This window comes from Octopus sinensis, linkage group LG14 (genome assembly GCF_006345805.1).
Source record: "Octopus sinensis linkage group LG14, ASM634580v1, whole genome shotgun sequence".
Taxonomy (NCBI): Eukaryota; Metazoa; Mollusca; class Cephalopoda; order Octopoda; family Octopodidae; genus Octopus; species Octopus sinensis.
This window is the reverse complement of record NC_043010.1, coordinates 56,528,467-56,650,966: the sequence shown is the minus strand read 5'-3', so window position 1 is coordinate 56,650,966 and position 122,500 is coordinate 56,528,467. Positions and strand designations below refer to the sequence as shown.

Sequence of the window (122,500 nt, the reverse complement as noted above, 5' to 3'; positions counted from 1 at the left end):
TTAGAACTGATAAAATCATCAACATCAAATTTAAAATTACCCAACAAGTCCAGGTCAGAAGTCATATTTTCTGCACATGTTTAAGCTACCATAGTTATTCTCTTCTCATTTTTTTGTGGAATTCCAGATAAAATTGTTCTTCTCTCTAACAGTGATTTTCTATCCAATTTCATTTTGTGGGAGTGCCCCATGTTGCAAACACATTTGTTAGCTGATAAAATAGTGGTGTATTTTTGTGTCCAACATAACAGTTTGAGTCATGGAGTTTACAGCTTTCATGTTTACATTGAAATTTCTAAATTGCATTGGTTGTTTGAAGTATATTCAGGTATGAAGTGGTGAAGGTTGATCTCAGGTTGTTGCGTCTTAGAAAGAAGATGAGGAAAGACTGAGCACACTGGCCATACGGAGAACTGGGGAAGAATACGAAGAACTCGGTGGTCAGTGGTGCTGGAAAAGATCTGGCTACCCATGCCTGCTTGGTGAGATATACATTTAAAATGATGGAATGGTGGCTGGGATATGTATTAAACTGAGGCTTTCAACCATTTCTGTCTGCAATAAAATCCTCCTCTGCCCTTTTTACCATGCCACTAGTGAAATGAGAAAAAAACATTAGATCTGTCCCTACTCAGAAACACTGCTCTCTATCACCAGCCCCGTCTTGCCTGACTCCTTTTCATTTCTGAATCCTGATGATTGAGTAATGAGGGATTGCAGCACATCTTTTGGTACTTGGTACACCCATCCTTCAACTCCTATGTATCGTCATCAACACACTGGACCCCCAACCCCAGTCATTAATCTATCACTAATGTTACCCTTCTATGTCTCTCTCCTCCTCTACCTCAGCCCACTTTTCAATGCCATCCATAACAATTCTCTCTTATTACTGTCTGTCTCTCTCTCATACAGACATTAGCAGGAAGGGCGTCAACTTAGCATCTCTCTTCCATCTTGATGCCTAAGTAATAGCAGGTTGTATTGGCTCTGATGGTATCCCAGATACCTTACCACAATCCTCTGGACGTCATTAACCAGTAAACATATAACTGCCGTTTGCACCCCACCTGACTCTGTGCCACCAGCTGCTAAGCTCCTTCACTCACGCTACCCTTTTCTTCACACCCATCACTCATTTAACATCACCCTCTCACTACACATCACTCACACTCTCACTCGCTACACTGCCAGTCTCTCTCCCCACCCTCCTACCACTGGCAGAACCATTAGCATGCCAGGCAAAACGCTTAGTGGCATTTCGTCTGACTATATGTTCTGAGTTCAAATGCTACCGAGGTTGACTTTGCTTTTTGTCCTTTCAGGGTCGATGAAATAGATACCAGTTGAGCACTGAGGTTGATGTAGTTGACTGGCCCTCTCCCTACAAATTTCAGGCCTTGTGCCGATAACACGAAGGGTTATTAATATCAATGAGATCTATGGTTTTGTTAACAAAACAGCAGTAAGAATTCCTCTATACTCTGAGTTGTCTCACCTCCATCATCGACCCCTTTACAGAATGAACAGGGTGAGGGTGGGCTGAGCATGGACCCCACCGTCATTGTGGATATTGCCTTGTAGTGTTGCCAGTGTAAGAGGTACTCATCACTGTACATTGTCTGTGTAGAGGTTGGAGAATATGAGGGGATAGGGCAGAGGATGGCAGTAGTAGAGAGTGGGAGGAGAGAGAGAAATGAGTATGGTGGGGGTGGAGGTGGAAGGGTGAGAAATGGGAGGTACATTAGTAATAATAGCAGAGGATTGTGGGGACAGAGAGTGGGGCTAGTGAGATGTGCAAAGTTAATAATCATGTATGACAAAGTGCAAATGTATTGAGAGAAAAGGCATAAGAGGAATCAGATGTGGTGCGTAAGAGAGAATACATGTGATGTGGATGGATGAGGAGAAAGAAGTACTGATTGCTTAAAATGGATGGAACTTTTGAAAGAGGCAGACCAACCCAGTTAAACATGGGATGATCTCAAAATGATGAGCCTTACAAAAGAGAGGACAAAGGACCAAGATGATTGGCATTTCGCTGTGGTCGAAAAACTTGTCCATTACAGCAAAAAAAAAAAAACGATATCCTAAAACCCCTTCGTTATACTTGTATGTAGATGCAAGACCCTGTCCCCATCATTTTCATTCCTCACCCATTTATGGTCCTCTAATTTTCTGCACTAACCAGAGGGCAGAATCGGTACAGATTACATCCCATCCTAGCAGTCTACCACATTCATCATCCTCCCTGCCATCTCTATTTCAACCAATCAGTCCACCCAACCCTGACCCCCACTCCTGAGCCTTCAGCTACTGCTCTCTTCTCAAATCTAGATTCTTATCTGCTATCATTCTTAATACCCTTCCATATCACATGAAAGCCCCTGGTCTCTCTCTCTCTCTCTCCACTGCTCCTATACCTTGCACATACTTTCTCTTCTACTCTCCTTCCTTAGCCCCTCTTGTATCTCCCACCTTCCTCCTCTCCATACACATATTTCCCACCATCTACACCCCCACCCTTGCTCATTCCCACATTCACCTCTAACTACTTCCAAGCAATAATAAATCTCTGAGCGAGATATAAACAGTAGCAGCATGACATTGTGAAGTATATTTTCCACCTAAATGCGGCTAACCCTTAAGGGTCAATGCTATTGTAGCTTTTAGCCCCAGGAAGATATCTCCTCCAGCTTGCTATATATCCATCCTTTTAATTTGTTTAGGGTAAATGCCTCTGAATGCACTTTTAAAAGCCCTCACGCCTCCTGTCATCAGTTATTGCTTGTTATTCCCATCTTCCAGATTAATCCTATGCGATGGTTATATATGCGCAACTCTTTACAGCTTAGGATAAATATAGTAATAACGAAAATGACTTTTAAATGTGAACATCAGTCCAGCAAAAAAAGAAAACCATTCCTGTCAAATGCCTGATGAAGCATACACATTGAATAGAGGCAAGCTCAAGATTCTTAGATATTATATTTAATAATCTCCTATGGATGTGAAAATATCCTCACAAACGAATAAGTGGGATAAAGAAACATATGTCGCAATACATTAATAAAGTCTAGAAATTTCCATCCACAAGTAATTTTTGTTGTTACTATATATATATATATATATATATATGTAGGTATGTATGTAGGTATCTACAGTATATGCAGACAATCATCATTTTGCTAATTAACCTAAATACAAATGGTGATGTACCTCTCTCCACCCCCAGTAGGAACTGCTATCTCTAATTGTATGTCACAACCTTAGAATAACCACAATCAATGTAGGCACAATAAAACATAGATGTGGTAACATTAAAATGCTAGAATGGAGGTATGTGTTGAGTGCAAGTGGTAAGATGGAGAGGGACCTCAGTCAGACTTCTTATGGGCAAGGAAAAAAACATAAATTCTTCTGGGTAAGCAGTGATGGTGTGTGGGAAGTGAAATCATACTTATGGCAGAGAAATGATTAGATAAGGATTAAGGTAGTGAGAGTGTGGTATAGGATAATCACACTTAGACTAGTCTTGGAAACATAACAATAATATTTATCTCTGCCAAGGTTCTGAATTGGGACAGGTATATAAACAAAATAATCAATTTTATGAGGTTCTTTTACTGATTACTTTGATAACAAATGACAGTGACCTCATCTTCATGGCTAGTGACTTCAATGGATAAGTTGGGCAACAACCCAATAGCTTCCATGGATTTGGTGCTGGAAATGAGAGAACAAGGCTCCTCCTGAAGTTCTCTGATGTAAATGACCAGATGGTCTGCAACATGAACTTCCTTAAACCAGCCAGTCATCTGATCCAATGTTAATCTAGTTGACACATAAGCCAGATTGACTACATTCTCACTAGAGACAGGACAGATAGACAATTATGAATAAAAAGTCCTTCCCAAATGAGGAATATACAACCGAATATGGGTTAGTGGCTAATGACTTCAGACTTAAAGATAAAAGGACTCAGAGATGCAAACCATCCAGAACAGGAAGTTATGGAAGCTTTAGTGAACTTTGAGAAACCTGGAGCCATATTAGTTGAAACATTTGACAAGAACAAGAGGGAGACAGAGATGTATAATGTAGAGTAAGATTATGGGTTCCTTTAGGACACCTTATTGAGAGCTACAGACCAAATCTGTGGATGGTATAAAGATCCAGCCAGATAAAAGGTGACATGGTGATGAGACAGAAGAAAGAGCCAAAAAAGCAAAGAGACAGGTTTGGAAGTATAATGGCAGCAGAAAGAGTAGCTAGAGGAGAAGCTCCTGCTCCACACATAAACTCCCTGTTTTTTTTATCTACAACAGGTCTCTTCCGTTGCTGTTGTCCATCCTGTGTGTTCTGCCACTAAACACCTCTTCTTTCCCGAGCCACTCTTCCGCTTTTCGCTCACCTTCCATTATTCTTATTTACCATCAACAACAATCGCCTCATTCACCTCTACCACCATTTCTAACCATCTGTCACTCTCCGCTCATGCTCTGATGAACTTACCCACCCACCCTTCTTGATTCTGTACTCACCTTTTTGTATCTTGAGAGTACGTTCTGACACCTCATCACTACCATCCTTATCTTCTTTCCATTCCAGGAACTTCCACCCTTATGCAATGCAGGGTAACCATGTATCTTCTTGTAAGACAACTTTGCCTCTCCCTTTATCATACTTTAGCCTCTCCCTGCCTGGCATAAGGTCAACTCCCACTTTTCTATAACCCCTTTCAGTTGAAGGGTCTTTTTCTTTGTTTCGCAAGTTACTTGGAAATCTCATTCATGCTGGGCCCACAAAAAAGCAACCAATATCTGCCGTAAAGTGACTGGTGTTAGGAAGGGCAAACATCGGGGCATGGCAGTCCTCTGTCGGACCTTGTTAAACCACCTCCGAACCCATGCCAGTTTGGAAGGCGCACGGTAAATAAGGATATATACAGACACACGCACCTATCTATCTATTTTAATATATTGTATATATATATATATATATAGCTAGATAGATGTGTTCGCGTGTGTGTGAGTGTGTGGTGTGCATGCGTGTATAGACAGATAGATAGATAGACCGATAGACAGATAGATAGATAAGACATACACAGATAAACGGATAGAGCGCGGGAAGGAGAGAGAGAGAGAGATTATTGAAGTATATTAATTGGCAGCGATCAGTGTATTAAGTGCAGAGAGTGATGGGTTGGGGGCAGAGTGTTGTGGAACACTGAAGGGTGAATGACCTGAAAAGAGGCCATCTATGGCTGGTTGTTGATGTTCAACTCTAGCTTGATTACAACTGAGTGAGACGAGGGAGGGGGGGAGAAGCGGTACGGGATAACGTTGGTTTATAGTGGAATCTATACACGCAAACCTATTATATACACTCACTCCAGCTCTCTCTCTCTCTCTCTCTTTCTATCACAGATACGTACTTACATCTATATATGTTGACTGCACAACAAGCAGAGATAAACAACCTGTCGTACAACAACAATTCCTGTTATTGACTTTCCCCCATCCAGGTTAAACTGTTTACTAAAACACTTCACCTTAACATTTCCAATTAGCTTCACAGAAATTCCATTTTCGTTCTCTGTCCTACTTTATATCGGCTATAAATAGATCGCGGTTTACTAGTGTCTCGGTGGACAGATAATGGGGGATCATTTACTGATGCAACAACCGTTAGCAATTAGCCATCCACCATCAATATCTCATCCACGTCGTTATCGTCGACATGGCCGTAGTTACCCGCTTCATCATCGTATTTTCATCATTATCGTCGCTACCAGCATCACTGCCACCATCAGTCATCGGTTAGACACATCTCCTCCGGCACCCGCCCCTTGTTACGGTTCCATATGAAATTCGACCTCTTGCGATTAACTTTCACCATTCTTTCCTAAGTCACCCTCTTGCACAAATTCCTTCCACTTTGTTTAACCCACCCACCCCAACCATCCTCCATTCACTTTTTTCTCTGACTTTTATCCTCCAGACCCCCCACCCACCCACCCATGTCCACCGTACCAGTAATCCCCTGATATACGTGCTGCCTCTTATATCCAACCACTTTCTATCCTCATTTGTGCACAGTCCTTCATCCCGGGCACGGCCTAATGGTTAAGGTGGTTGTACTTACAATCGCCAGATTGTGGTTTCAATTCCCGGAGCTGGGCTGTGTGGTGTTGTGCTCTTGAGCAAAATACTTCATTTCACATTGCTCTGGTTGCTGTCAAAGACCCACCGTTTCCCCTGCATGTCATAAAAGGTGACTAAAAGAGACTGAGGCAAGGAGTTGCACTCTGACCTCGTAAAACCCTCACCAGCAATGACTATTCGGACCCATGAGTTGGAGAGTTGTGATCACCTGAGTGGTGCAAAGGCATCATCCCTCAACAAACGATGCCCCACCCGCCCTGCTACTACTGCATGGGTTTCTTTCTCTCTCAACCCCTTTCATACCCTCTACATCTCATACCCGTGCTTATTGTACAATTATTATTTACTCAGAAGGAAAGCCCTCATTGTCAACAGATGTGAAATAGGGGCTCCTTCAACATTTGTCAACCCCTTCTAACTCTGGTTACCCTACACTCACAGCAGCCGTCTCCTCTGTGGTGAGCACTTGCTGAATGTTGGAAATAAACTACAAGAATCTCAAAGTGACTGCTTGAACTGACCGGACAAGTCACTTTTATGTGGTCATTGAACCTGCTAGAAATAGCAGTTAATGTTCCATGAATCTCCACTCAGTAAGTGATAGTATAAGCTGGAACCATACATGGTGGCCACTTTATAAACATGTCTGTTGTAGTGAAAGGTATGTTTAAGGAAGAGGGCAGTAATTTTAAGAACTACACAGGGCACCCAAGACCCATGCTACATCACTGTTTTACATTGAACAGACCTCACTCCTTAATGTAAGTCTTCTGTTGATATACATTGCCAGACACAGACACACATGTGGAATATGTCGAGGAATAATTAGCAGCAGAAGAAATAAGCATTAAAATAGAATGCTTCAAAAACTCCAAAAGTTCTGCAGAAGAAGATGATAACATTGATTAGCAAATTAACAGCAGAGGAGGTTGTTCTGAAAGGATGGTCACCAGAGTAAGAAAAGATGATGAAATACTGAGACAGTTATTACGTCCATTGATAACAAAGGATTTCTCTTCAGAAAAAAAGGTAGATTGTACGATGTTTATGTAGAAAGTGCAATGTTGCATGGTAATGGGATGTGAGTATTAAATGGGAGTGATGGGTAGAGGGTGGGAAAGAAATGAGGTGAGCCTGCTGCAATCGGTGTATGATGTTAGCTGATATGAGGCTGATATGAGGAAAAGTGGATATGTGAAGAGTGAGATGCAGTGTGCTAAAGTGATGGAAAGAGCATGAGATGAGTGTGGTGGACATCAGTGACATAAAGAAATGTCATTGTAAGTGGATGGAACATGTGTAAGAAGGAGACGGGAAGATGGAGGTGGAAGCTGATCTCAAAATGCTAAACCTTATAAAGTAAAGGATCACAAATGGCAAAACCGGGCACTGGAGAAGACTAGTGTAACTCAAGTAAGCAGGAGTGAAATGGTTGTAAAACTGATGATGATGATGATGATGATGATGATGGAAATGAGAATTTTAATGTCTACATTTGACTCTCTTTTTCTGTTTATTCCTGATACTCTAGCTATCTCTCCTAACACATCACCTGTGTAAAGACATTGCTCCCTCTCCCTTAGGTTGTCACTATTCAATAACCTCACCAACAACCATCATGTAGCTGTTTACCACTCTCTCCCTCCTTCCGTCTTTCTTTTGTCACTTCCTAACCATACCAACATGGCATCCTTCAATCAGCCCCTCACCCCTCATCCAGTAATGTAGAAAGGAACAAATCCATCAAGACAACACAGGAAAACGGAGTCTCTTTAGTTTTGTTGGGTACAAGATAACATCCCTGATGCTGGTGACCAAAGACAATGGACAGAAGGACTGTTTAGGCTTGTAAGGATCAACACAATCCTATTTGTGTTGGTACCACAATAAATTATATGCAACTCCTACTCTGTAAAGGGTTGGTGTTAGGAAGGGCAGCCAGCTATAGACACCATGCCAAAAAAATGGAAGGTATTAGCAAGCCATGGCCTGTGACCCCTCTGAGAGGGCAGGAACTCTGAATAAGATCTGACTTGGACTATGATAACTAAACTAACACAGGCCAGTATGGACAAAGAAGATTTAAAATAAACTGGATTATCCAAATCCTTCAATATCTCTCATCTATAAACTATGTTTAAAAGGGACATATATAATCATCTGATAGCATCGCATTGTCTGGTAGTGACAAGATATCATCTGATGTTGAGTGAGTAATATCAACTGGTATTGTATGGATGATATCAACATAGGGCAGTGGAAGACTGAGACATCATCAATGAACACCCCAAAGACCACACAATTCTAGGGATAGAAAGGAAGGAAGGAAGGAAGGAATTGTGTTGATCTCGTCTTGTAATGTGTCGGTGATATCCTGTTCATATCATTGTGAAGACCTGTTGAAATTGTAGTTGTGGCCAATGCCAGTGCCCCCTGACTGGCAGTTCTGCTGGTGGCATGTAAAAAACACCATTTGAGTGAGGCCAATGCCAGTGTCGCATGACTGGTACCCATGCTGGTGGCATGTTAAAAGCACCATTCATGCATGACTGATGCCAGTGCTGCCTGACTGGCTCCCATGCCAGTGGCACGTAAAAGCACCTACACTCTTGGAGTTGTTGGCGTTAGGAGGGGCATCCAGCTGTAGAAACCTTGCCAAATCAGATTGGAGCCTGGTGCAGCCTCCCGACTTGCCAGTTCTCAGTCAAACTGCTCGACCCATGCCAACATGGAAAGCGGATGTTAAATGATGATGATAATCATCACCATCATCATCATAATATCAGTGTTCCATTCTTAAAATAATATTTTTAATAGATATAACCAGTGAATAGTGGCAACCACTGTTGGTAAGGAGCGGGGTGATGTGTTTAGGATGACAGCCTTAACCTCTATGCAGAGATGTTAACCTCCAACTACACTGCTGCCCTAAATATCCCCACCACTAAATAATACTGTGCTTTCTTAGACGATTGGGAAATATTTGAGGAATATTTGGTTGGTATTTCTTGTGTGGTTTTCTGCAGTAACAGAGACTCTGTGTGTGTGTGTGTGGTGTGTGTGTGCAGCCACAATGCTACCACCGTGATCATTATCATTTAACATACTTCTTCTGTGTTGGCATGCTTCTATTGTCTTCTGTAGTCCTATAGAATCATTTTAAGACAGGATGGTCATAGTTGGAATGCCTGAGACTTTGTGACTATAGCATTACTATGTCACAAGGAAACAAGAGAGCCTCTACATGGTCTCTTGACATGTTAAAAATAGCAACCAAATGGTTCTTCAATTACACTTTACCTTTTAAAAAATAGCAGGATACTTTGAATGACAGTGTGGTCATGGCCAGATTGTCTTTCTGCTTGGCTTAAATTGTCAATTGAAACCCTTTCGTTACTGTATTTATTTTGAGATGCTCTATGTTTCTTTCAATTATTTTAAATATAACAAAGAATTTAGTAAAATAACTTAGTTATCATTAAGCTAATGTTAGGAACATAAATTGTGACTAAGGTTTGGTGCAAGATTTTAATTCAAAATTTATGAAAACAAGACCCAGGGCCGGTTTCAGCCGGGTTGGTATCAAAAGGGTTAATAATTATTTTATCCATGATTTAAAATAGTTACTGAATATGTGACATTGTTTCTCTCCCTTTGTGACATCTGTGAGCAGTCAGTCATTCTGAGGAGAGAGACAAGGCTATGTCCTAATTCTATTCTTATTTCAGTGATTAAGCAATACTTTAATATCCAACAGAAGGAATATTGTGTTATCTGTGTCTGAATCTGGATTACTTGCCCACCATGACACACCTCCTGACCTACTTCCATTTGAGGTTTAGCTAATCTCACCAGTATTTCCAGCCACTTAGGCTACAGCTCCCCCCCACCTCACTGCTTCCTCCTCCTCCTCCTCTCTCCCTTCATGTGTCAGTCTAGAGAAAGATTATCATGAACAAATTCAATTCTATACAAACATCAACTCATATGCACACACACACACACACAAATACCAATTTATCTTTGAACTGTAAGCTGAGATACCTAAAATGAACTAAGAAGTGTAAACACCACTTGAATAATCTGTTGTATATACATATGAGATATATAGGCCAGTGTATATACTCAGTGACTTGACTGAACCAATGTCTACATTCAGTAACGTATATAACACACATACACCAGTATGTGTGCGAGTGTGTAATCTCACCCACCCACACCATTCTCACATACACACACGTGCTTGAGCACCCAAGTTCGGGTGGGTCACCATTATTATCTCCCTTCCACTCAGCCTTTCTTCCAGTCATTTCATCATGTTCAACCATTAATCTCTCTCCATTTTTTTCTCTCCTCTCAACCCTTTCTGCTGAAGAGCACAGGCTTCAAACATCAAAGACTTTTTCATTCTTCCTGCGCATCAAACTGATACACCTGCTTATTGTTCTCTCACCTGTCTTTGACCACGTGTGTATCGTTGGCGATTTTTTTCCCTCCGTCTTCTCTTCCTTGGATCTTTCCTTTTCCTATGTTTCTGACGAAGAGCTCCGCTTGAAACATTAAATCCTCCTTCTTTCTTTCCTTTCCTGAGCGTCCAATAACTCTATACTTGTTCCACGTCCTCGTGTTGTGTTTTCTCTTTGTGTTTTTATGTTTGGATTAACTATATATATATATATATATATATATACACGAAGGTGAGTGAAAAAGTAATGCCATTTTGGTTAGGACAGGTATAATTACCAACACAGGAACATGTATCATACATCAAAATGAAGCTGGTCCTCTCTGGATCACATCCCTACTTCTCAACATAGTCACCATTTCTCTCAATAGCAACATTCCACCTTCAAATGAGAGCATGTATCCCTGCCCCATAAAATTCTGTTGACTGTTCTTTGAGCCACTTCTTCACTACAGTTTTCCCTTCCTCATCACTGGAATAATGTTTTGCCTTTCAAACCCTCTTTCATGGGGCCAAAGAGATGATGGTCTGAAGGTGCTAAATTATTCCAGTGACGAGGAAGTGAAAACTGTAGTGAAGAAGTGGCTCAAAGAACAGACAACAGAATTTTATGGGGCAGGGATACATGCTCTCATTCGAAGGTGGAACATTGCTATTGAGAGAAATGGTGACTATGTTGAGAAGTAGGGATGTGATCCACAGAGGACCAGCTTCATTTTGATGTATGATACATGTTCCTGTGTTGGTAATTATATCTGTGCTAAACAAAATGGCATTACTTTTTCACTCACCCTCGTGTGTGTGTGTGTGTGTGTGTGTGCGTGTATGGATGAGGACAGCTGTAGAAGGAAGTGATGGTCACTTCAAGTGGATGAGACTTGTGGAAGAGTTTATCTCGCATATTCCTGATATGGGACAAAGTAGTGAAGGGTGATCTGAAGATGCTTAGCTTTATGGAGAGGACAAAGGACCAAGTCAATTGGCAATTCACTGTGTTCAAGAAAACCTATCCATAACAGTAACCCTGCCCCCATAAAAACCCACAGATCTCTAAAAGCATATCGCTTATGATCGTTAGCCATTCTTCCCTATAAAGACTTGTCAGTCTGCCCCATGGTCTTAGTGGACAAAATAGAAAAGGCCAGAGGATGGTGCTCATCACTCCATCACGTACAGATGACTCTGAAAGGGGATGTCTTTATTCTTGGTTGGCTGATCCTCCTCCTCCTCCCGGCCATTGACTCCCCCCTCAGCTTTACCAGCTCAAAATCCTGGCAAGCAGACTGACCCTCATAAACACCCGTCTGCCATTCTTCTCCTTAAGCAACTGCTTCACCATGCTGCAGCTTCTGTACCCCTTTGTTACAGTTACACATCTCTCCTCATAGATCTTGATGCCTGTACCCAACAGGCTGCTGAGGAGTTATGCAACATCCAGTTTAGCGACACTGGATGGCAACAAGCAACTTTATCCATCAGCTATGGTGGCCTTGGCCTCTAGTCTCGCTGGCCCTGCTGGGATTTCTCTTGTTGATGACCACTTGCTTGTCCTCTTCAACAGAGTTCTCCACAACACAACTGAACCTACACGACATGGAGTCCATTTGGCCTTGGCCCTTCTCTCCCCTTTATGGATGTCCAGTCTCCACCAAAACAAACAGGACACCATCTAGTGTAGCATGATCTCAGACAGGTTGGTCCACCATCATGACCAGCACCGTCTGGCATGTTTCCGCTCAGCTGCACACCAATGCCTCGTTCAATGCCATCACTGTTGACACTCAGCTGGACACCAATGGTTTGCACATCGGTGTTTCCCTGACGCTTGGCCTCTGCATCTATAAACCTCACAAATATTGTTGTGGATTCTTTTGGCATCCATCCATTGTCATACCATTATGGTGCTGGCTGCCTTCCATGCCATGCTGCTCTCAGTGAGACCATAAAGAATGGTCTAGATGCCACAAGCTGTCAAAGTATTGGCCATTCTCAGACAGATTTGTTGTCAAGCCCGGGGCTATGGAGACTTCCAATGTTTCTGGCCCCAGACTACATTACTACTCACTGCTTTCAGGGCAGAGATGGTTATCTGCAAATGCAAGCCCCATGAGTTGGAGTGGTTGTTCTAGCGTGTCTCCCTTGCCATCCTCTGGGGCAATAACTTTTCCATTTTGTCTACTGGGTCCATGAGGCAGACTGCTAAGTCTTTTTAGCAATAGCTGTTCTACCCCCTTCACACCACACAGATCCTCTTCAATGTTTAATTCAATTCAACTGTATTTGGGGGTCAAAATTAAATGTTGTAAAATAAAAATTCACCAAGATCACACTCATTCCTTCACACTCAACTCACCCCATCAAGCCTTCTCCACAGCTCATTCCCCTAATATGCATTCCTCCATCACTCCTTTATCTATGGCACTTCTTAACGACTGTAACTTCTTCAGAGCAAGTATATATCTCCCCCACCATCTTTTCTTTGTGCTACAAGTTACCCAGACTCATGGAACCACTTCCATCCCTCATTCTTATTATCTTTCTATGCCTTCAGTTACATCTCCTCTGCCATACCTCAGCTCAATACCCCTCATCAATACCCCTCATCAAATCCTACAGTTTAGCCACCCTTATGTACCTCTCTTTTCCCTCCCCACCACTCTGTTTTTCAGTTTATTTTTCTTCTTCAGCCACTTCTCTCTCTCTCTCTCTCACCTTCTTTCCATCATGATCTCCCCCCCCCGCATCAACCACACCTCCACCCTTCACCTCTACTCTTATCTCTCCCTAAAACCACCCCCTCTACTCCCATCCAATCCACTGTCCATAGCCTTGCTTATGCACACCTTCTTGTATGTTGACCATTTGATCTGGCACCCTAACTCTACCATCTTTATCTCCTTCCCCATTACTCCCACCCACCCTTATATAATGTGGGGTAGCCATGTATATCTTCTTTGCTCCTTTGTTATTCTTTAACCTTACCACTCCCAGCACAAAAACAGCTTCCTCTCTCAAATACTACCCCCTTCCACTCAGTAGTGTGAGCTTTTTTTCTTCTTCTCCCTCCCCCCTGTTCTCTTTTTCTGTCTTGCAAGCTACATGGCAACCCCACTAGTGCCGGCAGTACATATAAAGCACCCAGCCCACATGTAAAGTGGTTGGCCTTAGGAAGATCATCCAGCCATAGAAACCATCTGAGCATGAGAAATGGATATGAAATGATGATGATGATCACACACACACACACACACACAAAGGGGTGCTGGAAAGTTCCTGGCGTTGAGTAAAAGAAAATAAAGATGGTTCAGTTAATTCAACATATTCCCTTTTTGAATTCACACACATGGCAACAGTCCTTCAGTTCTTCTAAGGTCTGTAAAAGAACTCAGGGGGTTGGATCTCCAACAAGGCCTTTCACAGTAGCCTTAAAGTGAGGATCCTTTCATCACCCCCTCGTGTGTGTGTGTGTGTGTGTGTGTGTATATATATACATACAAGTTTAGCAAAATTTAGATTCAGATGAATATGGTACTTAAGTTAAAGGCACCAGAATTTGGTATGGTCTTATCCATATAAATCAAATGGGGTGATTATAATCAAAATAAGCGTAGCATGAAACGATTGTACTACACTACCTTGGATATCCTTGTTGCTTATTTTGATCACACATATATATATATATATATATATATATATATATATATATATATATATATATATAGAGAGAGAGAGAGAGAGAGAGAGAGAGTGTGTGTGTGTGTGCGTTCATGTTTCCTTGTCTTGTGATTGTGAAGCAGTTGTAAATGAACGCCACCGTCATAAAGTGATGTCATTTATTTGCAATCTTCCATGAAATCATATCCAGCAATTGTGCTGTTCCTGTTTGATGACTTCAGGAATTTATTAGTTTACATGGAAACAAGGTAAGGACTCAACACACAAAACCCCTCAGCTCTTGAGTCACTCTGTTGCTTCAGCTGAATATTAGTAAAAATATACCCAAACTCATATTTTGAGTTCCATTTCTCCTTGTTTGCACCAACATACACCTATGTGTGTGTGTGTGTAGTTATATAGTAACTCCCCACTTCTGTCCACAGTAATACCCGTAGGATTATTATGTTGAAGACTGAGCTGACAAAGTGTCACAGGGTAAAATGTGTTTTGCTGCAATAATGCCTAAGAGCTTAGTGGATTAAATTTGAGAGAAGGGGCAGTGTGCAGTGGCTGATGAGATGAATGTCGTTGATGCATTGCACTTGGACGGTTAATAACGAACAAGAAGAATAAGTAGGGGGGAGGAAATTTCAGTGGGAAGGCAAAGTGTGGAAGAAGGACCTGCTGTGAAAATTACAATATGGATGATGAGAGCTGAGTGAGGGGTAGGGTGGCTGTGAGGTCATTGTAGTAGAAAAGGCGAAGTGGACATAACATACATGTGTGTGTGTGTGTGTGGTGTGTGTGTGTGTGTGTATATATATACATACAAGTTTAGCAAAATTTAGATTCAGATGAATATGGTACTTAAGTTAAAGGCACCAGAATTTGGTATGGTCTTATCCATATAAATCAAATGGGGTGATTATAATCAAAATAAGCGTAGCATGAAACGATTGTACTACACTACCTTGGATATCCTTGTTGCTTATTTTGATCACACATATATATATATATATATATATATATATATATATATATATATATATATAGAGAGAGAGAGAGAGAGAGAGAGAGAGAGGAGAGAGAGGTGTGTGTGTGTGCGTTCATGTTTCCTTGTCTTGTGATTGTGAAGCAGTTGTAAATGAACGCCACCGTCATAAAGTGATGTCATTTATTTGCAATCTTCCATGAAATCATATCCAGCAATTGTGCTGTTCCTGTTTGATGACTTCAGGAATTTATTAGTTTACATGGAAACAAGGTAAGGACTCAACACACAAAACCCCTCAGCTCTTGAGTCACTCTGTTGCTTCAGCTGAATATTAGTAAAAATATACCCAAACTCATATTTTGAGTTCCATTTCTCCTTGTTTGCACCAACATACACCTATGTGTGTGTGTGTGTAGTTATATAGTAACTCCCCACTTCTGTCCACAGTAATACCCGTAGGATTATTATGTTGAAGACTGAGCTGACAAAGTGTCACAGGGTAAAATGTGTTTTGCTGCAATAATGCCTAAGAGCTTAGTGGATTAAATTTGAGAGAAGGGGCAGTGTGCAGTGGCTGATGAGATGAATGTCGTTGATGCATTGCACTTGGACGGTTAATAACGAACAAGAAGAATAAGTAGGGGGGAGGAAATTTCAGTGGGAAGGCAAAGTGTGGAAGAAGGACCTGCTGTGAAAATTACAATATGGATGATGAGAGCTGAGTGAGGGGTAGGGTGGCTGTGAGGTCATTGTAGTAGAAAAGGCGAAGTGGACATAACATACATGTGTGTGTGTGTGTGTGTGTGTGTGTGTGTGTGATAATATCAATTATTTCGCTGCAGATCTCAATATCCCAGCTGACTAATATCAACCAATACCCCCCCACTCCCTCTACAGTGATATCAATATTGTGTGTCATGTGATAAAGTGTCAGATGATAATATTGAAGGACATGTTTATGCGATAACAATAGCAATGGTTGGTAGGTGTGGAGGGCAGCTGTTGGGTCGGAGGGGTGAGTTAAGGAAAGGTGTGACCACCGCCACCGCTGTCGCCATCACGACGTCGACCACCACCACAGTCACAGCCATTAAAAAACATCAAACAATTTGCCTTCACTCCCACTCAAACACCGTCTTCACCGCCATTGCCATCATCAGAGGGGGAAAAGAAATAGGTTGTGTGTGTGTGTGTGCGTGTGTGTGTGTGCGTGTGTGTGTGTGGATGTGTGTGTGGATGTGTGTGTATGATGGAAGCTGGTTGTTAAAGGGAGGGGGGGACATTTGAATGAAATATTGCTGGGTCATGTGATGGCTGTTATAATGGGGGGGGGGGCGGAGGACACTATTAGTAATAGTAGTAGTGGTAGGTGGTTGTAGAATGGTGTTGGCGGTGGAGTCGGCCATTGTTCAGCAAAGGGGGGAGAGGTTGGTGGGAAGTTTCGATAACTTTGATTGAAGCAGACGACAGTGGAGGGAGGAACCAGGGAAGAGGAGAAAGAGAGTGGCAGGAAGAGAAAGAACATAAAATGAGAGAGAGAAGGGATTAAAAGTCGGTGAAAGAATGAGAGGAAAAAGAACGTGTGCAAGTAGGAGGAGGAGATGATGTACTGAGGCGGTTTCCATGGGAACAGTGAGAGAGAAAGAGAGAAGAGAGAGAAACATTGAGAGCGGCAGAAACAGAAAGGGAGGACAGTGAGAAGGAAAGAGAGAAAGGAAGAGAAGTGGTGGGGAGGGAAGGTAACAATAAAGCAAAGATAGGAGAGGGGGAATGTGAATGTAATATGGAGCAGTAGGGAGAGGCAGGCAGATCAAGAGAGGTGGGATCGATTGAAAGAAAAAAGAGAGAGAGGGAGTGTTAGAGAAAGACAGATACATAAGGAGCAGTGAGAGAGAAGGAGGGGCTGGTATGTAAGGCAGTCGGTGGAGCACCGAGTTGACCGCGACCCTAAATCTGTCAGATTAGGTCGTTCTGTCAGTGAGAGAAAGAGGGAGGGGGAAGTTAACATTATGCCTCCTCCCTCTACTCCTCTCATTGATCAGTGCGAGTGAAGGAGAGGGTGGTGGCGGTGCGAATTGATGTAATTGTCTGTGGGAGGGGTGGGAGTAGCGTTTGTGTGTGTGTGAGACTACATGTGTGACTGTGAATGTATTGCATGTGTTTAATGTATGGCTACTGCAATGTAGAGATTATGTATGAGTAACAGAAGTAGTAAGAGAGGGTGAGGGGGAAATAGTAAGGATAGGCAGGGAGAGGTAGTGAGAGAGAGAGAGAAAATGAGAGCGCGATAGGAAGAAAGTAAAAAGAAAGCGAGAAAGAATAAGATTGATAGAGAGGGAGTAAAAGAGATAATAGAATAGAGACGGAGTAAGAAGGAGAGGAGGAAGGATACAGATGAGTGGTAGGAGGAGGAGTGAATTTTGACCGCGTTTCACGGACGTCTAGGTCATTTAGACTCACTACTGTGGTCATAGTGTGGGGGGGAGGGATAACATGTAGTGAGGGGGGTAAATAGGTACACATGTACTGGAGGTAGGCTGCCGTCGTCGTAGTAGTGGATGTGCGCGCGCGCAAGCGTATGTCTATATAGCTGTGTATAAGTATGTTAATGTGAGCAGGTATGTGTGTCGATGTGTCTGTGTTGATGTATGTGTACGTATCAGTCCGTGTGTGCGGTGCCGCTTTATCCAAATAGTCACAGCTCCAGTTTTCACGTCACCACTACTACGACCACCGCCATTATTACAACTACCAAATACGCATAATTATTATTCTTCTACTGCTATGACCGTCAATCCTACCACGACCACCACTCTATTTCCCAACTCCTCCCTCTTCTATATTCGTCCGTCACAACCTCATTCTTTCTTCCTATCTCGCTACTGACACAAATAGGTGAAGGGCGACTGAGCACTGCAGCGGGAGACATAAACACACAGCTGTCTTCAGTAAGATTCGAACTCCTGTACACACAGTTGAGGAACAATGAGAAGGGAACAAACACTTTCATAAACCAACAAGCCACGGTGGATCAACGGCCCTGATTTTCCTATCAGCACATGTATGGAGCTGAAGTGCCTCGTCAGGAACCTTTAGGCTTGTGTCACAGTAGCTTCTTGAGCAGACTACAATAAGCTGCTCATTATCACACACGCAGTGGAATGACTCGGTGCAATGGTAGGACAAAGGAGAAACAGAGCTGAACAGAAGAGTGGATATCTTTTTAATGTTTGATAAATACCATGCACATGAGTTTAGGTCTCTGAGTCACTTGAGGGTGGACAAAGAAATTACAGAAACAAGAAGATGGAATGAACAGGCTTTAATCACAACACAACAACTGTTTCTGTGCGTTGGTAAGAGTTGTTAGTTGCTGAGATTTCCATATCACACTCTTACATGAAATATATAAATAATTATGATTGAGCATCAGATGTATACCACCACATCATCAGGTGAATGGCTTCGACAGCCTGTGTGTGTGTAAAATAATTTCATTTGGGTATTAACCCTGGAGTTTAGCCTATTAAGCTCATCTGCATGTAGTGTCTATCAGACAAGACAGTAATCTGGAGATTATTTTATCACATATCTGAAAATCCACAAATATCTAAAGAAATTTTACAATTGCAAACAAGAATACAGTGAGCAAGTCTTCTTATATTAATTTACAATTGTTTCATCTGAATTTGGTCTCATGAATATTAAGTATAATGAAGGAAATTAGAGGTTACCAGTTCTGTTATTGAAGAATTAAGGAAGATCCATAGTAAAAGATATTAGTAATTACCAGTTCCATGTTTGAGGAAAGTGAGGTAGGTTATAAGTGGAAGGTGTGTGAGGGATTCAGAACAGTATTCTTCAATGGAACTGGTGACTACTAATACCCTTTATTAAGGATATTCCTTAATTCTTCCTCTCTGGAGATAGAATAGTTGGCTTACATGGAGATCTTTGCTCAATGACCTATACACCATATGCATAGATGTTGCAGAAACAGCTGGAAGGGTCCCTAATCCCTAATCCCTTAACTGCTTTGCACTTAGGTTTGAATTAAAAATTGCATGCTCTAAAGTGATACGATATGTTTTGTTCATCCTTTCTTGGCACTCAGCTTCAACAACAAATCTTCCAGTGGATCTGAATAGGTTGCTTGTGAAAGTAAAGTGCCAGGGACTGAGCATTCTACAGACAGGCGTACCCTTAATGTAATTCTCAGCGAGCTTCAGTGTAACACGGAATGTGACAAGGCAGGGCCCCCTGTTGAATTACAGGTACACCTCACTTTTGTCAGCTGAGTGACCTGCAGCAATGTGAAATAAAGTGTCTTGCACCATGCGGGAATTGAACTCATGACCTTACGATTGTGAACCGAATACTCTTACTGCTAAAACATGTTAATCCAGACACACTTTCTTCTCTCTCTGTTGTTTTAACTCCTTCTCTTTTCTCTTCTCATTCCTTTCTTTAGCTTTTTGTACAATTTTAGACCACACATACACACACACACACACATATATTAAAGGTGCAGAAATGACGTACTCCGAAGGAATTTAAAAGTAACATCATCATCGTTTAACGTCCACTTTCCATGCTGGCATGGGTTGGACGATTTGACTGAGGACTGGCAAACCAGATGGCTGCACCAGGCTCCAATCTGATCAGGCAGAGTTTCTACAGCTGGATGCCCTTCCTAACGCCAACCACTCAGAGAATGTAGTGGGTGCTTTTACATGCCACCAGCAGAAGGGCCAGTCAGGTGGCAACGGCTACGCTCAAATGGTGTTTTTTACATGTCACCTGCACAGGAGCCAGTGCACATGTTTCACTGCAACGCAACATGGTTGTTCATACAAATGCGTCATACAGTCTACCTTTTACTCTGAGCGAGAGGCCCTTTATCACCAGCAGAGGTAAGAGCTCTCTGAACTTTGCCCAGGCTATTCTTATTCTAGCAGCTTACTCTGGGTACACCTTATTGAGTTTCTACCTACGCCTTTTCTACAGATTGAGCAGGGCCATCTACCTGAAGGGATTTGTGGTTTGTCTGTCTTCCTACTTATGAGAACTTTGGTTTTAGCTAGGTTGACTCTAAGGCCCTTCAATTCTAATCCTTGCTTCCACACCTGAAACTTCTCTAGTTTTGATAGTGACTCAGCAATTAGAGCAAGGTCGTCAGCATAGAGGAGCTCCCAGGGGCATCCTGTCTTGAATTCTTCTGTTATCGCCTGGAGGACTATGATAAATAGAAGGGGGCTGAGGACTGAACCTTGGTGGATCCCTACCTCTACCTGGAATTCCTCACTGTACTCGTTGCCAACCCTCACCCTACTGACAGCATCCCTGTACATGGCTTGCACAGCTCTCACTGACCATTCATCTATCCCTAGTTTCCTCATTGACCACCAGATGAGGGATCGGGGGACCCTATCAAAGGCTTTCTCTGAATATAGGGATTTATCTTTGACTAGGTATTTCTCCTGCTGTTGCTGCACCAGGAATATAGCATCAGTGGCACTTTTCCCTGGCATGAACCCAAACTGCATCTCATCTAAACTGACTCTCTCCCTAATTAGTTGGGCTCTGACCCTCTCCGTGATCTTTACCTGATCCAACAACTTGATATCTCTGTAATTATTTGTATCTAAAGTGTCACCTTTACCCTTGTAGCAGTTGACTATAGTGCTGCTACACCAGTCATTGGGTATGACTCCTTCATGTATCACCTGGTTAACTATACGGGTGACAACGCTATAGCCGACACTGCCAGATATTTTGAGCATCTCTGCAGTGATTCCTGAGGGGCTGGGGTCTTTCCCTGTCTTCATACTCTTAATTGCTTTATCTACCAAGCTACTGTCAACTCAGATAGCTAGTCCCTCTGTTGGGTCAATATTTGACAGATTCTCTTTCTCCCATTCATTTTCTTTATTCAGCAACCTTTCATAGTGGCGTCTCCAAACCTCTCTTTTTGCAGCCTCATTTAGTGCAAGTGAACCATCATCCATGCAAACACATTTCTCTCCTACCACATCATGATTCTCTCTCATACCCTGTCTTGGTCCTTATGGCACAGGACATTGGCAAAGTTTTTTCTTATCTGCATCCACTCTGGCTAAATAAACCTGTCTCCTAGCTTCCCTTCTGGCAGTCTGATACACTTCCCTGCTACCACCGTTCTTCCAGTCCTTCCAAGCCTGTCTCTTTTCTCTAATAGCCCTGTCAACAACATTGTTCCACCACCACGTTATTTTGGGTCGAGAGGGGATTTTGCACCATCCACAGATCTGGTCAGTGGCCCTTAGCAGATTGTCCCGTAGAAACCTCCAGTTGTCTTCCACATTGTATGAAGCTATCTCCTAGGGTAAAATAAGAAATCCATGAACCAGGTCTCCCAATCAGTTGGAAGGGTGTGGACGGTGTGTGTGTGAGGGTGCAGTAAATAGTTCATTCAAATAAACAAATAATAAAACAAACAAACAACAGGGGGACGTGCATAAGGAATGCATTAGCTTGACGCTCGGTGAAAAGAGTTTGATGTTTCAAGTATAGCTCTTCATTGGAATGGAGAAAGGAAAAAGTTCAAAGAAGGAAAAGAAATTACCAACAACACCTATACAGTTCTATATTTAAGAGTTGAGGAATTATTTACATTTGACGTATATTTGTTCTCATCTTGTTTGTTGTTAACACAACATTTCGGCTGATGTACCCTCCAGCCTTCTTGAGGTATCTTGGGGACCCTCCAGCCTTCATCAGATGTCTTGGGGAAATTTCAAACCTGGGTTCTCGTTCCTAAGGTATTTTTCGATGTTGTTATTGTTATTATTATTATTATTATTCAGGTCACTGCCTGGAATCAAACTTGGAATCTTGGGGATTAGTAGCCTGCGCCCTTAACCACAATGCCATGGCATATGGCGTAATGGTTAAGAGTGCGGGCTACTAACCCCAAGATTCCGAGTTCGATTCCAGACAAAGATTTGAAGAAGAAGAAGAAGAACAACAACAACATAAAAAAATACCTTTGGAATGAGAACCCAGGTTTGAAATTTCCCCAAGACACCTGATGAAGGCTGGAGGGTATATCAGCCGAAACATTGTGTTAACAACAAACAAGACGAGGACAAATATCCGTTAAATGTAAATAATGAACAACTATACATATATATATACATACACACATACATATATAAATATATATATATCTTGCTCCTCCTCCCCCTTCCCGTCGTTCACCCGCGACGAGACTTCCGCTGCTGTCTCTCTCCCCTGACCCTCTCAAGGTAATGGACGACAATTCTTTTTGCTCCGCTCGTCGTTCATAAAAAATTCCACGTTCGCAATACTTTTTTCATTCGGCGTTAACAGCCCTTCTTATCTTGTTTTTCCTTGTCCTGTCTTTTACTGTTTATAATTTGTACTGTTGTTACTGTCCTGTTTTTGTTACCATTTTTTACCCCTCTGTGAAAAGATCTCAGAATTTTAATTGATTTGCTTTTCGCAGGAAGGAAAGTTTCTTGTCAAAGATACGTCTCGCTTTTATCCTTCGAAACGTAGAGTAGATGAAACCTTAATGACTGAAGAAGGGGTTTTTTCTTTGTGTTAATTGTCCTGTACTCTATTTTTTTTTTTAAATGTCCAGTTCCTTTGGTTTGTGTCTATGTTTTCGTTTCTCTTTGTGTTCGACGTCCCTTTGGTGTCCTGTACTCATATATGCGTGTATATGTACATGTAGAGGTAGGTACGTACATATATGTTTATATATATGCATATGTTTTATTTTATTTATTAATATATATATATATATATATAGAGAGAGAGAGAAAGCATGGGTAAATATACATCAGAAAAGTGCACAATAGAGGCAATTAGAGTTGACAAGGTATGAAAAATCTGAGTAAAGTGAGACAGAATCCAGGTAATCAAGAGCTAGTTAATGGCAATATAATAAGATTGACAAATGGTTATTAAGACATCAAAACAATTATAAAATTGTTTTACAGAAGTGAGTATAAATATAATTAAACAGAAAAAGCATCAAAATCAGAAAAGCGAAAACTTGTAGTAGTTTTTCATAGATAGAGAGATACCCAGAGAGTTCATATTCAAACTTCACAGAAGAGAATACGGATAATCCTTTACAGCTGTTTCTGGTGTGTACATATCCATGAAATTGGTGTTGGTTAAAGCATATGAAATAACACAAATTCGGCACCCCATCGCTGTATCATCTTATCTTCTTCCCAGCTACTCTCATTCACCCTTAATAAATGCAAGGCAGTCAAAAGTCTCCTCTATAGCCAGAAACCATACATTCGTCTATCATACTTTAGCTTCCCAACAGCTGGCATAAAGCCATCTCCCCGTTACCCTAAAATACTTCCCACCATTTAGTTGAGGGGGATTCTTTCCTTTTCTCTTTCTTTTCTTATAACTTACTAGGCAACTTCACAAAAAGCATCCAGTACACGAAGGGCATTCAACTGTAGAACCATGCCAAAGCTGTCATTGAAGCTTGATGCAGTCCTGCAGCCTGTTGGATACCATCAATCTGTCAAATGCATATAAGCATGAAAAATGGATGTCAAACGACGATGATGATGGAGGAGGAGTGTTAATAGAATTTAAAATTTGTGTTATTTTATATGCATTCACTAACACCAATTCATATCATGTTATGTGCAGACAATGCATAATCCTGCACTTACTAAGCACCATGCCCCAGAAACAGCTGTAAAGAATTATCCATATTCTCTTCTCTTTTATTTGTAAAGTTCAAACTTTCAGATTATCTAACCTATCTGTGAAGAACTACAACAAACTTTCATTTTCCTGAGTTGTCTGTTTTTTTAAAATTACATTTATATTCACATCTGTATAATTATTTTATAAATGCTTTAACAGAGAGAGAGAGAGAGAGAGAGAGAGAGAGAGAGAGAGAGAGAGAGAGAGAGAGAGAGAGAGAGAGAGAGAGAGAGAGAGAGAGAGAGAGAGAGAGTTAAAGATGGCTGCAAGGAAGTCACCAGAATGCTTTAATTGTCTGGGAAAAGGAGAGCAGTAAGTTACACATATGTAAGTCCAACTTATGACAGTATAGAGATACAGATCTAAAATGAACCAATGATGGACATGTATAAGGTGACCCCTGCTAATTAAGCAACATACCCTGTAGGTAACCTCTTCTCAACTGTTCTATCATTAAAATATAATAAATATTTAAATCTCATTTGCTATTTGATTCATTTATATAGCTTAGACATGTCTGGCATTTGTGCAGGCAATGTCAGTGTGTGTGTGTGTGTGCACGCGCATGCGTATAAGATTATCAGGTAAAAGGCTCTGCTCAATTTGTAGGAAGGAATTCCATTCGTTGCATCCAGTGCAAGCTATGGACACATAAGAGATGCAGTGGAATCACAGGAAAGTTAAAAAAGAAAGTAGTCTTTAGATGTGGCAGATGCACAGGAATAATAAACAGAAAGGATCCATGGCAATGAGATTTTCTGAAATGCCCAGGAGGCTCCCTAGAGGTTGTGGAGAGTGTTCGTTATCTGGGTGACCTAATTAGTAGTGGAAGAGGATGTTCTGAAACTAAGGTTGCTGGAATAAGAACAGGTTGGAGAAAGTTCAGAGTGAAAAGCAGATTGTATGAGGTTTGGGTACAAACAGCAATGCTCCATGGTAGTGATATGTGGGTCCTGAATACAAGGAACATGTGATGTCTGGAGATGAATGAAGCCTGTATGCTCTGCTGTTTTTGCAATATTAATGTGCATGTGCAACAAAGCGTAAATGTATTGAGAGAAGAGTAATCAGATGTAGCATACAAGAGAGTAAAACTGTTTGGTCATGTGATGTGTATGGATAGGGAGAGTCGTATGAAGAAGCGGATGGAACCTGCAAGAGAGAGACCCAGGAAGACATGGAGTGAAGCAGTGAGGGCTGATCTGAAGAGGCTGAGCTTCACAGAAGAGATGACAATGGACCTTGATGTCTGGCAAGATGAGGTTCTTGAGAAGACCTGACCACCTCAGTGAAATAGAGTTCTGGAAGCATCCCCACATTACATTAATTCACCTTCCACCCCCCCCCCACCCTTCATATATCAAACTACTTCTCAAGATTCCTTTTCCTCTTGTCTCCCTTTCCACCTGTTTCTGCAGCCCCAAATCCCTTTGTCAGCCCTCTCTCTATCCCCTCCCCCTAACAATTGCATCATTGCTGTCCAGCCACTCCCCCCCCTGTACACTTGAGATCACAACTCACTGCATTCCCCTTCTCCTGTCCTCTCCCTGCCCAATCCTCCACCCCACTCTCATTCACCTCCTCCTACCTCAAGGCTATGCCCTGACATATCTTCAGCAACACTATCTCTCCCCTCCAGCTAGGGTTGCCATCTAGCTTCTCTGTAGCAAAGGGCCTGTTTCCAGCCTCGCATCACCTGGCACAAAGCCATCTCCTTCAATACTACTCCCCCACCCGACCATTTCAGCTGAGGGGGGGGGGTTGTCTTGCAAGTTACTTGACCTCACTGGTGCCACATAAAATGCACCCAGGACATTCTGTAAAAGTAGCTGGTATTAGGAAGAACATCGAGCAGTAGGAACCCTGGCAAAGCAGACAGAGGAGCTGGTGACCCAGAGGGCTCTGCCAAGCTCCTCAGAAGCTGTCCAACTCATGCCAGCATGGAAAGCAGGCGTTCAATGATGTAAAGTGAATTTTATCTTTGAAAAGAGCAGGGACTGTTTAGAAACTACTGTTAGCAGGTATCCACTGGTTAACAGAAACGGGGGACTGTGCATCTTCTGCCAGGTATTGAGTGCTTTCTTCAGTTCGTGTGTACTCAATACCGCAATGACAGTCTCTCTCACACACACTCATATATATACACGCACCTATATATGTTGGCACTCAGTTATGGTGACAAGGGTTGCAGTTGATCCGATCAACGGAACAGCCTGCTCATGAAATTAACTTGCAAGTGGCTGAGTATTCCTCAGACACATGTGCCCTTAATGTAGTTCTTTGCATAACACAGAGTGTGACAAGGCTTCCCTCTTTGTATTACAGGTACTACTTGTTTTTGCCAGCTGAGTGGATGGGAGCAATGTGAAATAAAGTGTCTTGCTCAAGGATATGACGCACCGCCAGGAATTGAACTCATGACCTTATGGTCACAAGCCAAATACCTTAACCACTAAGCCATGTGCCTACATACACACACACTCACATGTGCATGCACATTTATATATATATATATATATATATATATATATATACAGGGTGTCCCCCAAAAATGTATACACATAATGGTTCGGCAAAAGAGAACGATAGAATAAGTACTAGGCTTGCAAAGAATAACAAATTTACAATTATTTAAGGTGTGTATACATTTTTTTGGGACACCCTGTATATATATATATATATACACACAGAAGAGGGAACCCAGGAAGACATGAGACAAGGTATTGAAGAACAACCTCAGGATGCTGAGCCTTTCAGACAAGATGACAAAGGACAAAAATAGCTGGCACCTTGCTGTCCACAAGGAGACCCATCCTCCACAGCAAGAAGCGTTGAGGCCACTTCCCCTGGGGAAGAATCCTGTGTCAGTGCCATGTTAAAAGCACCCAGCTCACACTGTCGGAGTGGTTGGCATTAGGAAGGGCATCCAGCTGTAGAAACCATACCAACTCTAACTGGAGTCTGGTGCAGCCTCCCAGCTTACCAGCCCTGGTCAAACTGTCCAACCCATGCCAGCATGGACAATGGACGTTAAAGAATGATAATGATGACATATATACATACAAATACACACGTATATAGTGAACTTATTGTATACAGTGCTCAGGTGCACAACAACTCATCTGAAAAGGAAGTCAAAAGTGCATGCAATAATGCACAAAAAAAATGAACAGCGAATGATTTGCTTAAAATCTATGTCCACTGAAACACACAGACACTCACTCCTGTATATAAGTGTGTGTGTGTGTGTGTGTGTCTTAGAATCAACAACATCCATGACCACGCAACCAACAGAAACTGAAATACTTCAACACAACACAACACTAGAGACCACTCAACCACCTTACCATCAACATTACTACTGTAGTACCACCACCACCACCACCACCACCACTATTATTATACTCTCTCCCCTCCCCCCACTGCAATGGAGGTAAAATTCCAAAGTTAAACCTCAGTTTATGACACAAAGAAAGGCATGCTTGCCACAGCAGCAAGCTAGTTGGTATGTCACTGTTATCAAGCATCCCTAGCTGTAGAAACCAGTGATATACTGGGGAGAGGGATGATGGAGGGCAAGACGTGGGTGGGGGAAAAAAAACCATTCCTTAATCCTAAAATTCTAAATTCCCTCCCACTCTCACCTAATTCCTTCCTTTTACCACAACCTCACTTTTGCCACTTTCTAAAGGTCACTCCTCCTCCCAGCACCACTGGCCAATCTCTCTCTCTCTCCCCCACTCGCCTCCCCATCCCACAAATGACACCTCTTTCTATTCACCTGCTCTCACTACCACTCTCTTTGCTTTCATTCCTCCTTCTTTAACCTTCTTCCTTCTCTCTTTCTCAAAATCACCCCCCACCCCCAACAACTTTCTGCAATTCTCACCATTGCCTCCGACATGCTTCAACATCACCACCACTGCATCCGTAACCTCTCCTCACCACCACTACTACAGTCCATACTACAATCATCACTACTACCACATGCAGTGGTCTTACCATTCGACTATTACTACCACCAGCACCATTGCAGCTTCCACAATCAACACCACCACCACAACAGCTAATACTATAACCAATACTGTAATAACCACAGCCACCAACACTACAACCTCCACAAGTAATACTATTGACACCACTTCTACTACAACCAATACTGCAGCAACCATTATTACCAATATCTGTTGTATGCCCCCCCCCTCCACCAATAATAGTAGTAACAGTAGCAATAGTAAGTCAGTGGTGGTGGTGGTAGTAGGAGTAAACTATCAACTACTAAAATATACATCAGTCTCTGTAGTACCACTGCCACCCATGTTAGTAGTTCCATGACCACCACTAGTAGTATTAGTATAATAAACTATCAATACATTATGTGTGTGTGTGATACTATTCCACCACCAGCACCAACAGTTGTAGAATCTACCAATACACACCAGTAGCTGTAGCACCACCACCAGTAGTAGTAGTAGTAGTAGTAGTATTAGTATCTAACAATTCTATGAATAACTTTCTACACACATTTCATGTTTTATTCTCATATTTCACATCCAATTTCATAACCTGCACAAATAACTATGTGCACACACACACATATATAGGTGTGTGTGTTTGTATGTGTATATGTGTGTGTGTGTGGAGGTGCATAGCTTAGTGGTTAGGGTGTTGGACTCTCATGATTGTAAGAGTGAAGTTTCAATTCCTGGACTGGGCAACACATTGTGTTCTTGAGCAAAACCCTTCATTTCTTGTTGCTCCAGTTCACTCGGCTGGCAAAAGGGAGCAGCCCTGCACCAGATTAGTGTCCTATCCAGGTGGGGAATAGAGATGTCACGGAAACCAATCCTATGAGTGTGTATATGACTTGGAGAGGAGCTTGAATACTTAGTGCCAATGCACAAACTCTTGCACCTTGAGTCACTCTGTTGCTTTTGCTAAATATTAATAAAAGGATATATGTGTGTGTGTGTGTGTGTCCCCTAATATAGGCCTCATCCGATGCTCTTCTTGCAAATAAAACACATCATTTATTATTATTATACACATCTCAGCACGTCACTATAAGAGTGTGTGTCTGTGTGTATACATACATACCCATATATAGCTGCAGTCTCTCTGACAAGATTCCAACTAGGATCAGTGAAAGAAGTTCACAGGCCAAGTGTCTCCCTGACCATTAAGGCAGGGCACAAACCATATCTCAACTGTTGTTTTCCAATCTAGAGACACATACTTAGAATAATTCCATTCATTCTAACCATTTTTGATAGTTACCCATTTTTCAACAAATATGCAGAGAACCTTTTCTCTCCGTCTTTATTTTCCTTTCTGAAGGGAACTAGAATATGTTGATAGGGGTTTGACGAAAGAAGAAAGAAGCCAGTCCGGTCAACCTCATCTACCACAGAACCTTTTTTTGCCAGATTCTGCAGACAGAGAAATACTGCTTGTCCATCTTTGTTACAGAAGGACAGAAGGAAGGTGGGACAATTGTCGCAACAAACTCAGCTGAACCAGATTTGTCTTAAATGGGAAAATGGATGTTCAACACAACTGAAGTCAGCAATGTTGAGACACTGTACAAGTGTGTGTTGTAGGGTTTTTCCACTTTGCATGGATCCCAGACAGTTCTGCCAGGCAGCATTTATGTAACTGTGGAGTAATGCCAGGTCAAGGATTTTTGAAAGTTATCTACAATTGTCTCCAACCCAAAGGTGCTCTGAAACAGACCATCACCACTTTCACTCCCCATTCATTCTCTATATATAAAGTGCAACTTCTTTTGCTCAACTGATGTGTGTGTGTGTGTGTGTACAGTGTATTGCCCAAAACTGGTTGGGGAATGAATAACAATGGTTTCAAATTCTGGAGCAGGGCTAACAGTTTTTGAGGAGTCGGGGCATCAATTACATTGGCCCCCAGTATGGGTCTCAAAAGGACGAAATGTAAAGTCGACTTTGGAGGAATTTGAACTCAGATGAAATGTTGCTAAGCATTTTGTCCAGTCCTGCCTTCTTATAATAATAATCACAAGGAAAGAATTCTTGGGATTGGCTTAGAAAAGGGTCTTTGAGAAAGGAAGCTAAGAATACCATAGTGGTTGCTGAGGACTAATGTAATACAACAAATGCCAAGAGTAGATTTGTTTGGGGAAGTGATGTTGTCTCTCTGCAGACTGCATGGTATGGGGAATGAGGGAGTGGCTCGTTTAATGCTTGCACTGGGAGAGAGTACAAGGCTTGACACCTATACCAAGTTACTGGGATCACACATTGGAAACTTTGCCAGAAATAGGGATCTGAGCATGTGAAGACATAGTATGAATACCAAACTGAGAGAAGATTTCTATCAGAGTGTCGTAGAATCAGATAAGCACTTACACCATGACAAACCTGCCATCACCATTGTTGATAGGATTTGTAAGCTGTGTCTCCTTACTGAGCCATCATGTCCGTTCGAAACATGAATAGAAAATAGGAAGCAGAATCGTTGACAAATTATAACACGTATGAAATCATCAGGATACGGAAAATGAAGAAAGTGACTATCATTGTAGTAATTTTAGGAATATTAGGAGCAGCGAAGGACACCATTGCAAAATGGACTGAGAAGATCAAAGGAGATTGTGAGGTAGAGCTGCTTCTTGGAAAATAATATGAAGGACACCCAAGGATTAGATTAACTAAAAGTACTGGAAAAGGCTAGGAGGGGGATGCTTGGTACCTAAGACTAGGGGTTGTAGCCAGTTGTCAAAGTTGAAAAGTGACCAGGTTATAAGAACCACCCTGACAAAAATACAAAAAGGTAAATAATAATCCTTTCTATTCTAGGCACAAGGCCTGAAAGTTTGTTGTGGTGGTGGAGGGGAGGCAGTTTAAGCCAATTATAAGGTCATCCCATAAGTTCTGTCCGAATTTTGAATAAAGAAAACAAGTGATCAAATGTTATATTTAATGGAAATTTAATCATCAATGTACTTTCCCTGATTATCTATGACTTCCTTCCATCTATTTACAAGCTTTTTAATCCCATCAATGTAAAACTCTTTTGGTTTCAAAGCGAAGAACTCTGAAATGTCAGTTTCGACCTCCTCCTGGCATGCGAAAGTTATGTCCCCCCCCCCCCCCTCCAATGATTCTGTAAACTACAAAACAAATAGTTGTCTGAAGGAGCAAGGTCGGGTGGATAAGGTGGATAAGGAATTTTTTCCCAACCAAGCTCTTCGATCTTCTGTGAGGTGATCTTTGCAGTGTGTCACGCATTGTCCTGATGAAACATCACTCCCTTTCCATTCACTAAAGCAGGTCTTTTTTTCTTCAAAGCTTGGTTCAAACATTCTAATTGCTGACAGTAGACTTGATCATTGATTGTTGCATTAGGTAGTAACAATTCAAAGGGAATTACTCCTTTGCAATCCCACCAGATGGAGAGAAGAACCTTTTTCCCATGAAGTTCCCTTCTCGGTTGTGGTTGAGCTTTTTACCTTTTACCAAGCCACTGTTTACAATGTTTAACATTTCAATAGAAGATCCATTTTTTGTCACCAGTCACAAGTCTATCCAAAAAGGGTGAAATGAGTTTGCGAGAATGGAGAGAAGAGCCGATGTCAACTCAGGATTTGCGGTTGCTTTCGGACAATTCATGAGGCACCCACTTTTCAAGTTGTTGAAGATGATGATGAACAGTTGTATGGTTTGAACTAAGCTTTTATTGCCAATTCTTCAACTGATAATGCAGGATATTCTTAAAGTAATGCCTCAAGGAGCTTATCATCAAACTCAACTGGATGTCCTGTTCGATCTTCACCTTCAAGGCTGAAATCTCCACTTCTGAATTTTGGAAACCATCTTCTGCAAGTTCTTTCCCATAAACTGAGTGCATGTTTCGAGTCACTTTGGCTGCAGTTTCCTTTTTTGTACTCATAAAGCATTATGTGCCTTAAATGCTCTTTGGATACTTCCATGTTAGAAAGAGTTTTAATCAAAGAAATTTTAATTCTATTATTCTGTAAAATAATATTTAATTAGTTCAAATGTACACAAATGCTTAAGGATAATTTTTAATTCCATTAAACTTTCTAAAATACTATTAAATTTCATTCAATTTCAAAAAAAGGAAAATTGGACACAACTTATGGGATGACCTGATACATCAACTCCCTACACTCGACTGGTACTTATTTTAGTGACCCTCGAAGGGATGAAAGGCAAAGTCGATCTCAACAGAAATGCCACTAAGCATTTTGCCTTAGTGCTAACAGTTCTGCCATCTTGCTGCCTTAACAACAACAACAACAACAACAGCAACAGCAGCAGCAACTACTACTACTACTACTACTACTACTACTCCTCCTCAGTGGATTTCATGCAATGAGTTGTTGTGTTTTATGAAACTGATTTGCTGGTTAAGAGCAGAAATGAAGTCAGTCTGTGCTGAAAACATGTTGAAAAGACACCCAGAAGTCTAGACAAAAACTAAGTTCTTTTAATTATTTAGTAATGTGCATGATTTTTTTTTTTTAGCCCTAGGTAGGTCCTGATCAAACTAACTTATCAAAATCATTCCAGATGTGTCCATCCTATCTCTTACTTAAGTGAAAGGGAGCCCATGATTGCATTATCCAGTGTGTCCTTCTTTAAGATGGTGAGGCATGAATTGAGGGAGATTTGACTATTTCCAGCAAGTTGAGAAAGTACGTAGGGACACCTTTTTGTATGTAATACACGTCTTAGATTTACACATGCATGTGTGTTTATTACAAACGTATTACCCATAAATACATGATTATATATATATATAATATATATATATATATATACACACACATGAGTATTATGTATATTACAATATATACATTTATAGGAGAGGATCACACAGATATATATGCACTCTCCTAGATTTTCTTATAATTGAGGTCTTATCATCATTTAACAGCTGCCTTTCATGCTGGCATGGGTTGGAGAAATCATAAATGCTGTGACAATCATGCCTTCCCTAAAATTATTAGCCCTCAGAGTAATAAGAAACAGTTATAAGTAGGAACTGAGAGCGGTTGTTTGCTATACTACACCTAAGGAATGCATTATATATATATAGACACACACATATTTAACGTGTTTATATATATCTATACACACACAAATTCTTCAGATTATTTGACAAATAAATGGACAGTAGACAACAGACCCCCTCCAAAAGCATCAACGATTTTACTAATTCTTCATCCCCCACTTCTTTTGGTCAGTTTTAAACTATTTCTAATGAGAGAGAGAAGTCTATTGTCTCGTCAGCCAGCCAACTAACGAGCTGTGGCTTTTAACCTCTCCTTAGATCATCCCCAACACTAAAATCCATTAACGGCCACTGGAATTATTGATCTGATATTAACAAATTCCTGCAGCCATTAGCCATAAAAGATGGTGTCACCAATGGTGAGAATTTGGATGAATGATGGAATAACATTTAAAATATTACATTTCATGGTTGGAAACAGTTTTTGGACAATGAACACACACACACCGAGTGGTCTAAGTGTAAACAAACATATGGTGTGTGTGCGTGTGTACAAGTGGGACATCACAACTGCCCATTCAATGCAGTTCTCTCTCTCCCTCACCTTCATATTGTATTTTTTGTTTTGTTTGTTCTTTTATTCAATGGATAAAGTGAGAGGAGGAAGGGCCAAGCCCATAACTCTTTCATAAGGACCTGAAGAGGAGGAAATTATCCTTAGACCTGGTTTCTTTGAGACAATGGATGATACTGTTAAAGATATCAAATGACCAGAACACCACCAGGAACAGGTCCTCTGTCAGGTAGCCACAGGGTTCCTGTTTACAAATTCACTGACAAAGGGTTTGGTTGACCCGAGGCACTATGAAGTGGGATTGAATCTACAAGAAATGTGACTTACCTCATCAGCTGCCCTTCAAATTGTTTTACAGTCAAGAAGAATCTATAGATTTACTTGGCCTGAGAGAAATAGCAGCTAAATTACTTCAAAGTGCATAACTAAACCTTAAAAGAAAGAAGACCACCATCACACTGCTCAAAGTAGTTGTAGAGGTACAACTGGATGGAATGTCTTTAACCCTTTTGTTACCAACCCAGCTGAAACCGGCTCTGGCCCTGTTGTACAAATGTCTTGTTTCCATAAGTTTTGAATTAAAATCTTCTACCAAACCTGAGTCACAGTTTATGTTCGTAACACTAGCTTAATGATAACCAAGTTATTTTACTAAATTCTTTGTTATATTTACAAGTAATTGAAAAAAACAGAGCATCTCAAAATAAATACAGTAATGAAAGGGTTAATCACAGATTAACTCAGCCAGGGTTGACTTGGGGTCAAACTACAAGAGAGTCTGGTCGACTGACTCACTTCCTCACAGATGGCTGCTCATGCCACCACCATCCGTCCAGTCTGACTCTCCTCTTCTTAACCTCCAAAACCTGCACTAATCACTACAGCCATTCCTACCACCTCGGGTAGGGCCTCCCACTGAAACCCCTATCCATAGCAGGCTTTTCATGTTGAAGAACCTTTAAGGGGTTACAGACAGCCCATTCCTCAACACAAAATCAATAAATCCATAAAACTATAAAAAATATTCTAACTTACCCTTTACATTTCATGATTGTGTTCCCTGATGAGGTGGAGCGGCTAAGTCTACCAACACAGTATTTCAGTCCTGTACTTTCCCCTGTAACACCAAATATCTTCATATCTCACCTCAGTTCTTCTTTATAGACCCCTAAATGATCAATCAACATGCTAGAAATAACATCAAAGTCCTAAAACCAGTATCTTACCCGACTTGTATCTGACTCCCATTGTTCACTCTTGACAAAATTCCAAAATGTTCCATCTTCATTCCACCAGGGTCATTCTCCCCGCCACATAAAATGTGCAAAAACCCACAGGGCCCCTTTTGTTACCCTTCAGCATTGCACCCCAGAGTTAGCTTCTGTCTTTGCAAAACCCTTCAATCTTTCTTTCTGTCTGAGGATAAACCCTAATCTTTGGAAGCATTTTCAGGTGACTTCCACCACCTTTCCAAAGAACAAGAATCACACACAGCATCCCATTCCTGTCTCACTTCTATCATCTCTAAAATAGCAGAAAGAATCATCACTTACAAGATGGAATCCTCTGTCAAAGACAATATATAAGTGTCCTGCTTTTGTTGAATGACCTGTACAACAAACGATTTGCTTAGAGTGATCAAATGCAGGTGTTGTATATCAGCTCCCTCCCTCCATTAAATCGACTTTCTCCAAACACGTGTACGGCAGGTGTCAAAGTGATTGCAGAACAATGTGAGGTGAAGTGTTTGGCTCAAGAACACAGCAAACCACCTGATCCAGAAACTGAAACCATGATCTCGTGATCAGGGGTGCAACACCCTAACCCATTTCTTTACTACCCACAAGGGGCTAAACACAGAGAGGACAAACAAGGACAGACAAAAGGATTAAGTCGATTATATCGACCCCAGTGCATAACTGGTACATAATTTATCGACCCCGAAAGGATGAAAGGCAAAGTTGACCTTGGCGGAATTTGAACTGAGCGTAACGGCAGACGAAATACGGCTACGCATTTCGCCCGGCGTGCTAACGTTTCTGCCAGCTCGCCGCCTTAGGGGTGCAACAGCCTAACCAATAAGCCATTACCCCCATGACTTACAGGTTAACAGAAATGTTGAGGGAACCTGTTCTCCTTCATCACACCCCATCCCACTTGAGGAATTCACCAAAAGTTAAAACTGTTGCATCTGATCATGTACAGCAGGAAAACTCTGTGGCCCAATTATCCACCGGGATTTTTTTAGGCTAGCAGCTTCCTGCAAGAGAGCATAACCATCACTTTCTCTGGCCACACTATCCACTCCGTGTTCTACCCAAAGAATTCCTTGTCTACATAAACAACACCTGCTTGCGGTCACTTCCAGCCTTGCAGAGTCGGCTTTACACAATAACACTCTGTAACGGTCATCATTGTCATACGACCTTTATGTCAACCTTGCAGTGATTTTATCACCAGACAAAATCTATTTTCAACGGGGACAGTATTTTCTCCATTGTCTTGTCATGATGGTTTCTGTACAACTGCACCTCTTGCCTCTAGTCATGGACAAAGCCCTAACTACCCGCCCCTCAAATGCTAAGCCCCATGACCAGAGCTATGATCTCTCTCTCCCTGCTAACAATCCCACATCCTCAACATCCCAAACACTGACCCCTCCAGACAAAAATACTTCTGCTTCGAGCAATTGCTACTTTTCAAGTGAGCCCCACAATGGGACATGAAAACATCACGGGCTCATTAATAACACTGAATTTTAAAGTTGTGTCCCTTGCACTTCTTGACAAGAATTTTCATTAACATTAACGACTTGTTGGTTTATTTATGTCCTCTTAGCATTTCAGCAAAAGACACTGACACTTATTAAGTAGAAGATTTTAAAAATAAGTACTGGGGTCAATTTGTTGGATTAAACTCTGGAAGGCAGTGCCCAAGCATGGCCACGGCCCTATAAATAAAACAAGTAAAAGATAAATCAATTTCAACACATTGTTTTGTTAGAAATAGGAAAAGTGGAAACAGGTTTTGTTTCCGTGTCCCCTTAAATCCCTTCCCCGCCTCACCACTCAGATGCCATCCTTCTTCTCACCAAACAAGAACAAAAAAAGTAAAGAAAAAAGAAACAACATAAAAAATAAAGAAGTTTATTAGAGTGGTGATTCAATGTCATTTATGAATATGACCTTTGACCTGACAGGGTCAAAGGTGTCAACCTTCTTGTTAACCCTCACCATCCATTTTCATCACAAGTTGGAGGGTGGAGTGGTACTGACATAAAGAGAGAAAGGAAGGGGGATATTGTGGAGGTGGGGGCACCCCACCACGCTCCCTGAGATGACCAAGGCCATGCTGGTGCAACACCTGTTCATAGATCTGTCTTCTGATAACTTCCAAAATGTCACTGGTAAAGAACAGCATTATTGCTTGTAAGGTTCCAGCATGCTAAGCCATTGATTCACAGCATTTCTAGTGGCATAAGTGGACAAGGAGTAGCTGTAGCTTGAGGCAAAACAAACATCACAAGGGATTTGCTTTGAAAAACACAAACTTTTCAGCTCCCCCCCCCCACTGTTGCTAACACGTATACATGTGTGTGCACATATATATATACACACACACACACACACACACAACACAAACATTCATATCAGTAATTAAAGCAGATTTTATGCCATCATTAATTTGAATCTTGTTTTGCTAGTTTTAATTGCTGTTATGATCCAGTCTGCAGAGCGAGTGTTTCTTATGCTTGTGTGTGTGTGTGTGTGTGTGTGTGTGTGTGTCTATATATATATACATACACACACAACTCATCTTCTGCACAGTTTCTGTTGACCATCTCCTCAGACCCCTGGCCAGGGACAGGGGTATAGAACCATCAAACACAGATGCCCCCTCCCACCTCCACAGGTGTCAGAATAAATTATTGAAAGTCCAGTGAAAGGTAAAGGGTCAGTAGCATGCGGGTGTCTGGAGGAAAAATAATTCACAAAAATGGATGAAAGTCTCTGGAAAGGAGAGAAGGGGACAAATTGTTGGAATCTATTGAAGAACTGGTGTTGAGTGGATCCTTGGTGACTGGTGTCAGGTGGAATAGAGGAGACACCTAAGTTGTGATCAATATTGGGCCCCTGGTTAGTTTGGAGCTTGGTCACTTCTCTCTCGACATCAGTCACATTTTCATGGTTTTAATTCGGCAGAACTTGAGGGTTCCACCTTGGCAAACAACAAACTCTCTTCCAATGTGTCTTTATTCTTCTAACTTTGGAAAAGATGGATTACGAAACTTGTCTGACACAACACCAACATTCTATGTTCAATGTTTACCAAAGACTGGTCTTCTACAAGATTATGGTGTGGTGTGCGGCATGTTCCTTCCGTGTTGCTGTCTGTGCCAGATATTTGAATATTGAACAGGGATAAAGGTGACTGGCACTCACTGCTTCTTGAAACCCTTCAATATTGGATAGATATTTTCAAAGGCATCGTAAATTTCTTGTCGGACTTTGGCCCCTACACATGGATATAACAAACAGGAGCAATATGTTAGAAACAGAAAACAAGAGTAACAGGTTAGTATTTTGTTTTAAACATTTAAGAAAATGAAATCTCTTCAATGGGTTCCCATCAAAATTTGGCCTGAAGTCTTGCGTGTGTGTGTGCGTTGGGTTTACAGAAAGATGGGGTGGGGGAATAAACTGTCTGGGAATAGAGTCAAAGAGAATTGATAGCAGGAGTACGCATAAAGGAGTGAGTAATCAATCAAAAACCATGAAAGAGATCTATTGCTTTATACCATACCACTACCAACCCTCTTAGCTCAGGGTTGTGAGTTCAAACCTCACAACATGCCACCACACAAACCGTCACTTTATTAAAATGGTGGAGGATAGAATTACTACATTGCTGTTGTTTAACCCTCTGTCAGGCCTGATGCAGTACATCTATGATCAAAAACATTCCAGCTATGACCATCCTGTCTTATTTTCACAATGTATCCAAGATATTAGTCAATGGGTCCAATTGCTTGAAAATTATAGGATTTTGCAGCTATTTCTAGTAAGTCAGGCAAGGCAGAGACTCGCAGATTGGAGTGTTGTAGGGTGTCGAGGAGGGGGGTGGGTGTTGCAGAGTGGAGAGAAGCTTAGTCATCCAGCTAATCAATAAACAATCCTTTATTAAAAGACTCTCCACTTCTGCCCCACCATTGCTCATTACAATTATTATTATTTTCAAGAGATCAGTGACCAAATACCTTGTAGTATTTAGTCATGCCCTCCTCATATGCTGAGTTCAAATCCCATCTGTGTTAATTCTATTATACATTTTTCCAGGGTCAGTGTAACAAGCCAAACCCGGTTGAGTATACCTCATTCTACATGGCCTCTCTTATAAATTAGCTTACTTTCTATTGGCAGGTGTCAAAAACAGTTGGATGCCCCTCACTGCCTCAAAAGAATCTCTACCAGTTGTTTTGTTCCTTCACCCCCACCCTGGGCCACCAGCATGCCTCTTTGCAGTTTTCACGTTTTAATTGGACAAAATGCCATGTGTTCACTACCTTCCTTTACATTCAGTGTTCAAATCTCATCAAGGGTGATTTTTCCTTTCATTTTTACAGGGTTGATCAAGTACCACTAGGGGGCTATTTCCCTCTCCACCTCAATCTACCTTATACTTATCTTAGAAACTATTCAACGTCTGCTTTCCATGCTGGCATGGGTTGTACGGTTGAACAGGGGCTGCCCAGGCTTCCATGATTTCTACAGCTGGACACCCTTGCCAACATCAACTGCATTTGTATGAAATCAAAGAGACGAGATTGGTGGTGGTGGTCGTGATGTGGATTGTATCAGTGTGGGGAGGGGCTCAAGAAAGCTGTCTGTCTGTTTGTCCAACAATTGGGTGGGACATAGTAGGTTTAAGAATCAACAACTGACTTTTGAAATATGAGTTAGGGTTAATGGTTAAAGATTGATGGTTGATGAATAACTGATTGAAAAATAAAGATTGCAGATTAATTGAAAGCTTTTGTCCTACCTGTTAGGACAACTTTCCCAGACACAAATATTAACAACACAATCCTGGGTTTGACCATTCGATAGATTAATCCCGGGAACAATTCTGGTTCATAACTGAAAATACAAAACAGAGAAAATTCTATCACAAAATCATCAGAAAAACGACAACCCCCATGCCCCTTCAGGTGGGTGGGGAAGGGGACACTCCACTAAATGTATCCAAGGACCAGCTGATGAATCAAATCTATTCTCCAACACCAAGAATACACCTTTTGGCAACCTTCCACACAATTTCAAGTTTCCAAATTTCACTGACTTTGGGAGAAGATATCGATCCAAAGTGTTTTGTTGTGGGATGAAATCTCAGGCCAAGACTTCTTTTACACTCCCAGTCATGGCTGACACCCTCAAAAAGAGCTTAAACAACTGAAGGGTTAAGCAGTTCTACAGACACCGACTCTTTTTCCCTTGTTTTTTTTTTTATCATTTTATGCCTGCTTTCCTTGCTGGCATTGGTAGGATGGATCATCCTGGATTGGATCCTTGTTGGAGGACACTGTCCCCATAGACAGGCGCTCAGAAGGGTCATTTGGCTTGGTTTCTACAAATGGATGCTCTTCTTACCACCAACCACTTTACAGTGTGTACTGAGTAACACCAGCATTAAGGAGTTGTTGAGACAGGAGCAAAGGACAACTCCACCCTACTTTACCCCTATTCTCTCTAAACCATTATGTAGTATTAAAGAACTGGATCAAAAAACTCTGAGCAGGGTTCAATACTATACACTGGTTACTGGAGAAATTAAAATTCTCAGATGCCATCTGCACCAGTAAACAATAGCTAAGTTAGTGCTGACAGATTTAACACTAGAAGAAGCATTAAAATGTTCAAAAGAAAACAATTATGTGCTGAGGAACTTGTTGAGGTTCACCATGGCCAAAACTGGTCAAGTTTCCACCTCTCTTCCTCTCGTGTCCATCAGTACCTGGTGCCCTTCTCTCGCCAAGGTGAAACCCTGAAGACATTGAAAACCAAACTGTGTTTGTTTAGCCCCTGTTCAACTTCAAAGGAGGTAAACTAGGATCAACAGTATTCCAGCCATGACCATCCTGTCTTATAGGAGCCAAGGGAGGGGTTAAATTAGCTAATGGCCCTGTCCTTATTAAGACAGCAGGCTATGATGTGAGGATCATTCGTATATTTGTAGCAGAATGAGTGACCTGTGCATTGTTGGCCAACAAACAGTGCAGTGGTGTGTAAAGGAATTATATTAGGGCCCAGTGAAAGGGGGGAGGTGTAGAAGATCGAGGAGTGTCGGATGAAGGTAGTGTTAGGAAGGGCAGACAACTATGTGTATAAGTGCTACCAGCTTCAGTTATGTAACCATGGTAACAGACTATTTCTGGAGATGACAGCAACTTGACAACATTAATTAGGTCCCCTGCATTAGGGAAGGAGAAGTACCACAAGCTCCTGTCATCACAGGCACCATCAAGGGCTGCAGCAACCTGGGTAGTTAGAGGTCATTCTTTGGGTCACTCTTAAGAGGACTGAGCAGATATTATTTGTATATCAGTGTCAGAGATATATGACCACCACCACTGCCATCAACCTCCACGTCATTGTTTAACCTGCTAGGAACAACAGCCAAACTCCCTCAAACCACACCATACAATATTAAGGAAAGGATATATTAGATAATCTAGTGCTACATCTATCTATAAGGATGGTCATGTCTGGAGTGTGTTTAGCCATGGATGGGGTGGATAAGGGTCAGACTCAGGGCTAAGCAAGCAGGTACATAAACAATAAAGAGGAAATCTCACCTTGAAAATTGTTGATGTGTTAAAACTAAACCTTCAAGACGAATGGGGAACTTGACATCACAACTACCAACCATGTTCTGGATCTTAAAGTCAAGGAATTTTGCCTGAAAATAGAAAGAGAATTGGTCAGCACTAATGATTTGATAAAATGGGTTGAACATAGTAACAGACACACACAGAATTTTCTAGATATCAACATAAAGGCTTTCTCATTTCAGAAACTGTTAAAGATTTCTGGGAGGAGTAGTTAGAAAATTAGAAGTGAAATAGTTTTGAAGGTGATTAAAGCCCACATTAATGTACAACAGAAGATATTGAGGAAAGTGGCTAAGTCAATCTTGTCTATCAACACCCACCATATTCTCTGGACATTGCCCCATCTGATTTTCATTTATTCTGCAGTCTTCAAAATCATTTGGAAGGAAAAATATGAATTCTGTACACAAGGTCAGAACGGTACTGGAGGAGTATTTTTCATCATGGGGACAAGTGAATTTTGGAAGAAGGGCTTTACAAGTCTACCAGAGAGATGAAAGAGGATTGTAGAGAATGAAGGAGAGTATATTTTAGATTAGAAAAGAACTTTGTTTATCATAATTTTGAAAAATAAAAGAAGTATAAAAAAACTGCATTATTTATGGGATGACCCAATTCATGGTGACATTTTGGTTGGTGTGTGAGCATCATTTAATGTCCACTTTTCCATGCATGCATGGTCAAACGGAGTTTGTTTGAATCTGATTTTCTATGGCCAGCTGCCCCTTCTTGTCGCCTACCCTCGCCTGTTTCCAAGTAAGCTAATATTTCTCCATGGCCAGACATGTTCTCACAGCATATTGGAAATGAATGACACTGCTTGGGGGGCAGGGTCACTCGTTTCCAACTATGATGTGATATTAAGACGAGGAGACACAAACAATTTCCGTCTGCCAAATCCACTGAGGAGGAGGAGCATCGGTCGTTTGCCGAAGACTCTTGTGGAAGACACTTGCCCAGGGCACCATACAGGGGTGGGACTGAATCCAGAACCATGTGGTTAGGAAGCACCTATACACACACACACACATGGGGTGTATATGAGAGCTATGCAAGGCATGAGAGACTCTAGCAGAGTGACATCTGAAGAGACATGGAACAATGAGGAATAATACAAGGTTGTCCATGTATCTCCTCAATTATCTCCCCTTGATCTGTATCCCTCTCCAGTTTTAATAAAGCCGGAACTGAAGCAAGAGTCAACATTAATCCTTCAGGGATCAGAGAGTCAGGCTTACAGCACCACCAGCCCCGTCTCCCAGTTTAAAAGAAGGAGAAAAATCTGTAACTTTAAACTCCACATCAATCAAAGACTTTCTCATAATAATAAATTATAGGAGGCAGCACAGTTTCAAACCAGTGGCGTTTTTCTTTTGCTTCTGATACCCAATTGTGGTGCAATGACATTTTTTTAGCTGCAGGTATGATTGAAGAGCTAACAATTTTACTTTACAACTATGAGATTGTGAGCTCAATCCCCTAGCATGGTATCTTGGCAGAATATCTCCTCCCGGGGCTTCAGGTTGATCATTGTATAGATGGAAACTTGTAACCTACTGTGAAATATATACATCTTTGGTTGTCTATCATGAGTTGATGTTGGTTGTTCTTGTTCAGAAAACATCTCTGGTAGTCTCCTTGAATTTAGGCCACGGGGCCCTGATCATGATTTGCAGCAGCAATGACCTCTGCTGCTGCTGCTGCTGCTGCTGCTGCTGGTGGTGAAGGGACTTGGAGCAATGGAGAAGGGATGCCTCTCGTCTATTCTTTTGTATTCTCTCCAATGTATCTCAATGGCTGGAATTAGAAGCTTGCAAGGCCTTGCTCCTCGGTTCCTGATCTTGAGGCTCGTGGGTGTTGGTGTGACATAAGAAGCAGCTGTGCCAGTGCCACTCTGTAAAGTGGTTGGCATCAGGAAGGGCCTCGTCCAGCTGACCCTGCCAATACAGACAGCATGGACAACGGACGTTAAATGACGATGATGTCTCTATACACCTGACACATTATTCATTAATACTTAATGTGTGTACCTTTAATTCTGGAAAGACACCAAGTGTGACAAGGTGACTACCTGTTACAGACGTGGCACAACGACTTGCTTAGAAACTGTTGCAGTCACACCCCGATCTCAGTTCTCTCCCTTGAATGGCTTTCATTGACATGTGACACCATCATCCGGAGACCTTTAGCATCGTCCATTCTGTTGTAGAGGGGTGTTCTGCTAACTGAGGATAGCAGTTACTTGACCATCAATGTAACCTGCCTTTACCATAGTCCACTTTGTTGTACAGGGGTGTTAGACTTGAGGGTAAGTGCATCATCTAGCCAACCTTGGCCTCCTTCAGCAGAGCTTATTCTGTTATGGGGAGATAACCCAACAGTTGTTTAGTCATACGTATGGAAATCCTCTGAAAGAAATATTCTAAAAAATCTGAAAATAATTATTACCCACAATTCACAGAACAATTAAACATCATCTCAGTAAATTAATTAACTACCTGTATTTCTGCTTGTGTGTTCTGCTAGCGTGGCATGGTCTCCCTTGGCAACATATCAAACTTGTTCTTTAACAAACAAACCACTGCAATGGCCTCTACTTCCTTCAACTCGCCCCCACCCCCGTTCTGTCTCCATTACCATTGAAATTAGATTCGTCTTCTCCACGTTACTCACACAACACTTTAGGCATTATTCCCTGTTTCAGGTTTAAGTAAATTAGAAATTCATCAATAAATCATTCAAAATTCCTTTCTCACCTCCGACACAAAGGAAACAACAATCTCTTCGACAAATCACACCCTGACAAAATGCAGTGAACTACCTTTGACTGCAGTTCTGCTCAATAATAAACTCTGAAGACAAGAAATGCTAAGAATAAATACAAGCCAGCATTTTGTCTGCCGCACTAAGAATTCTGTCTAATTATAAATATGATGATGATGATGATGATGAAAGCAACATGAATCTTAAACCAATTGATTTCTAGTTTTGTCATAAAAGAATAAAACTGTGAAACTAATCTGAGACTAATTTTTGGAAAAAATACTCACAGGAAATCCAAGTTTCTGGACAATTCTTGCATATTTCCGTGCTGCTAGCTTGGCCATATCTTCACTGAAACAAATAAATAAAAATCCGAAATGCAATTCTTGGAAATAGTGAAAAAGAGTTTAGATATTTACAAGTTTTGAAAATTAAGATATTGCAACATTTTTGTAATTCTCCATTCTTAGCTGAAAGTTTTAAAATTGTAGAATTAACTTTAGTGCCTGGAATGGATGTGGTTAAGAAATTTGCCTCCCAGCCACATGGTTTCAAGTAGGTTCTAATCTAAAACTGAGCTACCCCTTGGCCAATCAATGGAATTTCGTAAACTGTGTAGATGTGGTCTTTGATTTCTACAGAAACAGATTAAATTCCAGAAACATGTCTGGAGAAAGAAAAGGCTTTACAAATGCAAAATCATTTTATCTTGAAACAGCTGCAGACATGGCTGTGGTAGTTCACAAGGTTTAGGGTTCATTTCATCATTGTTTAACGTCTGCTTTCCATGCTGGCATGGGTTGGACGGTTTGACCAGGGCTGGCAAGCTGTACCAGACTCCAGTCTGTTTTGGCATGGTTTCTACGGCTGGATGCCATTCCTAATGCCAACCACTCTGAGAGCGTAATGGGTGCTTTCATGTGCCACCAGCACAGGTGCCATTTGGAAATAAAATGTAAGAAGTGGAAGTTGAAGAACCCCCTTTTTGGGTGATCCTCATTTAACGTCCATTTTGCACGCTGACAGGGGCTGGGAAGCCTGACGATTGCACCAGGCTCCACTGTTTCCTTTGACATGGTTTCTATGGAAGGATGCCCTTCCTAATGCAAGCCACCTTACAGTGTTCTGTGTGCTTTTTACATGGCACCAACACCAGGGGTCAGCAAGTAAGTTGCAAGACAAAACAATTGAGAGGAAGTAGTATTGAGGGAAGGGGCATTATGCCAGGTGATGAGAAGTGAAAATACAAAAATAGGGGTTTGTTGTGGAGATGCATGGCTACCTCAGTTTGAAAAGAGAGATGTGTCAGATGGATAGAGATGAATGCAGTGAGTGGAGTACATGGGTGGAATTAGCAGGTGTTAGGAAGAGGAGTTGTGGAGAAGGGATAGGTTAGGGACCATTTATTGCCAACAGAGGTAAAAGCTGTCTGAATTTTCTCCACCCTGTCCTTATTCTAGCAAATGTCCTTTCCGAACATTCTCCCTCTTCTATTCTAATTAGGTCACTTAAGTAACAGAGACTATCTACTACCTCTAAGGATCCTCCTAGGCATTTGAGACAATTGATTTCCAATCTTCCATGAAAACATGTCTGGCCAAAGGGGGGGAAATATTACCTTGCTTGGAAACAGGAAACGAGTCTGGACATAGAAAATTTCCGTCAATAAACTACATCCAACCCAGGCAAGCATGGAAAAGGGGACATTAAAATGATGATATAGCACTGGAGTTTGAGGCAAATTTTCTACACTCAGATGTCCTTCCAGTTGCCAACCCTCACCCACAGGAAACTGGAAACAAACAACATCTCTTGTATGACAGTCATACTCATTTAAAATCATCACAACACCAAAGTACACACAAACACATTATGGGCTTCTTTCAGCTTTATCTATCAAGTCCAGCCACAAGGTTTTGATTAGCCATTTCTGTCCAAAATGGTGTACAATGAAACTGAACCCAAGACCACATGGTTGAGAAGCAAGCTTCTAAATCACACAGCCATTCCTGTTGTCATCCATAGGTGGAGGCATGGCTGTGTGGTAAGAAGTTCGCTTCCCAACGACATGTTTCTGGGTTCAGTCCCACTGCATGGCACCTTGGACAAGTGTCTCAGGCCAACCAAAGCCTTGTCAGGGGATTTGGTAGATGGAAACTGAAAGCAGTCCATTGCACATATATATATGTGTGTGTGTGTGTTTCTGTCTGTGTTTGTCCTCCCACCACTGTTGGTGTTTGCATCCCCATTACTTAGAGGTTCAGCAAAAGAGACTGACAGAATACTGGGCTTCAAAAAGAAATACTAAGGTTGATTCATTTGACTAAAAATTCAAGGTGGTGCCCCAGCATGGCCACAGTCTAATGATAGATAAAAGATATGAGGTAGTGCTGAGAAGTTCCTGGCTTTATGGGTCTCACAAAAAGCCTGGTTGGAGGCCCAACCTTCTGAGTTCTTTTACAGGGCTTACGAAGACTGAAGGCCCGGCTGCTGCAGTGTGTGAATCTGAGAGGAAGATGTTGAAATAAATCATTATCAACTGATCTTCCTCTATTTTCTTTTACCCAAAGCCAGGAGATTTTCAACCCCACCCCCTCGTGTGTGTGTGTGTATGTATATATATATATATACGTAAAAGCACCATTCGCTTGTGGCCGTTTGCCAGCTCTGCCTGGCCCCCGTGTTGGTGGCACGTAAAAGCACCATCCGTTCGTGTTCGTTGCCAGCCTCGCCTGGCCCCCGTGCCGGTGACACGTAAAAGCACCGTCCGTTCGTGGCCGTTCGCCAGCTCTGTCTGGCCCCGTGTCGGTGGCAAGTAAAAGCACCATCTGTTCGTGTCCGTTGCCAGCCTCGGCTGGCCCCCATGCCGGTGACACGTAAAAGCACCATCCGTTCGTGGCCGTTCGCCAGCTCTGTCTGGCACCTGTGCAGGTGGCACGTAAAAAACACCCACTATACTCGCAGAGTGGTTGGCGTTAGGAAGGGCATCCAGCCGTAGAAACACTGCCAGATCTGACTGGGCCTGACGAAGCCTTCCAGCTTCACAGACCCCAGTTGACCCGTCCAACACATGCTAGCATGGAGAGCGGACGCTAAATGATGATAATGATAGATAAAACTTACTTGGAAGAGGATGTGTGGAATTTAATCATATAATAATATAAATAATATATATATATATATATGCATATATATATATATGCATATATATATATATGCATATATATATATATGCATATATATATATGCATATATATATATATATATATATATATATGCATATATATATATATGCATATATATATATATATGCATATATATATATGCATATATATATATATATATATATATATATATGCATATATATATATATATGCATATATATATATATATATGCATATATATATATATATGCATATATATATATATATATGCATATATATATATATATGCATATATATATATATATGCATATATATATATATGCATATATATATATATGCATATATATATATATATGCATATATATATATGTGCATATATATATATATGTGCATATATATATATATATATATATATTATATATATATATATATATATATATATATATAATGCATATATATATATATGCATATATACATGTACATTCTTTATTTTCTCTCCTTGTTTCTTTCTGTGGAAGAGCGTAGGCTCGAAATGTTAAAGACTTTTTCACTTCCCAAGTGATATACTAATACATCTGTTTGTTGTCTACACCACCTCACTTCATCTTGCTTTTTTTTGTGACTTCTTCCCCTTATATAGATACATATATTTACATACTTACATTTATACATATATATGCATATGTGGGCATAGGAGGTCATGAAATGTGTACAACAAAAAAATATGAAGTATGAGTACATGGAATATGAACTATTTTTTCGAATGAAAGATGCAAATGGAAAACAAGACAACAAAAAGAATGGTGTGTGTGTATATATATATATATACATATATATACATCATCATCGTTTAATGTCTACTTTCCATGCTGGTATAGGTTGGACGGTTTGACTGGGGTCTGGTGAGCCAGATGGCTGCACCAGGCTCCAATCTGATCTGGCAGAGTTTCTACAGCTGGATGCCCCTCCTAATGCCAACCACTCCGAGAGTGTAGTGGGTGCTTTTACATGCCACCGACACGTAAAAGCACCCACTATATATATACTGGATTAAGCACATAAATGTGAAACAAGGTGGAAAAAAGAGTGCTCAAGTAATATGTTTTATTTAAAAGCAGCAGAAAAAACACAAAAACTGTTACTCAGAGTACACGTTCCTGTTCATTGGACAGTTTTGTTAGGGTTAGGTTTGTCCGACGAACGGGAATGTGAAACTGAGTAACAGTTTTTGTGATATTTCTGCTGCTCTTAAAGTACATACAGAGATATAGACATACAAGTGTGAGTGTCAGAATAGTAAACCATTGAGTTGCATCGCTTTGTGTGAAAAATGCCAATGATTTGATTAGTAGACAAGGTCAAAGATTGAAGAATCAGGCAGATCCATCTTCAACCTGGTGCTCCAGTAAGGCCAGTCTAATGACTGAAACTAGTTAAAGAATTTCTTTAAAAACACTCTTTTCCATATTTTAAAACCAAAACTCTGAGTACCAATTTAAATGATATCATTTAAATTCTTAAGATATCAGAACAATGTCTGAACTATTTTTCCTAAAATAAATATTTTTTAATCATTGGACTGGCCATGCTGGGGCAACACCTCTACAGTTTTTAAAGGATAACTATTTAATCCGGGATTAACTGCTCATTATTATTATTATTATTATTTAATCTGGGATTAATTCTCTATTGGAAGGCTTTAATTTACTATTATGGTGTAACGGGATTAGCTCTACACCAAAATAACAGAAGGTATTTTCGTTTCCCACACACTAATACAGCCTTTAGTCACAACGAAGTATAGTTTGCTTATGTGAACCATTAAGTTACTGTTTCTCACATCATTGTAATGGTGACCAGGTGCTCTCTGTTTTTCCCATTGACTCAGTAGAGCATCAAGGAGAGAGAGAAAGGGCTACATGTGTACTGGGCAGCTGTGGCTCATTACCAATAGCGTAGACTGGTCTTACATGGAATAATGTGCCTTGCTCAAGGACACGAGCCAAGGATGAAATCTGAAAATTTATGACCTTGAATCCAACCACTGAAGAGAGCTTCAATACAGTTTCCCCACTTGCAAAGTATATTGGTCAACTGAAGGACATGGTGGAGGAGACTTCCCCAAAGTAGAATGAAATGCAGACTAATGTGACAAAACTCTGGCAACACCCAGTCACACATGTCTGTCTCAGTGGAGTTTACCAATTGGGGCCATCTTGGCTCATTACCAACTTCAAGAGTTCTCTGAAGACTGTGTTCAACCGATACTTCCCAACACCCTGTATGTGTTAACGATGTGTCTTTAATGGATACACTAGCAAGAACGGACCCATCACCATCATTAGTTCCTTTCATGACATTAATGAAAGTGAGTGACCTGTTATAATATTAGAGACAGGCTGAGGAGGGGCATGTGGGGTCAGGCAGTTCATTTTGAGACCAAATAGTTTGGGTTTCTTCCCCACAACTTGGATGTTGTTTGCTGGTGTTTATTATAGCTGTGAGTTGACCAAGACCTTGGAAATGAGATTCGAAAGATGGAGAATAGAAGCCTGTTTTGTGTGTGTGTGTGTGTATGCATAACTAATTCTGTGTCCTGCCTGTCTTTATATCTGCTTATACACACACACACACACATATATTCAGGGTGTATATATATATATATCTGTGCTGAATGTAAACAGTGTTGCTGTCCATACAGATTGTCCTCCATGAAGGAATGCCTATGCTGTTTGTCATTTGATAAACTGGGTGAAGCCTTAACCTTGCTCGGAAGCAGGTGAGGGTTGGCATCAGGAAGGGCAACTGGCTGTAGAAATTTCCATCTCAATGAAGTCTCATCTGATCCTTGCATTGATGGAAAAGTAGAAGTGGAATGGATGATAATGATAACACTGATGCTTTACAGAGCTCTCATTCACCAACCAATCCATCCATGACTTTCCAACACAATCACCAATTCATCTATCATCATCATCGTTTAACGTCTGTTCTCCATGCTAGCAAGGGTTGGACGGTTCGACCGGGGATCTGGGAAGCCAGAAGGCTGCACCAGGTCTAAAGTTCGAAGGTCGTGCTTCACCACCTTGTCCCAGGTTTTCCTGGGTCTACCTCTTCCACGGGTTCCCTCAACTGCTAGGGATTGGCACTTTTCACACACCTATCTTCATCCATTCTCCCCACATGACCATACCAGCGCAATTGCCTCTCTTGCACACCACAACTGATGCTTCTTAGGTCCAACATTTCTCTCAAGATACTTACACTCTGTCGAGTATGTACAGACATTACACATCCATCGGATCATACTGGCTTCATTCCTTGCAAGCTTACGCATATCCTCAGCAGTCACGGCCCATGTTTCACTGTCATGTAGCATGGCTGTTCGTACACATGCGTCATACAGTCTACCTGTTACTCTGAGCGAGAGGCCTTTAGTCACCAGCAGAGGTAAGAGCTCCCTGAACTTTGCCCAGGCTATTCTTACTCTAGCAGTTACACTTTCAGCACACCCACCCCCGCTACTGACTTGGTCACCTAGATAACGGAAGCCATCAACTACTTCTAGTTTTTTCCCCTGGAAAGTGACGGAAGTTGTTTTCTGCAGATTTTCAGTGTTTATTGCTCCTGAGCATCTGCCACATACAAAAACTAGATTCCCAGTTAGCCTTCCCTTGACATTGCTGCACCTCTTATGTGTCCATAGCTTACACTGGGTACATCTTATAGAGTTTCTACCTATGCCTTTTCTACAGATCGAACAGGGCCATCTACCTGAAGGCATTGGTGGTTTGTCTACCTTCCTACTTATTAGGACTTTGGTTTTAGCTAGGTTGACTCTAAGGCCCCTCGATTCTAAACCCTCCTTCCACACCTGAAACTTCTCCAGTTCTGATAGTGACTCAGCAATTAGAGCAAGGTCGTCAGCATAGAGGAGCTCCCAGGGGCATCCTGTCTTGAATTCCTCTGTAATTGCCTGGAGGACTATGATAAATAGGAGGGGGCTGAGGACTGAACCCTGGTGGACCCCAACCTCTACCTTGAATTCTTCAGTGTACACGTTGCCAACCCTAACCTTACTTACAGTGTAGTTGCAATATTATAAATAAATGAATCAGAACTACCATTCACCACAGTTAAGTGTTAACATATTTAACACTATTAGAAATAATTTGTGACGAGAGAAAAACAGTTTGGAAACCAATATTTTAATTAGTTTGAACTGTAAGGGAGATAACTATGGACATATTTCAGTCTTATTAGACCATCTTAGTAAAAAAGCAACTTTCTACACTTGCTGAAATATTGATGAGAGAACTACTAATTAGAAATAATTAATAAGTTACATACCATAAATTGTACACAAGTATAGAGTAAATTTAACAGTTTCTAAAATATGTGCATTTTTTAATACTTATTGCTAAATAAGAAAAGCAAACCACAGCAATTATTGTTATTATTACCTTTTAGCACCGGTGCAGACCATTTTGCCTGAACTAAAGATAAGAGCTGTCGTTCTTGGATCTCGTATTCGCATAATCACAGCAGCAAACCGTTTTGGGTTATACTCAGCATTTCTGGCATGTAATGCTATCTTTTTCAGGTCCAATTTACAACTGAGGTTCACTGTGCATACAATATTTCTGAAAATATACATAAACACCCGTATACACAGTATACATACATATATATGTACACATACAAACCAATAAGAAATCAATGAAATAGAAAGGGACAACAATTCAATAACATCATGAGCAAAACTGAAATTTGTAAATAATAATAATAATAATAATAATGGTATCTAATTTTGGCACAATTTCAGTGAGAGGATTATTCGATTACATTGACCCCAGTGTAGCACGGGTACTTATCAGCCCTGAAAGGATGAAAGGCAAAAATCAACCCTGGTAGCATTTGAACTTAGAGTGTAAAGTTGGAAGAAATGCCAAGTACAGTAACAATTCGGCCAACTCTTTATCTTAATAATAATAATAATGTAGAAATGTCAACAACAATTAATGATGCCATAGAAAATCAAAGAAAAAGTATTGTCTGCAGGAAATAATTTAAGAGGGTGGATGTGTGGTGGTCAAAATAAACCAAGTTATCATAAGCAGATGTATCAATTTCTGGGGCCTGCATTAGTGTCACTACATCCCCCACAAGAAAATCTTTTTCTTAATCGACAACCAGAAAACTAAAACATTCAATAACGTTTTTTTTTTTTATCACATTTATCGAAGCCATTAGACATCAGACTTCCAATATAGTGGTTAGTCAAGCACTGTACTTAGTAGTGTTACTAGTTATGATATACAGAGCATACAGAGTGAAAATTAAGATAAACAACAGTAAAAGTGTTTCCTTCCTATGTACGGTTCACCATTGCAGTTATTATTCAGAACTCAACATTGGATGTTCCAAGTGCATTGGGCTGTTTAACTGCAAGGCATCGTCAAGGAAACACTTTACAGCATTAGGTTACAGATGGATGTGCATATAGAGATCCTCATCACATGTATAGGTGGAACAGCCACGTGTGGAGAGTAATAGCCATAGCCAATAATTGGTGTTAAGCAGTATAATGACAAACTGCTACGAAGCAGCCAGAGAGGGATTGAATTACTGGACTGGATTATGAGAGAGAGGAGAAATACTTGGGTAATGACAAGTTGCTGTTTCTGGATTGGGAGAAAGTGTTTAACAGGGGACCACCTTCAATGGTTACTGAGGAAAGTAGGGTTAGGGTTAATACTAACCTAAATGACTTGTGAGATCTGTACAAGTTATGTACAAGGATACATTAAGTGAGAGTCGACAAGGGTTTCGGTGATGGTGTGAAGGTAGGAGTTAATCAAGGTTCTGTCTTCAATCTTCTTCTATTCATCATATAGGCCATTGAAGAGGAGTTTAAGATTGGCTGTCCATGGGAACTTCTAGAGAGGAAACTCAAAGCATAAATGCTAAATTTAGAATTGGTTCATAATCTTGCAAGCTACATGGCAACCCCCTCTGGTGCTGGTAAAATGAAAAACAAAAAAAAATAACCCTCCATACACAGTTAACTGGTTAGTGTTAGGAAGGGCATCCAGTGGTAGTAGACCCTGGAGCACAATGCAGTCCTTGGACCATTTGGAGCCAGCACGGAATGTTGACTCATGATGGTCATCCTTTAATGTCTGCTTTCCATGGTGGCATGGGTTGGATGGTTTGAGAGGAGCTGGTCAGGCAGAGAGTGGTACCAAGCGCCAAGTGTTTGCTTTGGCAGGCTTTCCTATGGTTGGACAGTTTTCCTAATGCTAGCCACCTGTGACTGAGAGTACAATATCCCACTCCACCCTTGAACACAAGCTGAGCATACCCACCTGTTGCTGCCTCAGACTTCACCCCCCCTCCCCCAATGTTACCAGTACTCCTTCTAAGTGGACTGGGGAAATGATGAAATGAAGTAGTCTCCTCAAGAACCTAAAGTGCCATCTGGTCTGGGAATGGATGCCTGTCCAATCAGTAGAGCAGGTGTGGTGAGAAGGTGAGAGAGAACGTAATAAGGTGAAGGTTATGACATGGAAGACAAGAACTCACTGTAATTGAGGTGTTATGCCTGATCCTTCTGATGTTGGTGTAGCAGGAGTCATTGGTGTCATAGGGGCCCCAGTGGCCGATGTTGGCTGTGGGTAGACACTGGAATTAGATCCTGGCATCACTGGTGATGACCCAATCGAAGATAAATTAAAAGCAGGAGACACCATCGGACTCTGGAAAAGAAACTCCATTGTTATTTGAGGATAGAAACAACATGACTGACTGTAGTAGTAGTGGTAGTAGTAGTAGTAGTAGAGGGATTTCAGGTGTATTTTATGGGTGTGAATTGACAATGTTGGATGGTGGAAGTGAGAACCACAAAGGCCATGGCGTATGAAAGGAAATATTGAAGACAAAGGTTTTGTGTTTCAAAGACAGAAGAGGAGAATTAATGAAAGGATTAGGAAAGAAATTGTTGGGGAGACATCAATCTAGGACATGGTTCTCTCAATTGCCAACAGGAAGAAGAATGATGTGATTTGGTTATGGTCATGGATGGACACACAGCCTGGAGAAAAGGACGAATGGGTGGACAGTGTGTATGTAGTTGTGGATCTATTGATGGAGGCAAGACTGTCTTTGCTGTTGTGTACCTAGAATGTCTCCAGTGATGGGTAGAAATGGACCGATTAGACTGTTAGGAGTGAAACAGTGTTTAGTGATGTTCTAGCTGCTACTTCTAACAGACCAAGCAACTACATAGAGGCTCACCCATTCAGTGTTGTTGTTCACCCCAGGTTAAGTCTAATCAAGCAGACTTCTAATAAAAGGCATTCCAGTGATGACCATCCCATCTGTTCAGGAGCATACAAGACTACATTATTCAATGCGTCCTGTCTTTACATAAGACTATAGGGTTTGATTTAAACGAGATTAGGTTGCTATTTCTAGCATGTTAAGTGATGACATATAGGGTCCCTGGCTAACTTGAAATGTGAAAATATGGGCTTTGTGACAGGGGACACAAGTTACAAGAGATTTCTATTGCAATAGGACAAGATTTAGGTGTAAATGGGGTGTGAAACAGTAGTTTGTACCACAAGAACAACAGGCCAATAATTATAGGAATATTTAATAGGACAAGTCTAAAGGAACATGCTATAGGATGAGACCTATAACTATAGATAAGTTGTATTTTTTATTGATTTGGTGTGAAGGAAGGGACAGTACCCATGAGAGAAGAGTAGAGTGATGTTAACATTCCATGGGAACTGTTACAAGTCAATGGCTATGGAGAAAACACAGACAGGGAGGGGATTGCAAAGGGCCAATATTCTTTGAAAGATGGACTGGGATTATTGGCGAGTGTGTGGCCTGGTGGGCTGGGAACAGAAGGAACTATGAATTTGGAATGGCTAGTAGACATGGCTCCAAGAGTAGAAGCCACTGAAGTAGTGGTAAAAAAAAGACAGAGAGAGAGAGGGGGATACATCGTATGTGAGGGGGTGGGGTCAGCGGTCAGAGTGTTTGTGAAGGACTTCATGCCAGTTGAGCATCGCTACAATATAGAAAATTAACAAATATTAAGAATTATGCTGTTGGTCTCCCAAATTCTTGGTCCTCTTCTCAACCTTATTTTCGAGCTGAGGCCCCAGTCTGCAACTTATCACAGTTGACAGGTTCAATTTTTGCCAGTCAGCAATTACAAAATGTTGCTGGAGTTGTAAAAAGGATTAATTAAAGACAGACTAATTAAATTAATGAATGTTTAGTAAATTTAAACATTGAAGTTCTTATATGAAATACCAACCATGGGGAGTGAGTTTTCTGGAAGACAACTATGTGACCGGCGGAAGTACTCATCACTTACTTGGACCCTCTCAAAAATAATTATGGGGTTTCTTGATCTCTGGTCAATCCTTTAATCTTTATAACTATTACAACTTACAAACCAACGAGCGTACCTCTATAGGGATACTCAACTTGCTAGAAATAACACCTAAAATCTGTCTCCAACCATATTCTATATCTTAAAGATATCGCAGTGTAGTCCTAGATATATTATGTAGGAATAAAAGGCGGGGTGGTCACAGCTGGAACGTCTTTGAATATGGGTCTACCTACTAGACTTATAAATATAAAACAGAACCGGAAGCGAAGAACTGTCTCCTTTGACCCTCTTGTCTGTCTGCTCGTGCCCTCATTTTTTGTCTCCATGTAGTGCTGCAGCGTGCTACACGTTCCAGGTATGACACACCCCACTCACTAGAAATAACAGCCAAAAATATCTCTTTCGAATTCCACCCTCCTGTCTTTATCAAACACGGAAGGACACAACAGATATTGTAATGTGATATGAAATGTGTAATAAGACAGGATGGTCATATCTGGAACGCATTGGCTATAATTCTGTTTAATTAACAAGCACACCACCAGCAACAGCTTTCTAACTGGTCGCGTGATCTACCAGAAATAGTAGCTAAATCTCAACTTACATGACGCCATCTTACAAATTGGAAGGTCACGTTGGATAATGTAGCCACAGATGGTATGGTCACAGAGGGAACGCCTTTGACCATAGGTCAACTAAATTAGGGTTGACTTGGGGCTAATCAACAGACTTTCTTCATGAGACTGTGTCTTAGGTAGACAAACCGACCATCGTTGTTAATACATGTCTACACACACGTACATAGATTTATATATACATACATGTGTGTATATATCGATAACATTGAATCAGTCAATGAGGCTGTTGTGACCCATGCTAGTAGAGGGGTCCCAGTACAATAAGAGTCCTATATCAGCGACCAATGCTTGCTGTAACAGAAATGTTGAGGGCTACACAAGTATTTTACATGAAGACATACTAAATGATTCTTTGGATTCTGGGTCCATGGACGAGAGTTATTAACACTGCAAACTGGCAACATTTTTCACCATTAAGCATTGGAGGCAGCGTGTTAACTAAAACTTGTATTTCCTTGTAAACTAGACCCCTTCTCTGAGACCTCTCTCACAAAAGTGTGGAGGATAAATGATTATAGTTAAAAGACTCTTATATTAAAATAAATTTAACAACAATATAAAGCTATGTCGAATTGTAAAGGCAACAGAAGGGTGTAGAATGTGTTTAATATAAATGGTAAAAACAAAAGGGAATTTGTTTCTTTAAAGCTAATTACGACAAAGATGAATGTTTGATGATATTTCGGTGGGTATCGAGGCCGTTGCCGGGTTTTAAGGTGTTGAAGTAAATAAATCGAACAGCTGAGAGAGGAAGAAATGGAGTTTACCTGTAACTGAGGTGTGAGTCCCGTCGTGAAGTAGTGAGTATTTAATGGATCCATTATTGGTGGTGGTCACGGCTGGATTTATAGTAGCTCAGAAAGAGTGGAAGTCGGTTAGAGGAGGGGGGAAGGGTTTTTAGGGTTTGAAGAAACTGGAATTATTTGGAGGGAGAAATTGAAATAAGATTTCGGCGGTAAATTAGAGACTAAAAATGGAAGGAGGGCGGAGTGTGAGGCTGTGGGAGGGTGAATGGTTATGTACAGTGGCCCATGGTGGGATCAGAGTGTCAGTAGGGGTGGTCACTAATGGAAGGTCGCTGGAAATAAAAAATAATTGAAGGAAAACGACAGGAAGGACTTCATTGTTTGAGGGTCACACGTGCTGCATTCTGGGTAAAAGCGACATAACTGTTCTCCTTTCACTGAAGAGTTCCAATAATTGTCGCTCTTCTGTCGACTGGATGGTGGGAATGGGGGGGGGGAGGTTGTAGCAGCCTATACAACCCGTGGTGTGCTTACCCGCTAGAAATAACAATAAAGTCTCCCTCAAATCACAGCCCAACCGTCTTTCGCGAAGAAGAATTCAGACAACGTTGTTTCTCATATACAAACGGTCATGACTGGAAGGTCTTAACCATAGCACTTACAAGTCAATACCGTGTTTGTGTGTAGGCTTGGATATGAGCATCTCCGTCACACAAGTGAAGTTGTCTGTTTCCAACCTTCCGTGGAAAGCATGTCTAGCCATGGGAAACAGGAGGGGTATCCAAACGATAGATAATCTGCGTCAACTGATTCCGTCAAAAGTGGACATTGACGAGCATCTCATTAGAGTTATCTCCCCCTCGATTTTAGATTTTTAAATCTCCTGCGGGAGTTTATGCGTACTTATTGCAACGATAATCGCAGTAAATGGAATTTTTTCATGTCATATTACATATATAAGAGTTTTACCATATTTGCATTAAGAATGCAGAGCTTGTCTGCCTTTAAATTCCGAGTTCAAATTCCGCTATGGTCGATTTTATCTTTCATCCTTTCTGGAGTCGATGTATTTCGACTCATACCCTCCCTGGAAACTGCTGGCCTTGTGCCAAAATTTGAAACTATTATTATTATTATTTGTTTGACTTTTGCTATGTATTTGTACAAGTTGACTCCAAGGTTCAACCAGAGACCTCAAGAGAAAACAAGTTAGAAGTTCATGTTGGTGTTATGTCTAGAGTGACATTTGGCTTTGCACATAGTATAGCTCTAGAGAATGTTTAAGAGACCATAAGAAAATTATGTGTTTGTTTTAAAGTTTGAGATTACATAGACAGTATTTTATGTAGGATATAGGGAGTTCCCATGAGCCCTATCTTTTGAATTTATGCCATTTTGGGGTTTCCTGGTATCTGAGCTAGGTAGCAATCAGCCCCTTTTGCTATCATTCCTAGAGCACCTATGACAAGTATTGTTTTAGCCTTGAGGTTCCACATTTTGCCAATTTCTATTTCAAGATCTTTATACTTGCTCAGTTTTTGGTAGGTCTTGACAGATATGTTTATGTTGATTGGGACAGTCATATCAATGAGGAGGCATGGTTTTTGTCTGAAGTCTTTCAACATAATGTCTGGGCTATCTGCATGTATCTTTCGGTCAGTTCCAGAGGAGTGAGATGTGGTCATTTTGAAGCACTGGAGTTGGTTTGTGTTCCCACCAGTTTTTATCATGGGGCAAGTCCAGGTTTTTGCAAATTATCCAGTGAATCTATTCAGCTGCTCTATCATGCCTGTTGAGATATTTTGTAGGCGCAAGAAGACTGCCAATGGAGACAACATGATCAATGGTTTCATTTTGCTGTTTACATACACAACATGTTGGGAAGCTGCCGTTCTTTAATATATTGGCCTGGTTGTCCTTTGTAGGTCCTTTGTCTTGGGCTGCTATGATAAACCCTTCTGTTTCTGATTTTAAGCCAGAAGAAGCTAACTTTAGATGGGTCAGGGCTTTGTCAACATCGGCATTATTAGCTCTCTTTGGGTATTTGTCATTGAGAGGTTTTCCTTGCCATTTATCAGTAAGAATATCTAAAGTAGCAGTTTTAGCACGGGTTTTCATACGCTTAGTTTTTTCTGTACTTGCTTCTAGTACGTCTAATTCTGGGATTTGTTGTATCTGGAATTCACTAAAATATTCCTCTGCCTGTTGTGTTACTGAATTTGATGCTTTCTTGTTTCCAGGCATTGAGACAAGTTTTAACATCCAGTCCCCAGAGTTTTTCAGGTAGGTGTCTAGGTCAACTGTGGCAACCTCCATTGTAAATTACAGTTGTAAAAGTACACGACCACCCTCTTTTCTCGGCAGGTAAAATCGTTCTATATCTGCCTTAGGGTGGTGCATTCTATGCATTGTCAACAGTTTTCGTATTTTTCTGTCAAGATTACATATTTCAGTAATTGACCAGTTAATGATATTGAAACTGTAAGTCACGATCGGTATGGCTAAAGTATTGATCGCTTCGATCCTGTTTCTTGCATTCAACTCTGTTTTAAGTATTGCTCTTACCCTGCGATAACATTCTCTTCTGATCCTTTCCCTCATCACTGCATGTTTGATTCCGTCCCCTTCAAATACCCCTAGGTATTTGTAGCTCCCCGCTGGTTCTAATTCCTTTATGACATGCTGTGGTTAAGATTAACATTAGATGTTTCTGTCATTTTTCCTTTGATAAAGGTAGCTTTTGCACATTTATCGAGGCCAAATTGCATCCTGATGTCATCACTGAATTGTTTAACAATCGCTAGTAAGCCCTTGAGTTGTTGGTCCTCTTTTGCAAAGAGCTTTAATTCATCCATGTAAATGAGATGATTTATATTTTTATTAAACATTTTATAGCCATATTGTACATCATTGAGCAATTTCAAGTGAGGTATTAAGGCTAGACAAAAAAGGAATAGTGACAGAGAGAGTCACCCTGGAAAATGCCACATGAAATTCTTACATCTCCAGCATTAAGAGATTCATTGTCACTGCTCAAAGTTAGTGTGGTTCTCCATGATCTCATACTTACAGACAAAAAGTTTCACAGAGTAGGTGCTATTTTATACATTTCCAGACATTTCTTATTCCTGCCATGTTGTAGACTATCAAAAGCCTTTTTATAGTCTATCCAGGCTATCGACAAAATTTTGTATCATTTGTGACAATCTTCCAAGATTATCTTATTGATGAGTAGTTGGTCTTTACAACCACAGGATCCACATTTACATCCTTTTTGCTCATAAGGGAATATGCCACTTTCTATTAAAAAACTATTGATATATTCAGTCAAGACAGATGTTAGTATTATACATTGTTGTTAAGCAGGTTTTTGGTTCATTTGTTTCTTCATTTTTCAGAAATAGGAATGTAACACCATTAACTAGTCAAGAGAGAATCATACTAAGTTGTTGCAAAAGTTGTAAAGTTCTGTTATCAGTTCATGGCTCTCTGGGAACGCATTCAACCAGAAGTTAGGAATTTTATCCTTTCCTGGAGATTTCCATTTGCTTGACTTCCTGAGAGCAGATCTTACATCCTCTACCTTGATACCCTCCTATTTTTGCTCTGTATATATTCCATCAATCCAAGGGGCCTTTTCATTGTGCATTTTTTGCTTCTGCCCAAATTTTATTCCAAAATCCCTGCACTTCTTCTTTTGATGGGACAGACTTTACTGTAACTGGTATTTTCCTTATCTTCCTGTGAAAAGATTTTGATCTACTTTTGAACATGTCGTTGTCCTTGAAGAATCTGACGTGCTTTTCATATGTGGGCAGCTTTAGCACATACCTTTTGCTTGATAGTTTCTATGGTGGTATCAATGTCAAGTATGGTTTTCATAGTATATTTTTTTCTTTAATTTTCGTGTTTTTGTTGGTTTGATAGTCTTATCAAACTTAAGGTTTCTTAAACATTCTATGTCAGACCCAAGTAGCTGAATTTGGTGTTGAATATGCTCTTGCCAAGTAGGCTTTTGGGGGGAATGTTGCCGTTTTCTAATCTTTTTACCACACAGAATCATTGAGATTTTTGTGGATGCATATTATTATTATTATTATTATTATTATTATTATTAAGGTGGCCAGCTGGCAGAATCATTATCCCCCTGGGCAAAATATTTAGCAGCCTTTCATATGTTCTGAGTTCAAATTTTGCTTTTCATCCTTTTGGGATCGATAAAATATGTCCCAGTGAAACACCAGGGTTGATGTAATCAACTTATCCCCTGCTTTATGTCTATTGTAGAAAGGATTATTATTATTATTATTATTACTTTTGCTATTTTAGACTAATTCTACGTCTTTCACTAATAAAGTTTCATTCAGCTTCTTGGCTAATTGCAACACCAGTGACTTTTCAATCACTGTTTTTCTATATTAATAGCAGATGTTTTTTTTGTTTTAGTGTGCAACACCAGTGGAAACTTGTTACTGATGAAGCCCAAAGAGGCAGACATATATATTTAGCAATGTTCCCATCCCTGCTGAACACTTTTTGTCTGATTCTCATAAATTTCTGGGGGTTCTTTTTCAACTGTATAACTCTATTGGAGTTGCTTTCTCCAGACATCACAGTTTAGAATACTTTCAATGAGGAAGTTGTTTTAAGTATCATACACAGACTGCTTATACACACACACACATACACACAGACACACACATACAGACACACGATACTTTCCTTAATATGTAAATCTTCAGTTTTACTCGTGCGGGTGGATGAAGCAAAGTCCACCCGGCTGCATGGGTAAAACCTTGAACAAAAGCTGTGTAGGAATGTCTTCCCTGGAAGAATATGTATTGCAACGGAACCAACTAAATGCACTTAAATGCTACATCAAAGGACATCAGGGCAATTATGCAACAGAAACACGTGTCGGATTGGAATCTAATGGGAATATCATCATCATCATCTTCACTTAATGCCTGTTGTCCATGATGGCATAAGTTGGATGATGTGACCAAAGCTGGTAAGCTGAGGGTCTGCACCAGACTCCAGTCTGATTTGGCATGGCTTCCTTCGCTGGATGCCCTTCCCAACATCAACCCCTCTGAATGTGTAATGGGTGCTTTTACATGCCAGTTGCATGACACCAGTATCTGCTATAGCTACGATTTCACTTGGTTTGATGGGTTTCCTTCTCAAGCACAGCATGTTGCCAGAGGTCTTGGTCATCCATCATTACCTCTGTAATAAATAAAGAAATTTTGAAGATGTCTAATTCTCCCTTCATCTTTGTGATGTCCTGATTCTGTTACTCTGTATGCTGAATGAAACCCAGTGAAGAGAACAAAGGATTTACTTATTGAGTGAAAGAGAGTTCAATTCTTTATCCTAAACAATTCTGAATGTTCCCTGTCTTTCAATGTGGTTAGCCAGAACTGGATTGTATCATGGCACTAATAAGGTATCTGTCTGGATTCCAAATCTCTTTTCCTTTATGTTAAATACAAGAGGGTGCTGAAAAGTTCCTGGTTTGTCCCCCACAACATTGCTTGACAACCAATACTGGTGTGTTTATGTTCCCATAACTTAACAGTTTGGCAAAAGAGACTAACATAAGTACTAGGCTTACAAAGAATAAGTCCTGGTGTTGATTTACTCAACTAAAGGTGGTGCTCCAGCCTGGCCACAGTCAAATGACTGAGACAAAAGAATTAGTTTCACACGTAACATTGCACGTGGCAATATTGACACCGCTTCAGACCTGCTGGCTGCAAACACAAAGCTTCTTTAATGCTGGTTTACTTGGTGATGATAATGAAGCAAAATGAGTTCATATAACATTTCTGGGAAGGAACAGTTACCTCCCATTGTACACTATCAGTTGTGCCTGCAGATAGGGTTTTCCATTTTCTTGTCTGAAAATGGAGAAGACCACGTTGCCCAGATGTATTTCCTGTCATGAGGGTTTTAACTAACAGTTTCAGCTTTTTTATTCAGGAAGGCACCTTGATCATGCAAATTTTTCACAGCCTCACCTGGCCTCCGTGCAGGTGGCACGTAAAAAGCACCATCCGATCGTGGCCGTTTGCCAGCCTCGTCTGGCACCTGTGCCGGTGGCACGTAAAAAGCACCCACTACACTCACGGAGTGGTTGGCGTTAGGAAGGGCATCCAGCCGTAGAAACATTGCCAGATCAGACTGGGCCTGGTGCAGCCTTCTGGCTTCCCAGACCCCTGTTGCACCATCCAACCCATGCTAGCATGGAAAGCGGACGCTAAACGATAATATTCTCCTTTCAGCCAAAGAAATTTTGCACCACCAACTTCCGTTCAGGTGCGTCCCAGGAGTTTCCAATTAATTTTGTACAGAATTCCTTCCACATTTAATTGTCATATATAGCTGGTTAATGTTGTAATGCGGTGCCTTACTTGGATTCTATAAGTTGTTAGATTTAAGGGGAAATGTAACACATAGTGGTAGTTTTTGGGTTTAGTAGGGAGATGTGAGATGAAAAAAAAGAAGAGACTCAAACATCATCAGATTTCGAGTATTCAAAGTTTTTATTAATCAGAAATTATAGAGATTTATATTTTTACTGGTTTCAATCAATGGCCTGTGGCTACAATGGGGCAATACCTTTAAGGGTTTTTTAGTCAATGATATTCACTCCACGACATTATTTCAGTCAAATCCATATTTTATTAATCTTCAATGAATTTGATTTAGCATTTGAAATGATGGGAAATAACTTCAGGCATAACCTCAACACCATACTGTCACACACACACACACATTTTCTTCCACCAAATTCCACCCACAAAATATTAATTTAAACATTTCAGATTACATGTGTCTTTAAAGAAGTTACTCAGATTGTAATTAGTCTATTTAGTAATAAATAAACTTAATTATGATCAGTTTGTGAGTTGATTAAAGTTTTGTCAATTATTGCTTAATTGATATTTGAGTGGATCTGTTTGCAATTGTTTAATCAAATATGTTTATCAAACAACACTTGGACAAATTTTTATAGTCACACACACATACACATAAATATACACACATAGATATACATATCTAAATGTGTATACGCACATACATCATAATTTATCAGTCACCTAGAAGTCATTAGTGCCTCACACACACATGCTAATTTATCATGTGTGCTATAGTCATTAGTGACTCTGGTGTTGCCCACTGTATCACAAACCCCAGACCAAATTGATACTGACCACTGGCCAAATACCTTACCATTGTCCTTGGTTCAACTGACAGGACTAATATACCCAATGTTTTGGGTATATTAGTGCACCAGTATGGCCACAACTGGATGACTGAAACCAATAAGCGAATTATTTCAACAGTTGTTTGTCATACAATCACAACTGTTACCAACCCCTCCCCTGCCCTGTTTGACCAAAGTTAATCAATATATCACGTAATCACATTCAAAATATTGATTGGAAAAATTCTCTTTACAAAATGTCAGAAAGAAATAAAGGAGTTGTATTTTGTTTTTCGTTTTTTTTTTTTTGCTTGAAAGTGAGAAGAGAAAAAAGTGTAGGGGCCACGACTGTTTTGATGGTCCCAGAAACTGGGGCAAGGAGTTATAGGCAACTGGCCCGAATATTTACGACAGAGTGGACTCTGTCCAAGGCACCCAACGGCCTGGGGGTGGTGTTACTGTGGGTGAGTCTACCCCTCAAAGTATAGGAACAGTTAACAGAAAAATGCAAGACAGTTGGTCGTCCAAGGTAATAGCCATTGTTCAGCTGGAATAGCCAGTGGTCAGGTGGTGAGTACTGTGAGGTCAAGAGGTCAAGCAACACTTGTATTTTTCTTTATCCTGCAAATGGTAGTTGCTTAATCTGATTGATTGGGTAGAATCTGGGAAGGAAGAGAGAAATTTAGAGTTACTAGTGAGAACATAGCAATATGGAGAGACAGAGAGAAAAGGTGTGTGGATGTGTGTGTGTAATTAGTTACACCTGTGTTCAAATCTCACCAAGGTTGACTTAGCATTCCATCCATACAGCACCACTAAAATACCAGACATATACTGAGGTCACTCCAACTGACTTTACCCCACTCTGCCCCCCCACACTTCATTTCAAAGTCAGAAGCCATTAACTCTGGATTGTTTTTTCAACTTGGATCAAATCCTGCCACAGCTGATGTTTATTCTTTCCCCACTCAGGGTTCAATGTAGAAGTAAATAGCAGTAATATAATGTGGCACAATTCTACAACCTTCACCTACAAATGTGGCACAGTGCCAGTGGCGGACTCTTTTGTCTTCAACAGAATTCTCACTTCACTCAACAGGCAAGTGGCTGAGTATTCCACAGATGTGTACTCCAGTAGAATCAATATGACATAATTTTCTATATTGTTTATTAAGGGTGGTTGGGTAGTACAGAGAGTAGATCTGTGTTGACAAACGTCCTTTTACATTCTGACTTTCATTCCTCTGGGTTTGATGAAGTAAGGACCAACCAAGTACTGCCAATGTCAATTTGTGCTACGCCTCACTACAGACACTCCATTAATTATAGAATTTCTCTGGCATGATTCTAACAATTAAGTTTTCCAAAGTTATTAGTACCTGAGGTCCCTGTTGTACCCCACAGGGATTCTATGACTGCTGGGTTTAGCACACCCCACCCACAATCCACCCCTAAAAACACAGTAGTTTGAGACACCCAGCCAAACTCATCATTCCACCAAGGTCAACTTTCCCTTTCATCCTTTTGTGGTCAATAAATTAAATACCAGTTGTGCACTGGGGTCGATCTAATTGACTGGCCCCCTACCCCCAAAATTTCAGGCCTTGTGCCTCTAGTAGAAAGAATTACTACTACTGCTACTACTACTACTACTACTACTACTATTAAGACAGTGAGCTGGCAGAGTTGTTAGAATACTGGGCGAAATGCTTAGTGGCATTTCATCTGTCTTCGTGTTCTGAGTTCAAATTCCACCAAGGTCGACTTTGCCTTTTGTGCTTTTGGAGTCGATAAATTAAGTACCAGTGAAACACTGGGGTTGACGTAATCGACTGTCCCCCTCCCCACAAATTCCTGGCCTCGTGCCTATTGTAGAAAGGATTATTATTATTATTGTTATTACTATGTATAATTTGCAAATTGTTTCTTTATCGTTTGGTGTGTAAAAGATGTTACCATAATGGAGGTTGGCAGTTTTGTCTTTGTACAAACAACAAAGTATAACTGATGATGATGATGATGATGATAATTGTTGCTCATTGTTTTTGGTTTTCGTTTTGTATTCTTTATATACATTTGTTTTTCTCACATGTATTGTGTGAAACTCTAACATCCTCGCATTGTGTGTGTGTGATTCTATGTATATATATATATATATATATGCGCCTTGTGTTAAATATATATAATTCTATAGTTCCTCGAGAGGCACCCCTTCATGGCTGCTAGTTTTTGCGGGGCACCCGCCTTCTCAGCCAGGGCTACCTGATGGACAGAAAGACCGATTCTATGACACCCTACTGCAGACTACCTCCTCGACGAATGACAGGGACCTTCTCTTTATGGCTGGTGACTTCAATGGGCATGTTGGACAACATGCTGGCGGCTTCCATGGTGTACATGGAGGCTATGGCTACGGCTCCCGCAATGAGGAGGGAACCAGGCTGCTGGAGTTCTGTGATGCAAATGATCTTGTGGTCTGCAATACTAACTTCAGGAAACCTACCAACCACCTAGTCACCTACCGATCGGGCTGACATACTAGCCAAATCGACTACATCCTTGGGGAAGTGTATCAGACTGCCAGAAGGGAAGCTAGGAGGCAGGTGTATTTAACCAGAGGGGAAGCAGATAAGAAAAAATTTGCCAATGTTCTGTGCCGTGAGGACCAAAGACTTGAGGTATTTCGTGTTGCAAGACAGTCTGTGAGAGAGAATCGTGATGTGGTAGGAGGGAAATGTGTTTGCATGGATGATGGTTCACTTGCGCTAAATGAGGATGCAGTGTTCATACTCGACAGAGTGTAAGTACCTTGAGAGAAAAGTTGGACCTAAGAAGCATCAGTTGTGGTGTGCAAGAGAGACGTTTGCGCTGGTATGGTCATGTGGCGAGAATGGATGAAGATAGTTGTGTGAAAAAGTGCCACACTCTAGTGGTTGAGGGAACCTGTGGAAGAGGTAGACCCAGGAAAACCTGGGACGAGGTGGTGAAGCACGACCTTCGAACTTTAGGTCTCACCGAGGAAATGACTAGAGACCGAGACCTTTGGAAGTATACTGTGCGTGAGAAGACCCGGCAGGACTAGTGAGACCATAACCCGTGGCCTCTACCTGGGATGTAGCCGGTCCACTTATGCATACTTTTCCTTCTTGGGACACAAAACTCTACTTGTGAAGACCTGTTGAGGCAAGTGAGAATCAGAATCAAAATCGATCAACATCAATGGAAATTGTAGCTGTGATACCAGTGCTGGGGGCACGTAAGAGAACCATCCGAACATGACTGTTGCCAACCTCGCTTGGCCTCTGTGCCAATGGCACGTAAAAAGCACCATCCAATCGTGGCCGTTTGCCAGCCTCGTCTGGCACCTGTACATATATCTCTACGTATATATGTATGCATGTATGTGATTATGTATCTGTACGTATATATGTATGCATGTGTGTGATTATGTATCTCTACGTATATATGTATGCATGTGTGTGATTATGTATCTGTACGTATATATGTATGCATGTATGTGATTATGTATCTGTACGTATATATGTATGCATGTGTGTGATTATGTATCTGTACGTATATATGTATGCATGTATGTGATTATGTATCTGTACGTATATATGTATGCATGTATGTGATTATGTATCTGTACGTATATATGTATGCATGTGTATGTGTGAATGTTGGTATTTTGGGCTTCATTTTAAAAGACTTGAGCTACACAAGATGAAGTTTGTTGCTCTTCCTTGTCAACAAGTTGTTTGTTTTGCAATTCAAAGGAATGTGAAATAAAATGATGCCTTAATTGAAAAACAGGAAAAGGTTAATGACAAGAAGGGCATCAGGCTGTAAAACAATGCCTCAACAATACAGAATTGTCTGTCTAATCCAGTGCTCCTCAAACTTTTTCAGGCTGCTGTCCCCTTGGAACTCAGGTCATATTCTCAGTGACCCTCCCCCCCCACTCATCACCACAAACATAAACCACTTTTACAGTAAATTCAGAACAACTGTATTTCACAAATAAAACTTAATTAATCCGTTATTTTGGTTTTTCTTTTATATCCATCACTCCCTTTTGGTGACCCCATTATCACCCCACTTTTCTTCAATATCCCCTGGATCTTTCCACTGCCCCCAAGGGGGCAGTACCACCTACTTTGGGCACCTCTGGTTTAGTCCATACTGGCAACAAAAAAATAGATGGGAAAACAAATGAATTGAATATACACACATAAACACACATATATAAACAGTGGAAGTTGCTTATTATATACACACACATAATATTAACAAGTGGTTATTGTTATCAAAAAGCTCAGTTACCAAAGTGATCACGATAAGTGGTGCCCACTTTATACATGCACACATATAAACTTATACACAGTTGCATTATATATATATACATACATATAAACTTATACACAGTTGCATTATATATATATATACATACATATATATATATATATATATATATATATATATATAATATATATATATATATATATACATATATATAAATATATATATATATATAAATAAAGCATATGACACAATTTTGTAGTAAGCAGATATTCTTGAGAGAGTTTACAACTACAGGTTTGTCTATTCTGTTGCCATTCCAAATCAAAAAGACATACTTGTGCCTCACATGACCAACATATCATGCAACAATACTGCAAAGCTGTTACTATTAAGGTGCAGTGTAGCGAGGAGAGGGACAAAGCCGTAGCCAGAAAGCAATGTAAACAATAAGAAGCAGTGAAGTTGTGACACACACACACACAGAAAGACATCATTACAGTTGAGCTCACCACTTGAGTCATCATCACTGTTACCATATTCAGCTCCTGAGAAGCAGCGAGAGACAACGGTAAAATATTTAGAGTTAGACATTGACATGGGGGACAATTTGACTTCACAAACATTTATTTACAACTTTTCAAGGGTCTTTGAGAAGAAAAGAAACCAAAGAAGAAAAAAAAAAGTTCAAAATAAGATCTTTTGTTAATTTTGTCAATGAGTGTTCCAGCTGTTTAACAAGTCAATGACTCGTAGGTGGTAGTGGCTGAATACTCCAGAGACAGTTGCACCTATCCAGTAGTTACACACTCTCTCTCTCTCACACTCCAACAAACACAGACACATTTGTAAATTCAATCCACAACCATGAGTTTGACAAAATATAGCCTGTTGGGCTCAGATTTACAGATTGAATTTACTGACCCTCACACCTTGTCACTTGGAATTCTTTATTCCAAGTGGCCTAACCATGTTCCTATGAATACCTCACTCCAAAGAATATATACACACATATATAGACTCACATTTATACATACATACACATACACACACGCATGTGTGAGCAAGTAATAAACTTAATTGGTGACGTACTGAATGCCATGTGGTAAATTCTTTATTTTAAATTTTCTGGAAATTTGAGAAAGAAAACAAAAACCTAGTGGCAACTGGAAAGAAATGGGGAGATAATTTTCAATAATAAAATTTGGAGAGTTAATTTACATAGTGAAATAATAAAGGCCAGTTTGAAGTTTGTTCGAGGCCAAGAAGAAGCATGGACACAATGTCTCAGCTTGTGAGATCCCATCAGTGTGATCCAATGTAATGAGCTTAGTCACAGATCAGTATTTATATATTTTTGACATAGAGTAACATGATGAGGAGAAACGACTGAAAGATGAGTCTATGGCTGCCCCTTATTAGTAACAAAGGCCACAGAGCTATTCTTGAGCTCAGCATGGAACTTGGACAAATTTAGTAAAAATGATCTCCTCTTTTCCTTTGCTAACAACTGCTATTTGTCTTTTTCATGTTTTTCCCTCTCTTACTCAGAATAAAATTAAAGAAAAAAATACACAAGTTATTGTGGACAGCATCCAATACACTTAACTGGGGTGGCTTGGGGCAGATGTGGTTTCCCAACCAGATGCTTTCAAGTTCAGTAGTACTGAATAGTACTTTTAACTGATGCCTTCTAATTTCGCTTTGGGAGTGGATTTGGTAAATGAAAACAGAAAGAAATCCATCACATATATATATATATAATATATATATATATATATATATATATATATCATATTATATATGTGTGTGTGTGTGTACTGTTTTCTTGCCTTGGTGTTGTATGATTGCTGTAAATGAGTGTGAATGTCATACAAGCAGTATCTTTCATTTCCAATCTTCTGTGAAAAACATGTCCGGCAATAGGGAGAATATTACCCTACTTGGAAAAGGATGAAGGCAGGCAACAGGAAGGGCATCTGACCATAGGAAAATCTTCCACAACAAATTCTGTTTGACCCATACAAGCATGGAAAGTGGTCATTAAAATGATGATGAAGATGATATATATACATATATATATTTCTGTGTGAGTTGGAGGTTGGTAAACCAACCAACTAAGGGATAGTACCTATCCAATATATTGCTAGTAGTGTAGGGTACCTGTGGAAGACATGGGATGAAGACCCAGGAAGACATGGGACGAAGTGGTGAGAAAAAATCTTTGGATGCTGGGCCTCACTGAGGAATTGACAAGGGACCAGGAGATGTGGCAATTTGCTGTACTTGATAAGATGTGTCAAGCTAAGTAAAATCCCTGTCCTCAATACATCCAGGCTTGTCCTTTCAGGTGCCAGTACCACATAAAAATACTTATGCCAGTGCTGCATTAACACACCTGTGCCGGTGGCACATAAAATGCACCCAGCACACTCTGTTAAGTGGTTGGTGTTAGGAATGGCATCCAGCTATAGAAACCATGTTTAAACAGACAATTGGAGCTTGGACAGCTCCATGTCAAACCATCCAACCCAGCGTGGAAAGTGGATGTTAAACAATGATGAGATGCTTCATCCAAATGTAATTTTTGTATTAGAATTTTCCTGTTTGACGAATTTCTAATAGAAAATTCCTTCCATGTTTATGTAACAGGTAAATCTTTGTAATTCCAATTAGTAAATGAAACATGTGTAACGGAGAATGAATAATAGCAAAACAATTTCCAATTTCCTCTTTTGTTTTATACAGGATGGACTTCTTTCAGTTTTTGTATATTAAATACACTTGTGAGACTTTGATTGGCCCATGGCTATAGAAGAAGACACTTGTTCATAGGTGCAATACAGTGGGACTGAACTCAAGATCACATGGTTGGGAAACAAGCTTCTTAACCACACAATTGTGTGTGAGTGTGTACGTGCATTATGGTTGCCTTCTCCAGACATACTCTGCTCCACATGGTGTAGTGTCTACTTAGGAGAGGGAAGGAGTATCAGCAAGGTGAGGGTTTCAAATACAGGTGAGGCTGCATTTAGAATTCCTCTGCGATGCTTCTGTTTCTCCATCTCAATCAAAGTGGAAGAAGACATTGAGTTTCTACCTGTGTGAATTGTAGATTCCCACATGTCACTGCTAGACAGGTGGGTAGAGGTCTCAGGTGTTCCAAATAGATAAGTAGACACATTCACCCACACCTACACATACCCCGACCCCCCACAGTAACTCACCTCGTGACAAAGCTATTGTTTTATTCTTCTTCCACAATTGGATGTAATCTTCAGCGATTCTCAGAAATAATTCCTCTGAAGCAGAACAAAAGAAACAGTTTTGAGGTTCACACATACTCAATCATCTTCATCACCATTTAACATCTGTTTTCCATGCTGGCATGAGTTAGACAATTTGACAGGAGCTGGCAAGGCTGGAGAGCTGCCTGGGTTCCATGTCTGTTTTGACTCGGTTTCTCTGGCTGGATACCATTCCTAATGCCAAGACCACTCTGCTGAGTGGTGGGCGTTAGGAAGGGCATCCAACCAGAGAAACCATACCAAGACAGACAAAAGCTCTCCAGCCTTGCCAGCTCCAGTCAAACCGTCCAACCCATGCCAGCATGGAAAGTGAGCATTAAATGATGATGATGATGATGATGATATACGTCATGTGATGATGCGATGCAGTGTGGTGGCGTGTGATGATGATGATGATGATGTAATGATTTAATGTGGTATGAAAGAGAGAGAGAGAGAGGTGATATCCCTCCCTTGGCCATAACTTCTATTCCCCACCATATACATACATACATACATATATATACATACATATAAGATAAACTATATGCGTGTGTGAAGGCTTGTGGCCAGTGGTTGGGGTGTTGCACTTGTGACTGCCAGGCCATGGGACTGATTTCTGGACTGGACAACGTCTTGAGCAAAACACTCCATTTCATGTTGCTCCAGTCTGCTCAGTTGTAAATGGGTCACCTTGTGACGGACCAGCTTTCCAATCAGTGGGTACGTTGGTCTGCCTGCCGAACCAGTGGCGAGGTATGGCTGAAAGCTAAAATGATGCAAAGTGCATTGTGACAAGTGATGTGTAACAATAGCTGATAGTTTGGTTGATACCATGATACTGTGATACATACATACATATATATATATATAATATATATATATATATATATATATATATATATATATATATACACACCCCTACTGAAAAAGAGACAATCTCAACAGATGTCATTTACAACCACTATACCACTCTACCAACCTCAGTTACTCTAAAATAAACCTTCAAAGCCCTTGTCTTATTGGTCGATGTAAGGACATAGTGTTGGTCAGTCTCAGACCCCTCTAGTTGAGAGTGTCACCAAAGCATACCCAACCAATAGAGAAGGAGCTGAAGCACTTGTTTGTTTCAGTGTGCTACCACTATCTACACTGGTAGGGGTTTCTGTAGGCATTCCCCAGTCTTTATATGCTTCTTCAACATGCTACAAATAACCGCCAAAGCTGCCTAAAATTGACCTCTAGCATCATCTCAGAAGTGGAAGGACACATTGGATAATGTAGTCCTAGACAGACTGTCACAAAATACGATGGCATGGTCATGGATGGAATTATTTCAGGCCTAATCTGTAGCTAAATAACAAGTGTCTGAAAATAAACCAATGATGAAGTCTCTATGCAGTCACCTTAGCTGCTAGAAACAGCAGCCAAATTTCCTTCAAATGACACTCTACAATCTTAAAAACAAGGAGGACACATTGGATAGTGTAGTCCAAGAAACATTATGTTAAGAAGTAAACAAAACGTGATAGCCATGGTGAGAGTGTCCTTGATCATATATTTGATCAATCAGGGCTGACCTGGGGCTAAACAACAACAGTCAAGGAGCCTACCCACAATGCTTTATTTTGTAACTATAGTAACAATAGAAATATGCCTGGTAACCATAGCAACAACAGTTCTATCTAGTAACCATAACAACAATACTTACTAATATTTTCTCCAGTTTTACTTGAGGTTTCAAACACTTCAGCAGAGAAATCTGGAGAGAGAAATAGAGAATTCTGGGTAATATAGATGCACCCGGGGTGGGTAGGGGTTGGGGGTGGGGTTGTGCTGGCAGGGCTGATTGTTTAAGGAGGTTGTTTTGCAATACTGGAATCCTGAGTTCAATTCCACAGCATTGACCTAGGTTGACTAAAGACTTCAGGCTGGAATTTGGTAGACAGAAACTGTGTGCAAGCCAGATGCATGGAGTATAGGTGCAGATTAATCAGCGGGAGGGAGTCACCGTGCCACACAGTGTTACCCTTATTCTGCCACAGGATTGTATAAAGGATACCTGTGTCTGTGGAATACTCAACCACAAGATGGACTGCAGTTAATAATGATAATAACAATGGCTTCAAATTTTGGCACAAAGCCAGCCAGTTCAGGGGAGAGTGCCAGTCAATTAAATTGACCTCAGTGCGCAACTGGTACTTATTTTATTGACCCAGAAAGAATGAAAGGTAAAGCTGACCTCAGCAGAATTTGAACTCAGAATGTAAAGGCAAACGAAATGCCACTAAGCATTTTGCCCAGCATGCAACTGATTCTCAATAAAAATGGTTTCACATTTGGGCATGAGGCTAGTAATTTAACGGGAAGGGGTAAATCAATTACATTGACCCCAGTGTTCAATTGGTCCTTATTTTATTGACCCTGAAAGGATGAAAGGCAAATTTGAACTCAGAATGTAAAGGCAGACAAAATTTCGCATTTGGTTTGGTGGGGTCAGGGTGGGGTTCCTGCCAACCCGCTGCTTTAAGCAACACCAACAACAATTCAAACAGAAGAAACTTACTGTCCCCTAGAGCTTCTGCATCTCCTCGCTGGACCTTTTGGGGACAATGTTGCGTTTGAAGAAGGTCCTTTTTGGTGCCACACAAATACAGCCTGCAGTCCTGCAAATAAGCAACACATACAATGAACAAAGACTGAATGCAACTAAGGAGTCTGTTAAGTAGAAGGACTTGCTCAAGGTCTTATAAAAAATTGTCACTTTTCTGGTGTGTGTGTATGAGTAAACAGACAAACTTATAATTACAGAGAAAAGTTGAAAGACATAAACACAAGAACAACACAATGAAATACAATAAAGCACAATCATCCTCATCATCATCATCCTCATCAAGTGTTTTAAATCTGGGTTTTGTCCCCGTTAACTGGGGGGGTGGTTGAATCTAGCTCAATGCCATAGCAACCACCCTCACACCATCTTGCCCAGTTTTGGTGTCCTCTTTTCCCAAACCAACCCTCCTAATCTCCTCCTCCTTTTCACCTTTACATAATATGATATGACTTCTCGTTGTCACTGTTTGATCTGAACTATTACAATATCAAATGTTCCTGCTCTCTCTTATTACTCTCCACCTGCATATCCTCAACAAGCACCCCACAGTATCAAATGTTCCTGCTCTCCTCTTATTACTCTCCACCTGCATATCCTCAACAAGCACCCCACAATATCAAATGTTCCTGCTCTCCTCTTATTACTCTCCACCTGCATATCCTCAACAAGCACCCCACAATATCAAATGTTCCTGCTCTCCTCTTATTACTCTCACCTGCATATCCTCAACAAGCACCCCACAATATCAAATGTTCCTGCTTCCTCTACGTTTCTTTTCTCTCCACCTGCATATCCTCAACAAGCACCCCACAATATCAAATGTTCCTGCTCTCCTCTTATTACTCTCCACCTGCATATCCTCAACAAGCACCCCACAATATCAAATGTTCCTGCTCTCCTCTTATTACTCTCCACCTGCATATCCTCAACAAGCACCCCACAATATCAAATGTTCCTGCTCTCCTCTTATTACTCTCCACCTGCATATCCTCAACAAGCACCCCACAATATCAAATGTTCCTGCTCTCCTCTTATTACTCTCCACCTGCATATCCTCAACAAGCACCCCACAATATCAAATGTTCCTGCTCTCCTCTTATTACTCCCACCTGCATATCCTCAACAAGCACCCCACAATATCAAATGTTCCTGCTCTCCTATTATTACTCTCCACCTGCATATCCTCAACAAGCACCCCACAATATCAAATGTTCCTGCTCTCCTCTTATTACTCTCCACCTGCATATCCTCAACAAGCACCCCACAATATCAAATGTTCCTGCTCTCCTCTTATTACTCTCCACCTGCATATCCTCAACAAGCACCCCACAATATCAAATGTTCCTGCTCTCTCTTATTACTCTCCACCTGCATATCCTCAACAAGCACCCCACAATATCAAATGTTCCTGCTCTCCTCTTATTACTCTCCACCTGCATATCCTCAACAAGCACCCCACAATATCAAATGTTCCTGCTCTCCTCTTATTACTCTCCACCTGCATATCCTCAACAAGCACCCCACAATATCAAATGTTCCTGCTTTCCTCTTATTACTCTCCACCTGCATATCCTCAACAAGCACCCCACAATATCAATGTTCCTGCTCTTCTTATTACTCTCCACCTGCATATCCTCAACAAGCACCCCACAATATCAAATGTTCCTGCTCTTCTCTTATTACTCTCCACCTGCATATCCTCAACAAGCACCCCACAATATCAAATGTTCCTGCTCTTCTCTTATTACTCTCCACCTGCATATCCTCAACAAGCACCCCACAATATCAAATGTTCCTGCTCTCCTCTTATTACTCTCCACCTGCATATCCTCAACAAGCACCCCACAATATCAAATGTTCCTGCTCTCCTCTTATTACTCTCCACCTGCATATCCTCAACAAGCACCCCACAATATCAAATGTTCCTGCTCTCCTCTTATTACTCTCCACCTGCATATCCTCAACAAGCACCCCACAATATCAAATGTTCCTGCTCTCCTCTTATTACTCTCCACCTGCATATCCTCAACAAGCACCCCACAATATCAAATGTTCCTGCTCTTCTCTTATTACTCTCCACCTGCATATCCTCAACAAGCACCCCACAATATCAAATGTTCCTGCTCTTCTCTTATTACTCTCCACCTGCATATCCTCAACAAGCACCCCACAATATCAAATGTTCCTGCTCTTCTCTATATTACTCTCCACTACATATCCTCAACAAGCACCCCACAATATCAAATGTTCCTGCTCTCCTCTTATTACTCTCCACCTGCATATCCTCAACAAGCACCCCACAATATCAAATGTTCCTGCTCTCCTCTTATTACTCTCCACCTGCATATCCTCAACAAGCACCCCACAATATCAAATGTTCCTGCTCTCCTCTTATTACTCTCCACCTGCATATCCTCAACAAGCACCCCACAATATCAAATGTTCCTGCTCTTCTTATTACTCTCCACCTGCATATCCTCAACAAGCACCCCACAATATCAAATGTTCCTGCTCTCCTCTTATTACTCTCCACCTGCATATCCTCAACAAGCACCCCACAATATCAAATGTTCCTGCTCTCCTCTTATTACTCACACCTGCATATCCTCAACAAGCACCCCACAATATCAAATGTTCCTGCTCTCCTCTTATTACTCTCCACCTGCATATCCTCAACAAGCACCCCACAATATCAAATGTTCCTGCTCTCCTCTTATTACTCTCCACCTGCATATCCTCAACAAGCACCCCACAATATCAAATGTTCCTGCTCTCCTCTTATTACTCTCCACCTGCATATCCTCAACAAGCACCCCACAATATCAAATGTTCCTGCTCTCCTCTTATTACTCTCCACCTGCATATCCTCAACAAGCACCCCACAATATCAAATGTTCCTGCTCTCCTCTTATTACTCTCCACCTGCATATCCTCAACAAGCACCCCACAATATCAAATGTTCCTGCTCTCCTCTTATTACTCTCCACCTGCATATCCTCAACAAGCACCCCACAATATCAAATGTTCCTGCTCTCTCTTATTACTCTCCACCTGCATAAAAAAAAAATCCTCAACAAGCACCCCACAATATCAAATGTTCCTGCTCTTCTTATTCTACTCCACCTGCATATCCTCAACAAGCACCCCACAATATCAAATGTTCCTGCTCTCCTCTTATTACTCTCCACCTGCATATCCTCAACAAGCACCCCACAATATCAAATGTTCCTGCTCTCCTCTTATTACTCTCCACCTGCATATCCTCAACAAGCACCCCACAATATCAAATGTTCCTGCTCTCCTCTTATTACTCTCCACCTGCATATCCTCAACAAGCACCCCACAATATCAAATGTTCCTGCTCTCCTCTTATTACTCTCCACCTGCATATCCTCAACAAGCACCCCACAATATCAAATGTTCCTGCTCTCCTCTTATTACTCTCCACCTGCATATCCTCAACAAGCACCCCACAATATCAAATGTTCCTGCTCTTCTCTTATTACTCTCCACCTGCATATCCTCAACAAGCACCCCACAATATCAAATGTTCCTGCTCTTCTCTTATTACTCTCCACCTGCATATCCTCAACAAGCACCCCACAATATCAAATGTTCCTGCTCTTCTCTTATTACTCTCCACCTACATATCCTCAACAAGCACCCCACAATATCAAATGTTCCTGCTCTCCTCTTATTACTCTCCACCTGAATATCCTCAACAAGCACCCCACAATATCTCCATTCAATAATTCCCACCACTTGTACACGATATGGCTGTGCATATGACACTCTTCTCAGACTGTTCTGTGCCTGCTCCTTTATACTAACCGGTAGAGTTCACTCAGACAATCACGGGGGTGTGCAGATTCCCCATTCAACATAATATAACATAGCATAACACGTAAAGGCAGTGATCCCTGTGGTAATGCCTTAATGAAAGGTTCCCCTCCCCCACCCTCAACATATGCCAGTATGGAGAGCAGATGTAAAATAAGGACACACACACACACACACACATCATCATCATCATTCTTTAATGTCTGTTTTTCATGCTGGCATGAGGAGGACCGTTTGACAGGAGCTGGTCAGACCCTGGTTGTCTGTTTTGGCAGGGTTTTGGCCTTTCCTAATGCCAACCACTGAAGAGAGTGTGCTGGGTGCTTTTAATGTGCCACTGGCATGGATGCATTTACACAGCAGCAGCAGGAGTACATTTTATGTGGTACTGGTACCTGTAAAGGACAGGCCTTTATGTATAGATTTTACTTAGCTTGACATACCTTCTCAAGAAGAAGCAAATCGCCACAACTCCCAGTCCCCAACAAATCAAAATAAGCTAAAAGAAACGAATGACATGTATTTGAACAATAAAGATGAATAACTGGCTCCTGTGCAGGTGGCACATAAAAAACCCCATTTAAGCGTGGCCATTGCCAGTACCACCTGACTGGCCCTTGTGCCGGTGGCATGTAAAAGCACCCACTACACTCTCGGAGTGGTTGGCGTTAGGAAGGGCATCCAGCTGTAGAAACTCTGCCAGATCAGATTGGAGCCTGGTGCAGCCTCCTGGCTTGCCAGTCCCCAGTCAAACCGTCCAACCCATGCCAGCATGGAAAGCAGACGTTAAACGATGATGATGATGAATAATGGTATATTAAATGTCATACAATATATATTCTTGCTTTACTGAAATTATCTTTGCTTCCAGAAATGGTAGAAGCAAAGTTTGGTTGTAATTGTTACCAACTCCAAATGAGAAGGGGATGCCATTAAGGGAAAAGAGTCTGATTGTCTGGAGACAAGAGGAAAGTTGTTGACTATGTTTCTGCCTCAATAAACATCATCAGAACAGCAATATGTATGAACATTTCTAGATACATTGGCACTCCATCAGTGACACCGATGAGTGTTTCAGTTGATTCGGTCAACAAAACAGCCTGCTAGCGAAATTCATGTGCAAGTGGCTGAGCACTCCACAGACATGTGTACCCTTAACGTAGTTCTCAGGGAGATTCAGTATGGCACAGAGTGTGACAAGGCTGGCCCTTTGAATTACAGGTACAACTCATTTTTGCCAGCTGAGTGGACTGGAGCAATGTGAAATAAAGTGTCTTGCTCAAGAACAGAACACGTCATCCAGTCCAGGAATTGAAACCACAATCTTATGATCATAAGTCCAACACCCCTAACAACTAAGCCATGTGTGTATGTATATATATATATATATATATATATATATATATACACACACAGACAAATATGTATTTAGTAGTCAAACAAGCTAAATAGTAAAAAAGAAAATAGAGAGAGTGTACTCAATATACAGGGTACAGTGTTAAAACTATATTAAACACTATAGCAGCGTTTTTACTGAAAGTTTGCTGTTCTGCATGCTTAAAGTTGATTAGATTAATAAGCTGTAATGGGCAGAACTGATGAAATTAACACAGTGTGTATATATATATATATATATATATATATAAGAGAGAGAGAGAGAGAGAGAGAGAGAGAGAGAGAGAGAGAGAGAGAGAGAGAGAGAGAGGGAGAGAGAGAGGGAGAGACACACACACACATACACCATAGAGAAAATACGAGACACACAGACAGAAAGAATGAAAATCAAAATTTCTGACCAACCGATTCATTATTCTTGAGTTCCTCAATCCAAAACTTGGCTCGTTCCAATGTGTTTTTATCTGACAAATCATAGCACACAATGGCTGCACCAGCATCTCGGTAGTAGATGCGACTTAGTGATGCATATCTTTCACTACCAGCTGTGTCCTGGGGGAGAGAGAGAGAGAGACATGACAATCAATTAGGTAAAGTGACACAGTGTGAGTATATAGCCAGGTGGGGTGTAAGGGTGTAGGGTATACAGTGAGGTGGGTGAGTGGGTAAGAAGCGATTTATGCGGAACCTTCAACAGTGAGTTCCACTCCCACCCCACCCCCCACACCTCTACAGGAGCCCTTATGTTGCCATGGTAATGTAAGATCAGTTCACTTACCCAGATCCCTAAACGAACGAGTTTCCCACTGACTTCCAGTGTCTTCTGGCCAAAAGCACCACCAATTGTCTGGGGATGAAGAAAATATCAAGAATTTAAAGAAATATGGAGGGGGAGGTGGTGGCGGGGGTTGAAATATCTTCTGATGACATGAATTAGGGATTATCTGGGTGGGTAATCCGTCTAAAAACTTTGATGGTGGAAAAGAGGATGATGATGGTAATGATGGTGATGGTAGCAAGCACCTTATACAGTCACACTGCATACAGTCACTAGAATTCTACTTACATTTTGGTAAGGAACTGTGTCTCCAAGATATCTCTCATGCAGATATCTGTCTACTAAACTGGTCTTTCCAACCATGGCTGTCCCTAACAGCACCACTTTGATATCAATTTCTTTACTAGACATCCTTCATGTCATCCCTTGATTCTTTTTAATGCAGTGTGACCCCTGGTGGGAGGTGGTGGGGGATGGGGGTTGATAAGGTCACGTTTGTGTGTCTGTGTGTTATTGGCTGGGGTTGTGATTGATGCTATAGTGTCAAGAATCGAAGAGGGGGGTGGAACATCGGTTGAGGGGGGGTCGTGTGAGAGAGAGAGAGAGAAGCGAATCAGTAGAGCAGCAGTTCAATCTCAGAAGTGGCTGGACTAAAAACCTGGAAGCTTTGATGATATTTAATCCGAGTTAGACATAGCAGGTCACATGTAGTTGCTGGAACACCAGTCTGTAAAATGAAGAAGAGGTGTTACATGATTACAGACGGAGGAGGAAAAGATTCAATAAATATTACAGCAAAATAACATTAAACAATGATTAAAAGGAAGGATGAAGCGAAAGAAAAGAGACAAACAGGCAATGCCATTCCATCAGCCAACATTTGGATGCAAGCATACAGACAGCAATTCTACACAGTTGTGAGACGTGGGCCCCGAATGCAGAACATCATTTTTCCCTGATGAAGAAGACATTCTCTGAAAACGAATTTTCATTTGTTATTTCAATGAATGAACCCCAGAAACGATCATTGGAATACTCCATTTTCTTCTAACATGTAACCCAAAACTCTTTTTAATGACTATACCATATTTTAATTAAACAAAAAAAAACGTTTTTTTTTATCTATATTTCATTATTATTATGTTTATATATTTTTATATCTCTAATATATCAATACATGTTTCAGCTCAGACAATTCTTATTTTTATCTTAATTAAACCTGCACACATATACATATATATACATATATATATATATATATATATATACATACACACACACACACACATATATATATATATATATATATAGATGTAGGTATGTACATATATGTACGTATATATGCATATGTTTTATTTATTATTTTGTTATTATATATATATATATATAGTGTAGGTATCGGTTAGAGGAGATTAAAACCTCTAAGGGATAATTGAATCGAAAGGTGCTCCTGGTGATTACCTGAGTAGGTACAGTCCTTTGTAAAGTTGTACGGTAGCAGGTAAATTGAAACGATCGTAAATGCTACCTTCTTCTTTGTTAATTAATTAAATTAAAGACATACCAGCAAAAACGATGAATTTACATATCTATATATATGTATATGTATATATATATATATGTGTGTGTATATGTATGTGTGTGTGTGTGTGAACCGTAGTTTGCCTGATTTGAACTTTTCTATTGTATCCATTATACTTATGTGTGTGTGTGTGTGTATGTTTGTCCCCCCCAACATCACTTGACAACTGATGCTGGTGCATTTGCATCCTTGTAACTTAACGGTTCGGCAAAAGAGACCGATAGAATAAATACTAGGCTTACAAAGAATAAGTCCTGAGGTTGATTTGCTTGACTAAAGGTGATGCTCCAGCATGACCACAGTCAAATGACTGAAACAAATAAAGAAAACATAATAGGTACTATATATATATATATATATATATATATATATAACTGGCAGCCATGCCAGTGGCATGTGAAAAGCACATTTTGAGTGTTTTGGGCCTCTCAGAGGCAAAGTGGCCAATGCTGGTAGCATGTGAAAAGCACCTTTCAAGTGTTTTGGGCCTCACAGAGGCAAAGACGAATGACCGAGACCTTTGGCATTACGCTGTGCTTGAGAAGAAGACCCATCGAGTGAAGCAAAATCACAGTCATGGCAAGTACTGGTGTCATGCAAATGGTACCCATGCTGGTGGCATGTAAAAAGCATCCACTACACTCTTGGAGTGGTTGGTGTTAGGAAGGACGTCCAGCCATAGAAACCATGCCAAATCAGACTGGAGTCTGGTGCAGACCCTCAGCTTACCAGCCCTGGTCACACCATCCAACCCATGCCAGCATGGACAAGCGACAGTAAATGATGATATATGTGTGTGTGTGTGTGTGTGTGTGTGTGTGTTTATATTTATATATTATATGTATATATATATATATATATATATATGTAAATATAAACACACATACAGAGGTACAATATCTATATCTATCTATTAATTTCTCTCTCTCTCTCTCTCTCTCTCTATATATATATAATATATATATATATATTGATAAAACGGTAAGATAACAAAAGAAAGAAAGAGACCTCAATTTTATGTAAATAGAGGAAATTTATCTATACAATATGTTACTTGACTACCGAGTAATGTAACATATTGTATAGATATATATATATATATATATATATATATATAATATATATATATATATATATATATATATATATGTATATATGTATATATACATATATACAATGTAAAGAAATAGGGATTTGAAATCCAGGCAGGTGCTTTACGAGCACTTTGATACAATCCAGTTCTGGCTAACCACATTGAAAGACAGGGAACATTCAGAATCGTTTAGGATAAAGAATTGAACTCTCTTTCACTCAATAAGTAAATCCTTTGTTCCCTTCACTGGGTTTCATTCAGCATACAGGGTAACAGAATCAGGACATCATAAAGAAGAAAGGAGAATTAGACAATGGCAAAATTTCTTTACTAAAATTTTATTTTCTAAAATTGGAATTTGATAAAAACAATAATTTAATTAATGAATTTTGAAGATGTATAATTCTTGGAGAACAAATCCTTGTTTATTTTAGAGAGTCTGTATTTGTCATTATACACTGTATACAGTGGCGCCCTCACCAACCCTACCTTGGTGCTTTCACTAGTGAAATACCTGATTCTTTCGAATCCTGGAAATCGTTTATATGTGTATATATATATGTGTGTGTGTGTGTGTATACATACACACACATATAAACATACATAGAGAGGTACTATATCTAAGTCACCAACATAACACAAAGGTACTCTACCTACTCCTCAGCAAAAGAAGCAAGAAGTAACTTCCTCCTCTGTCTCAACAAACCCAAACTCTTTACAAAGTTCAGAACAGTTATATGCTGTGTATAAAGCAGGATTCCTCCAATTGTTTTATGTTTTAAGTACAGTCGCTAACATCATGTTGGCATTCCTGTACCAAAGTACAACCAGCTCTGGCAAGTATAATTCTGGATGGAAGGCAAAGATCACAGAAATGGACTGAAGAATAAAGAAGTATATATTGTGTCTAAAAGCCATTGAACTATGGCAGTACAAATGAGAAAGGAGCTAAAAACTCCGCCTTTGCTGACCGTGTGTCAACGCAAACCATTTGTTATGAGCTCCCTAGAACTAAATACCATGGGACGGCTGCAAGTGCTAAATCTCTTTTGGTCTGCATCAACATTGATAAACAGCAAAGGGGTGTCCAGACCATCAGAAGTGGTCAATGGCTCAATGGAACAATGTTATCTTCTTTGATGAATCATCATTCACCCCTTTTCCCCACTTTGGAGGCAGTCCAAAGAAGGCTTCAGCCCTGACTCTTTGGTCCCTACCATGAATCATAGAGCTGACTCTGTGAAGATTTGGGCAGACGTATCATGGAATTCTCTTGGCTGTTTCGTTGTTCTACACGGCAGAGTTAATGCCAAGGATTATCTGAGTATTTTGGCTGACCATGTCCATCCTCTGGACATGGTCCTTATTCCCTGATGGTCAAACAAGCTTCCAGGATGACAATGCACTGATTCACGTGGCCAATGTTATTCGGAATTTGTGTGAAGAGCACAAAGACGAAATGAATCACTCGGATTGGGATTGGCCCCCAACAATCCCTGGATCTCAATAGAATCAAACATTTAGGGTACATTTGGGAGCGGCAAATGAAGGGCTGTTTCTCTCCCCTATTATTGTTGCAGAAAGAACTAAAGCAGGCTTTTCTAAAAGAATGGCTGGAACCGTCCAGAACTTGTATGAGTGAATTCTTTGATGCATGAAAACTGTGATTAATGCCAAAGTTGGACCAACTCCATCTTACTCAATAAAAACTTCCATTCAACAAAGAGTCTCTGTTATTTTCTCCAATCCCCGTACACACACACACACACACACACACAGTTATTTATCTAAATATACAAATAATACTCTATTTCAAAATACATTTATCTTTATCTCTGTGTGTGTGTGTGCGTGTGTGCGTGTGTGTTATATTAGAATCATGACTGCTCTTCTTTTCTTTTTGACCAAGGTTTTTTAAAATCCTATTTTCAAATGAGTCCTTTATAGTTTATTTGAACAGAGAAGTCCCTAAATCCGTTACCACCATTTCTAGTCCCGTCTTCAGGATGAAGTGATGTTGATGCATGTTGTTGCCTGTTTATATCAAACAGAATCAATGTAATTGGTGTCAGTTTAAATGGTGTCACAATTTAAATGGAGTGAATTTCTGCTTCATCATTTCCGAGTTTATTTTAGTTTGTGATTAACGTGTTATCACCTACCTGATTATTTTAGTTTTGCTTCTCTCATTAATCATCAAATTTCTGAGCAATATTGTACACACGAGTTGTCTACAAAGGTCTTCTTATCTGCTTTTATTTCGTATGGCATACTGCAGCCATTGCTTCCTTTTTGTAAGTGCATGGTGAGATAACAGGGATTGTTGTGATCAATACAACAGTTGCTATTTTTTAAAACTTCTAGCTAGGAAGTCAGCACCCCTGTCCCTTTACGGGGTCTCTGAGGTGGGGATGGGGTAGGTGGATGGTATCCCTAACTCTGAGACATTAATTAGCAACTGGCAAGAGTGGGGTCTGCTAAAGGTAGCAAAGGATCAGGTGGTGGTGTTAAACCAAATGACACATTCAGTCTACCACCCAGGCAGGCCATGCTGTGATTTGAACTCCGAACACAAAGGGAGAGAATAAGTACAAGGTATCAGGCCTGATGTTGTTACAGTTCTGTTAAATGATGATGTATTTAGGTTTATTACTGAGTTGTTGATGAAGATAGCACAAAGGACATCTCATGATAAAGAGATGCTGGAGATACGATATCAGAAAAACAGGGCCACACTAAATTGGGGTCAAAGAAGAATAAAAACAAAACAAAGACTCCAATGATTTATTGTGGTATACTGAAATTCCCTTTGAATTGGGGTCCCCTATAACAGGGGATATAGTATATGTGTGTGTGTGTTCACACAAACACATATATTTATATAAACTCATAGTATATCTTGTGTGTACAGTTGGAGGTTGACTGCTACGGATGAGCAGAGAACTGCATATCGACCTTTGTTACCCAATCTGCTGCCAGTAAAGAGTGGCGTAGTTGAAACTTTGTAGTTTCACTGGTGATGACATGCAGAGCCAACATGAGAGGAAATGACGATAAAGCCAAGCATTACGACACACGGATCAAGCATTTGATTTGTGTCAACATAATGCAATGAAGTGTTTCCCTGGTGAACTACAGTGGTTCTGCATCCAATTGCCCTGGAGCATCCAATGCAAAGGATGAAAATGATCAGAATGGTGAAACGCATGTAAGGAACAAATGATAGAAATAAACTGTATCTTGTGTTTATCATACATTTCCACACACACACACACACACACACATTGTGCTGACTGAAAAGAATGACAAGTCGGACTTTGCTATCGACACTTTTGCTCACAATCAAATGGCCTTTGTCAACTCAATGCCAGGGTGGACGACGACTGTCTGTGCTTCCATGGGTTTGTGGAATCAAACTCCGGGGCCTTGGGGTTGCAAAACGAACTTCTCCACATGGCTATTCTTATACATAAACACACACACACACATGAAGGAGGGTACGAATACAAACTATCGAACGTGGAAGGAAATAAACCCAGAATTTCTCTCTCTTAGACACACACACACACACACATACGCACGCACACACACACACACACACACGCACACACACACACCACACACACACACACACGCACACACACACACGCACAAACACACACACACACATGAAGGAGGGTACGAATACAAACTATCGAACGTGGAAGGAAATAAACCCAGAATTTCTCTCTCTTAGACACACACACACACACACATACGCACGCACACACACACACACACACGCACACGCACACACACACACACACACTCGCACACACACACACGCACACACACGCACAAACACACACACACACACACACACGCACAAACACACACTCGCACGCACACGCACAAACACACACACACGAAGCAGAAGTAATCTAAACCCTCCCAACCTATTTTACCCCTCAGACAACCTTTTTCCATCCTGTGACATTTGCTCGACATGCAAAACATAGCAACCAAATCTCTCTCAATTCACTCATTAATTTCAAACGAGGACACATGGCTCTCTGACAAAAATAAAGACAAAACGGTCACGGTTGGAATGATAAGAGGCGTGCCCAATCCTCGTAGACCCAGGGCTAAACACAAACAATAACAAATCATAAAATGTACAAATCAGAGAGAGAAGACACCGTGAGGGAGGGACTTGGGACACAGAAGTGTCTCAGCCGTGGTCAATGGACATACAAGAAATAGCAGCTTCACTCCAGTCACACCCCACAGGCTTGGAAGGACACCTTCGATGATGTAGTCATAGACACACATACGTGTGTGTGTGTGTGTGATGTGACGTTGACACACAAATATACGATTTTACATTGAGATAACGAAGGAAAATGTTAAACATTGCCTGACAGACACATATAGAGTGGTGAGTGTATATAAATGTATATACATCGGTATAAATCGATGCAGACCAAGTGTGTGTATGTATGACCCCAGAGGATAGAGAAAACCCTTTAAAGAAGAACCTTAACAATATAACATGACAATAGAGAGGGATTAATGTATGGACGAGACCGAGAGAAATGTTATCTGAGCTTTGAAGTAAAATCTCACCTCCAGTCTGCTTTTTCTCTCTCTTTCTTCCTGATCGGTTCGAATCAGTCCATGTCGACGACTGACTGCGACGGTTGAGCAGAATCTTCACTGTGATAATGCTTCGCTACAAACCTCAACTGGTTCATCTGACAGCTCCGCTCCTGAGGTGAACAGTCATTTCGGTATGAGTAACGTGAGAACTAATGAGTCACAGGGCATACAGTTCCGCCGCGCGCACGAACACAAACCCACCCACACTCACGTGTGTGTGTGTGTGTGGGTGGGGCGATCCTAGGCTAGAGTGAACAATTCAAGCCCAACTTACAGCGCACTGGCATGTTTGCACACGGCCGTGTCTGTGTGTAGACACACACACACACACACACACGAAGTTTGTGCCAGAAAACAAAGTCACAAAATAGAACAATAACAGTCTCAGACAAAACAACACAAACACACACGCACGCACACATACACAAACATATACACAGAACACACACACACACACATATATATATATATACAAATACACACACACATGCAGACCCATTCCAGTAGAGGTATCAAAGAAAGAGACCCTAACTCAAAGACTCCCCTCAGTAGCCATGGAAACAACTGCAGCTTATGATCAGGTGGCACTGGCAAGGCGGCCCCTGATGAGTCGGCATTTGGGGGTCACTGACCCCATCACTCATGGTTCAGATCAGGAGAGCTATGTGGTCACCATTCTCTCAGAGTCTGCCAGACATGTAATGCCCTTTCCTCATCTCGTAGAAAATTTACCTGATGTCCTCAACTACACACATCTGGTAGTGGACCCTTCTACCTTTGATCTGCTTTATTGAGGATTTTATTGACCCACTAGCTTGCCATTAATGAATGCCCTGGTCCTTGTGGATAAACTTGGCCATCCTACTGATATTTTTTTTTTCCTGAGAATAGACCAGAGATAGCATGACTCTAATCAGAACAAGGACTCCTTCCAAACTCTCAACGCAAATCACCCAGCTCTGCTAAAGAAACTATATCACAAGTATGTTCACAGTTTGCTTGTTTAAGCTTAAATAGGTGCATATTGACTTGTATGCCTGTTTTCTACAAGCAATCACCTGACCTTGTTACACGCTGACCTAGTCCTTCTAACTTTATGCAGGCTATCCGTCCCATCAGGCGACAGACTAGCTGAGTGTGGGAAATTTATACCTGTCTGTTGGGAGCCTACCGTCAGCTATATAACAAAACCTTTCCTGCTATTTCTCTAGTGAGGTGGGTTTGCATGGTCGAGTTCGGACCTCAGCAGCGAGGAAGTTTTATTTCACAGGCAACCTCAGCTAACTTTTGACACATATGTCTGTTCCTGTCCTCTGGCAGAAGTTATGTCTTGTATTTGTTTCTCCTCTTCTATCAAACATACACCATCGCTATGTTCCAACTGCATGTGAAACCATTGTACATTTGCTGACAGTATATTTCTAGAGGTATCTCAACAGCTTTGCCGTATTAATGCTCTTCGACAGGTTGAATAAATCGTCTGGTTTTATTCTGGTCTTCTGTTTCTTCCTTTATCTAATGGACTCAAACCAGCTTTATCTTTCAACAACTCCAACTCTTAAAAACCTATTAACCCACAGGCTACAGTAGTTGGCAGCTAAATCTGCAAGAATGATGTTCCTTTTCATTGTTTGTGCCTCGTTAGAATCTACCATGTTGGTGTTGAAAGATGAAAAGTTGATGCATTCCATACAGCACTGGATCATCTTCCATTTATGGCCTGATAAAAAATCACATGGAACATGCAGACATTGTTTTGTTTTGGCTTTTCAACCTCATGGTTCTGGGTTCAGTTCCACTACATGGTACTTTGGGCAAGTGTCTTCTATTATAACACCTGGGCCAACCAAAGCCATGCGAGTGAATTTGGTTGGTGGAAACTGAAAGAAGCACATTGTATATATATATATGTGTGTGTGTGTGTGTGTTGTGTGTGTGTGTGTACTTACAGTTCAACTTTCTGATTGTGTAGATGTTAGTCCATAAGTCCTTAGGTGCAATCCTGTGTAAAAGCATGTAAGTCAAAGGCTTAATAGTGTAAATATCCAGAGATAAACGTGAATGTATCGATATGTTTGCGTTTATCTCTGGATATTTACACTATTAAGCCTTTGACTTACATGCTTTTACACAGGATTGCACCTAAGGACTTATGGACTAACATCTACACAATCGGAAAGTTGAACTGTGAACTTTTATGCTTCTTTTTCTTCCTCTCCTTATTCCTTTTCTCCTGTCCTCCATGTCGTACTTTCAATAATGCAAACCTTTTCGTTTTCCCTATTTGTCTCTGATGATGGAATATCCCATACTTTGGGATATCCCAGAAACAGCTGTAAGACTTTGAAAATTTTCCATTAATAATATTGTATATGACTTGAGGTGTTTGTCTTTCCTAAATGTTTGTTGTCCTCTTTAACAATTCTAGATCCACTATATCGGAAATCTACAATGGTTCCATAACTCCCATCTTGGCTATAACCTTGGAGCCCTTGTGATTCATTACAGCACTTACCCAGCATACCTAGTTGTTTAGATCACCTGTGAACTAAACCCCCATATTTTGTGTGTGTGTGTAATATATATGTATATATATATATATATATATTATATATATATATATATATGAGACCAAAAGTGTACATATGCCACTATATGTATATGTAAAAATAGATAGACAAAAGATAGGACAGGAAAAAACAAGAACGGGTCATTTGGAGCCTTGTATCGTCAGTCGAGTTCTGATCATCCCTGCAGTTTTGGCCGGTTACATTCGAGACTGCTCCAATCTGGCCAAGAGCAATAGATTCTTTGGAAGAAAGCAAGTGAATGTATGCAAGGACGAAAAAACGGATAAATGTTACACAATTACAAATACAAACAAGAAGACAATAACAACAGGTGTCTTTCGACTAAAGACAAATTAAATTAAGCTGGCATTTGTGGAGTGAAGCCTCGTGGCAGGAACATACGAGCTGAAAGTGATGGGAAGGAGTAGAAGAGATGCTGCAGAGATGGAAGCTGAATCTGACCTTTCTTTCTTGGTTTGACTTCCATCCATGAAGCATCTCTTATATTTCTTCCCATCACCTTGGACATCACCTTGGATAAAGGCCAAGGCTTTCTTTGTGTCTGTGTTTGTCCCCCTTCCTCCTCTACTTAACAACTAATGTTGGTTTGTTGACATCCCTGTAACTAAGCAGTTCAGCCAAACAGACTGATAGAAAAGTTAGTCCTAGAGTTAATTTGTTTGACTAAAACCATTCAAGGCAGTGCTCCAGCATGGCCTCAGTCCAATGACCGAAACAAGTGACACATATAGATACATGACGAGCTTCTTTTCCCAATTTATGTCAACCAAATCCGCTCACAAGCGTTTGGTTGTTCCAGCATCGGAGCAAAAGACACTTGTGCAATGTCATGCAGTGGGACTGAAACGGAAACGATGTGAGTGGCAAGATAACTTCCAAACCACTCAACCACCACTGCACCTATCTGTATCTAGCTGTCCATCTGTCTGTGTATTTATCTACATTTACATAGACAGACAGACAAACAAACAGACACACACACATATATATATATATATAATATATATATATATATATATATATATATATATATAGATAGATAGATAGATAGATAGATATATATATATATATATATATATATAGAGAGAGAGAGAGAGAGAGAGAGATATCTAATATAGGATAAAACTTTTTGAAAAAAATTCTATCAATGGCCAGCATATTAAAAAATACCTTTAAAGGTTAAATTTATAAACAACTTATAAACAAGGGCAGAATAAAAAAATAAAAAAATTTGAGCATTAGAATTTTTTTCTTTTGCCCTTGTTTATAAGTTGTTTATATATAGAGAGATAGATATATAGACAGTATGCATATGTGTGTGTATGTATATTGGCCTTTAGATGCAATTTGTTAGTATTGTAAGGCTGTTTTATGTAAGCAACCAGTCAGTATAATACAGATCCGTTATGGTACCGGAATCTTAGAATCTTGAAAAGGATTCAACTTTTCAGACAATTTACTGGCACTAATGGATTAAGTGGATTATGGATTAAGTGGTAAGTGGAGCACGAAGCAACTGTGTAAATCTGCAATTAGAAATCTATGAACTCTTATGATGTGTTCTCGGCCAAACAATGAAATCCACTTCATAAAAGTTTGAAGTGGTCTCCAGATGGACACCACTTCAAACTATTCTACAAATAGTTGATATACACCCACACACACATATGTATGTATATATATATATATATATATATATTATATATATATATATATATATATATATATATATATATATATATATATACATACATACATACATATGTGTGTGTGGGTGTATATCAACTATTTGTAGAATAGTTTGAAGTGGTGAGCCGTGAGGATGAAAGACTTGAGGTATTTCGTGTTGCAAGACAGTGTGTGAGAGAGAATCGTGATGTGGTAGGAGAGAAGTGTGTTTGCATGGATGATGGTTCACTTGCGCTAAATGAGGATGCAAAGAGACAGGTTTGGAGATGCCACTATGAAAGGTTGCTGAATAAAGAAAATGAATGGGATAAAGAGAGTCTGCCGAATGGCAACCCAACAGAAGGACCAGCTATCCGAGTTGAAAATTCTTTGGTAGTTAAAGCAATTAGAAGCATGAAGACAGGGAAAGCCCCAGGCCCATCAGGAATTACTGCAGAGATGCTCAAAATATCTGGCAGTGTCGGCTATAACCTAGTCACCCGTATAGTCAACCAGGTGATACACGAAGGAGTCATACCCAATGACTGGTGTAGCAGCGTACTAGTCAACTGCTACAAAGGTAAAGGTGATGCCCTAGATACAAATAATTACAGAGGTATCAAGCTGTTGGATCAGGTAATGAAGGTTACGGAGGGGGTCATAGCCCAACTAATTAGAGAGAGAGTTAGTTTAGATGAGATGCAGTTTGGGTTCGTGCCAGGGAAAAGTACCACTGATGCTATATTCCTGGTAAGGCAGCTGCAGGAGAAATACCTAGCCAAAGATAAGCCCCTGTACCTGGCTTTCGTTGACATGGAGAAAGCCTTTGATAGGGTCCCCCGATCCCTTATCTGGTGGTCAATGAGGAAACTAGGGATAGATGAATGGCTGGTGAGGGCTGTGCAAGCCATGTACAGAGATGCCGTAAGTAAGGTTAGGGTTGGCAACATGTACACAGAAGAATTCAAAGTAGAGGTTGGGGTCCACCAGGGTTCAGTACTCAGCCCCCTCCTATTTATCATAGTCCTCCAGGCAATTATGGAGGAATTCAAGACAGGTTGCCCCTGGGAGCTTCTCTATGCTGACGACCTTGCTCTAATTGCTGAGTCACTATCAGAACTGGAGGAGAAGTTCCAGGTGTGGAAGGAGGGTTTAGAATCGAGGGGCCTTAGAGTCAACCTAGCTAAAACCAAAGTCCTAATAAGTAGGAAGGTAGACAATCCACAAATGTCTTCAGGAAGATGGCCCTGCTCGATCTGTAGAAAAGGTGTAGGTAGAAACTCTATAAGATGCACCAAGTGTAAGCTATGGACACATAAGAGGTGAAGCAATGTCAAAGGAAGGCTAACTGGGAATCTAGTTTTTGTATGTGGCAGATGCTCTGGTGCAATAAACACTGAAAAAGCGCAGAGACCAACTTCTACCACGTTCCAGGGAGAAAAACTAAAAATAGTTGATAGTTTCCGTTACCTAGGTGACCAAGTCAGTAGCGGTGGCGGGTGTGCTGAAAGTGTAACTACTAGAGTAAGAATAGCCTGAGCAAAGTTCAGAGAGCTCTTACCTCTGCTGGTGACTAAAGGCCTCTCGCTCAGAGTAAAAGGCCGACAGTATGACGCATGTGTACGAACAGCCATGCTACATGGCAGTGAAACATGGGCTGTGACTGCTGAGGATATGCGTAAGCTTGCAAGGAATGAAGCCAGTATGCTCTGCTGGATGTGTAATGTCAGTGTTCATACTCGACAGAGTGTAGGTACCTTGAGAGAAAAGTTGGACCTAAGAAGCATCAGTTGTGGTGTGCAAGAGAGATGTTTGCGCTGGTATGGTCATGTGGTGAGAATGGATGAAGATAGTTGTGTGAAAAAGTGCCACACCCTAGCGGTTGAGGGAACCTGTGGAAGAGGTAGACCCAGGAAAACCTGGGACGAGGTGGTGAAGCACGACCTTCGAACTTTAGGTCTCACCGAGGAAATGACAAGAGACCGAGACCTTTGGAAGTATGCTGTGCGTAAGAAGACCTGGCAGGACAAGTGAGACCATAACCCGTGGCCTCTACCTGGGATGTAGCCAGTCCACTTATGCATACCTTTCCTTCTTGAGACACAAAACTACATGTGAAGGCCTGTTGAGGCAAGTGAAAATCGAAATCGATCAACATCAAAAATCAATGGAAATTGTAGTTGTGATACCAGTGCCGGTGGCACGTAAGAGAGCCATCCGAACATGGCCATTGCCAGCGCCGCTCTGACTGGCCTCCGTGCCGGTGGCACATAAAAAAAACACCCACTGCACTGATGGAGTGGTTGGCGATAGGAAGGGCATCCAGCTGTAGAAACACTGCCAGATCAGACTGGGCCTGGTGCAGCCTTCTGGCTTCCCAGACCCAAGTTGAACCGTCCAACCCATGCTAGCATGGAAAGCGGATATATATATATATATATATATATATACATATATGTGTGTGTGTGTGTATATATATATATTCAGATCGCTAACCATTAAACCTTTTCTATTTTCTTTCTGTGTTCCTTTCTGTTGAAGAGTGCAGGCTTGAAATATAAAAGACTTTTTCAATTCCTGAGCGTAAAACTAATACATCTGTTTGTTGTCTACACCACCTGTTTCCGTCTTTTGATTTTTTTGTAAATTCTCAATATATATATATATATATATATAGTATCATCATCATCATCACAGGTACGGGTATCTTAACTACAACTTTCATTTGATTTTTATTTTGATGTTGGTGTTGACGTACTTGACTCAATAGGTCTCTTCAAGAACAGCGGATCACTCTACGATCCAAGGTTGGCACAGCAGGCCATGAACTCACTTCATTCATCGTTTAACGTCCGTTTTCTGCACTAGCACGGGTTATATATATATATATCTTCGGATAGTACTTTTTATGTGCCACTGGCACGAGGATCCACTCAATTGGCACTGGCAATGACCCACACATGAATGGTGCTTATTGCGTGCCAGTCAGGTGGCACTGGCATTGGCCACAACTACAATTTCCATTTTTGATTTTGAGTAAGTCTCTCTACACACACGGCATCTTGCCCGACGATTCAAAGGTACTTTTTAAATGGGCTGCTTATGTGACACTGGTATAGGCTACGGATGTGATCTCCAGCATGACCACAGCTGCATGGCTGAAGCAAGTAAAAGAGTATATATATATATATATAAAATGTGTGTGTGTATATATATATCTTGTATCTGGGGAGAGTTATTCTCTTTTAGTGATTTATTATTTAACACACGCATTGGTTAAGTTTCCACTCATTTCCTTATTTATTTTTCCTAACATTTCGTTGTTTTGCAACCCTTTCAATAGTCGTTGACTCTATCCTTTATCCAAGCTGCATTCTTTTTGTTTGTGCACACGTGTGTGGGTCAGTGTGTGTGCGCATACACATGTTTGTATGTATGTATGCATGCATGGAAGTGCGTGTATGCATGTATGTATGTTTGTGTGTGTGTATGGGTTTTTGTGACTATATTGGATCTGTATGGATGGATGTGTATCTCCATCTGTGTGGATGTGTGTCTTTGTGTTAAGTGTGTATAAGGTCATGCGATTCAGTCGTCAATTGCGTGTGTGTACCTGTGCTTGTCTGTTCATATTACCTGTGTACATGTCTGTCTGTATGTCTCTCTGTTTACTTTCATATCCATTTACCTACACACACACACACATCTACATAACAGCCCACTAACTATTCCACCTGTCTATAAATATAAACTGTGGGTATCGGGGTATGATTACCTCCCACCTATATTTCCCGTTTAGTCCTGGGGATGTTTCAATTGTTTCATTTTGACATTTATAGGCATTTCTAGGGACCACGTCCAATATTTGCGGTTTTTTACTATTCGTGTGTGGTCAAGGAACGTAACCCACATGAATACCAGGGGACTACTGTATATATAATGTATGTATGTATGTATATATATATAATGTGTATATATATATATATATAATGCAGTCACCCATGCACACCAGCCTCCCCTCCTCTCCATGCCATCGACCTTATCCAAGGGAAAGACAAAGGCTGATACAGCTTGGCACCAGTGATGTCACAACTCATTTCTACAGCTGAGTGAACTGGAGCAACGTAGGAATAATGTGCCTTGTTCAAGAACACAACACGCAGCCCGGTCCAAGATTTGAACTCACTACCTCATGATTGTGAGCCTGATGCTCTAACTACTGAGTCATGCACCTTCACACACACACATACACATACGTGCATACATATAAACATATTGTTATTATGCAAAAGTGTCTTAAGTCCAAAACGTTTCTTTTTCAGAAAATGCAAAAACAGTTTCACCATTCCATTGCAAAACCGTTGTACTACACTTTGACAATCTTTGATATCTTGGCATCTGAAGCAGCTGGAGATACGAAAGTTTGACCAAAAGAACCAGCTTTTTGCAAGCAAAAATAAATATTGAAGAAACATATTTGGATTAATTTGGATGTACAACAGTTGAAGAGAATAGCAATATGTATACATTCTGCTTTGGAATGGTGGATCTTGAAGCAGATAAAGCTATAAATAACAGCATGTAAATATTGGGCTGAAGAATCTCTTTGACAGAAAAAGTCTACCTGCAGTGTTTGAGCCAACATCTGTAAACATGACATCGACAATATATACACACATATATATCCCGTGAATAGTTCTGTTAGAATCAACAAAAAAGAAAAAAATTACTCCATCCAGTAAGAGATAAATATCATTTAATAAACAGACATTGAAGTCCTCTGCGTATTAAATGATACACACACACACACACACACACACAGTAACTGCCATTATGAAGTTCTGAGTTGGGAAACAATCCTTAAATTTGTAAAAATGTAGATTATTTTAAGTGGATTGACACAAATATATTTGATTATTCTCTATGAGCCATGAAGAAAATGGAGATTCTAAGATGATGATACTTTTGTCATCACAATCAGTTCACACACAAATATATACACTGACACACATCGTTTTCTTGCTTCAGTCATTAGACTATGGCCATGCTGGAGCACCACCTTAAACAATCCTTAAATTTGTAAAAATGTAGATTATTTTAAGTGGATTGACACAAATATATTTGTGTTGTGTGTTAAGACAAAGCCACAAACCACACTCACTCTAACCTATACTACAGACACTCTATATGCCCTTATACTATAGACATACTATGTGTCACTAGAGCACAGAGAGAAAATTCCACAGGAAGCCTTTATCTGATTACTAAAAGTAACAGTCAAATTAGTTGGAACCAAGTTAGAAATGAAAGACACATTCAATATTGTTATAAAGTCAGGAAGGTCATGGCTGGAACCCCCTTGATGATAGGTCTGCTGGATCGTGTCAATTACATCAACCCCAGTGTGTAACTGGTACGTATTTCATCGACTCTGAAAGGATGAAAGGCAAAGTCAACCTTGGCGGAGTTTGAACTCAGAACTTAATGGCAGACGAAATACCGCTAAGCATTTTGCCCAGCGTGCTAACGATTCTGCCAGCTTGTAATATTAACACATTAAAGTGGGAGTGTGTATATGTATATATATCCTGTGTTAGTCAACCAAATCTAGAGATAGCAGCCAAATCCACCTTACATCACACCCCACTGTCTTAAAAAGTGACATATGGGATAATAATGTATCTGAGCTCAACAATTTCTAAATAAAGATGTGATGGCCACGACTGGAATGTCTTTCCTTATGGAGGAGACTGATCAGGTCTGACCAGCAGCTAAACAATATCTGTTCATGAACGTTTGGTCAATACCAGTAATTAATGAGGTTACTTCTCTTTGCCTTCCACATCACTTGACTGTGCTAAAACTGGACCAATGTGTGAACTTTGATATCAGTCTTGCCATAAGATGACATCAGATAACAACAACAATAATAATAATAATGGTTTCAATGTTGGCACAAGGCCAGCAATTTCGAAGGAGGCGGTGAGTTGATTATATCGACCCCAGTGCTTTATGTCTGGAGAAATATGAATTGAGATGAGGGCAGAGCAGGCCAAAAACCTGCTCTGTTGGGGGACAATGAGGATTTTGAGGTTGGTGCTTGGATGTTGAGCGTCTTCCAAGAAACATAACACCAAGGTACCAAGTCTTATGATTTAGGGAAAGAGACCCAGTGAGACCTTTGACCATAGGATGCTGTCTGCTCTCACGGAATGAAACAGAACAAGTAAGATTGATAGCTCTAAGAAGTAACGTAGAATAATAATAATAATAATAATAATAATAATGTTAATAGTTTCAAACTTTTGGCACAAGGCCAGCAATTTCAGGGGAGGGGGTAAGTCAATTACACCGATCCTAGTACTCCACTGACCCCAAAAGGATGAAAGGCAAAGTTGATCTCAGGAGATTTGAACACAGAACATAAATATGAATTCTGCCAGCTGGTTGCCTTGACATCACAATGACCTGGAGACTGAAATTTCCCTGGCAGCCCCAACATAAGTGAATTGCAAAAAGATCATATTTATGGCCCATGGCTTTTTCATATATTCTCTGGAAACACTCCCCCGACCCCTGCAGACATCAGTTTTACAATTGCAATGGCATCTTACCTGTTAGCATCTTTGGATGCAACACCTTGTTGTCCCTTGATGTCTCTGGTTGAGATCTGGCTACAACTTGTATAACTTAAAGCGAAACCAAATCATACTAATAACTACTAATAATCATAATAAGAAATAGTTATAGCAAGGTGGCTTAGTGGTTAGGTTCAGCCACAAGGCACAAGGGTGTGAGTTCAATTCCTGGCAGAGCATTGTGCCCTTGAGCAAGACACTTTATTTCACTTTATTGCTCCAGTCCACTCAGCTGGCAAAAAAAGAATTGTACCAGTAATTCAAAAGGGCCAACCATGTCACATTCTGTGTCATGCTGAATCTGTCTGAGAGCAACTCTGTTAAATGAATGCGTGTCTGAGGAGGAGGAGAACTCAGTCACTTAATTTCATTTATGTTCTGTTGATTGGGTAGACTGGAACACTTGTCATCGTCACTGACAGAGTACCTGTCATAACCTAGGTACAGACGAGAGATGTTGGAGAAAGAGGGGTCAGTCAACTATATTTTCCTCAGACAAAGCTACCTTTGAACGATACTTTGTGAATTCAGAATGTGCTCTTAATTAACATTACAAGGTATTTTGTAGGATTTTCTAACAATTCCGCCAATCCAAGTAGCAGGAGTTCTTGGAAACTGCATTTACTGTTTTAGGGGCCAAACTGTAATTCCTTGTGCTTTTATGACTTTCTCTCTCTCTCCCACTCCAACCACTCAGTCAGTTATAACAGCTCCTTCCCCCTGTTGGTGATGATGATGATGATGATGATGATGAAATCAAAGTGATCAATCAATAATTCTAAAAATCAATAAACAGACAAGTATTTATAGAAGAAATCACTTTTACTTGTAAAATATCAATTAACAGACACTTTCCACTTCACTCTCACCGAAAGGGCTTCTTTAAATTATATCTCCCCCATCATTTTCTCATTAGCAGAAAAAAAGGGGAACAAAATTTATTGAACAGTTTTTGTGGCAACCAACAACCCTTGTCCACTCCCTTCCCCACCCACAGATTGTTCTTAATCATTCTACACATTTTTTTACATTGCCTTATAAACCCCAACTACTGCTGGTCTGACAGTTCGATTATGCAGCTTGTAGCCTAATTTTGTGAGGGTTGCTACTGTCCCTGCTTCTTTGCCCTCACAACTCACTTCAAACATGGCTTCATGGAGGTAGGGGTCAAATTTGTCCCCTTCTTTTGGTATGATCTGTTCAATGGCGTGTTTATTAAACACTTTCTGCAGTTGGATCTCCGTCATGCTTAATCCTTCAAATAAATCTTTTAGATGCTGGTTCATCTCTAATTCTTCCTTTGGGACTGATTCAGTAGCTTTGGTCAAAATGTCTGCCACCTCAAAGAGGTCTCGACAGAAGCCCTGGATGCTGAATAGTTTGGCATCTTGGATCTGTTTATTCATCCTCATTCGAACGTTTTCACTTTCTGCCAATGCCAACAAGTATTTGTCCTGTCAAAAAGAAACAATTAAAAGCAATAATAATTAATATATTCACGAAGTAATCAAAAAATACAAGTCTTTTGCTACATTAATTAATACACTTCATTAAGTCTTTAGCTACCCTTATCATCATCGGTTTAACTTCTGCTTTTCCATCCCTGCATAGGTCAGATGAGACTAACCCAGCTTAATCAAACAACAAACAACCCGGACATTCCTTCATGGAAGACTATAAACATGGGACATCGTCTGGATGAACAGTAAATAGGTATGGGCCCACCACAGCCTTGTGAGTGGATTTCATAGATGGAAACTGAAAGAAGCCAGTTGTGTGTGAGTGCGCGCGTGCATGTATATGTATGCATGTGTGTGGATGCACGCATACCGTTTAATGTGCACTGTATTAAATAAAATAAAAACTACTAAGAGTCTCTTGGCATTGAGACACAGGGTCAGAGCATGAGGATTGCTTGGAAAGACAAGGCATATTATAGAAATTTGCCTAAGAAAATGTGTTAATGACAAGGAACTATTGTAGCTTTTATTTCAATAGAGTCCACATTAAATGATGAGTGTGTGTGTGTGTGCATGCGTGTATTCTTGTCTTGAAACCAAGCGATGCCTGTGAATGCACACGAGCATCGTACAAACAATGTTGGTCATTTCTAGTCTTCTGCCCCTCACCCCGAAGGGATGGGGGGGGGGAGGAGAGGATATTACATTGCTTTAAAACAGGTGAGAGTTGGTAACAGGAAAGGCACCCTGCTGTAGAAAATCAGTCTCAAGATTATTCGATGTGAGCCATGAAGAAAATGGACATTCTAAGATGATGACACTTTTGTCATCACAATCAGTTCACACACAAATATATACACTGACACACATCGTTTTCTTTGTTCAGTCATTAGACTATGGCCATGCTGGAGCACCACCTTGTTTCAGTCATTAGACTGTGGCCATGCTGGAGCACCACCAATTTTTAGGTGAATGAACCAATTGCAGTACTTATTCTATTGGTCTTTTTTGCCAACCAGCTAAGTTACAAGGGACATAAACACACCAACACTGGTCGCCAAGTGGTGATAGGGGGACAAACACAGACACAAATAGACACACACATACATATGATGGGCTTCTTTCAGTTTCCATCCACCAAATCCACTCACATTGCTTTGGTCAGCCTGAGGCTATAGTAGAAGACACTTGCCCAAGGTGCCTTGAAGTGGGACCGAACCTGGAACCATGTGGTTGGGAGGCAAGCTTCTTACCACACAGCCATACCTGCACCCATATATACAGGCATGCATATATAGAAGGGCTTTTTCTAGTTTCCATCTGACAAGGTTGACCAATACCTTGTCATCAGTTTCAAGGTATTGTTCAAGCCCTGGCTATAGTACAGAACATCAGCTGACCTCATAACAATAAAGGTCAACTGAAAAGTGACCAGTGGCTATAATAACAACAATAACTACCTTCATTTTCTTTACATTTTCTGTTAATTTCTTATTTTCTTCCAGCAACTCCTTATTCAGTTCATTATGTACAGCATCTGCAGCCCCAGGAGGGGGTGCAGCTGTTGTGGTGTTGCTTCCTTCAGCGACTTTATTAGATTCAGCTGCAGCGGAAAACTGACGACCAATTCTGAAAGTAAAACCATCATAAATTAGTGATCATTAACCTTTGACGAGAGGAGGTCAGCGTGGTATGGGTTTCATATATTGGCTACGGTCAGCAGGTCACCCCACCACCCACAAATCATGAAAAATTCTTTTCAAATTCACCTTTTACATTTTAAAAAACTGTTTTTCTTATATCTCTAAAGATAAATGACGAATACTCTGCAACAATGTAATAACAATATAACTGAAATGAACAGCAGTAACAACAACAATCTTTTAAGAACCAACAACCCAAACTCTAAACATTATTTACATTTGACGGATATTTGTCCTCATCTTGTTTGTTGTAAACACAATGTTTCGGCTGATATACCCTCCAGCCTTCATCAGGTGTCTTGGAGAAATTTCAAACCTAGGTTCTCATTCCTAAGGTATTTTTCAATGTTGTTATCATTATTATTATGTAGGTCACTGGTTGGAATCGAACTTGGAATCTTGGGGTTAGTAGCCCGGGCTCTTAACCACTACGCCATATGCCAGTGGGCATATGGCATAGTGGTTAACAGCGCAGGCTACTAACCCCAAGATTCCAAGTTCGATTCCAGGCAGTGACCTACATAATAATAATAATGATAACAACAACAACAACAACATCCAAAAATACCTGAGGAATGAGAAACCATGTTCGAAATTTCCCCAAGACACCTGATGAAGGCTGGAGGGTATATCAGCCGAAACGTTGTGATAACAACAAATAAGATGAGGACAAATATCTGTCAAATGTAAATGATTCCTCATCTCTTAAATACAGAACTGTATTATCAAACTGTAAACTTTGAACGCTCAACACATGAACTGTGGAACTAGCATGAACTACCTCACTTACTCAAACCCCTATTTTGTATGCAGTGGTCCAGTCCATTCTTGCCGGGGGTGGAGGTGTACTCTTGCACAACAGTTTTGACAGTCATATTTTCACAAAATTGTATTGGGTGTTGGGTGGGGTGGTGAGAGGTGCAACGTGGCCTATTTGATGTAGAGTGTGTACATGTGAGGTGAGTTGTCAAGGGAGTATCAGAGAAAGTAGCAGGTATAAGTGGAGAATGATTAAAGGGGTCACAATGTGGTGGAAGAATAGGAAGGCGTTAAAAAAATTATAACTAATAGTGATGATGATGATGATGTTATCCACTCTAAAAGCCTCCTTCTTCCTGTCCTCTCTGTTTCCATTTCTTAACTTCAATCCACATAACAACCCCACAAAGTGCCTCACAGACTTTAGGTCTCTTCTTAACCATTTCTGACAGACTCCCATCTGTGACTCACAGCCCTACTGTCTCCTCTACTGCCACTGTAATGACCTCTGCTCCTCACAGCCGGTCCACCCTGTACCATCTCCACCCAGTCTATACTGTGTACCCCTCCTCCATCTCCCAAACTTATCACAAGGTCCAACTCTTTGCCCTCTTCACACTGGAATTCCCTCAGAACCAACACTTGTCCAGCAATCAGCATCTTGAATCAACTCCATCGGGATTCCACATCTGACTCCTGCCACAAAATTATTGAAATATAACAAAGTTGCAACAAACGATATTTAGTGAAGGGTGTGTGTGTGTGTGTGTGTGTGTGTGTAAAACAACTTTCTAACACACGACACACATATAAACCTTCATACACACACACATGGACACACTTTCAAAAAGTTTCCCTCAAACAAATTTCATTCAAAAGATATCAGCCAATTCACAGCTCGAGATAGAGATCTGTATTCTGTTAACTGATAGTGTACATGGGATATATATTTATAAATATACATACATCAGGCGATATATGTAAGATTTAGATTTAAATTAAGATATAATTTTATATCGTAGGAAGTTTAGAGGTGAACTAAGGGAGACAATCGCTACAACGGTCACAGGCAGAGTTATCTTTCTTGGTACAGACTTGCAGTGACTCCTGGCAATGGAATTGTTCGGCCTTGAAGGCCACAACATATTCATTCTGCTTTGTTGACATAAAATGTCTATGCTGTGAATAAAGCCAATAGAAATAGTAGCTAATATCTCCCTCAAATTACACTGTTATCTTACAACATACACTAGATATGGTGTAGGGTGTAGTGTGGCTAGGATTAGGACAGGATGGTCACTGATGGATTGTTTTTGATCAGCAAGAGTTGGCCTGGGGCTAAACAAAAACAACAACAGAAGATGATCACAAGTCTAATATTGCACAATAACAGAGAGGGGTGAGAAGGAGAGAGAGAGAGAGAGAGAAAGAGAGAGAGTAAAACGTGGAAATGGAGCAGAGAAATTTTGTGTTGTTAAAAACGAGTTTGTAGAATGTAAAGTAAGGAAGAGTAGAGAAGATAATGGCAGAGATCATAGGCTTGCTGAATTAGGATGAACCTAAGACTGAACAACAACAATGCTTAGTGAGTGTAATTGGTAGATGGAAACTATGCTGAAGCTTGTCGTATGTAAATGTCAATTCAATATGCTGTCATTTAAGCAAGAAGTGGTGACGATATTGTTTCTGCAGGGCACAAATGCCTCTCCACGAGAGAATCAGTGAAATAAAGAGCAAGAATGGTTTGGAGAGCAAAAGAGTCTCCGGCTGCAGGAGAGATGTGCTTCAATAAAATCGAACAGAATTTATGCCAGGAAAATGGAGATAAATGGTTTTATATATGAAAGGGGGTAATGAAAAAAAGAGAGGAGATGATCATAGTTTGGATTTGCTATGGTTGGTCATGAGTGGACTGATGTTCACAAGAATAGCTGACCCAGAACAGACTAGCTGAACTTAACATTTTCTGTGAGCCTTAATGAGAAACAATATGTGAGGATCAATCAGTTTATTTGGTGAAAAACATTTAACAAAAGAAACAAGGGTTTTGTAAGTCTTTAACAAAAGTATCCTACAATGCAACCATTTATTATATATTCGCTGGCATTTTAAAGATTTAGTTTCACCAGCAATTTCCAGATTCTTGTTGACTGAGGATTTTGATGTGGTGAAACAATGACTTTGTCTCTCATGTGATTAACAGAGAGGTCAGAGGTCAGCAAAGTAGAGGTCAGTCGTCCAGAGGGTGTTATGTCTTTCATTAGAACTGTCTCAATTTGGGTATTTGACAGGTGATGAGGAATGTTAATTAATTTAACCTGGATCCACTTTTGGTTTCTATTCATTATTAGGGTCTAAACTCCCCAAGTAAAACATCTTCAAACTGAGACAACCACCCAGGCAAAGAATGTCCTGTTGATGACCGATTCCATTTCTACAATGAAGGGCAAGCATTATTTATGTCCACAGAGCTGGACCCCTTCCACACTCTCTCTAGCTATCTTTCAAACTCAAACTTTCCTTCCCCTTGCTTCGTTTCTTACTGGGGGAGCCAAGGATCTCTTCTATAAGACACCCTTATCTATCCCCCTTTCATACTTTAAGCTCTCAACTGGCACAGAGCTACTTCTCTTCCGTTCCAGCTGAAAGGTCTTTGCATTGCAAGTTACTCGGTGACCCTGTTGGTGTTGGTGCCATATAAAAAGCAACTAGCATAATCTGTGGGGTGGTTGGTGTCAGGAAGAGCATCCGGCTGTAGAAACTATTCCAAAGCAGACACTGGAACCTGGTGCAGCTGTCCAGCCAGCGAGGGAAATGGATGAAGATGAGAGTTCCATTGACAGGTTCTTCCTGGTCATGTGCAGTCAAAATATTGTTTTTCTTTCAAACTGGCCAGATCTGGTTTCTCACACCTATCCTACAATGTCATTCTAAAAGTAAACATTCACATCATCAAAATCTCAAAGCTTTGAGATAACGCACAATTAATTCAAAACAATGTGACTAAATAAGCATTTTCATTTGACAGAATAAAGTGAATGCGGAAGGATTAAGCAAAATTATTGTCCTCGAAAGTCCGTTGGAGACATCATACTGTGGACGTGATAGGAAACATTCACTCTTTATCCTTAAAACATAGACAAGTAGAAGAAGTCATCAGATGAGGGTGGATGAGTTTTGAAGTTGATACAGAGACATAGAAATAGCTGTGGGGACTTGATAAGTTTGGTTTAAGAAAGAGGGGAGAATCCTGGTTTTAATTCCAAACATATGAGACACTCCTCACTGCTTAGTGCTCCCTGCTCTGTAATTTACTGACGGTGAGCTGCCAGTCACTGTACGGTGACTGGAAAAGCAGAAGAGAGGTAATCTCTTCATTCAGCTCGCAGTGTTGTCTGTGGCCGATGAGGAGAAAACTACTCTTACTAAAAGTCATGGGTGGCATTCACATGGCACCGGCAATGACCACAACTACGATGGACAGGTCCCGTTTACATGGCACCAGCATGGCCACAACTACGATTTCACTTGGCCTGGTGAGTCTTCTCACACATAGCACATCACCAGAGATCATGGTCACTTGTCATCACCTCCATGAGGCCCCACATTCAAAGAGCATGCTTCATCACCTCATCCCATGTCTTCCTCGGTTTACCTTTTCCATAGGTTCCTTCCACAGCTGCCCTCCTCCATCCTGCTTGTCGATCAGTGTGGGACATGGCCAAAAAGTCAAAAGGTTCCCCATTTGCTAACAGTCTGTTTGGTAGGGGTGGTGGCCGACCAAAGTTTTTTGGTCGAGAGAAGAAGACACCTGAAAGTGTCATTGCAGAAGCCTCAGTTTAGATGAGAAGAAGGGTTTCAGGTAAGTCTGGCAAAAGAGAAAGTTGAGGGAAAAAAACCGTTTTTAGAGTTGAGTAACCAAACGAGCCTGGTAATTACTGTGGTTGTTCAGTATTGCTAATTAATTGGTAATTAACAAGGATTTTAATCTTTTTGGTTCAAGTTTCACTGAATTATTCTCTGTTTTAAATTCCTGGATGTTTGAAGAAGAAATATTGTCCATTCTTGTAGTGGCTGAAATACAGTCAGGTCATTGTTGCTTCACAAGAATTTTACCAAAGACAGCAACATCAAGAGAGACAGGTGTAAATTCCGTTAAGATGTTGCTCTGGTTGTTAAGTATGGCATCACCCTTTAGAAAGTATGTACTCCCATCAGTTTCGAAACCAGAGTATCTCTTATTTGGGGGGAGGGGAATCTGAGGGTTTGTGGCAATGATGTCCCATTGATAAATCCCTGAAGATGTTCAATATTAAGGAGGAGACAGGTGTAGAGAGATCAGTAAAACAGTTGTGGTTTTTTGTTTGTGAATGGTTGATGACATTGTGCTGTTTCTTGTAGTCAGAATGGAGAGGTTGGGCAGTTGGCGAACATCAAGACGTGACTCCTTCTCCTCCTCCTCCTCTTCACCACCTTCGTCATCATTCAGTTAATACATTCCTGATGTGTCACCTAAAATGTTTGTAAACTGAAACTATTTTCCCTAAAGGAAATTCAAGTGAAAACCTAACAAATCCGAGCAGGGTCTGGTGTACTGAGTGGAAGCCAGGCAACAACTGATGCTCTCTTGCTGATACAGCCAGCTTGTTTGTTCGTTAGTCAAGACACAAGTTCATCACCCAAGATATTGGTGAGAAGCTGTTGTAATCTGAGGATCGACGGCAGAACTATTCTTTTAGTTTCTGAACCAAAACAGAAAACTGGTATTAAATGACCGCACAGCAGTTGTGGGTGTGCAGGAAGTAATAAGGGGCCTGTGCCTCACTGTAAAAGACAAACGGTACGACGATGGTTCGATATTGCATTTTAGCAGGTCATGGCCTTAAATGTGGAAGATTTGGCAGAAAAGAAATGCAGGAAATCTGCTTCAGTGAATGAGAGAGGAGGAATGAGAGAGGAGGAATGAGAGAGGAGGAATGAGTTGAGAGAATAAAAAAGAGGAATGATATGTGAAAGAAAGAAGCCTGTGATTGAATGAGTTGCGAGGGGAGGGAGAGGACCCTCAAAATGGTAGGAATCAAAAGAAATAATGAACAACCATTATTTTAAATGATTACCTGAAAAATATAAGAGGGGAATGGACATGGGTAGAGTATGTTTGATCATGGAGCTGCTGGATGAGAGCTGACCTGGGGTTAAATAACAACTCATCTCAGTTAATGAGGAATCCTCTAGGTGGTCATATGGTTTGCTAGAAATAGACATAAATCTCCACCTAAAGAAAACAGCTGTTGTTGTTTAGCCATTGGTCAACTTTGATCCAGTACCGCAATCCATTCATGACTATCCCATCTAATTACCAAGAGTGATGTGCCCCACACTACATTATTCATGATATCTTTTAACTGAAACCATGGTAGGATGTAACGTAAGGAAGATTAGGGCTTAAAAACGACGAGAAGGTTATGGCTGGATAGGTTTTAAAAGACGAGATGACCACAACTGGAACGCTCTGAAAAGTCGGGATGGTCACGGTTGAAACGCTTAAAAGGACACATTTTCACGCATTCGAGCATCTGCGACTACGTGAAAATGAATCAGATATGTTTGAAAATGATTTTCAGAGAATTTCAAATAAAAAAAACTGAAAGGCGTAGAAATGGCTGAGTGACCCTTAGCGCCTGGTCACGATTTACAGAATGAGATCAAGTTGATAATCGGACATTAAGGGAAAAAAACAACGAAGTGTCTCGGTTCGAAACCCATCCCAAACTGGCCATTGTGGGGTCTATGCCGACAGCGAGATAATAATTTGGTTTGGGGCCGAAGTGGGTGGGTGTTAGGGTTGCGGCGGTGAACGGGGAAATACGGCCACAGAATGAGACAATTAATTAAAATATAAATAGAGGAGTTGTAACCAACAATGACGACACGATTTATAGAAACACCAAGGAATGGAAATAAAACCACTTTTAAAAGAACGATATTAATGAAATAAATCTACAACAACATAAAATAGGTTTGAGATATTTTTTCTGGAATTAGTCAGACATGGATAATTCGAGAAATACACGTGGTGGGCATTAAATTAATTAGGAACTCCTGGAGCGGAGTGAGAGGCATTGAAGAAGAAACATCCTGATTTCATCATTCACTGAGGTCAACGATAGGACGGGTGGGGGGAGGGGCAGGTACTTGGGACGTTCACACCCTTTCTCAAGGGCACAAGTCACTGTGTATAATACAGGGTGTGTGTGTGTGTGTGTGTGTATGAACACACACAAAGAGGAGGGGGGGAGATAGTATTACGTAAACAAATCTAAACACGCTGAGAAAAGAAAGGTTGGAAATAAGGGGTCAAAGAAGAAATATAATCTAAACCCTTTTTATAGGTGTAATTAGGGGACAGGGAGGGAGGGAGGGAACCTTTAAATAAATAAAATCAGCAATGACCTTTAAATTGAACGAGAGCCTCCCCCCTCCCCCACGCCATGTGTTGGACATTGGTTTACACCTGCATTAATTAACATTCTACCTGTGTTAGACACCTGAGATAGATACGGTGGGGCGAGTTAGTTGCATGTTGTTATGTAACTCCTGACCAGTCAGAGTAAGCGTTCCAACAATGACCATCCCGTTTTCCATCGATGTCCTTCTTTGTTTAACCAGGTCAGCCCCGATTGACCAGACATATGATCAATGGCGTTCCAACCATGACGATCAAGTCTCTTCAGACACAGTACACCAAGGAATACATTATTTAATGTTCTCCTTGTTTTCTTTAAAGACAATAGGATGTGATTTGGTTGCTATTTCTAGCAGGTCGATCGGCTTGGTATGATGTCGGCAATGAAATGTGAATCGAAGGTTTGTGGACTTACCTAATAAGTGTGAATCCGGGTGGATTTAGTTTGGTCGAGTTGAAGAAATATCGCGGGAGACGACGACAATTGAGAGAAACCCTGGACAACAAGTAGGACGACATGATGGGGAGAGACGGAAGTGACGTCAAACGTCACATGACTAACACTTGTCTCCCCTGAATGGTAATCTTCACCTGTTCATTCATTTTCCCTCTAAAGACACAGAAATTCCAATTTATTACAGTTAAATTGTTAAATAAATACGGCGCCGAGTGAATATAACATCTCTCCGTATTTTTTTGTGACTGCTAAAAGCTTTGATTTCAAATCCTGCGGAGGTCAGCTTCACATTTTATTCCACGAGGGTTCATAAAATAAAGGGTCAAACGAAAGTGTTTGACCCGAAAGTAAGGTGTTTGGGCTGAGCAGAAAAAAAGAAGTGTAATAGGTGTAAAACAACAGGTAGTAAACGAATATGAAGAAAAACAATGCGCGCTGGCGAACGGGGGGGGGGGGCGAGGTAGAGGACTCGGAAAATTCCCAGGATCCGAAAACTCAACGTTAACACCCGTCACTAATTAAAAAAAAAATAGTGTACTAGGTGTAAAATAATGTGTAGTAAACGAATATGAAGAAAAAAGAATTTCATGGACGGATGGGGAAATGATGAGAGGACTCGGAACATTCCCGGTGCGAATTTTCCGATCCCCCCCCCCCGTTCGCCAGCGCGCATTGTTTTTTCCATATTCGTTTACTACATGTCTTTTTTTGCTCGGATCAAACACTTTAGTTTGATCAAATAAAGTACCAGTCAAGTACGGAGTTCGATTTAATCGACAATCGACTTGTACCAACATGTAATGGGTTGTCATGGTAACAGCAGAAGCCAAATCCTACCATTGGGTATCGATGACATGTGAAGGGATACACCTGTTCAGGTACATAACTGTCGTCACACATCAACACCTGAGAATACAACCACTAACTCACACACACACACACACACACGCGCGTTCTCTCTCTCTCTCCCTCCTTCTTTCTCTATCTTTCATTCTCTCTCTCTCTCTCTCCCTCTAAAAGTGGGCCTCATTAACAGAAGAAATACAATCTAATCCCTTTTATGGGTGTAATTAGGGGGCAGGGAGGCAGGGAACCTTTAAATAAATAAAATCAGCAATGACCCTTAAATTGAACGAGAGCCGTCCTCCCCCACGTCATGTGTTGGACATTGGTTTACACCTTTATTAATTGACATTCTACCTGTGTTAGGCAGCTGAGATATATACGGTGAGGCGAGTTAGTTGCATGTTGTTATGAAACTCCTTGATGGAAATGTCTTTTATAATCATTGTTTTAAAATACGGACTGCTCGAATTTGCCATTTACTTCTGTTTATAATTTCAAAATAATTTTCCAAACTAAAAGGTGTGAGATTTAAGGAAGATTGAGCTGTTGTTTTTACCACCCCCACGACCACCTGATACCTTCCTCGGTTTTTGGTCACTTTGACATGTATTAATGTTTTTCAATATTTTTCTCTCCATAAAGACATCAAATGGAATGACGATGCACCCAAGGCCGGTCCATTGCTGGGATTTAAGCAAAAAAAAGAAGTTTTTATAAATACTTTCTCTCGGCCTTCACAATTGCACCAAGCGACTGTGAGCGTGGATTTGTAAGGAAAAACATTTATCAACAGAAGAGCAGATGATTGAAATGAATTATCTTTTACATACTTTTAAAAATCACTGTGAAAAAATCCTAAGCAATGACCTCACGCTCTCCAATACCTGTGTGATCGATACTGTGTGATCGATACAGGTGAAGTCTAGTCCGAGCATGGGGGACAGGGGGATAATTCGGATGGAAAGGATTTTTTTATTTGGGTAATCGTACGAGGTTCAGTGAGTAGAACACACATTCACAAAGGATTACTGAAAATAGGCAAAAGTAGAAAAGTTAAGACTGGTTCAATTTGAGCTTCGATCCAGCATCTTGGAAAGGAAAACGGAGGAGAGAAGTCGCTTGGATCGACTTTGCTCTGCTTGGCTTCCATTGTTGGAAATATCAAATAGAGAACAGAGAGAGAGAGGGGGGGAGATGAGAGAGAGAGAGATACAGAGAAAAAGAGCGAAATGAGGGAGATAAAGAGAGAAAGAGGGAGATAGAGAGAAAAAGGGAGAAAGAGAGAGAGATAAAGACAGAGAGACAGAAATGAGAGAGAGAGAGAGAGAGGTAAAGGGAGAGAGGCAAAAGAAGACGGGAGAGTTTGTTCATAAATTATTTCGTTCCTTCTTTTATACATTTTGATTAATAATGGAAAGAAAAAATATCCATTAAACGTGAAAAATTTTCTCAGGAGATTTCTTTGTCAATTGTTCACAGATTTCAGAAATGTCGTTAATAAGGGCTGCAGATTTCTACTGGACTGAAGGGTGAGGACAGGGCATTCAGCTGGTAATGTCTGCGATGATAGGGAGGTTTGCACTGCAGAAATAGGGGAGAAGTATAAGGATCAAGTGAGGGTCTTGTACAGAAAATCTTGGTCAGGCTTGGGAGGACCGTGTAGGGTGGACATACTCAGGGCATCTATGGCAGCCGATCAAAGACCGACCGACCACCCATCCATCCATCTACCCCCACCACATATATATATATATATCAAACGGATTTCAATATTTGGCACAAGAAATTTCAAGAAGGCAAATCGATTTAATCTGCTCCAGAACTCGACCAGTATTTATTCAATCAACCACAAAAGGATAAAGGGCAAAGTCGACCCTGGCGGAATTCGAATTCAGAACATAAAGTTGAAAGAAATGTCGCTAAGCATTTTGTCCGGTAACAATAAAGTAATACGGTGTATTATTTAATACACCTCATACACATATATATGCTATACTACGTGATTTCATTTAGAGTTAAATAATGTGCTCAGGTGCACCACAACTTGTCAAAAGTGCACATAAAGCACATGCAGTAATGTACAAATGTCTGGAAAGTGAACTGTGTATGAGTCAGATACATGCTTGCGTGTGTATGGAGGGGAGAAAATCAGGTGTAGTGTTGGCGAATCTCGGGAAGCATGGACGTTTTGAAGGATGCAGTGCTCCGACAACTAACAACTGATGCCAGCAGTTTGTTCCATGCTTCAGCAACTCTTAGCGTGAAAAAATGTTTCCGAAAGTCATGGGAGCTGTGCCGTTTTCTGACTTTGTAAACATGTCCATGGGTGTTAGACGGGTGGAGTTTGAAAAGGTGCTCAGAGTTATTGTTTGTAAGATGGTTGATAATTTTATGGGTGTCTGCCAAGTCAGCTGCCAGACGTCGGAGTTTCAATGTGTCCATGCCCATGGAAGTAAGGCGTTCAGAATATGGCAAATGCCTGATGGAGGGTATTCTCTTGGTTGCACGTCGCTGAACGGCTTCCAGACGATTAATATCCTGAACAAGATAGGGGTTCCAGACCGGTGATGCAAATTCCAGGTGAGGCCGTACCATAACTATATAAAGCCGCATATAGATAGCCGGAGAGCTGCTCCCAAAGGTCTTGGTGAGTGGTGCTAAGATACCCTCAGCCTTCTTGGCAATTTTAGTGATGTGTTTTGTCCAACGCAAATCGCAGTCGACAATAACGCCCAGGTCACGTTCACATGAAGACTTTTTGAGACTAGTGTTGTGGAGGGAGTAGGTGGACGCTGGGTTTCTCCTCCCAAAATGCATGGTGGTACATTTGTCCACAGCCAGCTTGAGTTGCCAGTCCATGATCCACTGCTGCATTGTGTCCATGTCTGCTTGCAATAGAGATCTATAGTGTACAGGATCTGACCTCTTTATTTCGAGGTACAGCTTGATGTCATCTGCATATTTCAGCACTGTGGCATTCTTTAAGTTGACATCTATGTCATTAACATATGCAACAAATAAAAGGGAGCCAAGAACAGATCCCTGTGGTACACCAGATGTCATCTCATAGGGTGAAGAGTGCTGTCCTAGAACTGCGACAACCTCTTTTCGGCCGATAATAAAGGACTTTAACCAGTTATAGAGTTCGTCTCTTACACCCATTGCAGAAAGTTTCACCATAAGTCTTTTGTGTGGCACAGAATTAAAAGCCTTAACAAAGTCCAGGTAAACAACATCCACCCAGGATCTGCGATCAGTGATTTGGGTAATGTCCTCAAGAAACTCGATGAGTTGATTACAGTAGCTGGAGTTTGGAATAAAACCAAATTGTGACGGCTGGATGAGGCTGTGAGACTTCCAGAAGTTCCAGAGGGTTTCCCTCAGTTTGGCGAGGCAGCTAGTAAGACTAACGGGGCGATAGTTGACAGGCGATGTGCGGTCACCTTTTTTGAACAGAGGGATAACACTTGCAGTTTTCCACTGCTCTGGAGTAACACCATTGTCAAGACAGAATTGAAAGAATAGTGAAAGTTGGTTTAGAAGAAAGTACCCACTGCGTTTGAGAAGTAGTTTTGCAACACCATCGAGACCAGGAGAGGCATAGTTACGTTTATTCTTAAGGTTGTAGCATTGCTGGTGTAAGTTTCATAGTAGTTATAGAGTCCGGTGTCAGAGGTGATGGAGATGGAATATTTCGATCTTCGACAGTAAAGATGCCTGCATAGCATCCAGCAATGATTTCTGCACATTCTTTGGGATTGCCAGTAATCTGTCCTGTGTGGGGATTGCGAAGGGAACCAACTGGAGAGTGAGGTCTCTGCTTTGAGTGTACATACTTCCAGAACACTTTGCTGTCAGGGTTGGTTGCTATGCGCTGTTCGAATTCAAGCACTGCCTTTTTTGTCACCTGCTTGAGGTGGTTGGCTGATCTATTGCGCTTTTTCCTGTTGATCTCTGAATTGTGCAATGTGTATTCCTTTCCTGGCAAGTCGGACTGCTGCAGTCTCCCAAATTGCACTATTGTGTGTTTTTTTGTGCTTGCGTGGTACTGATGCTGCACATGGCGCCCAAATTGAATTCAGAATGTTCTGGAGTATAGTGTCCACATCTCCAGAGGCATAAAATTCGAGACAGTTTGGGCGTTGCAGCTCAGTACAATAAGAGCTCCAGTCTGCTTTATTCCAGTCAAAGCGGGCAGTCTGAAGAGGGTTGTGGTTTTTGTTACAACCAGTCAGAGACAAGTCGACCATGATCATGGAATGATCAGAGTCACCTAAAAGTTCTTCAGTAGTGACACTGATAATTGTTTCAGGAGAAGCGGTAAGTAGCAGATCCAAAGTGTTGTTACCCCTTGTGGGGGAGGTAACGACTTGGGACCAATTTGAATTCAGCACCAGTTCAAGGAAATCGTCTGCACTTTGCGGCCAACGGAAGGCCTCCCAGTCAATCTCAGGGAAATTGAAGTCCCCTGCAATATAAACATAAGTGGCTGTTTACATGGCAGCAGCTCTGAGGATATCAAAAAGTTGTGTGTCTTGACGATAATTTGGCGGGCGGTAAACAACTCCAAGTAGAAGTGTTGACATGGTCTTGTGTATATTGCAGAAAAAGGTAAAATTATTTTACCTTATAAAAGGTAAAATTATTAAAAACATTCATTTTTAATTGCTGTATTGATATTAAATCTGATATTGATTCCTAACTTTACTGTAAACCTAAATTTTATTCTGTTTTCATTTTAAATACGCATTATAATCAGGGATTTTCTTCAAAACTGTAACTTCCCCTTTTATTCCTTTTGAAATACAAAATACATACATAAAAGAATTTTTAAATGATTTACAAATTGAGTTAATGGGGCGACAAGAGATTGGATCAGGTTTCATGTTTATTAATTTTTTTTAGTTTTGTATGATTTGTTATAAAAATATTATGACATTCAATACGATGTTTCATCTTTTCACTTTTCATGTTTATTAAGGTTTTCATTTTTCTTCTTCTTTTATTGAGGGCTAAAAATTTTTTATTACGGAGATGTACTTGCATAGCAAGCGACCTGATCTGAGATCGTGCGTTGGAACGAAAGCAATTGCAACGTGGAAGGTGTTTATAAACCACTTAAAAACACACAAAAAAAACACCCCGTCAGATTCCCTTCAACATTTAAATTAAATATTTACCAAAATGTTTTCGTCGCTTTGAGATCACGACCCGTTCACTGACAAAATTCCGTGCTGCACCTGAGAAAGTAACAGTTAGTTCATGATATATATATGTACGTGTGTGTGTGTGTGTGTGTGTGTGTGTGTGTGTGTGTGTGTGTGTGTGTGCGTACGCGCGTGTGTGTGTATGTATGTATGTATGTATGTATACCTGCCTGCATGCATGCATGCATGTATGTATGTATGTATGTATGTATGTATGTATGTATGTATGTATGTATGTATGCATGCATGTATGTATATATATGTATGTATGTACTTATGTATGCATGCATGCATGTATGTATATATATATGTATGTATATATATATGTATGTATGTATGTATGTACGATTGATTGATTGATTGATTGATTCTAGTTTCAGCTTATGAGCTGTGGCCATGCTGGGGCACCGCCATTTGGTGTTGCTACTTGGTTTCACTTCATGGAGGCTTTCTAGCAACTGCCATTTGGTGCATGAGAGAGTTCGATGCAGCTGCCCTCATCTGCCCCTCCTGCCGTGAAGTTGGTTCATCTGGGACACCTGACAGGAAGAGATCCAGCTTCATTTTAAAGACAACTGTATCCACCCCATGCAGGTCTCTCAGGTTCTTCGGGAGGATATTGAAGAGCTGTGGGCCTCGGAAGCCCAGGCTATCACAGAATCTTGTCCTACATCTTGATGGCAGGTTTGGAGTCCTAGGCACCACGCAGTGGCGCCCAGTTCTAGCATTTGCGTAACTCTCGATGCCAAAGTTCAGGACACTTCCCTCCAGGATCTTCCAGATGTATATTATGGCATATCTTTCCCGCCTACGCTCCAGGGAATATAATTTTAATCTCTTGAGTCTTTCCCAGTAGCTTACATTCTGCATAGAGGCTATCTTCTTCGTGTAGCTTCGTTGGATCGCCTCAAGTTCTGTGATCAACTTGACACTGGATGGTGACCATAGCTGAGAGCAATAGTCAAAGTGGCTTAGGACAAGTGTCTTCCAGAGGACCATCATGGTTTCTTGTTCTCTTGTTCTAAAGGTTCTAAGAATCCATCCAGCCAGCCGTCTACATTTCATTGTCAGTTTAGCAACATGTACATGAAAGGTCGCGTCATCACTCATGTGAATACCCAGGTCACGCACTGATTGTGCCTCTGGGATTGCAATCCCTCCGGGTCCAGTGTATTCATTGGGTATTGCATTCAGTTTTGCATGCTGATAGTATAAAGCTTGAAACTTTCCAGCATTGAACTGCATGCTATTCTTTTCAGCCCACTTGTATATTTCGTCCAGCTCACATTGCAGGTGTTTAGTGTCCTCAGGGTTCTGTATTGCCTGTGAAACTTTTGTATCATCTGCATAACTTGTGATCGTGGCTCTCTGCGTGGCTGAGGGCATGTCTGAGAGGGCCATTATGAACAGTAGTGGTCCCAGAACAGTGCCCTGCGGAACACCGCTCACTATTTGTGTGTTAATGGAGGTGGCCCCATTGGCTACTACCACCTGACTTCTATCCTTCAGAAAGTCATGAAGCCATTCTCCCAGTTTTCCAACTATGTTGAGATCACGCAGTTTGTGACATATCATTCCATGATCGACTTTATCAAAGGCCTTTGCAAAGTCGAGATATATCACTTCCACATTTGAGTGGTTGAGTAGCCGTTTCAGCACCCAGTCATAGTGTTGTAGGAGCTGAGTTAAACAGCTTCTCCCTGGTCGGAAACCATGTTGGGTGTCGGGCAGCAAGTCATTCTCTTCAAGGAAGGTGATCAGCTTCCTTCTGACTATTCGTTCCGTGACCTTGCTGATGTGTGAGGTCAGAGAGATAGGTCTATAGTTCTTGGCTTCCGCTCTGCTACCTCCTTTATGAATGGGGCATATTTTACCTTCCTTCAGTTTTCCTGGAAGTTTGCCAGCTGCAAGGAAGCTCTGAAAGAGGAACTGCAGTGGTCTTGCTAGGACTCTCTTACATGCTTTTAGGAGGATTGCCAGGAATCCATCGGGGCCAGTAGCTGAGTCTGTTTTCATTTCATCTATAGCCTTGGTTACATCGTCTTCCTTTATATCGATGTAATCTATCGTCGCCGCCTCTGATTTTATATCTGCAGTGGTAAAGAAGTCAGTTGGATTGGTGATTTGGAGATGCCCAAGGGGTGGAGTGAAAACACTCTTGAATTGCTCATTCAGTATTTCACTTACGTATGTACTTATGTATGCATGTGAGTCTCTAAGTCTGCCACGAGGCTGTTGATTTTGGTAGTACTTGACATCGCCGAGTCACTACGGATTACCAGTGGATTAGCCATAGGTTTATAATAGCGTGAGCGGAGTAAACAGGGTTTAACAGTTCCGTTAATCAAAGTGTTTTCTATCCGTAGCACATTTTTTTTCAGTTGAGGTATATAACCAAAAGTACCGATATTTCTCATAAAACGGGGAGAGATAACCCAATTTTTTAATGGGGGTGAGATAACGAAAAAGTTCCCTCCTAACTTTAGCATCGGGCTACGGCCACCGGGCCACGGCTCTTAAATTTTAGCAAAAAAATGTCAGTCTGTCTGGGCGGGATTTCAAGCCAAAATGTTAACATTCGCAACTTAACCCAGGCACTCAAACAATACTTTTCACGGTTTATCAACTGTTCTGTTAATCAACAATTCCTGGTATTAAAAAAAAATTACTCCTCATCTTAAAGTTTAATAATCTAATTTCACAGGGATATTTATTTAAAATACTAATTATTGATTAAATAGGAGAAATAAAATCACAAGGGAGTTAACTACAGAAAAGGTTTTTAGAGTGATCTCCCTTGAATAATTATCTACGCCTTCTATTCAGTTTGGAATATTGTATTTAACGGAACCATAACCAAATATTGTCGTCTTAATTCAGATTTATGAAGATAAGGTTGACCTATGAAAAAGAGACGTTCGGTACTAGTAACGTAGAGTGGTCCCGGTTTGTGCAGACGCGCGTCCGTGCTAGCCAGACGTAGGCAGTCGATCCTACGAGCTGACTGGCGCATGCACGATATATACGATATATACTTGCATCGATATATACGTGTTTACGATATATACAAGTATATATCGTAAACAAGTATATATCGTATATATCGTGCATGCGCCAGTCAGCTCGTAGGATCGACTGCCTACGTCTGGCTAGCACGGACGCGCGTCTGCGCGTGTGCGCAAACCGGGACCACTCTACGATACTAGTACCGAGACATTCTAGCCGTGGTCACCCCACTTTTTTTCTTTTATAATAGATACAATTTATTTAAGATTACCGTATTTGCCGGAAGAGTGGATGCGCTCTTCTTACTTTTAAATGTATCAAAAAATTACCCTGGGTCTAATGCAGCCGTATTGCAGATGGGAGACCGAGCGCCGTAGGGTAGGGAGCCGGACGAGCATAGAGGGTAAGTTCCCTAGGCACAAAAATTGTTGCTAATAATAAAATAGTACAAACAAATTAAATTATTACTGTAAATTTTGTTACTAATAATAAGATATTGAAAACAATCCGAATTACCACAGTCTGTTATCACAAACTTACGAAAAATTGCTTACGAGACGTCGGCAGTTATGGGGAAGCTCACATCGTCTCACTTACCTCCTTCCCCAGCATACGTAACCCATACTTAATATATATATATTGCATTATTTAACGACTGGGTTACCTTTGAGAAACATTTGTTCATTATCTAAATGAAAACTGCTCCCAGAGCTGATCTGAGAGGAGGCAAGAGCTGGAATAAGGTTTCCCATAACATAACGGTAAGTTTATTTTGGGTAAATTTCGTACAGAGTTCAAACCCATGGCTAAAAAACAAAAAAGGCACCGTTATAACACCAAATTTAAACTAGATGTCGTAACATACACAAAAGACCATGGTAATAGTTGTTTGGTATTTTGATCTACCACTAACCGAGAAAATGGTAAGAACGTGGAGGAAACAAGAAGAGCAGCTGAAAGCTGCCAAACATGGCAAACCCTGCTGACGTAGTTGTAAAGTTGTAAAGTGACCTGGACTAGGAGAAGAATTGAAAACAGATTTTAGAGCAAAGAAGATCGGGCTTTCAGTCACCACTAAAACGATCACGGACCATTGAAGAGCTGTAGTAATATGGACAGAGGTATCAATGATTTTAAAGGGTCAACAGCGTGGTGTTTCAGATTTATGAGGAGAAATAACCTCTGTATGAGGGCTAGGACAAGAACAGTACAAAATATGGCCCCTGAATATGAAGATCAAATACTTAAATTTCACAGGTATGTCATTAGTGAAAGAAAAGAAGTTCATTTTGAATTTTCCCAGATTGGAAATATGGACGAAATCTCTTTGACATCAAGCAAGACGGTAGAATCGATGGGTGCTAAAATTGTGACTGTTAAAACATGTGGCCATGGAAAAACACACTAGAATGGTATTAGCATGCTGCACTGACACAAAACTGCTTTCTTTTTTAATTTTTAAAAGAAAGACATTGCCTAAAGAAAGGATAGCCAATGGCATTTATGTTCATGTCCACCCAAATGGTTGGAAGGATGAGGGAGGAATGAAATTGTGGCTTGAAAAAGTGTGGTCCAGACGTCCTGGTGGGCTATTAAAGAAACCCACCTTATTGGCTTGGAACCAGTTCTTGCGACTCCATTGTCGATAAGACTACGGCAAGTGAGGCGAACGACTTGAAATGTTTCGTGTAGGGAATACATAAGAGGAGACAACTCATGTCAAGGCGTCTTTAATTGTTACTTCCCTTGCATCAGCATTCGTATAGTAAACGTTTCAAGTGCTTAACTTGCACAAAGAACAGTTCAGATTGCACAATTTCTGTCTTTATTGTCTAAACATGCAGTTGCTTGTGGATATTTACTACAGATGGCGCTGAAGGAAGCAGAAATATAGATTTAGCAATTCCCTCGCTGCTGCTCAAGACTTTTCTTCCACTGTTTTGTGGCTTTCTAAATTATTATGCATTAAGTATGGTATGCAAATTGCTGATTTGAACTAATGCTGCTTCCCTCGCTAATAAGTAAATAAATGGAAACTGCAGGGAAACCCATAAAGTAGATGGCATCGAAGACGTTTTGGTTTCTCTTCCTTCTCCTTCATCAACCTCAGAGGCCCTGTGAAGGTCATGAGTGAAACACTTCCCCACCCACTGAAAAAGGAGTAATAAATGAGGTAAGACACATCTTAAATGAAACTGTTTCCTTTGAGGTTGACATCTGAGTTTAATGTAGAATGGGTTTTTGTCGATGAAACATCTCAGCCATTACACAGAGCTTTTTATCAGAACTGTAAAGCTCAGACAACTGAGGATGATCTGGACAGATGCTGAAACAATTTCTTCAGACGCTCAAGGGGACCTGAACTCACCATGACAAGATAAACAACCCCCATACAACAATTCCACACAACTGTAGTGTTGTCACAACAAAGTAACAAGTCACAGTTTCTTCTTTCTTTTCGTCAGACAAAAGTGAAATCTGGACGTGTTTGGAGAGGTTTTTTTTTCTACATCAAGTTTCGGCCTTGGACGGATTTGGAATGGTTGGTTGTTGCCGATTGGTTTGAGATGTTTGTTGGAGGCAAGATGCAGGCATCCATACTGGTCGTGTGATTTGATTAGTTAACAAAACAATTGAAGTAATTAAAGCAAATTAATGTAATTAGCTATTTGTTAATTTGTGAGAATGTTTTCATCTGGAGTTTGAGAGTAGGAAGGGGGTGAGTTGATTAATTTAGCAATTGATATGTAATTAGCTGCTAATGAGAAGCTGAATGATTTGATTGGTTAAGGAAGTGAAGAGTGAATCATTGGTGAAAGCGAATGTGATTAAACAAGGCTGGAAATGTTTAGAAGGAGGGACTGGAAGAAGAAGTATTCAGAGACAGAAATGGAGCAGGGAGGTGGTGACTTACAGACAGACTGAACATTTATTTCCTTTTAAATAATTTATTTCTACAAGAGGGGTGGGAGGAGAGAACAAAACAAACACAGAGAGAAGTAAAGAGACACACAGACACATGCGATGTAATTAAGAAAGAAATTTGAATTATTACTCAAGTGATATACACAATCACATTCTAAATTAACATCACCACATCCACCTCCATGCCTGTCTTGCCCACTACCACCTCACTGATTAGGTGTGAGGTGAAGTTTACATGTAAAATTGTGGAACGGTGCAGCTGTGACATTGTGCACAGCAGGGTAACCAAGGTAACCCAAGGCTAAACAACAACAACAAAAACAAGTTATATCAATAAAAACAAACACAAAAGTTTCATTTAAAAACCTTTAGTTAAAATAATATAAAGGAAAAACAGTTTCAAAATTGATAAATAAAGGTGTAAACACGGACTTATTTTATGTATTACATATACATGTGTGTGTGTATATATGTACATGCACACACACGTATATATACACAAACACACACACATTATATACATTTATATATATATATATACACACATATATATGTAAATATATATATATACATCCATATATATATACATACATACATATATACACACACACATATAAATATATATGTACATATATATATATGTACATATACATATATATATATATATATATATATATATATATATATATATATATATATATATGTATGTATGTATGTATATATATATATATATATAAAATAATCACATAAAAACATACTTTTTTACATAAATTTTTCCACCTGAAAAAAGCTGTAAATCA

General features: G+C 40.6%; 3 protein-coding genes and 1 long non-coding RNA gene across 7 annotated transcripts in view; 1 reads left to right on the top strand and 3 right to left on the bottom strand.

Moving 5' to 3' along the window:
- The window catches only part of LOC118766016, a 23,099-nt gene extending 8,459 nt beyond the window's left edge, over window positions 1-14,640 (top strand). Inside the window, exon 2 of the long non-coding RNA XR_005001944.1 lies at window positions 14,355-14,640. This is a non-coding gene — a long non-coding RNA (uncharacterized LOC118766016). The remainder of the gene's footprint in view (window positions 1-14,354) is intronic.
- Window positions 14,641-36,750: 22,110 nt separating this feature from the next.
- LOC115219106 (TATA-box-binding protein) lies at window positions 36,751-58,020 on the bottom strand. Its single transcript, XM_029789180.2, has 7 exons — window positions 57,257-58,020; window positions 54,021-54,193; window positions 51,899-52,078; window positions 44,559-44,622; window positions 41,473-41,576; window positions 39,663-39,757; window positions 36,751-38,135 (listed from the first exon to the last, which is right to left on the bottom strand). The coding sequence occupies exons 1-7, from the start codon at window positions 57,308-57,310 to the stop codon at window positions 38,059-38,061; spliced, it is 747 nt and encodes a 248-aa protein (XP_029645040.1). The 5' UTR covers window positions 57,311-58,020; the 3' UTR covers window positions 36,751-38,058.
- Window positions 55,978-88,253, bottom strand: LOC115218896 (ras-related protein Rab-24). 3 transcript variants are annotated; one of them, XM_029788895.2, is made up of 9 exons: window positions 87,942-88,250; window positions 80,950-81,388; window positions 80,662-80,730; window positions 80,289-80,435; window positions 74,601-74,700; window positions 73,746-73,796; window positions 71,975-72,049; window positions 69,260-69,295; window positions 63,770-65,110 (listed from the first exon to the last, which is right to left on the bottom strand). In XM_029788895.2, exons 2-9 carry the CDS (start codon window positions 81,070-81,072, stop codon window positions 65,034-65,036), a joined length of 678 nt encoding a protein of 225 aa, XP_029644755.1. In that variant the 5' UTR covers window positions 81,073-81,388; window positions 87,942-88,250; the 3' UTR covers window positions 63,770-65,033. The 3 variants fall into 3 exon arrangements, with proteins under 3 accessions (XP_036364946.1, XP_029644755.1, XP_029644756.1); XM_036509053.1 differs by lacking the exons at window positions 63,770-65,110; window positions 69,260-69,295 and adding an exon at window positions 55,978-55,989 and having other exon boundaries at window positions 71,886-72,049; window positions 87,942-88,253; XM_029788896.2 differs by lacking the exon at window positions 69,260-69,295 and having other exon boundaries at window positions 87,942-88,245.
- Window positions 88,254-99,674: 11,421 nt separating this feature from the next.
- On the bottom strand, window positions 99,675-109,835 carry LOC115219056 (grpE protein homolog 1, mitochondrial). Of its 2 annotated transcripts, none has more exons than XM_029789109.2 (3): window positions 109,675-109,835; window positions 101,792-101,960; window positions 99,675-100,325 (listed from the first exon to the last, which is right to left on the bottom strand). In XM_029789109.2, the coding sequence occupies exons 1-3, from the start codon at window positions 109,776-109,778 to the stop codon at window positions 99,897-99,899; spliced, it is 702 nt and encodes a 233-aa protein (XP_029644969.1). In that variant the 5' UTR covers window positions 109,779-109,835; the 3' UTR covers window positions 99,675-99,896. The 2 variants fall into 2 exon arrangements, with proteins under 2 accessions (XP_029644969.1, XP_036364945.1); XM_036509052.1 differs by having other exon boundaries at window positions 101,792-101,962; window positions 109,680-109,829.
- Window positions 109,836-122,500: the final 12,665 nt, after the last annotated feature.

Coding starts and splice junctions, on each gene's coding strand:
- LOC115219106 (XM_029789180.2), bottom strand. CDS start 57,310: ATGGATCCATTAAATACTCACTACTTCACGACGGGACTCACACCTCAG. Junction 52,079..54,020: donor GGCATAACACCTCAATTACA/GTGAGTTCTTGT, acceptor GTATATTTTCAG/AAATATTGTATGCACAGTGA. Junction 39,758..41,472: donor ACACATCAACAATTTTCAAG/GTGAGATTTCCT, acceptor TTGTATTTTCAG/TTATGAACCAGAATTGTTCC.
- LOC115218896 (XM_029788895.2), bottom strand. CDS start 81,072: ATGTCTAGTAAAGAAATTGATATCAAAGTGGTGCTGTTAGGGACAGCC. Junction 80,731..80,949: donor ACACAGTTCCTTACCAAAAT/GTAAGTAGAATT, acceptor CTTCATCCCCAG/ACAATTGGTGGTGCTTTTGG. Junction 73,797..74,600: donor TGCAGAAGCTCTAGGGGACA/GTAAGTTTCTTC, acceptor TTCTCTCTCCAG/ATTTCTCTGCTGAAGTGTTT.
- LOC115219056 (XM_029789109.2), bottom strand. CDS start 109,778: ATGTCGTCCTACTTGTTGTCCAGGGTTTCTCTCAATTGTCGTCGTCTC. Junction 101,961..109,674: donor CCCGGATTCACACTTATTAG/GTAAGTCCACAA, acceptor TTTTACTTTCAG/AATTGGTCGTCAGTTTTCCG. Junction 100,326..101,791: donor AAAATGTAAAGAAAATGAAG/GTAGTTATTGTT, acceptor TCTTTTTGACAG/GACAAATACTTGTTGGCATT.